This window comes from Ranitomeya imitator, chromosome 2, assembly GCF_032444005.1.
Source record: "Ranitomeya imitator isolate aRanImi1 chromosome 2, aRanImi1.pri, whole genome shotgun sequence".
In the NCBI taxonomy this organism is placed as follows: domain Eukaryota; kingdom Metazoa; phylum Chordata; class Amphibia; order Anura; family Dendrobatidae; genus Ranitomeya; species Ranitomeya imitator.
The window spans coordinates 113,500,671-113,644,849 of record NC_091283.1 but is presented as its reverse complement, the minus strand read 5'-3'; positions in this window follow the sequence as shown (position 1 = coordinate 113,644,849).

The following is a 144,179-nucleotide window of genomic DNA, read 5'->3' as shown; positions in this document are numbered from 1 at the left end:
TAAAGAAGACGCGACAGGACAACACTCGGTGGATGCCATATGTGTGTTTTCAATTTAAAAAAACTTTCAGTTAACTACTTGCAGGAGAAAGTAATTGTAGCTGGTGGCCATTTTTAGTACTGTACCAGATTAGAGTTGTGTGTTTGTTTTTAATGTTAAAATGTCTGCATTTGATATCTCACCAGTATTTTCTTTTTTATAAGCAAAATACTTATTTTTATATTTTCTGATGTTGGTTCCAGGGGTACACGGCCAGCAGTGCCCTGGTCAGTGTAGTAGTAGTTGAAAGAATGGACCGCAGACAGGCATCGAAGGCCTAAAATAATAACACATGGCTGTAGGCAATTTTAAATTGGTTCCAGGGGTACACGGACAGCAGTGGTGTGGTCAGTGGAGGCCTAGTGGAAGGAGTGACCGCAGACAGGCATCGAAGGCCTAAAATAATAACACATGGCTGTAGGCAATTTTAAATTGGTTCCAGGGGTACACGGACAGCAGTGGTGTGGTCAGTGGAGGCCTAGTGGAAGGAGTGACCGCAGACAGGCATCGAAGGCCTAAAATAATAACACATGGCTGTAGGCAATTTTAAATTGGTTCCAGGGGTACACGGGCAGCAGTGACCTGGTCAGTGTAGTAGTAGTTGAAAGAATGGACCGCAGACAGGCATCGAAGGCCTAAAATAAAAAAATTGGGCTGGCTGTAGGCAATTTTAAATTGGTTCCAGGGGTACACGGGCAGCAGTGGTGTGGTCAGTGGAGGCCTAGTGGAAGGAGTGACCGCAGACAGGCATCGAAGGCCTAACATAACAAACTTGGGCTGGCTGTAGGCACTTTTAAATTGGTTCCAGGGGTACACGGGCAGCAGTGGTCTGGTCAGTGGAAGTCTAGTGGAAGGAGTGACCGCAGACAGGCATCGAAGGCCTAAAATAATAACACATGGCTGTAGGCAATTTTAAATTGGTTCCAGGGGTACACGGACAGCAGTGGTGTGGTCAGTGGAGGCCTAGTGGAAGGAGTGACCGCAGACAGGCATCGAAGGCCTAAAATAATAACACATGGCTGTAGGCAATTTTAAATTGGTTCCAGGGGTACACGGACAGCAGTGGTGTGGTCAGTGGAGGCCTAGTGGAAGGAGTGACCGCAGACAGGCATCGAAGGCCTAAAATAATAACACATGGCTGTAGGCAATTTTAAATTGGTTCCAGGGGTACACGGGCAGCAGTGACCTGGTCAGTGTAGTAGTAGTTGAAAGAATGGACCGCAGACAGGCATCGAAGGCCTAAAATAAAAAAATTGGGCTGGCTGTAGGCAATTTTAAATTGGTTCCAGGGGTACACGGGCAGCAGTGACCTGGTCAGTGTAGTAGTAGTTGAAAGAATGGACCGCAGACAGGCATCGAAGGCCTAAAATAAAAAAATTGGGCTGGCTGTAGGCAATTTTAAATTGGTTCCAGGGGTACACGGGCAGCAGTGGTGTGGTCAGTGGAGGCCTAGTGGAAGGAGTGACCGCAGACAGGCATCGAAGGCCTAAAATAATAACACATGGCTGTAGGCAATTTTAAATTGGTTCCAGGGGTACACGGGCAGCAGTGACCTGGTCAGTGTAGTAGTAGTTGAAAGAATGGACCGCAGACAGGCATCGAAGGCCTAAAATAAAAAAATTGGGCTGGCTGTAGGCAATTTTAAATTGGTTCCAGGGGTACACGGGCAGCAGTGACCTGGTCAGTGTAGTAGTAGTTGAAAGAATGGACCGCAGACAGGCATCGAAGGCCTAAAATAAAAAAATTGGGCTGGCTGTAGGCACTTTTAAATTGGTTCCAGGGGTACACGGGCAGCAGTGGTCTGGTCAGTGGAAGTCTAGTGGAAGGAGTGACCGCAGACAGGCATCGAAGGCCTAAAATAATAACACATGGCTGTAGGCAATTTTAAATTGGTTCCAGGGGTACACGGACAGCAGTGGTGTGGTCAGTGGAGGCCTAGTGGAAGGAGTGACCGCAGACAGGCATCGAAGGCCTAAAATAATAACACATGGCTGTAGGCAATTTTAAATTGGTTCCAGGGGTACACGGGCAGCAGTGACCTGGTCAGTGTAGTAGTAGTTGAAAGAATGGACCGCAGACAGGCATCGAAGGCCTAAAATAAAAAAATTGGGCTGGCTGTAGGCAATTTTAAATTGGTTCCAGGGGTACACGGGCAGCAGTGACCTGGTCAGTGTAGTAGTAGTTGAAAGAATGGACCGCAGACAGGCATCGAAGGCCTAAAATAAAAAAATTGGGCTGGCTGTAGGCAATTTTAAATTGGTTCCAGGGGTACACGGGCAGCAGTGGTGTGGTCAGTGGAGGCCTAGTGGAAGGAGTGACCGCAGACAGGCATCGAAGGCCTAAAATAATAACACATGGCTGTAGGCAATTTTAAATTGGTTCCAGGGGTACACGGGCAGCAGTGACCTGGTCAGTGTAGTAGTAGTTGAAAGAATGGACCGCAGACAGGCATCGAAGGCCTAAAATAAAAAAATTGGGCTGGCTGTAGGCAATTTTAAATTGGTTCCAGGGGTACACGGGCAGCAGTGACCTGGTCAGTGTAGTAGTAGTTGAAAGAATGGACCGCAGACAGGCATCGAAGGCCTAAAATAAAAAAATTGGGCTGGCTGTAGGCACTTTTAAATTGGTTCCAGGGGTACACGGGCAGCAGTGGTCTGGTCAGTGGAAGTCTAGTGGAAGGAGTGACCGCAGACAGGCATCGAAGGCCTAAAATAATAACACATGGCTGTAGGCAATTTTAAATTGGTTCCAGGGGTACACGGACAGCAGTGGTGTGGTCAGTGGAGGCCTAGTGGAAGGAGTGACCGCAGACAGGCATCGAAGGCCTAAAATAATAACACATGGCTGTAGGCAATTTTAAATTGGTTCCAGGGGTACACGGGCAGCAGTGACCTGGTCAGTGTAGTAGTAGTTGAAAGAATGGACCGCAGACAGGCATCGAAGGCCTAAAATAAAAAAATTGGGCTGGCTGTAGGCAATTTTAAATTGGTTCCAGGGGTACACGGGCAGCAGTGACCTGGTCAGTGTAGTAGTAGTTGAAAGAATGGACCGCAGACAGGCATCGAAGGCCTAAAATAAAAAAATTGGGCTGGCTGTAGGCAATTTTAAATTGGTTCCAGGGGTACACGGGCAGCAGTGACCTGGTCAGTGTAGTAGTAGTTGAAAGAATGGACCGCAGACAGGCATCGAAGGCCTAAAATAAAAAAATTGGGCTGGCTGTAGGCAATTTTAAATTGGTTCCAGGGGTACACGGGCAGCAGTGGTGTGGTCAGTGGAGGCCTAGTGGAAGGAGTGACCGCAGACAGGCATCGAAGGCCTAAAATAATAACACATGGCTGTAGGCACTTTTAAATTGGTTCCAGGGGTACACGGGCAGCAGTGGTCTGGTCAGTGGAAGTCTAGTGGAAGGAGTGACCGCAGACAGGCTTCGAAGGCCTAACATAACAAAATTGGGCTGGCTGTAGGCACTTTAAATTGGTTCCAGGGGTACATGGGCAGCAGTGTATGGTCAGTGGAAGTCTAGTGGAAGGAGTGACGGCAGACAGTCTTCGAAGGCCTAACATAACAAAATTGGGCTGACTGTAGGCACTTTTAAATTGGTTCCAGGGTAACACGGCCAGCAGTGGCCTGGTCAGTGTAGTAGTTGTAGAAAGAAGGGACCGCAGACAGGCTTCGAAGGCCTAACATAACAAAAATGTCAAAACAATGGTATTGTCAGTGCCAGGCATTGAAGGATGTCAGCGGCTAGACTACACATTGGTGAAGCTGTGAGAGATAATTTTGCTAGTGGTACAGCACTGTTTGAGCTGGGGGGGGGAACTGTCTTGTGGCCGGCGGTACAGGCACAGGGCCCCTCATATTACAACGGTGTGTCTGACGTTGGGTGCGCACCACCACCGCCAGAGACACTTTATTGTACTATGAGGGACCCAGTGGCAGTGCCGTCGACCAAAAGCGGCCACACCCACCTCTTCAGACAAACAGCACTCTCAAGGGTCCAAGCGCAAAGTGGCGATAGCACGGCCCCGTGTGGGGAGTTTGGCCATTTCGTGAGGTGGAAACATGTCGTATGCTGGACAATCAGGTGAAGAAAATTACGAGATTGGAAAAGTCATTCAGAATAGTCCACAGGCAAGACCTTTTCATAGGAAAGCTAGGTGTCAGCCGGGCAGGGTGGGGCAAAAGATTTTGAAATCCAGTTGTGGTTCATTTTAATGAAGGTTAGATCATCTACATTTTGGGTAGCCAGACGAGTCCTTTTTTCTGTTAGTATTGAACCTGCAGCACTGAATACTCTTTCTGATAGGACACTAGCTGCCGGGCAAGCAAGCTCCTGCAATGCATATTCTGCCAATTCTGGCCAGGTGTCTAATTTGGATGCCCAGTAATCAAATGGGAATGACGGTTGAGGGAGAACGTCGATAAGGGATGAAAAATAGTTTGTAACCATACTGGACAAATGTTGTCTCCTGTCACTTTGAATTGATGCTGCAGTACCTGTCCTGTCTGCGGTCATAGAAAAATCACTCCACAACCTGGTCAGAAAACCCCTCTGTCCAACGCCACTTCTGATTTCTGCCCCTCTAACACCTCTGGTCTGCTGGCCCCTGGAGCTCGTGTGAGAACGATCACGGGCGCTGTGTGCAGGGAATGCCAGAAGCAAACGGTCAACAAGAGTTGATTGTTTTGTTGCTAATATTAGTTCCAAGTTCTCATGTGGCATAATATTTTGCAATTTGCCTTTATAGCGAGGATCAAGGAGGCAGGCCAACCAGTAATCGTCATCGTTCATCATTTTTGTAATGCGTGTGTCCCTTTTGAGGATACGCAAGGCATAATCCGCCATGTGGGCCAAAGTTCCCGTTGTCAAATCTGCGGTTGTGCTTGGTTGAGGGGCAGTTGCAGGCAAATCTACGTCACTTGTGTCCCTCAAAAAACCAGAACCCGGCCTTGCCACGCCACCAATTTCCCGTGCCCCCGGGAAAGCTTCCTCATTAAAAATATACTCATCCCCATCATCCTCCTCATCCTCCACCTCCTCTTCGCCCGGTACCTCGTCATGTACACTGCCCTGACCAGACAATCGCTGACTGTCATCAAGGCTTTCCTCTTCCTCTGGTGCAGACGCCTGATCCTTTATGTGCGTCAAACTTTGCATCAGCAGACGCATTAGGGGGATGCTCATGCTTATTATGGCGTTGTCTGCACTAACCAGCCGTGTGCATTCCTCAAAACACTGAAGGACTTGACACATGTCTTGAATCTTCGACCACTGCACACCTGACAACTCCATGTCTGCCATCCTACTGCCTGCCCGTGTATGTGTATCCTCCCACAAAAACATAACAGCCCGCCTCTGTTCGCACAGTCTCTGAAGCATGTGCAGTGTTGAGTTCCACCTTGTTGCAACGTCTATGATTAGGCGATGCTGGGGAAGGTTCAAAGAACGCTGATAGGTCTGCATACGGCTGGAGTGTACAGGCGAACGGCGGATATGTGCGCAAAGTCCACGCACTTTGAGGAGCAGGTCGGATAACCCCGGATAACTTTTCAGGAAGCACTGCACCACCAGGTTTAAGGTGTGAGCCAGGCAAGGAATGTGTTTCAGTTGGGAAAGGGAGATGGCAGCCATGAAATTCCTTCCGTTATCACTCACTACCTTGCCTGCCTCAAGATCTACAGTGCCCAGCCACGACTGCGTTTCTTGCTGCAAGAACTCGGACAGAACTTCCGCGGTGTGTCTATTGTCGCCCAAACACTTCATAGCCAATACAGCCTGCTGACGTATGCCAGTAGCTGCCCCATAATGGGAGACCTGGTGTGCAACAGTGGCAGGTGCGGATGGAGTGTTTGTGCGACTGCGGTCTGTGGACGAGCTCTTGCTTCTGCAGGAGGACGAGGAGGAGGAGGAGGAGGGGGTGCGAACGGCTACAGACAACTGTTTACTAGACCGTGGGCTAGGCAGAACTGTCCCAAACTTGCTGTCCCCTGTGGACCCTGAATCCACCACATTTACCCAGTGTGCCGTGATGGACACGTAACGTCCCTGGCCATGCCTACTGGTCCATGCATCTGTTGTCAGGTGCACCTTTGTGCTCACAGATTGCCTGAGTGCATGGACGATGCGCTCTTTAACATGCTGGTGGAGGGCTGGGATGGCTTTTCTGGAAAAAAAGTGTCGACTGGGTAGCTCGTAGCGTGGTACAGCGTAGTCCATCAGGTCTTTGAAAGCTTCGCTTTCAACTAACCGGTAGGGCATCATCTCTAACGAGATTAGTCTAGCTATGTGGGCGTTCAAACCCTGTGTACGCGGATGCGAGGCTAAGTATTTCCTTTTTCTAACCATAGTCTCATGTAGGGTGAGCTGGACTGGAGAGCTGGAGATCGTGGAACTAGCGGGGGTGCCGGTGGACATGGCAGACTGAGAGACGGTGGGAGATGGTATTGTTGCCGCCGGTGCCCTAGATGCAGTGTTTCCTACTACGAAACTGGTGATTCCCTGACCCTGACTGCTTTGGCCTGGCAAAGATACCTGCACAGATACAGCAGGTGGTGCGCTAAATGGTGGTCCTACACTGCCGGAAGGGATGTTGCGTTGATGACTAGCTTCATTGGCCGAGGGTGCAACAACCTTAAGGGACGTTTGGTAGTTAGTCCAAGCTTTCAAATGCATGGTGGTTAAATGTCTATGCATGCAACTAGTATTGAGACTTTTCAGATTCTGACCTCTGCTTAAGGAAGTAGAACATTTTTGACAGATGACTTTGCGCTGATCAATTGGATGTTGTTTAAAAAAATGCCAGACTGCACTCTTTCTAGCATCGGATACCTTTTCAGGCATTGCAGACTGAGCTTTAACCGGATGGCCACGCTGTCCTCCACCAGGTTTTGGCTTTGCCACGCGTTTTGGGCAAGATACGGGCCCGGCAGATGGAACCTGTGGCGATGTTGATGCCTGCTGCGGCCCCTCCTCCTCCTCTGCTTCAGAACTGCTGCCGCCTGCACCCTGTTCCCCCAATGGCTGCCAATCGGGGTCAAGAACTGGGTCATCTAATAACTCTTCTTGTACCTCCTGCGCAACTTCGTCTGTGTCACCGTGTCGTTCGGTGGTATAGCGTTCGTGATGGGGCAACATAGTCTCATCAGGGTCTGATTCTTGATCAGCACCCTGCGAGGGCAATGTTGTGGTCTGAGTCAAAGGACCAGCATAGTAGTCTGGCTGTGGCTGTGCGTCAGTGCACTCCATGTCAGATTCAATTTGTAATGGGCATGGACTGTTAACTGCTTCACTTTCTAAGCCAGGGACGGTATGTGTAAAGAGCTCCATGGAGTAACCCGTTGTGTCGCCTGCTGCATTCTTCTCTGTTGTTGTTTTTGCTGAAGAGGACAAGGAAGTGACTTGTCCCTGACCGTGAACATCCACTAACGACGCGCTGCTTTTACTTTTACCAGTTTCACGAGATGAGGCAAAAGAGCTAGAGGCTGAGTCAGCAAGATAAGCCAAAACTTGCTCTTGCTGCTCCGGCTTTAAAAGCGGTTTTCCTAATCCCAGAAAAGGGAGCGTTCGAGGCCTTGTGTAGCCGGACGACGAACCTGGCTCCACAGCTCCAGACTTAGGTGCAATATTTTTTCCCCCACGACCACCTGATGCTCCACCACTACCACTACCCTCATTACCAGCTGACAATGAACGCCCCCGGCCACGACCTCTTCCACTAGACTTCCTCATTGTTTTAAAAACGTAACCAAACTAACGTTATTTGTTGCAGTCACACAACTTACACGGTGAGCTATAACTTCTGTATGATTTAGCTACCCCTTTACAGGTTGGTGAGACCACAGCGAAAATCAGGCCCAATGTTACACACTCTTTTTTTGGTGGCTGCAAATTAGAGAGATGCCCCACACGCAGGACTGTCACTGAAGCACAAATGTTAATATTAATGTCACACTATTATTTTTTTTTTATTTTTATTTTTTTCAGGAACACTTTAGAAACCCCCCAAAAAAAAAAAAATAGATTTTTGCAGGGAGAATTTAGAAAACAAATGTAACAAACTATATGCTTTCTATGGGCCACTGAGTGAGAGATGACGCACACAGGAATCAGGAGTGGCACACAAGCCCAGAGGCCAATATTTTTCTACCAATGATTGATGGAGTTATTTTCTCTGGTAGATTTTGGAACCCAAATCAAGGAAAAAAAATGTAGGCTTTCTATGGACCACAATTGGAGAGAGAGAGAGAGAGAGATGGCACACCCAGGAGTCAAGACTGGCACACAAGCAGAAAGGCCAATATTAATCTCCCACTGTTTTTTTTGGTTGTTTTTTTTTTTTTTTTTTTCAGGGAGACTTTAGAAAAAAAAATAATAAAAAAAATATGATTTTATCAGGAAGAATTTAGAAACCAAATAAAATAAAATGATTTTTTCAGGGAGAATTTAGAAAACAAATAAAACCAAAAATAGGCGTTCTATGGCCCACTGACTGAGAGATGACGCACCCAGGAGTCAAGACTGGCACACAAGCAGAAAGGCCAATATTAATCTCCCACTGTTTTTTTTGGTTGTTTTTTTTTTTTTTTTTTTCAGGGAGACTTTAGAAAAAAAAATAATAAAAAAAATATGATTTTATCAGGAAGAATTTAGAAACCAAATAAAATAAAATGATTTTTTCAGGGAGAATTTAGAAAACAAATAAAACCAAAAATAGGCGTTCTATGGCCCACTGACTGAGAGATGACGCACCCAGGAGTCAAGACTGGCACACAAGCAGAAAGGCCAATATTAATCTCCCACTGTTTTTTTTGGTTGTTTTTTTTTTTTTTTTTTTCAGGGAGACTTTAGAAAAAAAAATAATAAAAAAAATATGATTTTATCAGGAAGAATTTAGAAACCAAATAAAATAAAATGATTTTTTCAGGGAGAATTTAGAAAACAAATAAAACCAAAAATAGGCGTTCTATGGCCCACTGACTGAGAGATGACGCACCCAGGAGTCAAGACTGGCACACAAGCAGAAAGGCCAATATTAATCTCCCACTGTTTTTTTTGGTTGTTTTTTTTTTTTTTTTTTCAGGGAGACTTTAGAAAAAAAAATAATAAAAAAAATATGATTTTATCAGGAAGAATTTAGAAACCAAATAAAATAAAATGATTTTTTCAGGGAGAATTTAGAAAACAAATAAAACCAAAAATAGGCGTTCTATGGCCCACTGACTGAGAGATGACGCACCCAGGAGTCAAGACTGGCACACAAGCAGAAAGGCCAATATTAATCTCCCACTGTTTTTTTTGGTTGTTTTTTTTTTTTTTTTTTTCAGGGAGACTTTAGAAAAAAAAATAATAAAAAAAATATGATTTTATCAGGAAGAATTTAGAAACCAAATAAAATAAAATGATTTTTTCAGGGAGAATTTAGAAAACAAATAAAACCAAAAATAGGCGTTCTATGGCCCACTGACTGAGAGATGACGCACCCAGGAGTCAAGACTGGCACACAAGCAGAAAGGCCAATATTAATCTCCCACTGTTTTTTTTGGTTGTTTTTTTTTTTTTTTTTTCAGGGAGACTTTAGAAAAAAAAATAATAAAAAAAATATGATTTTATCAGGAAGAATTTAGAAACCAAATAAAATAAAATGATTTTTTCAGGGAGAATTTAGAAAACAAATAAAACCAAAAATAGGCGTTCTATGGCCCACTGACTGAGAGATGACGCACCCAGGAGTCAAGACTGGCACACAAGCAGAAAGGCCAATATTAATCTCCCACTGTTTTTTTTTTTTTTTTTCAGGGAGACTTTAGAAAAAAAAATAATAAAAAAAATATGATTTTATCAGGAAGAATTTAGAAACCAAATAAAATAAAATAATTTTTTCAGGGAGAATTTAGAAAACAAATAAAACCAAAAATAGGCGTTCTATGGCCCACTGACTGAGAGATGACGCACACAGGAGTCAGGAGTGGCACACAAACCCAGAGGCCAATATTTTTCTACCAATGATTGATGTAGTTATTTTCTCTGGTAGATTTTAGAACCCAAATCAAGGAAAAAAAATATAGGCTTTCTATGGACCACAATTGGAGAGAGAGAGAGAGAGAGAGAGAGAGAGAGAGAGAGAGATGGCACACCCAGGAGTCAAGACTGGCACACAAGCAGAAAGGCCAATATTAATCTCCCACTGTTTTTTTGGTTGTTTTTTTTTTTTTTTTTTTTCAGGGAGACTTTAGAAATAAAAATAATAAAAAAAATATGATTTTATCAGGAAGAATTTAGAAACCAAATAAAATAAAATGATTTTTTCAGGGAGAATTTAGAAAACAAATAAAACCAAAAATATGCGTTCTATGGCCCACTGACTGAGAGAGAGAGAGAGATGGAACGCTTAGTACTGGCACACAAGCCCAAAGGGCAATATTAATCTCCCTTTTTTTTTCCAGGGAGAATTTCTGAAACCCAAAAAAAAAATAAAATAGGCTTTCTATGGCCCACTATTTGTGAGAGAGATGGGACGCTCAGGACTGGCACAGATGGCACGCTCAGGACTGGCACAGAAGCCCAGAGGCCAATATTAATCTCCCTTTTTTTCTGGGAGAATTTATAAAACCAAAAAAATATTTAAATAGGCTTTCTATGGCCCACTATTTGTGAGAGAGATGGCACGCTCAGGACTGGCACAGATGGCACGCTCACAACTGGCACAGAAGCCCAGAGGCCAATATTAATCTCCCTTTTTTTCTGGGAGAATTTATAAAACCAAAAAAATATTTAAATAGGCTTTCTATGGCCCACTATTTGTGAGAGAGATGGCACGCTCAGGACTGGCACAGATGGCACGCTCACAACTGGCACACAAGCCCAGAGGCCAATATTAATCTCCCTTTTTTCAGGGAAAATTTATAAAACCAAAAAAAAAATTAAATAGGCTTTCTATGGCCCACTATTTGTGAGAGAGATGGCACGCTCAGGACTGGCACAGATGGCACGCTCACAACTGGCACACAAGCCCAGAGGCCAATATTAATCTCCCTTTTTTCAGGGAAAATTTATAAAACCAAAAAAAAAATTAAATAGGCTTTCTATGGCCCACTATTTGTGAGAGAGATGGGACGCTCAGGACTGGCACAGATGGCACGCTCAGGACTGGCACAGAAGCCCAGAGGCCAATATTAATCTCCCTTTTTTTCAGGGAGAATTTATAAAACCCAAAAAAAAATAAAATAGGCTTTCTATGGCCCACTATTTGTGAGAGAGATGGCACACTCAGGACTGGCACACAAGCCCAAAGGCCAATATTAATCTCCCACTGTATTTTTATCAGGGAGAATTTATACACCCCACAAAAAAAAATACAGAAAAATGAAAAGGCTTTCTATGGCCCACTATGTGAGAGAGATGGCACACACAGGGATGGCACTCTAGCAGAAATGCCAAATTGCCAATCTTAATCTCCCACCAAAAAAAAAAAAAAAAAAAAAACAGGGAATGTCCTACAATTACTATCTCCCTGCCTGCAGTAATCTCAGCCAGGTATGGCAGGCAGCTACTATCTCCCTGCCTGCAGTAATCTCAGCCAGGTATGGCAGGCAGCAATAAGGAGTGGACTGATGCACAAATGAAATAAAAAGTGTGGACAAACAAAAAAGATAGCTGTGCAGAAAGGAAGGAACAAGAGGATTTGTGCTTTGAAAAAAGCAGTTGGTTTGCACAGCGGCGTACACACAGCAATGCAGCTATCAGGGAGCCTTCTAGGGCAGCCCAATGAGCTACAGCGCTGAGGGGAAAAAAAAAAAAAAAAAAAATTCCACTGTCCCTGCACACCGAGGGTGGTGTTGGACAGTGCAAATCGCTGCAGCACAAGCGGTTTTGTGGTTAATGGACCCTGCCTAACGCTATCCCTGCTTCTGACAAAGCGGCAGCAACCTCTCCCTAAGCTCAGATCAGCAGCAGTAAGATGGCGGTCGGCGGGAACGCCTCTTTATAGCCCCTGTGACGTCGCAGACAGCAAGCCAATCACTGCAATGCCCTTCTCTAAGATGGTGGGGACCAGGACCTATGTCATCACGCTGCCCACACTCTGCGTTTACCTTCATTGGCTGAGAAATGGCGCTTTTCGCGTCATTGAAACGCGACTTTGGCGCGAAAGTCGCGTACCGCATGGCCGACCCCGCACAGGGGTCGGATCGGGTTTCATGAAACCCCGACTTAGCCAAAAGTCGGCGACTTTTGAAAATGTTCGACCCGTTTCGCTCAACCCTAGTGAGCACAGACCACTTCCTAAACTTCTGACAATATATCTCTACCTCATCCTGACCCTGACACAGAGCCAGCAAATTTTCCTCTGCCTGATCCACTGAATTAGGTTCATCATACAGCAATCCAAGCGCCAGAAAAAACGCATCAATATCGCATAATGCAGGATCTCCTGGCGCAAGGGAAAATGCCCAGTCTTGAGGGTCGCCACATAATAAAGAAATAATGATCTTAACTTGTTGAACTGGGTCACCAGAGGAGCGGGGTTTCAAAGCCAGAAACAGTTTACAATTATTTTTGAAATTCAAAAACTTAGCTCTATCTCCAGAAAATAAGTCAGGAATAGGAATTCTAGGTTCTAACATAGTTTTCTGAACCACAATGTCTTGAATATTTTGTACTCTTGCAGTGAGATGATCCACACAAGAAAACAGACCTTTAATGTCCATCACTACACCTGTGTCCTGAACCACCCAAATGTCTAGGGGAAAAGAAAGACAAAACACAGTGCAGAGAAAAAAAAATAGTCTCAGAACTTCTCTTTTCTCTCTGTTGAGAAGCATTAGTACTTTGGGCCTCCAGTACTGTTATGAACTGGTGGTTCAGAAACCCAATGGACCTGGTGGTTAAGAGCACACAAAGTGACCTGATAGTTACTAATAACATAGGACGAGCTCTGAGACGTGGGAACTCTGCTGACCGCAATCCCTAATCCTATCACACCACACTAGAGGTAGCCGTGGAGCGCTCCTGACCAGACCTAGGCGCCTCGGGCACAGCCTGAGAAACTAGCTAGCCCTGAAGATAGAAAAATAAGCCTACCTTGCCTCAGAGAAATTCCCCAAAGGAAAAGGCAGCCCCCCACATATAATGACTGTGAGTAAAGATGAAAATACAAACACAGAGATGAAATAGATTTTAGCAAAGTGAGGCCCGACTTACTGAATAGACCAAGGATAGGAAAGATAGCTTTGTGGTCAGCACAAAAACCTACAAACAACCACGCAGACGGCGCAAAAAGACCCTCCGCACCGACTAATGGTATGGAGGTGCTTGCTCTGCGTCCCAGAGCTTCCAGCAAGCAAGACAAACCAAAATAGCAAGCTGGACAGAAAAAATAGCAAACCAAGAAACACAAGCAGAACTTAGCTTATGCAGGCCACAAGGACGATCCAGGAGAGAGCAAGACCAATACTGGAACATTGACTGGAGGCAAAGAACAAAGAACTAGGTGGAGTTAAATAGAGCAGCACCTAACGACTTAACCTCGTCACCTGAGGAAGGAAACTCAGAAGCCGCAGCCCCACTCACATCCACCAGAGGAAGCTCATAGACAGAACCAGCCAAAGTACCACTCATGACCACAGGAGGGAGCTCGACCACAGAATTCTCAACACCCAACATGCTGCACAGAGCCCCGGCACACACGCACAGAGCCCCGGCAGGCCCGCACAGAGCCCCGGCAGGCCCGCACAGAGCCCTGGCACACATGCACGGAGCCCTGGCGCTCCGCACAGACCCCCAGCAGGCATGCACAGACCCCCCATGGTCACGCACAGACCTCGCCCGCACACACACACACAGTCTCCACCCACGCACCGCCCACACTCCATTATAGTGCATCATTGCACTATAGGAACTTCCGATTCCGGTATTTGATATCGCAAATGTATCAGAACTCGGTATCGGAATTCCGATACAGCGAATATCTGCCCATACCCGATATTTGCAGTATCGGAATGCTCAACACTACTTATAGCACAACAGAGATTAGTACTCACACAAGTTTTATGCTGTCTCTCCTTTGTAGATGGACTGCGGATGTAAATGAGGACAAAGAGCTGGAGGAGGAAAAAGGAGATGAAGAGTAGTCACCATACTGGAGACAGGGAAGTGTTGGCTGTAAGGAGCTTGGCACATATGGCAGACTTTATGTGCAGCTGCCTTTCTTGTGAGCCTCAAGTTACATTCATCTTTGTCAAAAAGAGTTCACCCTGCTAGACCCATGCTACAAGGAGAACCTTGCATCTCTCCTTCCTGAGGCAGAAAGATCTGCTAATATCGTGCTATAGCTGAAGGCCATTGTGGAAAATATGTTGAAAAAATTTCCATCAGACAACGCTAGTGGCATGGGGCAAGATTCTTTGCCCATCTAAGGAGGAGAGGCAAAGGAGAAACACTAGGTACATCATAGTCATGAGTGCACTGTCAAAAGTCTGGGACAATTTCATAACATCATCCCAGTTTCCAGGCCCTCATGACCGGGTATTTTTGACAAGGAGGGAAAAGTTTTTAAAGATTGTCAAGCAATACCTTGCCAACCAAACCAATGTACTCGCTATTTCCTCTGCGACCTTCAACAATTGGGTCTCAAAGCTGGGCACCTGGCATGTGCTGTTTCTCTGTGCCTTGGAGGTGTTTTGCTGTCCTGCCGCTAGTGTCTTGTCTGAGCGGGTTGTTAGTGCTGCCATGGGGGTCAAATTAAACAGGGGCTTTTGCCTGTCAACAGAAAGTGCTGACAGGCTCACTCTGATAAAAACAAACAAAGCTTGGATTAGCCCCAACTTTTCCACACCACCAGATGTCAGCATCACATACATCACATATTCAATATTTGAATGAGGCCTTCCGAGTGTTGCCTTCAAGGATCTATAGATTACTAGATGATCAAATGACCATACTTATAATTTTCTCCTGGCTTTGCACTTTGTGCAAAGACTTTATAAGTGTAAGGGTACATCAACAACACTTTTCATATATTTTAATGAGGCCCACAAATTCTTTTTTTTAATCTTTTTTATTTTTATATAGCGCTAACATATTACGCAGCGCTTTACAGTTTGCACACATTATCATCGCTGTCCCCGATGGGGCTCACAATCTAAATTCCCTATCAGTATGTCTTTGGAATGTGGGAGGAAACCGGAGTGCCCGGAGGAAACCCACGCAAACACGGAGAGAACATACAGACTCTTTGCAGATGTGGGATTAGAACCCAGGACTCCAGCGCTGCAAGGCTGCTGTGCTAACCACTGCGCCACCGTGCTGCCCCAACAAATTGTTGCCTTCAAGCATGTATGGACAACTGTATTACCCTCCTTGTCATTTCCTAATGGCTTTGTACTGTGTGTAGAACCTTTATGACTGTAGATATGCCAAAACTACATTTTCTTAATTTTTTTGTTAATCACTCCAGTTGGTGCCTTCAAGGGTGTATGGATGACCCTGCTTGCAATTTTTGGAAAACGGCACTATCTGCAGAGCATTGATGACTGTAGAATTACCATAACCACACTTTATTTATAATATTTGAATGAGGTACTATGGTGCCTTCAAGAGTGTATGAATGACCCTGCTTGTAATTTTTGGCAGGCTTTTCACTTAGTGCACAGCTTTGAGCTTTGAGTCTAGAAGTACCACTTCATGACAAGTTGAACAGAATGTGTATAAGGCCCTCCTTTATCTCTAGGGGTGTATCTGAGTCCCTCTTGCATCATATTTTTGGCAGTTCTTGCTTCCTTCATAAATTACACTGACATTTCAAATGTTTTAATAAAATTTCAATTTTGGTTTACTTATTATTTTTTTTAATCCTTTAAAAAAAATGTATGCAAGGCATTATGCAAAAAAGAATGTTCCTTAACTTTTTTTTCCTGTAAACGCCAATTTCTCATAGTTTTTGAGTATTTATAGTCAGTCCTTTTAGTGGAGTAAAAGTGTGACACCATAGTTCTCAGCAAAGATCTGAGTGCTAGACATGTTTTCAAGGTTCCTCCCAGTGCTGTTCTCCTTCCTTCAGCACTTTTTCCATCCATTTTCACTTCACCCCCAGAGCAGCTTGTGGAATCTACTGGAAAATTCTCAGATTTCCCATTGACTCCCATTATACTCGTTACTCGAAACGAGCACCTGGTTCGAGTAACAAGCATCTGAGCATTTTATTGCTTGCTCATCCCTAATCTTTACTAAAAAAGGACATTTTCTTGCACAAAGCCATATCCTTAAATCCTCATTAAAATGGCCCTTTATAGGAGGCATTCTGTGTTCCATAGTATGGTGCTACATTGATTTCCAATTATTTTCTCCCCAAATAGCATCAAAAGCCAAGCCATAACAAAATATGTATAGTGTTTTATGAAATCTGAAATACTTTTGTATTTTGTGATCAAGTCTATAGGTTTGGAAGAATCATGACTAGAACATGGATTCCTACTTTGTGCAATCTGTGTGCTTTCCAATTTTTTTTTTGGGAATAGGTAGAAGATGCTTAGTATTTTTTAAGCATATGATGAAACACTGATGGTAAAAGCTCATAAATTGACCAAACGCTTCTGAAGATCTGATTCAAACTGGTAATAAAAATTAGTCAATTTGTTTTTGCATACAAGAAAAATTAGTTTGACACAATATTTAAGATTCAATAGATGTCTCCTTTTTTATGTATATTGACACAAGAAGGTACTAGAAAATAGCATGAAAAAGCCAAGCCAAAACAAAGTATGTATAGTTTTCTATGAAACCTGAGGTAGTTTTTTAATTTGTGAAAAATTCTATATATTCGGGAAAATCATCATGACCACAACATGTATTCCTACTGTGTGCATTCTGTGGGCTTTCCAATTTATTTTTTTATTTTTTTGAATATGTAGTAGATGCTTAGTATTTTTTAAGCATATTATGAAATACTCATGGTAAAAGTTAATAAATTGACCAAACAGTTCTGAAGATCGGATACAAACTGGTAACAAAAATCATTTCATTTTTTTTGCATAAAAAAGAGTTTGACATAATATTTCAGGTTCAATAGATGTCCTCCTTGGTTAAGTACAGTATATTAACACACAGACAAAAGAAGGTACTAACATTCCATAGAAGTCTATCGGAGGCACTTAACAGGTCCATAATGTTTGAAGTAAAAAAAGATTCAATATGGCTTTATGTATAAGACCAATAACTCTTGTGCTCGTAACTTGATAAAAGATGAACTGGAGTCTGAAAATGATGGGAAATATTGCAGACAGGTTCTAGACCAAAAAATTTATTCACAATAGTAGATGAAAAATAGAATTAACTTTAATGATTTTGAGCAGAATATTCATGTGCTCTCTAACCTGCTCAAAGAAAAACATTGACCTGTGAAGAATACTCAGACCTTGAAACACCTGTAGGGTAAATTTCTAGTTTCACTCAGACAGATAACAAATTGACATAATTTAACTACCGTATTTTTCGGACTAAAAGACGCACTTTTTCCCCCCCAAAAAAGGGGGGAAAATGGGGGGTGCGTCTAATAGTCGCAATGCAGGCTTACCTAGGTGGCAGAGGTGCGGTGGCAGAGGTCCGGTGGCAGAGGTGCAGTTGCGGGGGTGTGGCGGCAGAGGAGGCGCAGTAAGCGGGGTCCCTTTCCCCGGTATGGTGATGCAGCAGGCCCGGTATGCAGCAGAGCCGGGTGAATCCTCTTGTTATCGGTGGTGGCGGCCATTTTCCGGAGGCCGCGCGTGCGCAGATGGAGCGCTCTGCTTCCCGGGGCTTCAGGAAAATGGCCGCCGCGATCTCCATCTGCACACGCGCGGCCTCCCGCGGCCATTTTCCTGAAGCCCTGGGAGCAGAGCGCTTCATCTGCACACGCGCGGCCTCAGGAAGATGGCCGCGTCCACCGATAACAAGAGGATTCACCCGGCTCTGCTGCATACCGGGCCTGCTGCATCACCATACCGGGGAAAGGGACCCCGCTTCCTGCGCCTCCTCTGCTGCCACACCCCCGCCACCGCACCTCTGCCACCGGACCTCTGCCACCGCAACTCTGCCACCTAGGTAAGCCTGCATGGTACGCCAGGGACCCCTCTCACGCCATACCTCTCACTGCACCTCCTGATCCCAGCACCTCCTGATCCCAGCACCTCCTGATCCCAGCACCTTCTCATCCCAGCACCTCCTGATCCCAGCACCTCCTGATCCCAGCACCTCCTGATCCCAGCACCTCCTGATCCCAGCACCTTCTCATCCCAGCACCTTCTCATCCCAGCACCTTCTCATCCCAGCACCTTCTCATCCCAGCACCTCCTCATCCCAGCATCACCCCACCTTGCCTCCTGTGACCCTGCCCTGCCACCGCCATAAGATACTGTAAATTCGGACAATAAGACGGACCCCCATGTTATAAAAAATCTTTTTTTCTGCAATTTTCACCCCAAATTTGGGGTGCGTCTTATGGTCCAGTGCGTCTTATAGTCCGAAAAATACGGTAAATGAGAATGAAAGGATGGGAGTTGAGAGATGGATTGTAATAGCTAGCTATATATCTCTTTCCTGGCTAAATGTGGACATTAATAAAGTGTTTTAAAGTACTTTTTTAAACTTCATTTAATGATCGCCAAATTCATAGTTTTTTCTATCTCTCTTGCTATTTTGTGCATAATTATTATTTTAACAAAAAAATTTGAATTATTTTATTACTGACAAATGAGTTTAAATAGAATTTTAAACAAGATGCTGAATAGTCCTGCTTGAAAATGCAGCAAACCATAGAAAATGCATGTGAAAAGAGACATGTGGCTTTGATGCTGTTTTTAAATGAAACATGCTTTGTCTCTAAAAATACGAAATTATGTCAAACGCCCCGAGAAAACTTCCTGCAATTTATCACATTCGGTTATTGCACAGGTTTAACAGGCGTGATTAAAAATACCCTATGTTCAGGTTATTAGAATTATGATTGAGCTGGATTTCAAGCTGTATTGTAGGCATGGAAATGTATCTGTAGCGAAGTGAAATAAGTATTGAACACGTAACCAATTTTCTAAATAAATTCTCACCAGATGATGGTGCGCGTTTTCCTTGGGTCATTTCTAATTGTTACACAAAAGGTAATTTATGGACATCTATGGTTTTATTAACTTGCCTGTGTGCATTGGATGTGTTGTTACCAACATTTGGTGAGAATTTCATGTCAATAGCACTTTTAGAAATATATTTACTTAGAAAATTGGTGGCTTACCTATTTCACCTGTTGTATATATGATGCCAGTTATTCCCAATTGCAAACATAAACAATTCATGGTGTAGCAAAATCTTTTATGAAAAAAGTATAAGTATTCATATGTATTTAAGGCATAATATGCCAAAATCAATTTGTTGAATAGGAGCTGAAAGAGACCGCGATACAGTAAATAATATAATACACATGGTAGTGAAAAAATTGTGCAGAGAAACAATGTACATATACAGTTAGTTCCAAAAAAACTTGGATAGAGACGCATGTTTTGGCATTTTAGCGGTTAACTAAAATATATTCAAGATACAGTTATATTATAATCAACATGGGCTTAAAGTGCAGACTCTCAGCTTTAATATGAGGTTATTCACATCCTAAGTGGAATAAGGGTTTAGAGATTACAGCTTTTTAAATATGTGGCTGCCTCTTTATATAGGGATCAAAAGTAATTGGACAGATATCTCAAAAGATCTTTAATTGGTTGCATGGGTTTTCCTCTTGTTAATCCATCATCAATTAGGCAGGTAAAATGTCTGGAGCTAATTCTATGTGTAGCATTTGCATTTGGAAGCTATTGCTGTGAAACCACAAGATGAGAAAAAAGAGCTATCAATGGATGAGAAATAGGTCATCTTACGCTGAAAAAAAGAAGAAATCCATAAGAGATATAGCAGAAATGTTAGGAGTGGCCAAATCCACAGTTTATTACATTCTACAAAAAAAGTTTGGAAAGCACTGGAAAGCTGGGGAACTCAAAAAGATCTTGATGTTCAAGGAGGACAACAGTGGTGAATAATTGTAGAATCCTTCCCATGGTGAACACATCCTCTTCACAACATCCACTTATGTGATGAACACTTTCTAGAAAATAGATGTTTCAGCACCTAAGTCTACCATAAAGGGAAGACTTTATGAGAGCAAATACAGTGGGTTCACCACAATGTCAGAAACTAATATGAATGGATTCAAAAAGAGATAGTATGTGCCAACCAGAAACCAAAAATAAATAACCCCTAAGAAATATATTTTGTATTAATATCAAATTTACAAAAAATATATTACAGAATCATTTTAAAACACCCCTATAGGGATATAAAGAGAATCAAGGCAGCAGTTTTCTGGCAGGTGGTGAAATAAACCTAACACTCCCTCTGGTAGGCCCTAGAATCTGATGGCCTGCCTAACAGCGGAGGTTGGCAACCTAATTTTGTGATGTGGTGCCCCTGCTCCACGATTGTCCATTCAATCCCTAAAAATCTCTAAATCTATAAGAGAAGGCGCAGAAAGAAAACAGATGCAAAAAAATCCAATTGGATCCAATGCATCTGTATAAGTTCAAACACACTTGATCACTGATGTGTATATAAGCTAGATAGTGCTTCATATAGGCTAGGTAAAAAAGCAACAATAGCTGTTTGATTTTGACTGACTAACATAGCTATTTGATTATCATCCCGATAATATGCCGTATATATATGAAGGACTGGCGTATCCACTCAAAAAATAATATCTCAGAAAAATATGAGATTAGAAATACACTTGATCTACAGAGGTACATACACTGTCTACCTAACTAACAGTATATGGAAAACAGGGTAACTATAAATGTTAGAGGGAAACTCCAATGATATGTGAGTGTCAGGCTAACAACATAGCAAAAGACTACAGCATCAGTTGCATTACGTGACCTTAAAAGAGTAGCCTCTAGGACCCTAAATAAAGGACAAAAATAGAAAAATATTTCAACAATAAAGTACAAATGTGCTAGGAGGTTAATATCTCAAATTAAAAAAAGACTTAGCTGCATATATAAGGTGGATGTCCTGTATCAGCTATAAAGGTAGATTTATCCCTGGTCCCGATGCGCTTCTCCCCCATTAGTTTTTGTATGAGAGTTCATATGGGGACTTTCATGGTAATAAAAGAGCTACAGTCAGGTAAAAATCTGCCCCCCTCAGAAAGGTTTTGTGCTGTTGATACCAGGCTCCTGAACGCTTAAATAGTAGGGCACCTGTATAAATCACCCACCTGATTGTAGCCCGGTGTCTATGCACTGCAGGCTCCTAAGCATATGAGCCTGGGATATGAAGAGAGCGCTTTCGGCCACTTCATGATGTTATTTCTGCCGAGTCTTGGGTGTGGAACACAAATGTATTCCACAATTCAAAAGTATTACTTCTGGTTCCGGCATACTATCTAACATATCCGGGAAATGGAACGCAAGTGCGCACCATGATATTCAAACATCCCTGCCAGTGACATGATGCTTGATGCCATGTCATGGCAACTGCAGGCAGATGCTGGTAAACATATATATATATATATATATATATATACACATATATTGGGCAAAAACTACTCTAAAACCCATCAATTATGAGCGAGGATTTTTGACAGAGCAGGTAACTATCAGTAGTGTGAAACAACAATAATAGTAATCATTTATTTTACCTGCAACAGGCTAAAATAGAAAAGGCTAGGTAAGTTCCCTAACAGTGAAAAGTAACCGGAACGAAAAAGAGCTCCTAAAAAAAAACTAATAATGAACTCGGCTTAGGGCAGATGACTGAAATTAGTCTATATCATATACTGCATCAAAGTTTGTGTAATTGTCAAATAGCATATGGCTTGCAATCAAAACCGGGCATCAAATATTATGCTGAAAAAATACATCCCTCTAGTATACCCAGGGTGCCCTGGGTATACTAGAGGGAACAAATAATTTGGCAACAATAACCAAATAAGGTATTATTGTTTCCTGTTAAATGTTAATAAATTCACCATTGTGGCTAAACAAAGCTAGAAAAGGTCAACAGCTCATTTAACCCTCTTGGGCAGTGTCCTACAAAAAAACCCCACCTCGCTTGTCTTCTTAGGATTTTTCAAACACAGTCCTTCATAGGTAAATTTCAGCCCCAAATGGTTGTCACTGAGACTCTGGAAAAAAAGGTTTTGAAGGTGTCTTTACCTCGTGTCCACATGATGAGGATGTCATCTATGTAACAACCCAAAAATTGGATGTGGGATCTCCAGAAGACATCTCCATCCTTGATGACTTCAGTGTCTTCCCATCAGCCCAGAAACAAGTTGGCATAAGTTGGGGCAAAGGGGCTCCCCATCGCTGTGCCCCTGAGTTGGTAGTAGTACTTGCAGTTGAGAAAAAATTTTGCTGAAAGATGAATTGTAGAAGCTTAAGTTATTATGTAGGGATAAATGCATCCCTCTAGTGCCTAGATATTTTTTGACTGCTGCTAGGCCTTTGTGATGAGGGATACTTCAATACAACACCTCTACATCAATCAATGCCAAAATTGTGTCGGGTTCAACAGTCACTCCTTCTAATATAGTCAATAGATCTGTAGTGTTCCTAAGATGGGAAGGGAAGTAACGAATGGTCTAAGAAACTGATCCAGATAAACATTGCTGTTCTGGCACAAGGCATCAATTCCTGAGACTATAGGTTTTCATTTGTGAATTTTTCTAGTTGCATAAAAAGTAGCAATCGAGGGATATTTTGATTTTGCATGTATAAAGTTAAATTAATTCAAGGAAATAAGGCCCTCTACTTCAGACTCTGAATTGCAATGACTTCTTCATATGTAAAATTAGAAGGGACTTGATGTCATCTAACATGCACACAAATAATGAGCATTAAAATTAGAAAGGCCAGATTAGACTTTGCCAAAAAAAATCTAAAGAAGCCTGCCCAGATCTGGAGAAGAATTCTTTGAACAAATGAAACTAAGATAAGCCTGCACCAAAATGATGGGAAAAAGAAAATATGGAGAAGACTTGGAACAGCTCAGGATCCAAAGTACACCACATCTTCTGTAACACATGGTGGAGACAAAAAGATGGCATGGGCATACATGGCTGTTATGATGCGGTGGTCTAGGAGCAACATGGAACGAGCTCAGAAGGAAGTGGTAACTGTACTGACCGCAGTCCCTAAGCTCAACACAACACTAGAAGTAGCCGTGGAATGCTGCTAACTCTCCCTAGGCATCTTGTCACAGCCTAAGAGCTAACTACCCCTAAAGACAGAAGCAGGAAAACTATCTTGCCTCAGAGAAAATCCCCAAAGGATAGATTAGCCCCCCACAAATAATGACTGTGAGTGGAGAGGAAAAAGACATACACAGAATGAAACCAGGATGAGCACAGGAGGCCAGTCTATCTTGATAGATAGGACAGGATGGAATACTGTGCGGTCAGTATAAAACACTACAAAAATCCACGCAGAGTTTACAAAAAAAGTCTCCACACCTGACTAAAGGTGTGGAGGGTAAATCTGCTTCCCAGAGCTTCCAGCAAGACAGAATTAATTAATACTGATAACGCTGGACAAACATAGAAAGCACTGAACGGATAAGTCCACAATCTGTAAACAGAAAAGCGCAAGCAAAAACTTAGCTTTGATGAACTGGTCAGGATAACAGGGAAATCCAAAGAGATGTGAATCCAACCAGGAACCATTTACAAGTGGCACTGGCTGAAGGAACAGCCAGGCCTAAATAGCCGAGCAGAAGAGACGATAAGTGGAGGCAGCTGATGACAGCTAACTCCAAGGAGCAGCCATACCACTTGAAACCACAAGAGGGAGCCCAAGAGCAGAACTCACAAAAGTGCAACTTACAACCACCGGAGGGAGCCCAAGAGCGGATATCACAACAGTACCCCCCCTTGAGGAGGGGTCACCGAACCCTCACCAGAGCCCCTAGGCCGATCAGGACGAGCCAAATGAAAAGCACGAACCAAATCTGTGGCATGGACATCGGAGGCAACAACCCAAGAATTATCCTCCTGGCCATAACCCTTCCACTTGACAAGATACTGAAGCCTCCGCCTCGAAAAATGAGAATCCAAAATCTTCTCAACCTCATATTCCAACTCTCTCTCAACCAACACCGGGGCAGGAGGGTCAACCGAGGGAACAACGGGCACCACATATCTCTGCAAAAAAGATCTATGGAAAACATTATGAATGGCAAAAGAGGCTGGAAGAGCCAAACAAAAAGACACCGGATTAATAATTTCAGAAATTTTATAAGGACCAATAAACCGAGGCTTAAACTTAGGGGAAGAAACCTTCATAGGAACATGACGAGAAGACAACCAAACCAAATCCCCCACACGAAGCCGGGGCCAACACACCGACGGCGGTTAGCAAAACGTTGAGCCCTTTCCTGAGACAACGTCAAATTGTCCACCACATGAGTCCAAATCTGCTGCAGCCTGTCCACCACAGAATCAACACCAGGACAATCAGAAGGCTCAACCTGCCCAGAAGAAAAACGAGGATGAAAACCAAAATTACAAAAGAAAGGCAAAACCAAAGTAGCCGAACTAACCCGATTATTAAGGGCAAACTCGGCCAACGGCAAGAAAGACACCCAATCATCCTGATCAGCAGACACAAAACATCTCAAATAGGTCTCCAAGGTCTGATTAGTTCGCTCAGTTTGGCCATTAGTCTGTGGATGAAACGCCAAAGAAAAAGACAAATCAATGCCCATCCTAGCACAAAAGGCCCGCCAAAATCTAGAGACAAACTGAGAACCTCTGTCAGAGACAATATTCTCCGGAATGCCATGCAAACGAACCACATGCTGAAAAAATAATGGAACCAGATCTGAGGAGGAAGGCAAAGGTACCAGATGGACCATTTTAGAGAACCGGTCACAAACAACCCAGATAACAGACATCTTCTGGGAAACAGGAAGATCCGAAATAAAATCCATGGAAATATGCGTCCAGGGCCTCTCAGGGACCGGCAAATGCAAAAGCAACCCACTAGCGTGGGAACAGCAAGGCTTGGCCCGGGAGCAAGTCCCACAGGACTGCACAAAAGCACGCACATCGCGTGACAAGGAAGGCCACCAAAAGGACCTAGCAACCAAATCTCTGGTACCAAAAATCCCAGGATGACCAGCCAACACTGAACAATGAACCTCAGAAATCACCTTACTTGTCCATCCATCAGAAACAAACAGCTTCCCCACTGGACAGCGGTCAGGCCTATCAGCCTGAAATTCCCAAAGTACCCGCCGCAAATCAGGGGAGATAGCAGAAAGAATCACCCCCTCCTTAAGAATGCCAACTGGCTCAAGGACTCCTTAACATAACTCCACATGGCGGCATGCTCTGGCACAGACAGATTGAAAAGTCGGCCCTTAGGGAACTTGCAACGAGGAATCAAGTTAATAGCACAATCACAGTCCCTGTGCGGAGGAAGGGAACTGGACTTGGGCTCCTCACATACATCCAGGAAATCCGACAAAAACTCAGGGACCTCAGAAGAGGGGGAAGAGGAAATTGACATCAAAGGAACGTTACTATGTACCCCATGACAACCCCAACTAGTCACCGACATAGTTTTCCAATCCAGCACCGGATTATGTTCCTGTAACCATGGAAAACCAGTACAACAACATCATGCAGGTTATGCAACACCAGAAAACGGCAATCTTCCTGATGTGCTGGAGCCATGTACATAGTCATCTGTGTCCAGTACTGAGGTTTATCCTTGGCCAAGGGTGTAGCATCAATACCCCTCAAAGGAATAGGGCTCTGCAAAGGCTGTAAGGAAAAACCACAGCGCCTGGCAAATTCTAAGTCCATTAAGTTCAGGGCAGCGCCTGAATCCACAAATGCCATGACAGAAAAGGACAACAATGAGCAAATCAGGGTCACAGATAAGAGAAATTTAGGCTGTATAGTACTAATGGTAACAGACCTAGCGACTCTCTTAGTATGCTTAGGGCAATCAGAGATGATATGTGTTAGGGTTGGCGGAACGCACCAAATATATAATTTATTAAATGGAATTGGTGCGTTCGCAACCCGGGATCCACCGTGCAGGAAAGCACCTGCTGCTAAATAATGGCGGCTCTATATGGCGGTATATACCAACTCTGTTAGCTTCACAGAGTAACTGCGAGAGGAAAGCTCTGTGCCCTATTAGACTTTCACAGAGGCACAGGCCAACTACCCAGATGTGAGCAGTGAGTGGTCATGCATGCATACAAAACTCCTCGCCGGAGATGCCAGCATTCTAGGGGCTTATTTCAGCCGGGTCCCTGAACACACATAAGCACAATCTCCTCGCCGGAGGTGCCAGCATTCTAGGGGCTTATTTCAGCCGGGTCCCTGAACACATTCAAACACATGACCACATTGGCGCAAAGCATATAGCATAAGACGATACTAGCGCATGGCCGTGCGGTCATGCACAGTTTATATAGTTGCAGCACAGGAAGCTGCTACTGAAGTTTTTGCCCTTTCAGGACCTTCCAGAAGGGCCAATGGAAAGTGCTGCAGTACCTGAGCATGTTTTGCCCTTTCAGGACCTTCCAGAAGGACCAATGGAATGTACTGCAGCACCTGAGCATGTGACCGAACATGTGGCCCTCGACCTCCAATGGGAGACCCTGCCCTGGGCATGCTCAGTGTGAGTAAACAAGGACTTAGTCCCAGAGAGGCTCGCTCGCCGCAGATCAGTGCAGGGTACCATAGGAAAACCAGAAAAGGCAGTAGTGACCCTATGCACCGAATCAGCCCCAGCGAGACGCTGGGAGCGACGTCTCCGCTGAGCAGAGCCCACTGCGGCCGATACCGAATGGGAGACCGCAGCAGACACGGATCGAGATTCCCCCTGTGCAGCAGAGGAAACTCGACTCCTAACATTACCCCCCCTCTTAGGGCCCCCCCCTCCTTGAGCCTCACTACGCTCAAAAGCTGCGATAAGCAGCGGAGCCCGAATGTGCTCCACAGGCTCCCAGGTTCTATCCTCTGGGCCGTGACCCTTCCAGTCCACCAGATAAAATTTCTTGCCACGTAGCACCTTGCACCCCACAATAGCATTCACCTCAAACTCATCCGTGGATGAACCCGATGTCCCAGCAGATGACTCGGAAAACCGAGACAAATGAACGGGCTTTAAGAGGGAAACGTGGAAAGTATCGGTGATACCAAGGCGTGGAGGAATAGCCAAACGGTAGACCACAGGGTTGACCTGTTCCAGAACCTTAAACGGGCCAATGTAGTGAGGAGCAAACTTAGTGGACTCAACTCGCAGCCTGATGTTACGGGCGGAGAGCCACACTAAGTCGCCAGGAGCAAAGACCGGAGCGGGCGCCGGTGTGTATCAGCCGAAACCCTCATTCTCTCCTTGGAGGCCCGGATGGCATCCTGTGTGCGGTCCCAGATGTCACGTGCCTCCACCGCCCAGTCTGCCACCCTAGAATCGGTGGATGACACGGCATGGGCACAGGGACATGCGGATGCTGGCCGTAATTAAGGAGAAAAGGAGTTTGACCAGTGGAATCGGCAACGGCGTTGTTCAGGGCAAATTCTGCCCAAGGTAGCAAAGATGCCCAGTCATCCTGCCTAGCAGAGACGAAATGTCGCAAATATGTCACCAGAGTCTGGTTGGTTCTCTCCACCAACCCATTCGTCTCTGGATGGTATGCAGAGGAGAGGTTTAACTCTATGCTGAGTAAACGGCAGAGCTCTCTCCAAAACCGAGATGCGAACTGGGGACCCCGATCGCTGACAATCTTATCAGGCATACCATGCAAACGGAAAACGTGTTTAATGAACAACACCGCCAAGGCCCGTGCTGAGGGTAACCGAGGAAGCGGCACCAAATGCACCATCTTGGAGAAATGGTCGGTGACAACCCAAATAATGGAGCAGCCACGCGACTTGGGTAGACCCACCACAAAGTCCATCCCGACCATCTCCCAGGGCCTGTCTGCCACCGGTAGAGGGTAAAGCAACCCAGCAGGCCATTGCGGAGGAGACCGATACTGGGCGCAAGAAACGCACGCCTGAATATAGTCCTTGACATCTCGGGCCATATGCGGCCACCAGTATGTTCTCGCCAGAAGCTCAGATGTCCCCTTGGTCCCAAAATGCCCACCCACTCTGGAGGAGTGAGCCCAAGAGAGAACCTCTGGTCGCAAGTTAGCTGGTACAAAAGTCTTGCCCGGGGGCACAGACTCTAGCGAAACCGGAGCTACAGTTCTCAGGCTCTCAGAAGGGACAATAAGCCGAGGCTCCTCCTCCTCCGATGACACCACGGAGCGGGAGAGAGCGTCAGCACGAACGTTCTTCTCCCCGGAGAGGAAATGGAGAGTAAAATGGAACCGGGAGAAGAACAGGGACCATCTAGCCTGGCGAGAATTCAGCCGCTGGGCCGTTTGCAGATACAACAAGTTCTTGTGGTCAGTGAAGACTTGGAAGGGAAAGCGAGCTCCCTCCAAGAGATGTCTCCACTCCGAAAAAGCCAACTTCATGGCCAGCAACTCCCTGTCCCCGATGGAATAATTCCTCTCCGCTGGTGTGAAGGTCTTGGAGAAGAAGAAGCAAGGATGCTTCCGACCTTGAGCATCCTTTTGGAAAAGGACTGCTCCAGCACCAACGGATGAGGCATCCACCTCCAAGATAAATGGCTTATCAACATCGGGGCGATGTAGGATGGGAGCGCTAGCGAAGTGTGACTTGATCGAGTGAAAGGCTTTGGAGACCTCCTCTGACCACAACTTGGGATTTGCTCCCTTCTTGGTGAGGGCAACCAAGGGAGCTACCAGAGTTGAGAAGTGTGGAATGAACTGGCGATAGTAATTAATGAACCGCATAAAGTGCTGCACCGCTTTAAGAGAATGGGGTTCCTGCCAGTCCATTACAGCCTGTAGCTTGGCAGGATCCATAGCCAAACCCTGGGCAGAGATGATATAACCAAGGAAAGGCAAGGACTCCTGCTCAAACACACACTTCTCCAACTTGGCGTAGAGGGAGTTTGCCCGTAAGAGGTCGAAGACTTTGCGAACATCTCTCCGATGGGAGTCAATATCTGGAGAGAAGATGAGAATATCATCCAGATAGACTACGACCGAGGTGGTGAGCATATCCCGGAAGATGTCGTTCACAAAGTCTTGGAAAACGGCTGGGGCATTACAGAGCCCGAAGGGCATCACCAGATATTCATAGTGCCCATCCCTGGTGTTAAAAGCCGTCTTCCATTTATCCCCCTCACGGATGCGAATCAGGTTGTAAGCACCCCGCAGATCTAACTTTGTAAATACCCTCGCTCCCCGTAGCCTATCAAACAGCTCAGATATCAGGGGTAGTGGGTACTTGTTCTTAATGGTGATGGCGTTAAGACCCCTGTAGTCTATGCATGGACGTAAGTCTCCAGTCTTCTTCTGTACGAAGAAGAACCCTGCCCCTGCCGGTGACACTGACTTCCTAATAAATCCTCTTGCCAGATTCTCCTGGATGTACTGGGACATTGCCTCCGTCTCCGGGAGAGATAACGGATAGACTCGACCCCGGGGAGGCTCAGCACCAGGCAAGAGGTCAATAGGACAGTCATAGGGGCGGTGAGGCGGAAGGGTCCCCGCAGCTCTTTTGGAGAACACGTCTGCATAGGGCCAATAGTGCTTGGGGAGAGAGGAAAGATCTGCGGGTACCTGTGTAGTAGCAACCTGAACGCACTCCCTCAGACATCTACCCTCGCAAGATTTACTCCAACCCAAAATTCTCCCAGAGGACCACTCAATATGAGGAGAATGGTAGCGAAACCATGGTATCCCCAACAGGACCTCATCAATTCCCTCAGGAATGACTGATAGGGAGAATATCTCCTGATGTGATGGAGACACAGATAGCGTGAAAGGAATGGTTTGGTGGGTAATCTGTGAAGGTAGTGTTGACCCATTTACCACTCGAACGGTTACCGGCTTGGCGAGCATCACCAAGGGTATTGCGTGACGCTGGGCAAAAGCGGAAGACATAAAGTTACCCTCTGCCCCAGAATCCACGCATAGCTCGACCATAAGAGTGGATGGGCCTATGGTAATTGTCCCCTTGAAGGACAATTTTGAGGCAAACGTCGCCGTGTCTAGTGTACCTCCTCCAACTGCCACTAGACGCTGATGTTTCCCCGACCGCTGAGGACCCTCGGAGGCAAGGTGTCCTGACTGCTGGCAAACATGACGGACCTTATGTGCACGGGCAGACTGAGACTTGGATCCCGCTCGTGTAACCTCTAAGGCCTCATGTGACTCGGATGCCTGGACTGGAGATTCCAAAGGTTTGGCGAAGGTGGGAGCCAGCCGAAACCTATGCCTACACTGGGCTCGCTCCAACCTCCGCTCGTTAAAACGGAGGTCAATACGAGTAGATACGGCTATGAGCTCCTCCAGTGTGGCGGTAATCTCCCTAGTGGCCAAGGCGTCCTTCACATGGTCAGCCAGCCCCCTCCAAAATACGGGAATGAGGGTTTTATCTGGCCATTCCAACTCAGACGCTAATGACCGGAAGTGCACAGCAAAATGGCTGACAATGGTTGAACCCTGAGTCAAAGCCAGCAGTTGGAGCGCTGTATCATGGGTGACTTGAGGTCCTAAAAAGACCTGTTTCAGAGTGTCCAGAAACCTAGGAACACTCAGCACCACATGATCGTTGCGCTCCCACAGCGGCGTAGCCCACTCCAACGCTCTGTCCGACAGGAGAGAGATTATGAATCCCACCTTTGCCCGCTCAGTAGGGAAAAGTGCAGCCAGAAGCTCGAGGTGTATACCACATTGGCTCACGAAACCCCTACAGGACTTACTGTCCCCAGAGTATCTCTCAGGCAAAGGAAGGTGAGATAGGGTCGGAACAGAGGTGGCAGTGGGTAAAGCTGCTGCAGCCACGCTAGCAGCCTGAACAGCTATTGCGGTAACATCCACCGCCGAGGTTGCACGCTCAAGAGATGCCAACCGGCCCTCCAGCAGCTGGATGTACCCCTGCAATCGCTGTTCATCCGCCATTACTTAGCCAGATCCTGGCGCTAGTATACTGTTAGGGTTGGCGGAACGCACCAAATATATAATTTATTAAATGAAATTGGTGCGTTCGCAACCCGGGATCCACCGTGCAGGAAAGCACCTGCTGCTAAATAATGGCGGCTCTATATGCGGTATATACCAACTCTGTTAGCTTCATAGAGTAAACGCGAGAGGAAAGCTCTGTGCCCTGTTAGACTTTCACAGAGGCACAGGCCAACTACCCAGATGTGAGCAGTGAGTGGTCATGCATGCATACAAAACTCCTCGCCGGAGATGCCAGCATTCTAGGGGCTTATTTCAGCCGGGTCCCTGAACACACTTAAACACAATCTCCTCGCCGGAGGTGCCAGCATCCTAGGGGCTTATTTCAGCCGGGTCCCTGAACACATTCAAACACATGACCACATTGGCACAAAGCATATAGCATAAGACGATGGCCGTGCGGTCTTGCGCAGTTTATATAGTTGCAGCACAGGAAGCTGCTACTGAAGTTTTTGCCCTTTCAGGACCTTCCAGAAGGGCCAATGGAAAGTGCTGCAGTACCTGAGCATGTTTTGCCCTTTCAGGACCTTCCAGAAGGACCAATGGAATGTACTGCAGCACCTGAGCATGTGACCGAACATGTGGCCCTCGACCTCCAATGGGAGACCCTGCCCTGGGCATGCTCAGTGTGAGTAAACAAGGACTTAGTCCCAGAGAGGCTCGCTCGCCGCAGATCAGTGCAGGGTACCATAGGAAAACCAGAAAAGGCAGTAGTGACCCTATGCACCGAATCAGCCCCAGCGAGACGCTGGGAGCGACGTCTCCGCTGAGCAGAGCCCACTGCGGCCGATACCGAATGGGAGACCGCAGCAGACACGGATCGAGATTCCCCCTGTGCAGCAGAGGAAACTCGACTCCTAACAACATGAGCAGAATCACCACAGTAAAAACACAGCCTATTCTGACGTCTGAATTCCTGCCGTTCTGTTCTAGTCAAAGTCCTATCACATTGCATAGGTTCTGGACTCTGCTCAGAGGATACTGCCATATGGTGCACAGCTTTGCGCTCGCGCAGACGCCGATCGATCTGAATGGCTAGAGACATAGATTCGCTCAAACCGGCAGGCGTAGGAAAGCCCACCATAACATCTTTAAGGGCTTCAGAAAGACCTTTTCTGAAAATAGCAACCAGAGCCTCTTCATTCCATTTAGTGAGCACAGACCATTTTCTAAATTTCTGGCAGTATAACTCTGCCGCTTCCTGACCTTGACACAAGGCCAGCAGGGTTTTTTCTGCATGATCCACAGAATTAGGTTCGTCATACAATAATCCGAGCGCTTGAAAAAATGCATCAACATTCAATATTGCCGGATCCCGTTTCAAGAGAAAAAGCCCAGTCTTGAGGGTCACCACGCAGCAAGGATATGATGATTTTTACTTGCTGAATGGGATCACCAGAAGAACGAGGTTTCAAAGCAAAAAACAATTTGCAGTTATTTTTAAAGTTCAAAAACTTGGATCTGTCCCCAAAAATCAAATCAGGAGTAGGAATTCTAGGCTCTAAAGCCGGAGTCTGGACAACATAGTCCTGGATACTCTGTACACTTGCAGCAAGTTGATCGACACGAGAAAACAAACCCTGAACATCCATGCCAAAGCATATATCCTGAACCACCCAGATATCAAGAGGAAAAAAAAAAAAAAACCAGAGCACAGAAAAAAAAATGTTTCAGAACTTTCTTTTCCTTTTTTTTGAGATGCATTTAATTCATTTTTGGCCACTTGTACTGTTATGATGCGGTGGTCTAGGAGCAACATGGAACGAGCTCAGAAGGAAGTGGTAACTGTATTGACCGCAGTCCCTAAGCTCAACACAACACTAGAAGTAGCTGTGCAATGCTCCTAACTCTCCCTAGGCATCTCGTCACAACCTAAGAGCTAACTACCCCTAAAGACAGAAGCAGGAAAACTATCTTGCCTCAGAGAAAATCCCCAAAGGATAGATTAGCCCCCCACAAATAATGACTGTGAGTGGAGAGGAAAAAGACATACACAGAATGAAACCAGGATGAGCACAGGAGGTCAGTCTAGCTTGATAGATAGGACAGGATGGAATACTGTGCGGTCAGTATAAAACACTACAAAGATCCACGCAGAGTTTACAAAAAAAATCTCCACACCTGACTAAAGGTGTGGAGGGTAAATCTGCTTCCCAGAGCTTCCAGCAAGACAGAATTAATTCATACTGATAACGCTGGAGAAACATAGAAAGCACTGAACGGATAAGTCCACAATCTGTGAACATAAAAGCGCAAGCAAATACTTAGCTTTGATGAACTGGTCAGGATAACAGGGAAATCCAAAGAGATGTGAATCCAACCAGGAACCATTTACAAGTGGCACTGGCTGAAGGAACAGCCAGGCCTAAATAGCCGAGCAGAAGAGACGATAAGTGGAGGCAGCTGATGACAGCTAACTCCAAGGAGCAGCCATACCACTTGAAACCACAAGAGGGAGCCCAAGAGCAGAACTCACAAAAGTGCCACTTACAACCACTGGAGGGAGCCCAAGAGCAGAATTCACAACACATGGCTTCCATTGGTAATGGGTCACCAGTGTTTATTGATGACGTGACTGAAGACAGAAGCAGCCAGATAAATTCTGACATGTACAGGGCGATACTCTCTGTTCAGGTTCAAGCAAATGCGGCAAGGTTATTTGGATGGTGTTTAACAGTAAAGATGGACAATGACCTAAAACCTACTGGAAAAGCAACTCAGGAGTTTTTTAAGGCAAAGAAGTGGAATATTCTGCAATGGCAGATACAAACACCAGTTCTCAATGCAAGTGTGCAGTATTTTACATTTTTAAAAACAAAATTAAGGCAGAAAAACCAACAAGAATCAACAACTGAAATCAGCTGCAGCAAAGGCCTAGCAAAGCACACAAAGAAGGAAACCCAGCATTTGGTGACATCCATGGCTTCCTGACTTTAGGCAGTCATTGCCTGCAAAGAATTATCTACAAAGTATTAAAAATGAACATTTTATTTATGGTAAAGTTAGTTTGTCAAATCACTTTTGAGCCCCTGAAATGCAGAGGCTTTGTAGAAAAATGGTTGTAATTCCTAAATGTTTCACCGGATATTTTTCTTCAACCTCTTTTAATTAAACCTGAAAGTCTACACTTCAATTGCATCTCAGCTGTTTAATTTTATATAAAAAATAGTTGCATGCAAAGCCCAAATCATGAAGATTTGATCAAAGGTAAGATATTTCTGAACCTAACGGTATACTAATACTGCAGAGTGAATGAGAATTTGGCCAAAGAGAAAACAAATAAATAAAAATGATAATAAACCAATCAGACTTGGAATCTCCTAACAGCGAAGATCACTGTGTGACCTCCACCTCAACCTCCAACGTGCATTTTGCAAACACTTTTTCATTTGTGTGAAAGGAAACCCATATAAACACAGCAAGAACTTAGAAACTACATGCAGATGTTGTCATTGGATACATTTGAAGTAATAGCCACAGCAACACTAAGCAATACTTTCAAATTATTGAGCGATTGAGTGATTTATATGATATAATTGTTTATTCTAAAGTTAAAATAACTAAGGCAGTATTTGAGATAACCAAGCACAGATTAATGCAATGTACAGGGGAGAATTACACAGATTAAAGCGATTTCTGTAAAAGAACATTCCTGTGGCAGATCTTAATATAATAGTTATAGAAGAACAGTTAAAATGGAAATAATGGTGACCGTTGTACAGTTGGCTTGATTAAAATTAAATTAAACATAGTTGTTCAGTTTAAGCGCACTTGTCAAGGGTTATGTCATGATTTTGTATGTAGTAGTGAGAAACCTGCACACAGAGGAATTTATCAGTAGTTTTACATGCAAATGTCCTTTGGGCAATTTCTCAAAGAGATTGTTGTTGCAGTGACCCTTCAAGATCTCGCCCAATCGTTTAGTACATATCTGCAGGTCCTTTTTGACTTACTTTAGATAATCGCAATGCTGTATGATACAAGGAAAATCAATATGCTTCATAGCTCTTAATATAAAGAATGGATGGTGAACAAAATGAGTGGGTAAAAATGTATCTAATATTTAATGATAGTGTAGTATGCAAGATTAAAGTAACATGGCTGCTTTTCTCCAACAGTGCATCAAGTGCCCACAGCTTAGGACCACTGCTTAACCAAAATAAGACTGCCATATTACACATAACCCATGGACAAGTGTGACACTGTTTTTGGCTATAAAGCAGCCATATTTTAAAATCCTGTACAAGTCCTTTATAGTAATCATACGAAAAAAACAAGGAGCCAAGAAAATCCCAAGTATAATTACCTATACAAATATGTAACATATACCATGAGAAATCTTCATAAAAAATTACAAAATTTTATTGAAACATTAACACAGAAACATATACAAAAAATAAACATATAATAAATTAGGACATGTGAGTAACGCGACAATGCATACAGGCAGTGCCAAAACTGTCTATAATTGAAAGGGTTCCCAAATATATAGCCACAATAATACATGTGCCTAGACCACAGTATCATAATTATAAGTAACCCAATGAGACTCATATACATCAGTGGGTGAGCCGCAGATTCCGAAGGTCCAGCGCCTGCCCCTCAAAGCGCTCGGCCGTGGAGCACAACCGCCTGATGCGCAGGAACTGCCCTATCAGGATCGCCCGTACCGTGGAGGGAGTGTGGGCCGAGGATGCGTGGAGGAGGGCATTAACAGAAGTTTCCTTCCTAAATACATCAGTTTGAATAGAAAGATCATCCTCCACAACAATCTGGATGTCCAAAAAATCTATCATATGATCGTGATGTTTGAAAGTTAACTTAATATTATATTCATTTCTATTCAGAAAAGCAAAAAATGAAATAAGATCAACCTCGGACCCCTGCCAGATAATCAATAGGTCGTCGATATAACTATCGCACTATCACACACTGCCCCCTGAGGAAGCAGCGAAACGCGCGTTGGGGTATCGGAGCAGTGCGCCATTTCTGTCATAATGGGTGAGACCTTACTTTCTCCAGCCTCTCTCCTCCGGTGACTTTTTGCATATACCCTATCTTCATTATGGGTCTTGTATATATTCCACATATGGAGTTATGGAGTCTGGTGTTATATATCTGCGGCTCACCCACTGATGTATATGGGTCTCATTGGGTTACTTATAATTATGATACTGTGGTCTAGGCACATGTATTATTGTGGCTATATATTTGGGAACCCTTTCAATTATAGACAGTTTTGGCACTGCCTGTATGCATTGTCGCATTACTCACCTGTCCTAATTTATTATATGTTTATTTTTTGTATATGTTTCTCTGTTAATCTTTCAATAAAATTTTGTAATTTTTTATGAATATTTCTCATGGTATATGTTACATATTTGTATAGGTAATTATACTTGGGATTTTCTTGGCTCCTTGTTTTTTTCGTATGATTACTATATTGCTCTTTCAGGAGTATTTCCCATTAATATGGTCATGTTATGGTATCGGTTCTGGCATGTATTCACAAGTCCTTTAGAGTAGCTGTCTGGTTGGAACAAGTTATTATCACCTATCCACACGGAAGGTGATAACTTTTAGGTTGGTGGGAGTCTGACAGCTAGGATCCAGGCAAATCTGTAAAAAGGGGCACTTACAGTGGCTTGCAAAAGTATTCACCCCTTGGCTTTTTACCTATTTTGTTACATTACAACCTGTGCTTAATTATTTTTGTATACCGTATTGTGTGTGATGCATCAGCACTAAATAGTCTGAGTTGATGAAGTGAGCAGAATATAGGCATAAATTACATTTATGGGATCAAACAACTAAAAATTGGCATGCACATGTTTAAGCAATTAACTTTATAAGTCCAATGCTTAGTGAAAGGAAGTCCCCCTGTGTGTAGACGAAGTGTCACATGTTACATATAGTAACATAGTAACAAAGTTATTAACCCCTTTCTGCCAGCTGACGGAATAGTACGTCAGCTGACAGATCCCCTGCTTTGAGGTGGGCTCCGGCGGTGAGCCCACCTCAAAGCTGCGACATGTCAGCTGTTTTGTACAGCTGACATGTGCGCGCAATGAGCGCGAGCGGAATCGCGATCCGCCCGCGCCCATTAACTAGTTAAATGCCGCCGTCAAGCACTGACAGCGGCATTTAATTAGCGCTCCCGGCCGCGCGGCCGGAGGTGCTCGCACCGCTGACCCCGTCACATGATCGGGGGTCAGCGGTGCATTGCCATAACAACCAGAGGTCTCCTTCAGACCTCTATGGTTGTTGATGGCCGATTGCTTTGAGCGCCACCCTGTGGTCGGCGTTCAAAGTACACCTGCATTTCTGCTACATAGGGGTGATGTGTACTTCACCTCTATGTAGCAGAGGCGATCGTCTAGTGCATGCTTCTAGCCTCCTATGGAGGCTATTGAAGCATGCCAAAATAAAAAAAAAAAAGTGTTTAAAAAAATAAAAAATATATAAACGTTCAAATCACCCCCCTTTCACCCCAATCAAAATAAAACAATTAAAAAAAAATCAAACATACATATATTTGGTATCGCCGCGTTCAGAATCGCCCGATCTATCAATAAAAACAAAGGATTAACCTGACCGCTAAATGGCATAGCGAGAAAAAAATCAAAACGCCAAAATTACGTTTTGTTGTTCGCCGTGACATTGCATTAAAATGCAATAACAGGCGATCAAAAGAACGTATCTACACCAAAATAGTATCATCATTAAAAATGCCAGCTCAGCACACAAAAAATAAGCCCTCACCTGACCCCAGATCACGAAAATTGGAGACGCTACGGGTATCGGAAAATCGCGCAAATTTTTTTTTTTTGTGTGCAAATTTTGGAATTTTTTTTCACCACTTAGATAAAAAATAACCTACACATGTTAGAAGTCTATGAACTCGTAATGACCTGGAGAATCATAATGGCTGGTTAGTTTTAGTATTTGGTGAACCTAGCAAAAAAGCCAAACAAAAAACCAGTGTGAGATTGCACTTTTTTTGCAATTTCATCACACTTGGAATTTTTTTCCTGTTTTCTGTTAGATGTCATGGTAAAACCAATGGTATCGATCAAAAGTACATCTCGTCCCGCAAAAAATATGCCCTCACATGGCCATGTTGACGGAAAAATGAAAAAGTTATGGCTCTGGGAAGGAGGAGAGTGAAAAAGCGAAAATGAAAAACCGGAAAAAGCACCGGGGGTGAAGGGGTTAAGGTTGAAGGAAGACTTTAAGTCCATCTAGTTCCACCCATAGCCTAACCTAACATTCCCTAACAAATTGATCCAGAGGAAGGCAAAAAAAACCATGTGGCAAAGAGTAAGCTCCACATTGGGGAAAAAAATTCCTTCCCGACTCCACATACGGCAATCAGACTAGTTCCCTGGATCAACGCCCTATCAAGGAATCTAGTATATATAACCTGTAACATTATACTTTTCAGAAAGCCATCCAGTCCCCTCTTAAATTTAAGTAATGAATCACTCATTACAACATCATACAGCAGAGAGTTCCATAGTCTCACTGCTCTTACAGTAAAGAATCCGCGCCTGTTATTATGCTTAAACCTTCTTTCCTCCAGACGTAGAGGATGCCCCCTTGTCCCTGTCTCAGGTCTATGATTAAAAAGATCATCAGAAAAGTCTTTGTACTGTCCCCTCATATATTTATACATTAAAATAAGATCACCCCTTAGCTTTAGTTTTTCCAAACTAAATAGCCCCAAGTGTAATAACCTATCTTGGTATTGCAGACCCCCAGTCCTCTAATAACTCTTCTCTGCACCCGCTCTAGTTCAGCTATGTCTTTCTTATACACCGGAGGTCGAGCAGTGCCCCACTTCTTGTTGGGTCCTGAACCAGTTGTGAAAGGTAGTTGTCTCTCATAGTTGTCAAAAACCGATTACCTTTGCAGGAACTTCAGGTTTCTGTTCCCCAATCTATTTCAGAGTAGTTGAAGTCCCCCATAATAATGACTTCTCCTTTAATCACAGCTTCATCTATTTGCTTTACGATGATATTCTCCATTGCTTCCATTATTTGTGGAGACTTATTACAAATCCCTGTCAGTAATTTATTATTTTCCCTCCTCCTCTTATCTCCACCCACAGGGACTCTACATTTTCATTAGATTCACCTATATTATCACGCAGGATGGGTTTTAAGGATGATTTTACATATAGACACACACCTCCCCCTTGCTTATCCATTTGGTCATTTCTGAACAGACTATAACCTTGTAAGCTAACAGTCCAGTCATGGCTCTCATCCAGACATGTTTCAGATATCCCCACCACGTCATAATTATGCTCCAACAACATTAATTCAAATTTGTTCATTTTGTTGGCGAGGTTTCTGGCATTAGTATACATACACTTTATGTATCTCTCTGCACCTCTATTCTTCCTTAAATTATTAATTGTTCTAACCCCACCCCCCATGCCACCGCCAACACCAACTTCCTTATTTGTGCCCAGGTCTCTATCTGCACTATCTTCCCCTCCTATAAATTGAATACCCTCCCCCCATTCCCTAGATTAAACACTCCTCCAATCTTCTAGCCATTTTCTCCCCCAGCACAGCTGCACCTTCCCCATTGAGGTGCAGCCCGTCCCTAGCGTAGAGCCTGTAGCCAACTGAGAAGTAAGCCCAGTTCTGCAGGAACCAATTCTTGAGCCACTTATTAACCTTCCTAATCTCCCATTGCCTCTCTGGCATGGCATTTGTTACAGGCAGTATTTCGGAAAATACCACCTTGGAGGTCCTTGCTTTCAGCTTGAAGCCTAATTCCCTGAAATCATCTTTAAGGACCTTACACCTACCTCTAACTTTGTCATTTGTGCCAATGTGCACCATGACCGCTGGGTCCTCACCAGCCCCTCCCAGCAATCTGTCAATCCGATCAGCGATGTGTCGGACTCGAGCTCCATGTAGGCAGCAGACCATTTGATGATCCCTATCTTTGTGACAGATTGCCCTATCTGTTCCCCTAATAATTGAGTCGCCCACTACCAGCACCTGTCTGGCCTGCACTCCTCTCCTATTTCCCTCCTTACTGTAGCAGTCACTCCTCCGGCTTTCAGAGGACATGCCTTGCTGCAGCAGTGCTACCCCTGTACTGGCACCCCCTCATCTGCCAACTTAGCAAACTTATTGAGATGTGCCAGATCAGGACTAGCCTCCCTGGCACTCTTCTCTTTACCCCGCTTCCTATCTGTCACCCAGGATTACATACATGTGGCAAGATGTGCCCTGGATGGCATTAACAATAGTGGAACACATTTCCTAATGGGGATTGCACCAGACAGAAAAGTTAAATAAAAAATAAATGCAAAGTATAAATAAAACACAGACAGCAATTCAGTAATTCCTCCCTTGGAAACTCCCTGAATCCAAAGTCACTGAATCTCAAGTCACACACTTACCGCCGTTCGCACTTATGCTCAGGTCACACTCAGCTTGTTCACACTCGCTAAGCTGAAGATTTTTTTCTCTTTCCCCTCAGCAGCAATCCACCTTGCTGTTCAATGCACTTTCAATGCACTGTTTCATCAGTACGTACATACACTTTACCTTTTCTGAAAGGCCACAGAGGCTGCAACACTATTATGCAAGAGGCACCACTAACCAAACAACACCATGAGACCAAGGATATCCCCAAACAAGCCAGGGACAAAGTGGTTTTAAAGTCCAATTCAGAGTTGGGTTATAAAAAAATTCCAATCTCTGATGATCCCCCAGAGCACCATCAAAACCATTATCTTCAAATGGAAACAAAATGGTACCACCACAAACCTGCCAAGTGAGGGCCACCCATCAAAATTCTAAGCCTGGGCAAGTATGGCATTAATAAGAGAGACAGCACAGAGATCAAAGATAACCCTGAAGAAGCTGCAGAGTTCCCAAGCAGAGACTAGAATATCTGTCCATACGACCACAATATGTTGTACACTCCGTAGAGGTGGCCTTTATGGCAGAGTTGACCGAGAAATGCCTTTACTTACACAAAAAAATTGCAAGGCTCATTCTGATTTTGCCAAAAGACATGTGAGAGACTCACCCCAAATGTATGGAGGAAGGTGTTGCGATCAGATGAGACCAAAACTGAACATTTTTACCACCAAGGTAAATTTTATGCCAGATGCTAAACCAACACAGATTATCACCCCAAGTACACCAACACCACAGTGAAACATGGTGGTCGCAGCATCATGCTGTGAGGATGTTTTGGGGCCTCAAGGACACGGAAAATGGCCTGCATTGAGAGGAAGATAAATGGTGCGAAATACAGGGATATTCTTGAGGAAAACCCTGCTTCAGTCTGTCAGCTACTTGAGACTGAGACGAAAGTTTAATTACAACCAGACAATGACCCAAAGCATACTGCTAATGCAACACTGAGGTGGTTTAAGGGGAAACACGTAAACGTTTTGGAGTGGCCTAGTCAAAGCCCAGACCTTGATCCAATTAAGAATTTATGGTCAGATTTGAAGATTGCTGTTCACAAGAGGAAATTATCTAGCTTGAAGGAGTTGGAGCAGCTATGCCTTGAGGAATGGGAAAAAATCCTAGTGGCAAGATGTGAAAAGCTCATAAAGACTTATCTAAAGTAACTTGAAGCTGTATTTTCTGCAAAAGGACGTCTACAAAGTACTGACTTTAGAAGTGTGAATAGTTATGCTCACTGAAGATTTCAGCTATTTTGTCCTATTTGTTGTTTGCTTTGCAATAAAAAAACAAATGTTCACAGTTGTAGGCATGTTCTTTATATGAACTGATGCAGTCACTCAAAAAAACTGTGAAAACAAGAGGGAATTATAGGGAGAGAAACGGGAAGCACAGGCTTCTAAGTGCAGTAGTTAGTTTCCAAAGGTATATACTCCAATCCATGTATCACTCCACTCCTCTTTCCATTCAATTTGCTGCAGAAATCTGGAAACTGATGAGCACACTGAATAGTGCTTTCATAGGCAAAAACACTTAGTAAATATGAGCTCCTGAAGGGTGATGATGGAACTCGATATTCCGATTCAAGTCTCTAAGAAGTCGAAACCGGTTGTGTTCTAGTTTGAAATAAAAATCATCCTTGAATCAGAATATCAAGTTCCATCATCATCCTTCAGGAGCGCTTATTGCTGGGAAATATATTTAAAAAACCCTGTGAAATTCCAGGAGGTGAGGTAGCAAAACATGAAAAATGCCAAGGGGGTTATAATTTTGCAAGCTAATGTACATCTACATTAGAATGGAAAGGCATTGTGCAAGATCGACCACCACTTCATTCTTTCCCTATGGATCTACCAAAGAAAACTGATAGCAGTGCTCCCGATGGCCCATAGACAAAGTGTATAGATAACAACTTATTACAATCAGACAATTCCTTTAAGCCATTCCTGTCATCCACCACACATTTGCACCTCTAATGGTTGATAAGAAATAACACAGGTAATACATTTGTGGTATGGAAATTACATAGACTCATGTACTGAGCCCCCATCATCAGCAGTGGGCACCAGCTGCAGCAAATTGACAACGTCCTCTTGCAACTACGGGATAAGAGCTAAACCCTTCTCTGGGAACTCTATGTATAGTTCAGGTGATAAATTCATATAACACTTCGATTTCCTAGGACTGTTTCCACATTTTTCAAACTCTTTAACATAAACATAACCTTAGTAATGTCAGAATGACCCCATCATAGGAATGGATGATAACTAATGATAAATAGCAGCCGATTTAATTAGACTAGCATACTTTTTATACTTAAAATAAAATAAAAAATGATCCCTCTTAGTCATTTGTAATCAGACAGTCTGTTCTTTGCAAAATACTAACTCAAACGGACAATGTCATTGTTAGGCCATGTGCACACGTTGAGTATTTGATGAGTTTTTCACTTCAGTATTTGCAAGGCAAAATCAGGAGTGGAACAGTCAGAGGAAAAATTTAATAGAAACACGTCACCACTTTTGCATTTTATACCCACTCGTGATTTTGGCTTACAAATACTGATTAAAAACTCACCAAATACTCAATGTTTGCATGTGGCCTTAGAGGTAACATCATCCTGTTGTGGCTGAAATTAGTTAATCAAAATATGTTTCATAATGCCCTCCACGTCATCAAATCATATACGCTGGCGAAAGGAAAAGAAGGGCAATTGTTATCTTCCAATGGTGGTGGTGCTTAAAGTTACTGCTAGTTGTTCCTACATTCATAGTCATAGTACTGTATGTTCCATTTTTTTATTTGTTTTTTAAACATTATCACGTCCATTGACATTGCCACTTTTTCTTTTACCATATATTTTGTACAAAACTATAATTACTGTAACTTTCGACAATCTTTTCAGCACAAATTATTTAATCTTTGCCAAAAAGGATGCAATAAGAAATGTTAGGAAGATACATGTATAGAAATCAAAATGCAAAAGCAAGCAACAGCAATGGTGTGACGTGAATTTTTGTTAAATATGAGACAGATATGCAAAAAAATAAACATGCACAGTTAAATATCTGCATTTTGCTTTCTATTTTTTTTTTTAAACAAAATTCAGCCATTTTCCTAAAAATCACAAGATAATTTCTGGGCAGATACACATCCAAAAAGCCAACACCTATAACCTATATATTGGTGTGACATGCATAGATGTAAAATTGAAATTGTAAAACAAATGTGAAAAAAAATGTTTTTGATACACATACTTTGTGAAGTAGACAGTTAACGTTACATATCTGGACTTTAAGATATTTTCTTTTATTTAAAAAAAAAAACCCAAACATCAAAAATGGCTCCCTCTTCACAAAAACAAAATGTAAAAGTAATGCAAAATCTCAATATAGTCACTTGTGAAATGTAAACACACTGTATGACACTGATTTCAGAATATTTTTCAGCAAAAAATATTTAGATCACTTGCTTCTGCTATCTAGTGAACTAAGAATGAGGAAAAAAAGTGTAAATGTATTACAAATGAATCTGGTGTCTGACACTACTGCTGGTACCCACAGCTAATTTTTTTTACCCCCTATCAATTGAATTTCCATATTATTCCCAGATTAGTGCTCTTCTTCAATGCTACAGTTGTACAATCCATTAAAGTGAACATGTCACCACTTTTCTGTCCTACAAGCTAAAAATATAATTTTATTCAGTGTCAGCTATGCATTCCCTAAATACTTATGTAACCCCCCCTGACTCCCAATGTATCACCCATAAAAACCTTTTATATTTCTCCCGCAATATATGCTAATAGGGTCCGGTTCGATGGGCGTGGCTTCGGTTCACTCACCCCACCCCTCTCCTCGGCTGCTGCACGCAATCCTTGATGTGGATGACGCAGGTCAATGTGAGATATTGCGCCCACGCAGTCAAATGGTTTCTTGCGCGTGCGCAGTATGAAAAGCAGAGTACGAACGAAATCATTTTAACTGCTCGGGCGCGATATTTACACCAACCCCAAATTGGTGTATGTGGTGCTCTGATTAGATATTCATAATGCAGACTGCTGACAAGTCGCTGATCCCTCAGTGACCTGCCCCCAAATTTACATAATGAATACAGTACCATATCAAATACTGACCAAATGCTGAACTTGTGAACATGGCCTAAGTGTGTGAATTTTGTCTATTGTTAAAAGTATATTTTGGATTAATAATTAAATTGGTTATCTGTGATTAACTAAACAATCAATGTCCAATCAAAAAAGTAAAAGTCATCAGAAGAGATGAGTGAGGGTCCTATACCCAGCACTCCTACTAGCCAGCTAAAATCTGTTCCAGTATTTGCTTATTATAAGCCCTTGGTGAACCCTCGGAAAGACACGCATTCGTTAGTGGCCTCTGCTGGACTCTTTGCCTAATTATGTGCACAGTGATCTCATTTTGAGTACCCATCCTGTGAGTATTTCATTCGTTTTAGACAACCTCTTACTTTTTCTAAATCAATCTACTCTGGCCGTGTTTCTGCAATGATCAATATTTTTACCAGCCTAGCCACTTTCAAAATATTAATTATGTGAGGAACAGAAAACTCATTCTTTACTTTATGTTTTTTAATTTTGTTTAGAATTTTTAATTTTATCTTATGGAAAAATCTTAAAAGATAAAATTAAATATTCAAAATAATTTAAAATAACAATTGTTTAAAAAAAACTATTCTACCTAAGAATAATATATTCTTATTATCCCGTGAAAAAACAATAATTATATAACTGTTAGCTATTAACAAAAGGAGTACTTATTATATTACATGATGAAATACATTATATTACTAAGATGAAATACAAAGTAGGTCTAAGGCTGGTTTCACACTAGCGTTTTTGAACGCATGCGTTTTTCTAAAAAAAAACGCATGCGTTTTTTTCCCTATATTTAACATTAAAAACGCGTGCGTTTTTTGATGTCCGCGTTTGTCCGCGTTTTTGAACGCATGCGTTTTTTAACTGCATGCGTTCACTTTCTAAAATGCAACATGTAGTATTTTGCAAAGCGTTTTTTTTTTCCAAAAAAACGCATGCGTTCACATGCGTTTTTTTTTTGGAAAAAAATTGCATTGGAGTCAATGGAGACGCATGCGTTTTTTTGGACATGCGTTTGCATGCGTTTTTTGACGCATGCGTTTTTTTGACGCATGCGTTTTTTTTGGCACCATAGTTAAGATAAGGTTGTCTAGACACTGATAAGGCTCCCCCATAGCTGAAGGGTTATAAAAGGAAGGCTGGGGGATGTTTCTGGTCACTTCTCATCAGACTCCAAGGAAGACAGCACCCTGCCCGGACGCATTGTTGGACAAGACACAGAGCAATGTGAGTATATCCTTGCCAATGCATTATTCTTCAATTTTTTGGATCTACATGTCCTAATTTTTTCAATGTTTTTCTTTCAACACGCATCAGAATGTCTTCTCCGGTTTCTTCGTCTGATGATGAATTCCAGCCACGGCAATCAGAAGTGGATCACGTGAGCGAGGTAATTTTTTGTTCCGTCAGCTTGGTAAGTATTGACTGTCACATCGACACATGAGGCAATTATATTTTTTTTATTCTATAGATCACTTCAACTGAGGGACAGAGAGGTACGGAGCAGCGGAGTCAAGGTCCAGGTGGAAGACGGCAGCGGGTATGTATACCAGGCAGACTGTCCTTATTTAAGTTGTCTTTCATATTTCTGCCCTTTCTCATTTTTTTTTTTTTTTTTTAAATGTGGTTGAGCAAACTTAATTTTTTTTAATTAAATTTTAGGTTTCACAACGGGACGATGACCACATCGATAATGACCTGCTAATCACTCTGGTACAGGAGCGAGTCCCGTTGTGGGACAGCCGGGATCAACAGCACTCCGTCAATAGTGTTATCCGTCGTTTGTGGAGTGAGGTGGCCCAAGCGTTGTGGGATGGCTGGGAGAATTCAACGCCACGGGTCCGTAATGCATTTGGTAAGTATTGCACGATAGTGTGAAGAAACAGACCTTGGCCATGCTCTCTTGACTGTGTGTGATGACAGAAACTTTTCGTAGTTTCTGTCATCACACACAGTCACGAGAGCATGGCCAAAAGTCCTGATTCTGACCATTATATTTTATTGTTATTTCACAGTGGACAAAGTAAGAACACGTTGGCGTTCCATGAAGGACCGCTTCAACAAGGACCTGCGTGCAGAGAAGAGTGCAGCTAGTGGTTCCGGAGCAAGGCACCGGCTGTACAAGTACCACCGTGTGCTGGCCTTCCTGAGACCGGTCCTTCTCTTGAGAACGTAAGTATTTGTCACATGCCTCCGGTTGTATTGCATTGACATAATCTGTCATTTTTAATTCCATAGGATGTACCGTCTTGTTATCGTTTGGTATTAATTTTCTGTTTTAATTTTTCACAGCACACACTGCACGACTGTCGCCACAGGTTCTGGAGCGGTCCTTCAGCCGACAGCCACGGACCCGTCCCAGCCATCCAGCAGCGCAGCACCAGGTGGGTCTTCCACAGTCACTGGAGACCAGGGAGCTGGCCCATCAGGTCTTCCCCTTTCGCAGTCCTCTTTCGCTGCACCCATTTTTGCGGGCTCATCCCGGCAGCGACAGAGGGCTTCGGATAGGTCCCTCATGCCCGAGTTTTTGCACTTGAGCTCGGTTTTACACGAAGCTATCAAGGCTTTAAGTGACAAAATGGATGTGTCCCATAACCTGTTACAGTGCCGCATCCAGGATGTCGCTAAAAGCCTTGATCAAGTTAAAGCCGACCTCCAGAAGCCAGCTCATCATTTTTTTAATAAAATCCACCAGAGCATGTCGGAACACCTTAGCCCTGATCTCCAGCTGAGTGTGATGCAGGCCTGCAATGTTGCTTTGGGGCAGGCTATGCAGCAGAGTCAGAGTCGTAATGTGGCGGCATATCCAACTGTGCCGTCACTGTCCGAAGTAAACACCATTCCTACCTCTGCTGCATACCACTGCACGGCCACCTCTATTCCCTCAACAGGTGTTCTCCAGTACAGCGCCAACACGATGACGAGTGCTGTTGGACATCCCACCGCCACCACCGTGACGACCGCTGCTCCGGCTTGGACCTCCTCCGCTGACACCTCTATGACGCAGGACCCTGGCGTGGCTTATCGGCCCGGCAACCTCCCGATGCAGCAGGACCAATCCATGCAATATCGGACCGGCCCACCCCCGATGCAGCAGGACCCATCCATGCAATATCGGACCGGCCCACCCCCGATGCAGCAGGACAGAGGCCTGGCATATCTGACCGGACCCACCCCGATGCAGGAGGACCGAGGCATGGCATATTGGACCGGACCAACCCCGATGCAGCAGGACCGAGGCGTTGCTTTCCGGGCAGGAAACCCCCCGATGCAGCAGGACACATCCATGGCGTATCGCACCGGGCACCCCATGATGCATGACCAAGCCATACGTTTCCGGGCAGGACCCACCCCGATGCACCAAGAACCATCCATGGCTTTATGTTCCCCCCCACCAGCAATGCAGCAGGACGCTGGTATGGGATTTGTTTCCCCCACCCCAACGATGCCCCAGGACCCTGGGAGGGTGTTAATTTCCCCCCCCCCCAACGAGGCACCAGGATCCTGGGAGGGTTTTTGTTTCCCCCCCCCAACGAGGCACCAGGACCCAGGCGGGACTTTATCTTTCCCCCCATTGGACTCAGAGATTGCCGAGCGCTCCACAATGGAGACTGACTGTGAAATTGTGGAGCCGGGTCCTGACGTGTCTCCCACCCAAAGTTTACACCCTAGCCCCAAAAGACTTCCCCCAACCCGGAAAACACAGAAAACTGGCAAAACCCATAAGAAACAGAAAACTTTGTTTATTCCTCCCCCATCACCTTCCGATGTGTCTCAACCGTGCAGTTTGTCTCAAGCCCCTCATGTTTTAAGCCCCATCCCCGAACTTCCAGACCCTTCAAGTTTTGTTGCCCATTCTCCTGCAACCTCTGCCTCCTCCACGGTGAGCCAGGCTTCAGTTCTAAATACCCCCCAGTTACGGCACTCAACCCCAAGCCGGCGTGGTTCAACCCGGCGCGGAAAAAAAAAATTAATTTGTGTTTTTCCCCAATAAAAAAAAGTTTATTTTCAACAATTATGTTTGGTTTATTGTGTCTTTCACCGCTCTAAATACACACCAATAAACTGCGTTTACACACTTTTATTCTTTTGGCCTACACATATCTCCAGTAGTATAAAATACCAGACAACATCTATATGTGTTTCTTTAGTATACAGATATGAGTTGGCCAAAAAAAATAGTAGTTATTTCCATACTCTTATTATTAATTTTTAACTGGTGTAGTGTCACTGTACAAAGAGAAAATGGTGTAAATCAAGTTCAGAACTCAACTGAACCGGTCAGATGTCAAAATAGACACCTGACCTGTTTAGTTGATTACTGACTTGTATATTCACCATATTCCAAGAAGGGGATGAGCAGACTGTATTTCCTAAGGAAACTGAGGTCTTTTAATGTGTGTAGCAAAATGTTAGAAATGTTCTACCAATCTGTGGTGGCAAGTGCCATCTTTTTTGCAATCACGTGCTGGGGTAGTAGTGTGCGGGCCTCTGATGCTAATAAGCTGAATAAGATTATTAAGAAGGCAAGTTCTGCTGTGGGCTGCAATCTGGACTCTTTTGGGGAGGTAGTGGAGAAAAGAACTCTGAGAAAGTGTATGACAATTATGAACAATAATGCACATCCATTATATGAGCTATTCATGAGACAGAAGAGCACCTTCAGCAACCGGCTAATACTTCTGAGGTGTAAGAAGGAAAAATATAGGAAATCGTTTGTGCCAACTGCCATGGGAATGTACAACAATAACATTAGGGTTAAACCACCAAGGTGAATGTCTACTTATTTCTCTACATTTCAGTTCACTCGTTGTGTATGTCCTATTCTAATGTATAATGTTCTTCTGTCAACAAACTGTCATGTCAACTATGGAATTCCTTTATGATTTTTATGATTTAAGTTGTGCTGCTGTGATACCATAATTTCCCACGGGATCAATAAAGTGTATCGTATCGTATCGTATCGTATCGTATTTCTATATAGCACATTATGTGACAATGTTTGTCAAACTGATGGGACAATGGTTGGCACACGCTAACTATCTATCCTCACCTTGGCAGGTGTAAGAAATTTTGAATTCATGATCATGTTTATGTTCATCATGAATTCATTATTTCTTACACTTGACTTGACGGGAATAGAGAGCGTGCCAGTCGTGACGCAATGACGTCAAGAAGATTACCAATAAAGAAATTTAAATCTGGTTACATTATAAGTATGCGTGTTTATATCATTGTTTGTAAACCAAAATAGGGAGTGCAACAGAGGTCAATTATGATTAAAAAAATCAAATTATTACCTCATCAACTATCACCCACTCCTTGTTTTGGATTACAAATTATGATATACTACTACTGCCCATCTTTGTTCAACCTTTAGAGAGGAAAAAGACAGGAGACCTGGTGAACACAAAAAAGTTTATTAATTTGAAAAATTGGTATCAGTATTTAATATTTGGTAAACATTAACATACAACAGGACATTTAAACAACATTGTCCTGCCATGAAACCCGTCCAATATCGGACACAAAATAGGCCGCAAATTGGTCACGCATAAGACCAACGGCTGCAGTTGACCTCATCGGGTGATGATGAAAATCGGGCAATGGGTGTGAAATTGGTTCATCAAGTTCAATGTGGGGTCGCTCCTTAGCCATTATATAATTGTGTAGAACCACACAGGCTTTGACCACCTCGTCCACTGTTTCCACTTTTAGATTGATGGCTGTTGCGAGAATGCGCCATTTTGCAACCAGAATGCCAAAGCTGCACTCTACGGTTCTTCTTGCCCTTGTCAGTCTGTAGTTGAATATTCTGCGAGTATGGTCCAAGTCCCTACTAGAATATGGCTTCAGGAGATTTTCACACATCTGGAAGGCCTCATCCCCAACCATAACAAATGGCAGCGGTGACCCTTGAGTGTTGGGGAGAGGCTGTGGAGGTGGGAAATTAAAATTGTTGCCATACACACGGCGGCCCATATCAGAGCTCTTGAAGGTCTGGGAATCATTGCCACGGCCAAAAGCTCCAACGTCCACGGCGATGAAGCGACACTCCGCATCCGCTATTGCCATGAGCACTATCGAAAAATATTTTTTATAATTAAAAAACTCAGATCCGGTTCTTGCAGGTTTAACAATGCGGATGTGCTTCCCATCCACCGCCCCTAAACAGTTTGGAAAATCACACACGTTCAAAAATGTTTTGGATATTTCCCGCCACATGTCCACGGTGGGTACGGGTATAAACTCCTCACGGAGTACATTCCATAACGCACGAAAGGTGTCCACAACAATTCCGGACAGGGTTGAGATTCCAAGGCGGTATTGGAAGTGCAGGGAAGATAAACTCTCTCCTGTGGCCAGAAATCTAGAAGGAAAAGAAACCAAAAAAAACATTATAAAACGGCTCTTATTTTATGTTGTTTTTCAATAAGAAAAATTTAAAAAAAACAACCCAAAATACATGTCATAACCCCAAAATTTGACTATCATTGGTTTATTTTTGGAACGTACCGTAATGTCACCAACAGACGTTCCTCGGGTGGAATTGCTCTACGGAGCCGTGTGTCCTGTCGCCGTATGGAACCTTCGACACGAGACAGTAATTCACGGAAAGAATCTTGCGACATTCTGGTGTAATCCTGGAATTTCTCCGGGTTGGCATTCAGCTCCGCATACAGGGTGTGATATGCTCTGCGGGTCTCACGCACTTCAATGATGGGGTGCCTCCAAAAACGCCGACGCTGTCTCCTTCTCCATCTTTGGCGGTTTCGGTCTTGCTCCCAAGCAAAAACACAGGCAAGGAAAATCTTGAAGCTGAACTCCAGTTGGAAATTAAAGTTCGCTATTGAAAGATCCATCGTGACACCGGAAACAGTAGCAAGCTCTGAAACTTTATGTACCCCTAGGGTCTATATATTGAGTCCCAATCATGTACGCCCTCTCTAGCCCACTCTATTCTCATTGGTTGGTTATTGTAACCTTTTTTTTTTTTTTTTTTCCCAAAAATGCACAAAAAACGCAAACGCATGCAAAAACGCATGTAAACGCGTGTAAACGCTGCGTTTTTTTGACGCACGCGTTTAACGCGTGCGTCAAAAAACGCAGCGTTTACACGCGTTTACATGCGTTTTTGTACCATGCGTTTTTTAAAAAAAACGCATGCGTTCAAAAACGCTAGTGTGAAACCAGCCTAATACAGCTAGTTCTACAGATATAAATGGATCATAAAAAAGTTGATTAATTTAATACCTTTACTGTTACAAAATTTTTTACCTGGTCTTTTTTGGCTACTATCCATATAAGGCAGATAAAGGAAGAAAATGATGGTTAAAATACTAGGGTGATAAATTGCAGTCGTTCCTAAGAAAAACAGATTGTAGGCACCCCACTGGCAAAATATGTTTGAAATCCACTTGTGCAGGGGTTTTGTTCTAAATTCATCTTTAGATAAAAGAGAGTTAATGAAAGGATAATTTCCTCTCATATGCTGATTAAATATCCTACAAGGAGTAGACAAGCAGATCACTGTGGGGGACTGATCCTAGAGATATTCAATGAAGCACTGGGACTTTTGTTCATTATGCTAGTTTTAGTGCTTCCCTTTGCAAAGTTGATTTAGGAATACATCCTCTGTAATCCTGTTTTACACTTTGTGAATACATGCATGTTCCTCATTTAACAAATGGAATTGTGTATTGTGATATATTTGATTTTAGTTGGAAAGTGAAATGAAATTAATATACTGTACAGTACAAATTAATATACAATTTATTTGAACTTTTTTATTAACTGTGGTGCGTTACAATGTATAGCTAAGTTGTCATAGGTAGGGTTGAGCGAAACGGGTCGGTCATTTTCATAAGTCGCCGACTTTTGGCAAAGTCGGGTTTCATGAAACCCGACCCGATCCCTGTGTGGCGTCGGCCATGCGGTAAGCGACTTTCGCGCCAAAGTCACGTTTCAATGACGCAAAAAACGCCATTTCTCAGCCAATGAAGGTGGACGCAGAGTGTGGGCAGCGTGATGACATAGGTCTCAGTCCCCACCATCTTAGAGAAGGGCATTGCAGTGATTGGCTTGCTTTCTGCGGCGTCACAGGGGCTATAAAGGGGCGTTCCCACCGACCGCCATCTTACTGCTGCTGATCTGAGCATAGGGAGAGGTTGCTGCCACTTCGTCAGAAGCAGGGATAGCGTTAGGCAGGGTACATTAACCCCCAAACCGCTTGTGCTGTAGCGATTTCCACTGTCCAACACCACATTTTGTTTGCAGGGACAGTGGAGGCTACATTTTTTTTTCCTCAGCGCTGTAGCTCATTGGGCTGCCCTAGAAGGCTCCCTGATAGATGCATTGCTGTTTGTACACCGCTGTGCAAACCAACTGCTTTTTTCAAAGCACAAATCCTGTTGCTCCTTCTGTTCTGCACAGCTATCTTGTTTGTTTGTCCACACGTTTGACTTTTTTTGTGCAGCAGTCCACTCCTTGTTATTGCTGCCTGCCATACTTAGCTGAGATAACTGCAGGGAGATAGTAATTGCAGGACAGTCCCTTTTTTTTTCTGTTTCGTTATATCTCTTCAAGCCACTTTCTGCCACAGAAAATATACTCTAATACAGTGGCCCAGATTTATTCACTAGTCTCCCTGAAGAAAAAAAAAAAGGGGTGCAGATTAAAATTGGCAAATCTGTATCAGTGGCAGTCCTGTATGTGGCATCTGTGTCTCATTTTCTGGCACAGAAAACATACAGTCTAACAGTGGGCCTGATTTCTTGCCAATTCTCCCATAAATAAAAAAAAAGTGGGAGATTAAGATTGGCAATTTTGCCTCAGTGCCAGTGCTGTGTGTGGCACTTGTCTCTAATTTTGTGCCACATTAAACCTAGTGTGTAATACTGAGCCAGATTTCTTTTAAATTCTCCCTGAAAAAAAAAATAGTGGGAGATTAAGATTGGCATTTCTGCTTCAGTGCCACTCCTGTGTGTGCTACCTGTCTCAAATTTTGTGCCACATTAAACCTAGTGTGTAATACTGGGCCATATTTCTTTTAAGTTCTCCCTGAAAAAATAAAAATAGTGGGAGATTAAGATTGGCAATTCTCCCTCATTGCCAGTGCTGTGTGTGCCACCTGTCTCAAATTTTGTGCCACACTAAACCCAGTGTGTAATACTGGGCCAGATTTCTTTTAAATTCTCCCTGAAAAAAAAATAGTGGGAGATTCAGATTGGCAATTCTGCCTCAGTGCCACTCCTGTGTGTGCCACCTGTCTCAAATTGTGTGCCACATTAAACCTAGTGTGTAATACTGGGCCAGATTTCTTTTAAATTCTCCCTGAAAAAAAAATAGTGGGAGATTAAGATTGGCATTTCTGCTTCAGTGCCACTCCTGTGTGTGCCACCTGTCTCAAATTTTGTGCCACATTAAACCTAGTGTGTAATACTGGGCCAGTTTTTTTTTAAATTATCCCAGAAAAAAAATAGTGGGAGATTAAGATTGGCAATTCTGCCTCATTGCCAGTGCTGTGTGTGGCATCTGTCTCTAATATTGTGCCACAGAACATATACTGTATAAGAGTGGGCCACATTTCTTCAATATTCTCCCAGAAAAAATAAAAAGGGGGAGATTTTCATTGGTAGTGTCTGCATCAGCATCAGTCCTGTTAGTGGCATATCTGTCTGCCACTGAAGCTGTGTACTGTTATACATTGGGCCTGATTTTCCCTGCAGTCTCACCCACCTATAAAGGGATATATAAATCCAACAGAAGTTTGAGTTCACCTTATAACTGGTTTTACAGTAACAAATACCATTAGTTTGGTTACGTTTTTCAAACAATGAGGAAGTCTGGTGGAAGAGGTCGTGGCCGTGAGCGGTCATTGCCAGCTGGTAATGATGGTAGTGGTGGTGGAGCATCAGGTGGTCGTGGGAAAAGCAATATAGCACCTAAGTCTCGAGTTGTGGAGCCAGGTTCGTTGTCTGGCTACACAAGGCCTCGAACGCTCCCTTTTCTGGGAGTAGGAAAACCGCTTTTAAAGCCGGAGCAGCAAGAACAAGTTTTGGCTTACCTTGCTGACTCAGCCTCTAGCTCTTTCGCTTCCTCTTCTGAAACTGCTAAATGTAAAAGCAGCACTTCGTTAGTGGATGTTCACAGTCAGGGACAAGTCGCTTCCTTGTCTTCTTCACCAAGAACAACAGAAAAGGATGCGTCAGGCGACAGAACGGGTTACTCCATGGAGCTCTTTACACATACCGTTCCTGGGTTAGAAAGTGAAACAGTTAGGCTAGGGTCACATTGCGTTTTAGTGTGAGCGCTAACGGACAGCGTTGCACGGCGAAATTAACACCATTCAACGCGCCCGTTAGCGCTCCCATAGCCCGCATTGTAACCAGTGCATTGCTAGCACGTGTCCTTTTCGGCACGAGCTAGCGATGTGCCGGTCTTTTGTAGTGCGCCTCGGACGCTGCAAGCAGCGTCCGCGGCGCGCCCGAGGTCCGTTCCCCGCTCTCGCAGATCGGGGATCTGCGAGAGCGGGGACGTTAACATGACCCCGAAATGCGGCCCCTTAAAAACATTGCATTAGCGCAATCCGCTAGCGCTAGCGCTAAACGGATTGCCCTAACGCAATGTGACCCTAGCCTTAACAGGCCATGCCCATTACAAGTTGAATCGGACATGGAGTGCACAGATGCACAGCCACAGCCAGGTTACTATGCTGTTCCTTTGACTCAAACCAGAACATTGCCCTCGCAGTGTACTGATCCAGAATCAGACCCTGATGAGACTATGGTGCCCCGTCACGAACGCTATACCACCGGCTTACACGGTGACACAGACGAAGTTGCACACGAGATGGAAGAGGAGGTCATAGATGACCCAGTTGTTGACCCCGATTGGCAGCCATTGGGGGAACAGGGTGCAGTAGCTCTGAAGCGGAGGAGGAGGAGCCACAGAAGGCATCAACATCGCAACAGGTTCCATCTGCCAGGCCTGTATCTGGCCAAAAATGCGTGGCAAAACCAAAACCAGTTGTAGGACAGCGTGGATATCCGGTTAAAGAAGCTCAGTCTGCAATGCCTGAAATGGTATCCGATAGTAGAAAGAGTGCAGTCTGGCATTTTTTTAAACAACATGCAAAGTCATCTGTCAAAAATGTTCAACTACCTTAAGCAGAGGTCAGAATCTTAAAAGTCTAAATACAAGTTGCATGCATAGACATTTAACCACCATGCATTTGCAAGCCTGGACTAACTACCGAACGTCCCTAAAGGTTGTGGTACCCTCCACCAATGAAGCTAGTCAGCAACGCTACATCCCTTCCCTCACTGTAAGCCCACCATTTCCCCCAACACCTGCAGTAAATGTGCAGGTTTCGTCGCCAGGCCAAAGCAGTCAGGGAATCACCAGTTTCGTAGTAGGAAACACTGCATGTAGGGCACCAGCAAGAATACCATCTCCAACCCTCTCTCAGTCTGCCATGTCCACCGGCACCCCCGCTAGTTCCACGATCTGCAGCTCTCCATTCCAGCTCACCCTACATGAGACTCTCGTTAGGAAAAGAAAGTACTCATCCTCGCATCCGTGTACACAGGGTTTGAACGCCCACATTGCTAGACTAATCTCATTAGAGATGATGCCCTACCGGTTAGTTGAAAGCGAAGCTTTCAAAGCCCTGATGGACTACGCTGAACCACGCTACGAGCTACCCAGTCAACACTTCTTTTCGAGAAAAGCCATCCCAGCCCTCCACCAGCATGTAAAAGACCGCATCGTCCATGCACTCAGGCAATCTGTGAGTACAAAGGTGCACCGGACCACAGATGCATGGACCAGTAGGCATGGCCAGGGACGTTATGTGTCCATCACGGCACACTGGGTTAATGTGGTGGATGCAGGGTCCACAGGGGACAGCAATATTGGGACAGTTCTGCCTAGCCCACGGTCTAGGAAACAGTTGGCTGTAGCCGTTCGCCCCCCCTCCTCCTCATCCTCCTGCAGAAGCGAGAGCTTGTCCACAGACCGCAGTCACACGAGCACTCCATCTGCAGCTGCTACTGTTGCACATGAGGTGTCCCATTATGGGACAGCTAGTGTGCAAGCGTCAGCAGGCTGTATTGGCAATGAAGTGTTTGGGCGACAACAGACACACCGCGGAAGTTCTGTCCGAGTTCTAGCAGCAAGAAACTCAGTCATCGCTGGGCACTGTACATCTTGAGACAGGCAAGGTAGTGAGTGATAACGGAAGGAATTTTATGGCTGCCATAGCCCTTTCCCAACTGAAACACATTCCTTGCCTGGCTCACACCTTAAACCTGGTGGCGCAGTGCTTCTTGAAAAGTTATCCGGGGTTACCCGACCTGCTCCTCAAAGTGCACAGACTTTGCTCGCATATCTGCCATTCGCCCGTACACTCCAGCCGTATGCAGAACTATCAGCGGTCTTTGAACCTTCCCCAGCATCGCCTAATCATCGACGTTGCAACAAGGTGGAACTCAACACTGCACATGCTTCAGAGACTATGCGAACAGAGGCATGCTGTTATGTATTTGTGGGAGGATACACATACACGGGCAGGCAGTTGGATGGCAGACATGGAGTTGTCAGGTGTGCAGTGGTCGAAGGTACAAGACATGTATCAAGTCCTTCAGTGTTTTGAGGAATGCACACGGCTGGTTAGTGCAGACAACGCCATAATAAGCATGAGCATCCCCTAATGCGTCTGCTGATGCAAAGTTTGAGGCACATAAATGAGCAGGCTTCTGCAGCCGAGGAAGAGGATAGCCTTGATGACAGTCAGCCATTGTCTGGTCAGGGCAATCTACAGGACGAGGTAGCGGGCGAAGAGGAGGAGGACGAGGAGGATGATGGGGATGAGTATTTTTTGAATGAGGAAGCTTCTCCGGGGCCAATAGAAACTGGTGGCGTTGCAAGGCCGGGTTCAGGTTTTTTGAGGGAGACAAGTGACGTAGATTTGCCTGAAACTGCCCCTCAGCCCAGCACAACCGCAGATTTGACAACTAGAACTTTGGCCCACATGGCGGATTATGCCTTACGTATCCTCAAAAGGGACCCACGCATTATTAAAATGATGACCGATGACGATTACTGGTTTGCCTGCCTCCTTGATCCTCGCTATAAAGGCAAATTGCAAAATAACATGCCACATGAGAACCTCGAACAAATATTAGCAACCAAACAAGCAACTCTTGTAGACCGTTTGATTCAGGCATTCCCAGCACACAGCGCCGGTGATGGCTCTCACACGAGCTGCAGGGGGCAACAGGGCAGAGGTGTTAGAGTTGCACAAATCAGAAGTGGCGTTGGACAGAGGGGTTTTCTGACCAGGTTATGGAGTGATTTCGCAATGACCGCAGACAGGACAGGTACTGCAGCATCAATTCAAAGTGACATGAGACAACATTTGTCCAGTATGGTTACTAACTATTTTTCATCCTTTATCGATGTTCTCCCTCAACCATCATTCCCATTTGATTACTGGGCATCCAAAATAGACACCTGGCCTGAATTGGCAGAATATGCATTGCAGGAGCTTGCTTGCCCAGCAGCTAGTGTGCTATCAGAAAGAGTATTCAGTGCTGCTGGTTCAATATTGACCCAAAAAAGGACTCGTCTGGCTACCCAAAATGTTGATGATCTAACCTTCATTAAAATGAACCACTCATGGATTTCGAATTATTTTGCCCCACCTTTCCCGGCTGACACCTAGCTTTCCTATAAAAAGGTCTTGCTTGTGGACTGGTCTTACTGACTGTTCCAATCTCTTAACTTGCAGCAGCTGTTTGTCCAGCATACGACATGTTTACACCTCCCTAAATGGGCTAACTCACCCCACGGGGCAGTGGTCTCGCCACTTGGTGCAAGCACCCGTTTGTCTGAAGAGGTGGGTGTGCCTCTTTTTGGTCAATGGCACTGCCACTGGGTCCCTCATAGTACAATAAAGTGTCTCTGGCGGTGGTGGCACGCAACCAACGTCAGACACACCGTTGTAACATGAGGGGCCCTGGGCCTGTACCGCCAGCCAAAAGAGGTTCCCCCCCAGCTCAAACACTGTTCTACCACTTGCAAAATTATCTCTCACAGCTCCAGCAATGTTTAGTCTATGCGCTGACATCCTTCAATGCCTGGCACTGACAATACCAATTTGTTGACATGTATGATGCTAGTTAAAATAGTCAGGGCCAGTGTCCTATATTGACACCAATGAATACTTAGCGCCAAATTACTATGTCTGAAACTCAGCAGAGGAGCCCACCCCTGTACCTAAGTATGCCACCCTTTTGTTTTTTGGTTTTGTTGTTTTGCGAGACATTAACATCTATTTATTTTTTGGGAGTACTAACTGTGTCAGACACTCCTTCCAATCGTCCTCCGCTGACCACACCAATGCTGCCTGTGTACCCCTGCAAGATAATTCAAACTGCTTTGAGCCTATTTTTTAAAATTTTAGGCCTACTAAGTCTGTCTGCGGTCCCTCCTTCCATTTGTCCTCCGCTGAGCACACCAATGCCGACCGTGTACCCATGTAACTTTTTTCATCCTGCAGTGAGCCTACTTTGTAGTGTAAGGCCTACTAACAGTGTCTGTCTGCGCCACTTAATACAGCTGTCCTCCTCTAAAAAAAAATAGCTGATTTTCAGCTTGTCAGAATTATAAAACTGCATTGGGGCCACAAGTTTCGTTGTGGTCTACAAACTGATTCTTCCGCTCCAAGGTGTTCTCTCTGTTGCCTCTCCCTCGCTTCTATCTTGAAGCTCTTGTTAAGTAGTTGTTGAAACAACACTGCATTAGGCCTACAAGTTGGGTCTGGGTTGTAGAGATGGTGTCTGCCGCTCCAAGGTGTTCTCCTGGTTGCCTTTCCTGAGCTTCAATCTTCAGGCTCTTGTTAAATAGTTTTTTAATCAAACAACTGCAGTGGGGCTACTAGTTTGGTTGGGGCCTACTAACAGTGTCTGCCGCTCCAAGGTGTTCTCCTGGTTGCCTTTCCTGGGCTTCAATCTTCAGGCTCTTGTTAAATAGTTTTTTAATCAAACAACTGCAGTGGTGCTACTAGTTTGGTTGGGGCCTACTAACAGTGTCTGCCGCTCCAAGGTGTTCTCCTGGTTGCCTTTTTTGAGCTTCAATCTTCAGGCTCTTGTTAAATAGTTTTTTAATCAAACAACTGCAGTGGGGCTACTAGTTTGGTTGGGGCCTACTAACAGTGTCTGCCGCTTCAAGGTGTTCTCCTGGTTGCCTTTCTTGAGCTTCAATCTTCAGGCCCTTGTTAAATAGTTTTTTTAATCGAACAACTGCAGTGGGGCTACTAGTTTGGTTGGGGCCTACTAACAGTGTCTGCCGCTCCAAGGTGTTCTCCTGGTTGCCTTTCCTGAGCTTCAATCTTCAGGCTCTTGTTAAATAGTTTTTAAATCAAACAACTGCAGTGGGGCTACTAGTTTGGTTGGGGCGTACTAACGGTGTATGCCACTCCGTGCTGTTCTCCAGGTTTCCTGTCCTGAAATTCCATTTTCAGGCTCTCGTTAAGTAGTTGTTGAAACAACACTGCATTAGGCCTACAATTTGGGTCGGGGTTGTAGAGACGGTGTCTGCCGCTCCAAGGTGTTCTCCAGGTTGCCTCTCCCTAGCTTCTATCTTGAAGCTCTCGTTAAGTAGTTGTTGAAACAACACTGCATTAGGCCTACAAGCTGGGTCTGGGTTCTACAAATGGTGTCTTCCGCTCCAAGGTGTTCTCCAGGTTGCCTTTCCCTAGCTTCTATCTTCAGGCTCTCGTTAAATTGTTTTTAATATAACACTGCATTGGCCTACTTGTTTTGTTGGCCCTACTAACGGTGTCTGCCGCTCCTTGATGTTCTCCTCCACTGAACAAACCAGTGCCGCCTGTTTACTTCTGTTACCAATTTTGAACTGCATTTAGCCTACTTACTGATTTGAGCCTACTTACTGTGTCAGCCTCTCATTACAGTTGTACTCCACTGAACAAAGCAATGCCCCCTGGTTAGTCCTGTTACCAATTTTGAACTGCATTTAGCCCACTTTATTCTTTGGGCCTATATCTGTGTTTCCTCCTCATCCTGCCCATTGCCCAGCCAGTGATAGATGAGTCTGCTGGTACATTGACCCATAACGCAACATTCCCCGTGCATGCTACACAGTAAGATTGTGACCCTGCTGAAAGTCAGGTTCCCCTTCCCGCATACCATACCACCTTACACAGGGACAAAGAGGAAGGTGCAGATGAAAGTGCAGGTTCCTTCATCAGGTGGGGGGAGGAATACTTGTTGGCGACGTCACTAGCACAGGGCCCCTCATAGTACGCAAAAGTGTCGCTGCCGGTGGGAGGCGCCCCCGCCGTGCAAACACACTGCCGTACTTTGAGGGGCCCTGTGCCAGTGCCAATGGCAATGAGTGTGCCCCCCCCTGCTTGCTCAGGATCACAGCACTTGCAAAGTTTAAATACTTACCTTTCCCTGCTCCACTGCCGTGACGTGGTCCAGATTTCCTGGGCCCACTAAATACTTGAACCAGCCCTACCCCCCACATCTTTAGCCAAATGACCCCCAATTTCCAATGCCTTACTATTATTATAAGGTAAATTAAGATTGACAAGCTTCAGTAACAAGAATGGATGTTTTTGCCATTAAAATGGGCACTGTAGGTGTTTTCCTGGCCTCCACTCACTGTGCTCCCCCATTGAGTTGCATTGGGTTTCGTGTTTCGGTCGATCCCCGACTTTTCGCGATAATCGGCCGATTCCACTCAACTCGACTTTTGAGATAGTCGGGTTTCGCGAAACCCGACTCGACTAAAAAACTAAAAGTCGCTCAACCCTAGTCATAGGTGTTCTGCTGATAAGACTTAATAGACTGAATTTTCAAAAATTTCTTCATTTCTGTTTTTTTTCAGTCAAGATGGGGTGAAGAGTGTACATTAATGAGAAAAAAATTAACTTTTTTGAAGTTACCAAATGGCTGCAATGAAACAAAGAGTGAAAAATTTAAAGGGGTCTGAATACTGTAAATGAAAATATGAAAAAAGGCTTCTGGTGTCTGACCAATGATCAAGGTGTTTATATTTAATGCACTAGTACAAAGATGGATCTTTTTTCTTCAACAATGTGGTGAAAAGAATTAGTAAATATCTAAAACATTGCTGCATTGTTCAGATAAACAAAACAGCATGGGGAAGACCCTTGGAAGCATCTTTGCCTCCCAGATCACTGCACTTTTACTCCACTTTAAGGACTAACATTAAAACATTGAAAATCAAAAAGAAATTTAAGTTTACAGAAAAAAGAAGCATTAGAAAAAAGAAACTGCTGTTAATAAACATTATTTTTTATATAATGACTTCTATATTATGTGTCAAGTTCCCCCCACTGCACAGGGGGAATCTCGAACCATGTCCTTTGTGGTCTCCCATTCTTCCCCAGCCGCAATGAAGTCTGCTCAGCAGAGATGTCAGTCCCAGCATCTGGTTCAAGCTGATACTGTGCAGCTGGTTATGGCTGCTGCCCCAGGTTCAGCCTTTGTAACCAGCATTGATCAGCGGCGAGCAGACGTTCCAGGGACTAAGTCCTGCTTTTCATCTACTGAGCATGCCAGTGGGACGACCTCTCATTGGAGGTCGGAGGTTACAAGCTCAGGTCCTGTAACGGCTCTGATTGGACCACTAGGAAGGTCCCAGAAGGCTACAGTACATCTATGAAAGGCTCGCTAATATAAAACTGAAATCGTGTGTGTGTGGATGTATGACTGAAACTGGTGAAAGCTCCTTAATCATTCCCATCCCTAGTGTTGTTGAAAGTTAATTGGGTGATTGAGCTATCTAGCGCCAGATTGTGCCATCCAGCACTAGACATGAATTACTGAGTCAATTAGCAGCCACCGGCAGTGCGGCGCAGCGTGCAACCAGTGCGCTTTCCTAGCCCTAGTTAGGGTGGTTAGTGGCGTTCACCTGAGTGGTGCTCTACGCACACTGTGCGGTAAATCTTTAATAAGTCCTGACAATCAGTCAGTGTAGGGTGGGAACTCCCGCTTGGACTCAGCATCTGACTCAGGGCGTCCTCAGGCGCAGGCTCAAAAGCCACATAGGGTCAGAGCGAGTCCAATCAGCAGCATAAAGGGGATCCCACCAACTGCACCCTGTGACTACTAACAGGGCACAGCATTCATTTAAGCGACTCTGTGAAGCAACAGAGCTCACTTCCATTCACACTGGATGAGGTCTAACCCACGTGTGAGCAAGTGTTCATCCGCCATTACTCAGCAGCAGGTTCCATCTCTGCACGGTGGACCCCGGGCTGCGAACGCACCTCATATCTCCCTTTATATTATTTGGTGCATTCCGCTAGTCTTAACATATTAGGCAGCATTTAAAACGTATTTAAAAAATAATATAAGTAAACCAAAATGCATTTTTTGTATTAATTTTCATTACATTTTTGTTAGTTTTTTATTAAAAGAAATAGAAATGTCAGTGTAATTTATGAAGGAAGCAAGAACTGCAAAAAAATTAGGTTGAAGACATAAATGAGGGTCTCACAAACATTATGTTCAAATTGTCATGTAGTTGTACTCCTAAACTCATAAAGGTAGGGTCATCAATACACTCTTGAAGGCACCAACTGTAGTGCCTCATTGAAATATTGTGAACAAAGTATAGTTGTGGTACTCCTACACTCATAAAACCTCTGAACACAGTGCAAAGCCTGCCAAAAATTGCAAGCAGGCCTATCCGTACATGCTTGAAGGCACCAAATGGAATGTCTCATAAAAAATGAAGAAAGTGTAGTTGTGGCACACAGTGCAGAGCCAGAAAAAAACTATAAGGAGGGTAAATTATTCATCCAAATACCCTTGAAGGCAACAACTTGCGGGTCTCATTGAAATGTTTTGAAACTGTAGCCGATGTACTCCTACACTCATAAAGGCCTTGCATAAAGTGCAAAGCCAGAAGAAAATGATAAGGCAGGTGGTACAGTAATTCTCTTCAGGTGTCCGCTTCTTCTTCTCTTTCCTCAGGAGTCTGAGGTCACTGCCCCTACCTGCTTCCTGGATCCCCATTCCCAGGTGCCTTGGCTTTACGTGACCCAGCTTCTGGTAGTGCCAGAGACATATAGAGAAGAATGACAGCCCCCTGTGTCATCTGCACCATCACTTGGTCCCGCATACATTGTAGGTAACACCAATGACAGTCCGGTCTCCTGAGTGTGGTTTTGCTGTCGAAAGCCACCTCAAGGAGTGCCTCCCAGGCCCATTCATTTTGCAATAAGGGTTCATCCATCTCTCTTCCGTCTTGGATCACACCTACCGCATATCAGCGATGTCACCCCTCCATTTTGAGGAACTTGATCTTGGTTCCAGCTGTCAGTTCTTGCAGCCTTTGAGGCAAGTGTTCTGTCTCCACTGGCCACTGGTTGAACAAGATGTGATGACAGGTTCCAAACTCTTCTATGGACCGTCGTCTCCGGTGCCAGTCATACATAACAACCTCCCCTCAGGATGCCAACTCTCAATAACTCTGGGGCTAGCTAGCATGTCTCAAGCCCAAGTCATGGTGCATTCCCTTCGCTCTTCTGATGAGGCTAGTACTCGCAGTTTGCTCACTATTTGCTAGATCCTGGCTTTACTCTCTCTAGTCCACAAGAACCCCAGCGGTGAAGACTGTGGCCTGGGTTTGGGCCATGGTGGTCTTGCTCTCATATTCCTACTGTTGCTCCCTTTGAAGTCTTATGGGATTCTGAAATCTTTATGGCCTTGTTATCATTGAAACATGTTACACTGTATTGATTATATATACTACCAAAATGTCACACAAAGTGCATAATACTGTATGGTTCACTAATTGAATTCAGAAAAAAATTGAATGCTTTTTTGGAGTGTTATGTGCTACCAAGATGTGACACAAAGTGTGCAACACTCTATGGATGAATTCAATACAGAAAACAATGTGAATGCTTTTTTAGAAAGTTATATACCACCAAAATGTAACACAAACCATGTAATACTCTATGGATGATTAATTGAATCCATAAAAAATGTTGAACTCTTTTTTGGAGTCCACATGCTAATGAAATGTAACACAATCTACTTAACACTCTTTTGATGACTATCTGAATCCATAAAAATTTTTAACTCTTTTTTATAATGTTATATACCACCGTAAGATAGCACAAAGAACATAATATTCTATGGATGACAATATCATAAAATTTTTCACCTAACAAAAAAATAATGCGGTCACATGCAAAAGATATATATTTTTCAATGGACTGCAATGCCCTAAGCCCTGGTGGGAGACTGTATTCTGTCCTCCCCCTGCTCCTGTAACTGTCCCTAGGCTAAATGCAGAATGTATCTGATACAAACAGCAAAGCTGTTCAGCATCAGCACCAGAATCAACACTAGAGAACTCTGATTTGTTAAACTGTGCACAAACACGCCTGGATAACTGCTTTCTCCCTCCAATCACAACTGTCCTTGATCTGTGCAATGGTGTCAGTATGCCGAATGTGGCAGCGCCTGTCCTTTTATAACCACCGATGAGGTAATGCGGCCAGCCAATCCCAGTAATGTCACTACAAAGATGGCTATGGCATTACAGTGGCTGGAAGTCTATCCACGCATATTTATTGGTTGTGTAACAGGCTCCAAACATGCAGGGCTAGGACTAGAGTTTCAAATCCGAGCACTATCCAATGCTCGTCGAGTGCTGAGTATCTCATAACATCATCATTATCTGGGTAAAATGGTTGACACACAAAGGAACATTCATTCCAACACAGCAGATTAAGTTCAAAACGTTATGACACCTTCTTTATAGCAGCACATGTTCATTACAGTACAAAAATAAATCCTCAGCTCTCTGGCCTCCAATTAAATACAGTATCTCTTACAAATCTGTACAAGTATGAGACTTTTTGCGTGCCACATCACTTCTGACCTTTCCCAGGTTGAGAAGTAAAAGATCATTTACACCACAAGATAATTGTGAAAAAACATTGCTAAAAATGCTTATTTCATGATTATCTTGCAGTGTAAACAGGATGCAGATCACACGATGAATGGGAAAAATGCTTGACTATTGTGTAAAATTATCTTTTATGCAGGATAATATATCATTGTAATCAATGTGAATCATCCTGTTGTAAAAGTGGAGAAGCTATCCAACAACCTCTGAAAATATGTGAATTTTTACCCTACCAAGAATGATGGGAGCCTATGAGCCCTGAGCAATCAATACTAGTCGTTTACCTTTTTCTGCCAATTTTAACAGGCATTAAAATGACCGCCAATCTTAGGTTGTATCCTGCAACCAGTCGGTCTGTGTTAACATCTCTTAAAGGACAGTTATTCAATGTTCCATGTAGCTGCTCACTATCAAGGCTTATTACACAACACACACCTTGGACTGTTCCAGATAGAGTTGAGTCTTTTATTTTATTTCCTCTAGAAAAACACACCGAACTTTACATTTTTAGATGAAATATGACTCTCTGGTGGCATACATATAAAAATCCAGACGCTGCCTTGCCACAAAGGTAGTTACTGCGTATGTTTGGGACACACATTAGTTGAAACTTTTCAAACATGTATGTAAGAGGAGTGACCTTTAGAATTATCTAAGCATGACTATCACAACACTACAAGAAAAACATATCCTTGAACTGTTTAAGATCAGTGAAGTAAATGATCATTTGGTTGTAAGTAGAAATGAACAGATAAGTCTAAATTTGAATTTTCACATTGGTGTGGATTTTCCTTGGAAATTTGACTCTCAGAGAAATTAACCTCTGCTAATTTGAAGTCCCTTATTATGCTCTGGGATCTCTCCAGACCCCGGAGCGTAAAAAATGTAAATAACAAAAAATACTTATACTCTTCTTTCAACACACCTCTTTGGCCCCTCCTGAACCTATTCAGGATTTTGGTGAATACTGATCTCTGGAAAATTCAAGTATAATTTAATTCCGTTTGAACATACATACTTGCAATGTCATACTATAGCTAATGATTTCCCAGTTGAAGATTAATATGACTTCTGGCTCTTTTAGAAACATAACATAGTACCGAAACTGTAGGAGAAATAAAGTGCATAAAGTGCAAAATAGGGTCTTATTCAATTGGGATATCAAGACACACGATCAGATTGCAGTCACCTGATTTGCCTTGACAAAAGGTATGTAGGTCAACAGTTGCTGCAGGTCCACGGGTCAAACTAGTGACCTATAAACGTAAAAGTCAGGAAAGTTTTTTTTTGTGGATATCTTCCGCGCTACTGTGCAATTAAACATCCAGGCAGGTAGAAGTTAAAATTTGATGGTTTATTCAGATTCTTTCAATGCGTTTAGAAGTCCAAAGACTTCTTCCTCAGCAGATGACAGATCTAAATCTCCTGAATCTCTTCGGGATTTTGGTGAATACTAATCTTTGGAAAATTCAAATACAATTTAATTCCATTTGAACATACATATTTGCAATGTAATGTTATATCTTATGTTTTCCAAGTTGAAGATTAATATGGCTACTGGCTCTTTTAGAAACATAACATAGGTATGTGATATTTAAAGGGACTCTGTCACCTGAATTTGGCGGGACTGGTTTTGGGTCATATGGGCGGAGTTTTCGGGTGTTTGAATCACCCTTTCCTTACCCGCTGGCTGCATGCTGGCTGCAATATTGGATTAAAGTTCATTCTCTGTCCTCCATAGTACACGCCTGCGCAAAGCAATCTTGCCTTGTGCAGGCGTGTACTATGGAGGACAGAGAATGAACTCCAATCCAATATTGCAGCCAGCATGCAGCCAGCGGGTAAGGAAAGGGTGAATCAAAAACCCCAAAACTCCGCCCATATGACCCAAAACCAGTCCCGCCAAATTCAGGTGACAGGTTCCCTTTAAGAAATCAGGCACCTTGTCTAAAATGCTTTAACGCAGCACTAATAAAAAAATGAGAACCAAGCAAACCACCCCTGTATGATTTAACTGATATAAATATGTTTTTAAACAGGGAATATACTGTACATTATATATATATACATATAACCCGAGCTGCTGCCACGTCACCGACAACCCGAGCTGCCGCCACGACCACCTGAGCTGCTGCCACGACCACCCGAGCTGCCGCCTCACCACCACCAGTGCTGCAGCACACCAACCTCCTGTCTCTTCCCCACTATCCTGAAGAATGTAAGTCCACAAGGACAGGGTCCTCTCCGCTCTGTACCAGTCTGTCACTGTAAATTTGTTTACTGTTAACGATATCTATAACCCTGTATGTAACCCCTTTCTCATGTACAGCACCATGGAATTAATGGCACTATATATATATATAAATAATAATTATATATATATATATATATATATATATATATATATATATATGTTTAAAATGTAAATGTATGATATGCAAGAACTATGTTACAATAAACCCTGTTAGCGGTGGATACACAGTCTGGTTGAAGTCAAGGGTCACTTGTTCTAGTTGAGCCAGATTACTAGAGTTTAACTCATGTTATGGTGATTCATTCGCAGTTGATACTTACAGTCATATGGTTAGATCTCAAGTCATATGAGGCAACTTCTGGAAAAAATGGAGGAGTGTGAGCGACATAGTCCATAGAAGGGGGCCAGATGGTCATCTACTAAGTTAATGCAGCTAAACTAATGCCAGAAAAGGGTCATATCACAATTCCTAAAGTGTTAAAAAAATGGCAAACAACAAATTGAAATGATCAGAATCCAATAATCCGATGCTTTACTAATTATGGTATTATCTCTTTTTTTTTCTTATATAGCAACCTTAAGTCCTATAGAGCTTTGCAGACATCTTCATCACTTCGACCTTTAAGGTACCATCACATTTAGCGACGCTGCAGCGATCTAGACAACAATGCCGATCGCTGCAGCGTCACTGTGTGGTCACTGGAGAGCTGTCACACAGAAAGCTCTCCAGTGACCAACGATGCCGAAGTCCCCGGGTAACCAGGGTAAACATCGGGTTACTAAGCACAGGGCCGCACTTAGTAACCCGATGTTTACCCTGGTTACCAGTGTAAATGTAAAAAAAACCAAACACTACATACTTACATTCCGGTGTCTGTCGCGTCCCCCGGCGTTCTGCTTCCCTGCACTGTGTAAGCGCCTGCCGTAAAGCAGAGCGGCGACGTTACCGCTGTGCTTTACGGCCAGCCGGCGCTCAGTCAGTGCAGGGAAGCAGAACGCCGGGGGACGCGACAGACACCGGAATGTAAGTATGTAGTGTTTGTTTTTTTTTACATTTACACTGGTAACCAGGGTAAACATCGGGTTACTAAGTGCGGCCTTGCGCTTAGTAACCCGATGTTTACCCTGGTTACCATTGAAGACATCGCTGAATCGGCGTCACACACGCCGATTCAGCGATGTCTGCGGGAGATCCAGCGACGAAATAAAGTTCTGGCCTTTCTGCTCCGACCAGCGATCTCACAGCAGGATCCAGATCACTGCTGCGTGTCAAACACAACGATATCGCTATCCAGGATGCTGCAACGTCACGGATCGCTAGCGATATCGTTGTTAAGTTGTTCAGTGTGAAGGTACCTTTGGGGTTCACAATCTAATCTCACTATTAGTGTTGAGCGATACCTTCCGATATCGGAAAGTATCGGTATCGGTTTGGATCGGCCGATATTCAAAAAATATCGGATATCGCCGATACCGATACCCGATCCCAATGCAAGTCAATGGGACCAAAATATCGGAATTAAAATAAACCCTTTCTTTCCTTGTAGGTTCATTCTACCTGAAGGAAAACAACTAAGAATAATGTAGGATGTATGGGGGAGGTGGCGGAGACATTAAAGGCAATGAGGATTAGTCCAATCAAATAGAATAGCATGTTTTTTTTTTTTTTTAAAGAAGTTCGGATTGAAAAAGATATTGAGTATGTAAATTTTTTTTATTTTGTCAGATATTGATGTTTCACTATTCCACGCCCTTCCCCTTCTTTTTTTTCTTTTTTTTTTTTTTCTTTTCCCACACTTTCATCTTCATCATCATCAGCATCCTTGACATCAACTTCTTCACCTTATTCATCTTCTTCTTCATCTTCTACCTATTTTTTTTTTTATTACATTCTTCATATTCATTTTCTTCAACTATTATTATTCTTCCTATTCTACATATTCTTTTTATTCCACTGTTATTATTCTTCCTATTCTACTTCTTCATCATATTCTCATTTGTGACAGGCATTCCCGTAGTTGTTATCTATAAAAGTTGGAAGATTACACCTTCCGTTCTGCCAGTCACAAAAGTTACATTTGTCCGCGTTCAGTTTGGCCTGCAGCATCAGGCTTTATCCAGGGGCACCACGAGGAGGAACGGACTCACCCCCATACACTGCTTAGTCTTCTTCTGCATATAATTTAGATAATATCTTTTGCTCTGATATTAAGTCTTATGCTTAATGTTCTTCTGCTCTTTGTTCTGCAGCCTCTTGTTCTTCTGCTTCTCGGTCTTCCATGTTGTCGTCTCCAGGGTCTTCGTCTCCAGTGTCGTCATCTCCGCCGTCGTCGTCTCAGCCGTCGTCGTCTCCGCCGTCGTCGTCGTCGTCATCGGGGTGGTCTTCCGGGTCGTCGTCATCGGGGTGGTCTTCCGGGTTGTCGACGTTAGGGTCTTCAACTTGGAAATGTAGCAGAAGGTACAAGAAGGCTGAGAAAATGCCAAGAACCAGCTGATGGAACTGGAACTCGGATGGCTACCCGAAGGTTCAAGAGCCTATGGAACTACCGAGGACCAGCTGACGTTACTGGAACCCGGTTACTAAGCAGGAGGTACCCGTGCTAAAAAGCACTACCAAGGACCGCCTGACGTTGGCGGAACTCGGATACCCAGAAGGAGGCACCTAAGCCAAAGGCTCTGCCCGGAACCAGATGACGTTACTGGAACCAGGATGGGGAGCAGAAGGTACAAGAGCAAAAGACACTGCCGAGAACCAGCTGACGGTACTGGAACCCGGATGGGTAGCCGAATGTCCAAGAGCCAATGGAACTACCAAGGACCAGCTGACGTTACTGGAACCCGGTTACTAAGCAGGAGGTACCCGTGCCTGAAAGCACTACCAAGGACCACCTGACATTGGTGGAACTTGGATACCCAGAAGGAGGCACCTAAGCCAAAGGCTCTGCCCGGAACCAGCTGACGGTACTGGAACCAGGATGGGGAGCAGAAGGTACAAGAGCAAAAGACACTGCCGAGAACCAGCTGACGGTGCTGGAACCAGGTGGTGGACCCCAAGGCCCACAGGAGAGGAGAGAACAGCTAGGCCGCGAGGCAGCCGCAGTTACCGAACCCCAACAGTCCTACAGGGGGAGCTGGGCCTACTGGCACTACAGAACCAGCCTTGACTACCAGTTCACGCAGCCCACATAGGAAGCTCCTAAACTGGAGGCACCCTGGAGTTGGCTAACTCGACCGCCCCACGACGGGGCAAGCATAGGCGTCTCAGTGAAGTTGACACAACCCGGAAACAGCTGACGGTGCTGAAACCAGGCTTGGCACGAGGGAGTACCTGTGACAAGAACACTGCCGAGAACCAGCTGGCGGTGCTGGAACCCGGATGCGTTGCCCCAGTGTGCAAGAGCCAATGGCACGACCGAGGACCAGCTGACGGTGCTGGAACCCGGTTACTAAGCTGTAGGTGCCCGCGCTTAAAAGCACTACCAAGGACCGCCTGGCGTTGGCGGAACTCGGATACCCAGGAGGAGGCACCTTAGCCAAAGGCTCGGCCCGGAACCAGCTGACGGTGCTGGAACCAGGTGGTGGACCCCAAGGCCCACAGGAGAGGAGAGAACAGCTAGGCCGCGAGGCAGCCGCAGTTACCGAACCCCAACAGTCCTACAGGGGGAGCTGGGCCTACTGGCACTACAGAACCAGCCTTGACTACCAGTTCACGCAGCCCACATAGAAAGCTCCTAAACTGGAGGCACCCTGGAGTTGGCTAACTCGACCGCCCCACGACGGGGCAAGCATAGGCGTCTCAGTGAAGTTGACACAACCCGGAAACAGCTGACGGTGCTGAAACCAGGCTTGGCACGAGGGAGTACCTGTGACAAGAACACTGCCGAGAACCAGCTGGCGGTGCTGGAACCCGGATGCGTTGCCCCAGTGTGCAAGAGCCAATGGCACGACCGAGGACCAGCTGACGGTGCTGGAACCCGGTTACTAAGCTGTAGGTGCCCGCGCTTAAAAGCACTACCAAGGACCGCCTGGCGTTGGCGGAACTCGGATACCCAGGAGGAGGCACCTAAGCCAAAGGCTCGGCCCGGAACCAGCTGACGGTGCTGGAACCAGGTGGTGGACCCCAAGGCCCACAGGAGAGGAGAGAACAGCTAGGCCGCGAGGCAGCCGCAGTTACCGAACCCCAACAGTCCTACAGGGGGAGCTGGGCCTACTGGCACTACAGAACCAGCCTTGACTACCAGTTCACGCAGCCCACATAGGAAGCTCCTAAACTGGAGGCACCCTGGAGTTGGCTAACTCGACCGCCCCACGACGGGGCAAGCATAGGCGTCTCAGTGAAGTTGACACAACCCGGAAACAGCTGACGGTGCTGAAACCAGGCTTGGCACGAGGGAGTACCTGTGACAAGAACACTGCCGAGAACCAGCTGGCGGTGCTGGAACCCGGATGCGTTGCCCCAGTGTGCAAGAGCCAATGGCACGACCGAGGACCAGCTGACGGTGCTGGAACCCGGTTACTAAGCTGTAGGTGCCCGCGCTTAAAAGCACTACCAAGGACCGCCTGGCGATGGCGGAACTCGGATACCCAGGAGGAGGCACCTAAGCCAAAGGCTCGGCCCGGAACCAGCTGACGGTGCTGGAACCAGGTGGTGGACCCCAAGGCCCACAGGAGAGGAGAGAACAGCTAGGCCGCGAGGCAGCCGCAGTTACCGAACCCCAACAGTCCTACAGGGGGAGCTGGGCCTACTGGCACTACAGAACCAGCCTTGACTACCAGTTCACGCAGCCCACATAGGAAGCTCCTAAACTGGAGGCACCCTGGAGTTGGCTAACTCGACCGCCCCACGACGGGGCAAGCATAGGCGTCTCAGTGAAGTTGACACAACCCGGAAACAGCTGACGGTGCTGAAACCAGGCTTGGCACGAGGGAGTACCTGTGACAAGAACACTGCCGAGAACCAGCTGGCGGTGCTGGAACCCGGATGCGTTGCCCCAGTGTGCAAGAGCCAATGGCACGACCGAGGACCAGCTGACGGTGCTGGAACCCGGTTACTAAGCTGTAGGTGCCCGCGCTTAAAAGCACTACCAAGGACCGCCTGGCGTTGGCGGAACTCGGATACCCAGGAGGAGGCACCTAAGCCAAAGGCTCGGCCCGGAACCAGCTGACGGTGCTGGAACCAGGTGGTGGACCCCAAGGCCCACAGGAGAGGAGAGAACAGCTAGGCCGCGAGGCAGCCGCAGTTACCGAACCCCAACAGTCCTACAGGGGGAGCTGGGCCTACTGGCACTACAGAACCAGCCTTGACTACCAGTTCACGCAGCCCACATAGAAAGCTCCTAAACTGGAGGCACCCTGGAGTTGGCTAACTCGACCGCCCCACGACGGGGCAAGCATAGGCGTCTCAGTGAAGTTGACACAACCCGGAAACAGCTGACGGTGCTGAAACCAGGCTTGGCACGAGGGAGTACCTGTGACAAGAACACTGCCGAGAACCAGCTGGCGGTGCTGGAACCCGGATGCGTTGCCCCAGTGTGCAAGAGCCAATGGCACGACCGAGGACCAGCTGATGGTGCTGGAACCCGGTTACTAAGCTGTAGGTGCCCGCGCTTAAAAGCACTACCAAGGACCGCCTGGCGTTGGCGGAACTCGGATACCCAGGAGGAGGCACCTAAGCCAAAGGCTCGGCCCGGAACCAGCTGACGGTGCTGGAACCAGGTGGTGGACCCCAAGGCCCACAGGAGAGGAGAGAACAGCTAGGCCGCGAGGCAGCCGCAGTTACCGAACCCCAACAGTCCTACAGGGGGAGCTGGGCCTACTGGCACTACAGAACCAGCCTTGACTACCAGTTCACGCAGCCCACATAGAAAGCTCCTAAACTGGAGGCACCCTGGAGTTGGCTAACTCGACCGCCCCACGACGGGGCAAGCATAGGCGTCTCAGTGAAGTTGACACAACCCGGAAACAGCTGACGGTGCTGAAACCAGGCTTGGCACGAGGGAGTACCTGTGACAAGAACACTGCCGAGAACCAGCTGGCGGTGCTGGAACCCGGATGCGTTGCCCCAGTGTGCAAGAGCCAATGGCACGACCGAGGACCAGCTGACGGTGCTGGAACCCGGTTACTAAGCTGTAGGTGCCCGCGCTTAAAAGCACTACCAAGGACCGCCTGGCGTTGGCGGAACTCGGATACCCAGGAGGAGGCACCTAAGCCAAAGGCTCGGCCCGGAACCAGCTGACGGTGCTGGAACCAGGTGGTGGACCCCAAGGCCCACAGGAGAGGAGAGAACAGCTAGGCCGCGAGGCAGCCGCAGTTACCGAACCCCAACAGTCCTACAGGGGGAGCTGGGCCTACTGGCACTACAGAACCAGCCTTGACTACCAGTTCACGCAGCCCACATAGGAAGCTCCTAAACTGGAGGCACCCTGGAGTTGGCTAACTCGACCGCCCCACGACGGGGCAAGCATAGGCGTCTCAGTGAAGTTGACACAACCCGGAAACAGCTGACGGTGCTGAAACCAGGCTTGGCACGAGGGAGTACCTGTGACAAGAACACTGCCGAGAACCAGCTGGCGGTGCTGGAACCCGGATGCGTTGCCCCAGTGTGCAAGAGCCAATGGCACGACCGAGGACCAGCTGACGGTGCTGGAACCCGGTTACTAAGCTGTAGGTGCCCGCGCTTAAAAGCACTACCAAGGACCGCCTGGCGTTGGCGGAACTCGGATACCCAGGAGGAGGCACCTAAGCCAAAGGCTCGGCCCGGAACCAGCTGACGGTGCTGGAACCAGGTGGTGGACCCCAAGGCCCACAGGAGAGGAGAGAACAGCTAGGCCGCGAGGCAGCCGCAGTTACCGAACCCCAACAGTCCTACAGGGGGAGCTGGGCCTACTGGCACTACAGAACCAGCCTTGACTACCAGTTCACGCAGCCCACATAGGAAACTCCTAAACTGGAGGCACCCTGGAGTTGGCTAACTCGACCGCCCCACGACGGGGCAAGCATAGGCGTCTCAGTGAAGTTGACACAACCCGGAAACAGCTGACGGTGCTGAAACCAGGCTTGGCATGAGGGAGTACCTGTGACAAGAACACTGCCAAGAACCAGCTGGCGGTGCTGGAACCCGGATGCGTTGCCCCAGTGTGCAAGAGCCAATGGCACGACCGAGGACCAGCTGACGGTGCTGGAACCCGGTTACTAAGCTGTAGGTGCCCGCGCTTAAAAGCACTACCAAGGACCGCCTGGCGTTGGCGGAACTCGGATACCCAGGAGGAGGCACCTAAGCCAAAGGCTCGGCCCGGAACCAGCTGACGGTGCTGGAACCAGGTGGTGGACCCCAAGGCCCACAGGAGAGGAGAGAACAGCTAGGCCGCGAGGCAGCCGCAGTTACCGAACCCCAACAGTCCTACAGGGGGAGCTGGGCCTACTGGCACTACAGAACCAGCCTTGACTACCAGTTCACGCAGCCCACATAGGAAGCTCCTAAACTGGAGGCACCCTGGAGTTGGCTAACTCGACCGCCCCACGACGGGGCAAGCATAGGCGTCTCAGTGAAGTTGACACAACCCGGAAACAGCTGACGGTGCTGAAACCAGGCTTGGCACGAGGGAGTACCTGTGACAAGAACACTGCCGAGAACCAGCTGGCGGTGCTGGAACCCGGATGCGTTGCCCCAGTGTGCAAGAGCCAATGGCACGACCGAGGACCAGCTGACGGTGCTGGAACCCGGTTACTAAGCTGTAGGTGCCCGCGCTTAAAAGCACTACCAAGGACCGCCTGGCGTTGGCGGAACTCGGATACCCAGGAGGAGGCACCTAAGCCAAAGGCTCGGCCCGGAACCAGCTGACGGTGCTGGAACCAGGTGGTGGACCCCAAGGCCCACAGGAGAGGAGAGAACAGCTAGGCCGCGAGGCAGCCGCAGTTACCGAACCCCAACAGTCCTACAGGGGGAGCTGGGCCTACTGGCACTACAGAACCAGCCTTGACTACCAGTTCACGCAGCCCACATAGGAAGCTCCTAAACTGGAGGCACCCTGGAGTTGGCTAACTCGACCGCCCCACGACGGGGCAAGCATAGGCGTCTCAGTGAAGTTGACACAACCCGGAAACAGCTGACGGTGCTGAAACCAGGCTTGGCACGAGGGAGTACCTGTGACAAGAACACTGCCGAGAACCAGCTGGCGGTGCTGGAACCCGGATGCGTTGCCCCAGTGTGCAAGAGCCAATGGCACGACCGAGGACCAGCTGACGGTGCTGGAACCCGGTTACTAAGCTGTAGGTGCCCGCGCTTAAAAGCACTACCAAGGACCGCCTGGCGTTGGCGGAACTCGGATAACCAGGAGGAGGCACCTAAGCCAAAGGCTCGGCCCGGAACCAGCTGACGGTGCTGGAACCAGGTGGTGGACCCCAAGGCTTGGCACGAGGGAGTACCTGTGACAAGAACACTGCCGAGAACCAGCTGGCGGTGCTGGAACCCGGATGCGTTGCCTTGCCTATTAAAGATTGTCTTCCTAGAGCCCCAACTAGCGGTGTTGGAGCACAGGGTAAGCAGGGGGAGATGAGTGTAGGCCGAAGCCTGCACTGGAGGCAGCTTTGTGTCTGCGTTGCGTTTGCAGGACACTTTGCCGGCTACACACTGGGGGAACAGCTGGCGTTGCTGAACCCCACTAACACAATGGCGTGTGTTTTTATCTGTGCAGCTAGCACTTGCGGGCAAAAACTTGCGATGTTAGAGCCCGTGTTGAAGCAGGAGGAGGAGGAGAGGAGCAGAGTGTAGGCCGAAGCCTAGTTGAACCAATTTCAAAGGAAACCTTTAACCCCCCCCTCAGGTGTTACAAAGTACAAGAGACACACCTTGTGCAGTATTAATGCTGCACAAGTGAAAGGTTGCTCTATTAATTTGTCTACTTGCACACGCTGAATGAAAGACATACACAATTTACCCCATTCTACAGTCAAACTGTAGTGGATGCGTGACTTGGTTTTTTGATGAGACGCAGCACAGGTGTCCAAAATAACGCCTTGGTGCTTGGCGCAGCTTCCTGAGCGTTGTTATTTGCTGTACAGGAGTCTGCGCTCTTGTGTTATCCCTTGGCAATGCCCTGTTAGCGCTGCCCATCTTATGACCTCATTTCATGTTGGCCGGTGCGGTTAACGATGGCCATAAATCCCAGACCCACAGTGTCTTTTCATAAAGCCACACTGCGGTGCTGGGATTCGTGGCCTTGAGCAGTAAATATTTTGGCCGCTCACACACGTCCTTACACCTGCTTCAGACTGGGCGGCCTCTGCTGATCCCTTCTCGCATGCCGCGGCCATGAGGCTGCACAGTCTGAAGAAGGCGGAAGGAGATGAGTTAAGACAGGCGAAGATATGCACTGCTCGTGCCCATCAATCACACCCTCGCAGTCAAAATAATTAAGACAACGAGGAGCATTTTATTCAGGCAGGGCGGACGAACAGGCGCAAGTAGCCAACCAATGATGTCAGAAGACGGGAAGCGCTACCAAGGGGGGTGCTGCGTATCATTAGAAAGGAAAGTCACACCTCAGGGACAGTGGAATGGTCTCAAAGAGACACATTTTGTACGTGTTGAGTTCCACGTGGGCAAGGAGAAAACGTCAGCCACCTTGTACAAATGCAGCAGTACTGCTGTACAAGGTGGCTGTTATACATAGAAACACCTGGGGGTGGGGGGCAGGCTCCCTTCAATTTCAGTTCATGTGCCTGCGTGGCGTTTGCAGGTCACGTTGCAAGCTGCACAGCAGGGGAACAGCTGGCGGTGCTGAACCCCACTAACACATTGGCTGGTGTTTTTCTCTGTGCAGCTAGCATGTCCGGGCAGAAACTGGCGTTGTTTGAGCCCAGGGTCAGCAGGAGGAGGAGAGGAGCAAAGTGTAGGCCGAAGCCTGCACTGGTGGCAGCTTTTGTTCTGTTGTGCCAGCGTGGCTTGTGCTGGACACGTTGCCGACTACACAGCAGGGGAACAGCTGGCGGTGCTGAACCCCACTAACACATTGGCTGGTGTTTTTCTCTGTGCAGCTAGCATTTCCGGGCAAAAACTAGCGGTGTTTGAGCCCAGGGTCAGCAGGAGGAGTAGAGGAGCAGAGTGTTGGCCAAAGCCTAGTTGAACCAATTTCAAAGGTTACCTTTAACCCCCCCCTCAGGTGTTGCAAGGTACAAGAGCCACACCTTGAACAGCATTATTGATGCACAAGTCAAAGGTTGCTCTATTTAATTTTGCTCCTTGCACACGCTGAATTAAACACGTACACTATTTAGCCCATTATACTGTCAAACAGTAGTGGAGGCGTGACTACTAGTCTTTTTAAGGAGACGCAGCACAGGTGTACAAATTTACACCTAGGTGCTGTGCGCAGATTCCTTACCGTTGTTATTTGCAGTACAGGAAACTGCGCTCTAGTGTTATCCCTTGGCAATACCCTGTTAGTGCAGGCCGTCTCATGACCTCATTTCATGTTGGCCGGTGCGGTTAACGATGGCCATAAATCCCAGACCCACAGTGGCTTTTCCTAAAGTCACACTGCGGTGCTGGGATTCGTGGCCTTGTGCAGTAAATATGTTCGCCGCTCACACATGTCCTTACACCTGCTTCAGACTGGGCGGCCTCAGCTGATCCCTTATCGCATGCCGCGGCCATGAGGCCGCACAGTCAGAAGAAGGCGGAAGGAGGGGAGTGAATACAGGGGAACATATGCACTGCTCGTGCCCATCAATCACACCCTCGCAGTCAAAATATATGAGACAACGGGGGGCGTTGTGTCGGGCAGGGGGGACGCACAGGCACAGCCAGCCAACCAATGATGTCAGGAGACGGGCAGCGCTAACAATGGGGGTGCTGCGTGTCATTAAAAAGGAAAGTCACACCTCAGGGACATTGTAATGGTCTGTAATGAGACACATTTTGTACTTGTTGAGTTCCACGTGTGCAAGGAGAAAAAGTCAGCCACCTTGTACAAATGCAGCAGTACTGCTGTACAAGGTGGCTGTTATACATAGAAACACCTGGGGGGGGGGGCAGGCTCCCTTCAATTTCAGTTCATGTGCCTGCGTGGCGTTTGCAGGTCACGTTGCAAGCTGCACAGCAGGGGAACAGCTGGCGGTGCTGAACCCCACTAACACATTGGCTGGTGTTTTTCTCTGTGCAGCTAGCATGTCCGGGCAGAAACTGGCGTTGTTTGAGCCCAGGGTCAGCAGGAGGAGGAGAGGAGCAAAGTGTAGGCCGAAGCCTGCACTGGTGGCAGCTTTTGTTCTGTTGTGCCAGCGTGGCTTGTGCTGGACACGTTGCCGACTACACAGCAGGGGAACAGCTGGCGGTGCTGAACCCCACTAACACATTGGCTGGTGTTTTTCTCTGTGCAGCTAGCATTTCCGGGCAAAAACTAGCGGTGTTTGAGCCCAGGGTCAGCAGGAGGAGTAGAGGAGCAGAGTGTTGGCCAAAGCCTAGTTGAACCAATTTCAAAGGTTACCTTTAACCCCCCCCTCAGGTGTTGCAAGGTACAAGAGCCACACCTTGAACAGCATTATTGATGCACAAGTCAAAGGTTGCTCTATTTAATTTTGCTCCTTGCACACGCTGAATTAAACACGTACACTATTTAGCCCATTATACTGTCAAACAGTAGTGGAGGCGTGACTACTAGTCTTTTTAAGGAGACGCAGCACAGGTGTACAAATTTACACCTAGGTGCTGTGCGCAGATTCCTTACCGTTGTTATTTGCAGTACAGGAAACTGCGCTCTTGTGTTATCCCTTGGCAATACCCTGTTAGTGCAGGCCGTCTCATGACCTCATTTCATGTTGGCCGGTGCGGTTAACGATGGCCATAAATCCCAGACCCACAGTGGCTTTTCCTAAAGTCACACTGCGGTGCTGGGATTCGTGGCCTTGTGCAGTAAATATGTTCGCCGCTCACACATGTCCTTACACCTGCTTCAGACTGGGCGGCCTCAGCTGATCCCTTATCGCATGCCGCGGCCATGAGGCCGCACAGTCAGAAGAAGGCGGAAGGAGGGGAGTGAATACAGGGGAACATATGCACTGCTCGTGCCCATCAATCACACCCTCGCAGTCAAAATATATGAGACAACGGGGGGCGTTGTGTCGGGCAGGGGGGACGCACAGGCACAGCCAGCCAACCAATGATGTCAGGAGACGGGCAGCGCTAACAATGGGGGTGCTGCGTGTCATTAAAAAGGAAAGTCACACCTCAGGGACATTGTAATGGTCTGTAATGAGACACATTTTGTACTTGTTGAGTTCCACGTGTGCAAGGAGAAAAAGTCAGCCACCTTGTACAAATGCAGCAGTACTGCTGTACAAGGTGGCTGTTATACATAGAAACACCTGGGGGGGGGGGCAGGCTCCCTTCAATTTCAGTTCATGTGCCTGCGTGGCGTTTGCAGGTCACGTTGCAAGCTACACAGCAGGGGAACAGCTGGCGTTGCTGAACCCCACTGACACATTGACTGGTGTTTTTCTCTGTGCAGATTGCATGTCCGGGCAAAAACTAGCGGTGTTAGAGCCCAGGGTCAGCAGGAGGAGGAGGAGAGGAGCAAAGTGTAGGCCGAAGCCTGCACTGGTGGCAGCTTTTGGTCGGTTGTGCCAGCGTGGCTTGTGCTGGACACGATGCCGGCTACACAGCGGGGGAACAGCTGGCGGTGCTGAACCCCACTAACACATTGGCTGGTGTTTTTCTCTGTGCAGCTAGCATGTCCGGGCAGAAACTGGCGTTGTTTGAGCCCAGGGTCAGCAGGAGGAGGAGAGGAGCAAAGTGTAGGCCGAAGCCTGCACTGGTGGCAGCTTTTGTTCTGTTGTGCCAGCGTGGCTTGTGCTGGACACGTTGCCGACTACACAGCAGGGGAACAGCTGGCGGTGCTGAACCCCACTAACACATTGGCTGGTGTTTTTCTCTGTGCAGCTAGCATTTCCGGGCAAAAAATAGCGGTGTTTGAGCCCAGGGTCAGCAGGAGGAGTAGAGGAGCAGAGTGTAGGCCGAAGCCTAGTTGAACCAATTTCAAAGGTTACCTTTAACCCCCCCCTCAGGTGTTGCAAGGTACAAGAGCCACACCTTGAACAGCATTAATGATGCACAAGTCAAAGGTTGCTCTATTTAATTTTGCTCCTTGCACACGCTGAATTAAACACGTACACTATTTAGCCCATTATACTGTCAAACAGTTGTGGAGGCGTGACTTGTCTTTTTAACGAGACGCAGCACAGGTGTCAAAATTTGCACCTAGGTACTGGGCGCAGATTCCTGAGCGTTGTTATTTGCTGTACAGGAGTCTGCGCTATTGTGATCCCTTGGCCATGCGCTGTGAGCGCTTCCTGTCTTCTGACCTCATTTCATGTCGGCCGTTGCGGTTAGCGATGGACATGAATCCCAGACCCACAGTGTGTTTTTAAAAAATCACACTGCGGTGCTGGGATTTGTGCCCTGGTGCACTAAATATGTTTGCCGCTCACACATGTCCTTACACCTGCTTCAGACTGGGTGGCCTCATCTGATCCCTTATCGCCTGCCGCGGCCATGAGGACACCCAGTCTGAAGAAGGCGGAAGGAGATGAGTGAACACAGGCAAACATATGCACTGCACATGCCCATCAATCACACCCTCGCTGTCCAAAAAAATAAGACACCGAGGGCCGTTGTTTCGAGCAGGGAAGATGCACAGGCGCAGCCAGCTAACCAATGATGTCAAAAGACGGGCAGCGCTAACAAGGGTGGTGCTGCGTGTCATTACAAAGGAAAGTCACACCTCAGGGACATTGTAATGGTCTCTAATGAGACACATTTTGTACGTGTTGAGTTCCACGTGGGCAAGGAGAAAAAGTCAGCCACCTCGTACAAATGCAGCAGTACTGCTGTACAAGGTGGCTGATATACATAGAAACACCTGTGGGTGGGGGGCAGGCTCCCTTCAATTTCAGTTCATGTGCCTGCGTGGCGTTTGCAGGTCACGTTGCAAGCTACACAGCAGGGGAACAGCTGGCGTTGCTGAACCCCACTGACACATTGACTGGTGTTTTTCTCTGTGCAGATTGCATGTCCGGGCAAAAACTAGCGGTGTTAGAGCCCAGGGTCAGCAGGAGGAGGAGGAGAGGAGCAAAGTGTAGGCCGAAGCCTGCACTGGTGGCAGCTTTTGGTCGGTTGTGCCAGCGTGGCTTGTGCTGGACACGATGCCGGCTACACAGCGGGGGAACAGCAGGCGGTGCTGAACCCCACTAACACATTGGCTGGTGTTTTTCTCTGTGCAGCTAGCATGTCCGGGCAGAAACTGGCGTTGTTTGAGCCCAGGGTCAGCAGGAGGAGGAGAGGAGCAAAGTGTAGGCCGAAGCCTGCACTGGTGGCAGCTTTTGTTCTGTTGTGCCAGCGTGGCTTGTGCTGGACACGTTGCCGACTACACAGCAGGGGAACAGCTGGCGGTGCTGAACCCCACTAACACATTGGCTGGTGTTTTTCTCTGTGCAGCTAGCATTTCCGGGCAAAAACTAGCGGTGTTTGAGCCCAGGGTCAGCAGGAGGAGTAGAGGAGCAGAGTGTAGGCCGAAGCCTAGTTGAACCAATTTCAAAGGTTACCTTTAACCCCCCCCCTCAGGTGTTGCAAGGTACAAGAGCCACACCTTGTGCAGCATTAATGCTGCACAAGTAAAAGGTTGCTCTATTTGTTTTGCTCCTTGCACACGCTGACTAAAACACGTACACTATTTAGCCCATTATACTGTCAAACAGTTGTGGAGGCGTGACTTGTCTTTTTAACGAGACGCAGCACAGGTGTCAAAATTTGCACCTAGGTACTGGGCGCAGATTCCTGAGCGTTGTTATTTGCTGTACAGGAGTCTGCGCTATTGTGATCCCTTGGCCATGCGCTGTGAGCGCTTCCTGTCTTCTGACCTCATTTCATGTCGGCCGTTGCGGTTAGCGATGGACATGAATCCCAGACCCACAGTGTGTTTTCAAAAAATCACACTGCGTGGCTGGGATTCGTGGCCTTGTGCAGTAAATAGGTTTGCCGCTTACACATGTCCTTACACCTGCTCCAGACTGGGCGGCCTCAGCTGATCCCTTATCGCCTACCACGGCCAGGAGGCCGCACAGTCTGAAGAAGGCGGAAGGAGATGAGTTAAGACAGGCGAACATATGCACTGCTCGTGCCCATAAACCACACCCTCGCTGACAAAATAAATATGACAACGAGGGGCGTTGTTTCTAGCAGGGCGGATGCACAGGAGCAGCCAGCTAACCATGATGACAAAAGACGGGAAACGCTACCAAGGGGGGTGCTGCGTATCATTACAAAGGAAAGTCACACCTCAGGGACAGTGGAATGGTCTCAATGAGACACATTTTGTACGTGTTGAGTTCCACGTGGGCAAGGAGAAAAAGTCAGCCACCTTGTACAAATGCAGCAGTACTGCTGTACTAGGTGGCTGTTATACATAGAAACACCTGGGGGGGTGGGGCCAGGTTCCCTTTTAATTTCAGTTCCTGTGCCTGCATGGCGTTTGCAGGTCACGTTGACGGCTACACAGCAGGGGAACAGCTGGCGTTGCTGAACCCCACTAACACATTGGCTGGTGTTTTTCTCTGTGCAGCTAGCACTTCCGGGCAAAAACTAGCGGTGTTTGAGCCCAGGGTCAGCAGGAGGAGGAGAGGAGCAGAGTGTAGGCCGAAGCCTGCACTGGTGGCAGCTTTTGTTCTGTTGTGCCAGCGTGGCTTGTGCTGGACACGTTGCCGACTACACAGCAGGGGAACAGCTGGCGGTGCTGAACCCCACTGACACATCACCTAGTGTTTTTTTCTGTGTAGACAACACTTCCAGGTGGCAACTGACAGTGTTGAAACCCAGGGAATCAAAGAGGAGCAGAGTGTAGGCCGAAGCCTGCAGTGGAGCAAGTTGAAAGGGAACCTTTAACCCCCCCCCCCCAGGCATTTGTTGCTGAAAGAGCCATCTTGTACAGCAGTAATACTGCACATGGAAAATGGTGGCTCCGAAAATTATGCTCCTTGCAAACGCTGAAGTACACACTCATATAATGTGTCCCCTCACACCGTCAAACCATCCCGGAAGTGGGACTTTCCTTTGTAATGTGACACAGCACAGCCGTCATTCCAACCCCCTTGGTGCCGGGCACCACCTCCTCAACGTTGTTTGGTTCTGTCACGGAGCCCCCACTGTAATGTTATCCCTTGGCCATGCACAGTTAGCGGTGCCCGTCTTCTGACATCATGTAGGTGTCAGGCTGGCAGTGCCTGTGCGTCCAAGCTGCCCGAGATCCAACCTTGCAGTGTCATCTAATGTAGTCCCACTGCGGGCCAGGGATCCATGGGCATGCGCAGTGCATATCATCGCCTCTCACTCACCTCCTTCCTGCTTCTTCAGACTGTGCGGCGTCACGGCCGTGGCATGCTATTAGGGATCAGCTGACGCCGCCTAGTCTGAAGAAGCGTGAAGAAGGGGAGTGAGAGGCTAGTATATGCACTGCGCATGGCCATGGATACCAGGCCCACTGTGGGATCACATTAGACGACACTGCGAGGTGTGATTTCGGGCAGCGTGGACGCACAGGCGCAGCCAGGACGACAACAAATGATGTCAGAGGACGGGCAGCGCAAACTGTGCATGGCCAAGGGATAACATAACAGCGCAGGGTCCATGACGGAATCAAACAACGCTAAGGAGGCAGCGCACGGTGCCAAGGGGGTAGCAATGACGGCTGTGCTGCGTCACATTACAAAGGAAAGTCCCACCTCCGGGACGGTTGGACGGTGTGAGGGGACACATTACATGAGTGTGTAGTTCAGCGTTTGCAAGGAGCATAATTTCAAGAGCGACCTTTCCCTTGTGCAGTATTAGTGCTGCACATGGTGGCTCTTTCAGTAACAAACGCCTAGGGGGGGGGGGGGACAGGTCCCCTTACATTTTAGTTGTGCCAGCGTGGCGGTCGCATGACACGTTGCCGGATACACAGCTGGGGATCAGCTGACGTTACTGAACCCCAATAACAGAGGAGCGACTGTTGACTGTGCACACAGCACTTCCAGGCACCAACTGGCGGTGTTAGAGCCCAGGGACAGCAGGAGGAGCAGATTGGAGGTATTGCCGCACACACAGCTGGGGATCAGCTGACGTTACTGAACCCCAATAACAGAGGAGCGACTGTTGACTGTGCACACAGCACTTCCAGGCACCAACTGGCGGTGTTAGAGCCCAGGGACAGCAGGAGGAGCAGATTGGAGGTATTGCCGCACACACAGCTGGGGATCAGCTGACGTTACTGAACCCCAATAACAGAGGAGCGACTGTTGACTGTGCACACAGCACTTCCAGGCACCAACTGGCGGTGTTAGAGCCCAGGGACAGCAGGAGGAGCAGAGGAACAGAGTGTAGGCCGAAGCCTGATTGGAGCAAGTTGAAAGGAAACCTTTAACCCCCCCCCCCAAGACGTTTGTAGCTGAAAGAGCCATGTTGTGCAGCACTAAGGATGCAAAAGGAAAAGGTTGCTCTTTTAATTATGCTCCTTGCAAACACCGAAGTAAACACTAAAAATGTGTCCCTTTATACCGTTAAACCGTTCCGGAGGTGCGAATTTCCTTCGTAATGGGACACAGCACAGCTGTCATTCCTATCCCCTTGATGCCGTGCGCTGCCTCCTCAGCGTTGTTTTAAGCTGCCACGGAGCCTGCGCTGTTCTGTTAGCCCTTGGCCATGCCCAATTAGCGCTGCCTGTCTTCTGACATAATTTGGTGTCAGGCTGTCAGTGCCTGTGCGTCCACGCTGCTCCAGATCCCACCTCGCAGTCTCATCTAACGTAATCCCACTGCGGGCCTTGGAACCATGGGCATGCACAGTGCATAACCTCGACTCTCACTCCCCTCCTTCCCTCTTCTTCAGACTGTGCGGTGTCACGGCCGTGGCATGCTAGGGATCAGCTGACGGCGCACAGTCTAAAGAAGGCGGAGGGAAATGAGCGAGAGCCCGAGGGGAAGATATGCACTGCGCATGCCCATGGATCCCAGGCCCGCAGTGTGACTCAATCAGAAGACACTGCGAGGCGGGATCTCGGGCACCGCGGCCGCACAGGCGCAGCCAGCCTGACACCAAATTATGTCAGAAGACAGGCAGCGCAAATAGGGCATGCCCAAGGGATAACAGAACAGCGCAGGCTCCGTGACAGCTTAAAACAACGCTGAGGAGGCAGCGCATGGCACCAAGGGGGTAGGAATGACGGCTGTGCTGCGTCACATTACGAAGGAAAGTCCCAGCTCCGGGACGGTATAACGGTATCAGTGAACACATTTTATAAGTGTTAAGTTCTGCGTGTGCAAAGAGCTAAAAAAAAAGAGCTACCTTTTCCTTGTGCAGCATTACTGCTGCACAAGATGGCTCTTTCAGTAACAAACGACGGGGGGGGGGGGGGGACAGGTTCCCTTACATTTAGGTTGTTGTGCCAGCGTCGCGGTCACAGGACACATTGCCGGCTACACAGCTGGGGATCAGCTGACGTTACTGAAACCCAATAACACTGGGTCGTATGTTTTTACTGTGCAGCCTGCACTTCTGAGCCGCAACTGGCGGTGTTGGAGCCCAGGAATAGCAGTTCAGGTGGTAGAAAGATGAACACAGCAGGAGACCTGGATGACACCCAATTACTTAATCAGGCAGAGGAGTGGCAAATTCCTGCGAGATCCAGGCCTGGTTCATTTTCAGGAAAGTAAGCCGGTCAACGTTATCGGAGGATAGTCGCATGCGACGGTCTGTTAGTACACCACCTGCGGCACTAAAGACACGTTCCGATAAGACACTAGCCGCAGGGCAAGCCAGCACCTCCAATGCATACTGGCTTAGCTCTGGCCATGTATCCAGCTTAGAGACCCAAAACTTGAACGGGGAAGAGCCGTCTGGGAGTACAGTAAGAGGGCAAGCCATGTAGTCTGTCACCATCTGACGGAACCGTTGCCTCCTGCTGACTGGAGCCGCCGGTGATGGTGTAGACATTTGGGGCGGGCACACAAAAGTGTGCCAGAGTTGTGCCATACTGGGCTTGCCTTGGGCAGAGGCACTGCTTCTGCTCCCTCTTTGGGCAGAGCCTCCCCCACTGCCTCGACGCACTGAGCTGCTTTGTAAAGCACTAGCAGCACTCCTCTCAGTTGGACAGGAGAAGATGATGGAATTCACCAGTGTGTCGTGGTACTCCCGCAATTTACGCTCCCGGGTCAACGCAGGGATGAGGTTTTGGACGTTGTCCCGGTAGCGAGGATCGAGGAGGGTGAACACCCAATAATCAGGCATGTTGAGAATGTGGTCGATGCGGCGGTCGTTTCTCAGGCACTGCAGCATGAAATCCACCATGTGCTGCAGAGTGCCAACCGGCCCAGAAACGCTGTCCCCTGCTTGAGACATGATCTCTGCCCGCTCGTCATCACCCCACCCTCGCTGTACACACTGACCACTGGACAATTGTGTCGCTCCCTCCTCTGGACGGAGCTCTTCCTCCTCCATTGACTCCTCCTCATCCTCCTCACAAATTGGCCCCTGCGTACCCCTTTGTGAGGAACCACGTGGCGCTGACTCTCCAGAAGCTGATGGAAAAGGTGACTCCTCATCCTCCACCTCTTCCACCACATCATCCCTTAACCCTTGCAAAGTTTGCTGAAGCAGGCAGATAAGGGGGACAGTCATGCTGACTAGTGCATCATCTGCACTTGCCATCCGCGTGGAATAATCAAAAGGACGCAAAACCTGGCAGACGTCCTTCATAGTGGCCCACTCTGTGGTTGTGAAGTCTGATCGGCGCTGACTGCGACTTCTTTGCGCCTGATGCAGCTGGTACTCCATAACTGCTTGCTGCTGCTCACACAACCGCTCCAACATATGTAACGTGGAATTCCACCGGGTAGGTAGGTCACATATGATGCGGTGTTCCGGAAGGCGGAATCGGCGCTGCAGAGCAGCAATGCGGGATCTGGCCAAGCTGGAACGCCGCAAGTGAGCACACTCTAGGCGGACCTTGTGCAGCAGGGCATCAAGATCCGGATAGTCCCTCAGAAAACTCTGCACAACCAAATTGAGCACATGTGCCAGACATGGGATGTGAGTGAGGTTGCCAAGGGCCAAAGCTGCCACCAGATTTCGGCCATTGTCACACACTACCATGCCTGGCTGGAGATTCGCTGGCAGTAACCACACATCGCTCTCCTGCTTTATGGCATTCCAGAGCTCCTGCGCTGTGTGGCTTCGATGCCCCAATGAAACTAGTTTCAAGACGGCCTGCTGACGTTTGGCCACGGCTGTGCTCATGTCGGTCATAGGTAAACGTTCACGGGTCCATGTGGGGGTGGACTGTGACGGATCCTGCAGAGAGGAATCAGAGGAACTGGTGTAAGAGGAGGAGTCGATGCGTACAGACTGGATTCCTGCAATCCTTGGAGTGGGCAGGACACGTCCTGCGCCACTCGCACGATCTGTACCTGGCTCAACAACATTAACCCAATGGGCAGTGAGGGAAACATATCGCCCCTGTCCATGCTGACTGGTCCACGCATCGGTGGTGAGGTGGACCTTGCTACTGACGGCGTTCAGTAGCGCATGTTTTATGTTTGCCTCAACATGCCTGTGCAGGGCAGGGACAGCCTGCCTGCTGAAGTAAAAGCGGCTGGGCACCTTGTACTGTGGGACTGCCAATGCCATCAAGTCACGGAAGCTGTCAGTCTCCACCAGCCTGAACGAGAGCATTTCCAGGGACAACAGTTTGGCAATGCCTGCATTCAGAGCCTGTGCTCGGGGGTGGTTGGCCGAGAATGCCCGCCTTTTCTCCCATGCCTGTACTACCGATGGCTGTAGAGTAGACTGGGAGTGTGAGGATGACTGGGAAGGTGGTGCTGTGGGTGGAATTACACAAGGTCTCTGGGAGGAAGCCAAACCAGCTGTGCGTGAGCTGGAGGAAGAGGCAACACGAGCTGAAGAGGTGGTAGCTGCCGCTGTTGGTTGGCCTACATCTTCAGTGTGTTTCTGTAACTCCACCGCGTGCCTGGTCCGCACATGTTTCCACATATTTGTGGTATTGAGGTTGCTGACATTTTTCCCTCTTTTTACTTTATGATGACACAGCTTGCATTTGACAAAACAAATGTCATCTGCAACTGTGTCAAAAAAGGACCAGGCACTGCAAGTCTTGGGAGCGCCCTTTTTGGCTTTGGAAAGAGACAGGCTCCTAACGGGTGCCAAAGTGGAGGCTACAGGCTCCGCAGTCTTCCCCCTCCCTCTCCCTCTTTGGCCCGTAAGAGGAAGCTCTTCCTCTGAGCTGCTCCCACCACCTTCCTGTTCCTCACGCCACGATGGGTCAAGGACCTCATCATCTCCACTACCCTCTGCCACCAACTGCTCCTCCTGGGTAGTCTCAGCAGCACAGTACGCACGAGAAAGCGGCACCTGAGTTTCATCATCAGATGCGTACTGCGCTGTGGTCACCGGAGGCACTGGCCCACCTGCCTCTTCAGAGTCAGAGAGAAAAAGGTGTTGGGCATCACTGCACACTGCCTCTTCTTCCATTTCTCCAATGCTGCTTGGCTGGCCCCCTGTTTCCAAGCCAAGAGATTCAGAGAACAGAAGTAGAGACGGCTCCTGTCCTGGGCTCTCTGACTGCCTGGCCAATTTGGCAGGTGGTGAAGAGACAGATGGCTGCTCTCCAGTGCTCTGTGCCTGAGAGGATGTGGCACTAACTGAAGTCGATGCCGAGGCGTTAGCTGCCATCCACCCGACAACGGCTTCAATTTGGTCTTCACGCAGCAGCGGTGCACGGCGCTCTCCGACAAAGCTGCGCATGAAGGACTGTTCCCTGCTGAAACTGAGTGACGACGAGTCACCGGCGCCCGCAGCAGGCACAGAATCACCACGTCCTCTCCCTGCTCCTCTCCCTGCTCCGCGCCCACGCCCACGTGCCTTACTCCCTGCCCTCTTCATCTTGGTTGACAGATAAAGATAAGCAGAAAAGTACTAAGGCCTTAGTGTGCTTATTCCTGTAATGCTCCTCCTAACAGGTGTAAGAAACACTAATGTTGTAAATTGTGGACTAAACTTTATTATTTTTCAAATGTGGCCTACACAAGTGTAAGTTGTGTTTGGTGAACTTAACCTTTTTTTTGGTGCAGATCGGGCTACAGAGCTAGTTTAAATCACACGGAGACCGTGCAGACAGCCGTAAACGGCGCTGCAAGGCCAAGAAACCCTCCTCTAGGTTATCCTATATAGTGTTTTTCCACTATTTAGCTGGATACAAGTGGAAAGACACTAATAGGAATTTTTTTTTTCAAATTTTAAACTGGCTGCACTATTTGAAAAAAAGGAAATTGTTTTTCAAGGTATGAGGCAGTAACGCACCCTGAGCTGAATCCAACCGGCTATGGCTGCACACAGACTACAGGGCGAGCTGCGCTCACACAGAGACCGTGCAGACAGCCGTAAACGGCGCTGCAAGGCCCCCAAAAAAACCTCTAGGTTATCCTATGTAGTGTTTTTCCACAATTGAGCTGGAGACTGGTGGAAAGACATTAATAGGAATTTTTTTTTTTTTCAAATTTTAAACAGGCTGCACTATTTGAAAAAAAGGAAAATTTTTCTCAAGGTATGAGCCAGTAACGAACCCTGAGCTGAATCCAACCGGCTATGGCTGCACACAGACTACAGGGCGAGCTGGGCTCACACGGAGACCGTGCAGACAGCCGTAAACGGCGCTGCAAGGCCAAAAAACCCTCCTCTAGGTTATCCTATATAGTGTTTTTCCACTATTTAGCTGGATACGAGTGGAAAGACACTAATAGGAATTTTTTTTTTCAAATTTTAAACAGGCTGCACTATTTGAAAAAAAGGAAAATTTTTCTCAAGGTATGAGCCAGTAACGAACCCTGAGCTGAATCCAACCGGCTATGGCTGCACACAGACTACAGGGCGAGCTGGGCTCACACGGAGACCGTGCAGACAGCCGTAAACGGCGCTGCAAGGCCCAAAAACCCCCCTCTAGGTTATCCTATGTAGTGTTTTTCCACAATAGAGCTGGAGACTGGTGGAAAAACACTAATAGGAAATTTGAGAAAAAATGTGCAGCAGGCTGCACTAAGAGCAAAAAAGAACAACTGTGTGAGGCAGTGTGAACCCCCCCTGAGCTGAATACAACCGGGTATATGGCTGCACACAGACTACAGAGTGAGCTGCACACACACACACACACACAGAGACCTTGCAGAACGCTGTTAAAACAGCGCTGCAAGGCAAGAGCAAGGTGAACAGTGAAGAACACACAGCGTTTTGCTAAATTAGCCTTTGGAAAGGAAAATAAAGCAATTAGCTAGCTCGACTGGCCCTCAGTTAGAACACAGCGTCCTGTCCCTAACTGAAATCACAGCAGAGTGAGCGCAAAATGGCGGCAGCGCTTTTTTATAGTGCAGAGTGACATCATTTCAGCAGCCAATCCCAGCCTTGCCAGTACTTACATGCCCACCATGCTAAACAGGATGTGCCCACACTTTCATTCATTCCTCATTGGCTGCTGCGTTCAATTTGAATTCTGGGAACTTCCGATTCCGGTATCCGATACGCGGGAAGTATCGGAATTCAGTATCGGAATTCCGATACCGCAAATATCGGCCGATACCCGATACTTGCGGTATCGGAATGCTCAACACTACTCACTATCAGTATGTCATTGCAGTGTTGGAGGAAACGCACACAAACACAGGAAGAACATTCAAACTCCTTGCATATGTTGTGCTTTGTGGAATTTGAACTTAAGACCTCAGAAGTGGAAAATTCCTGCAATTCTGTGTGAATGACAACTAAATATTTTTGTTTAGCATCATTACTGCTTCCATTAATCTATTTGCTTTGTAATTTAATGTACTACATTTATTGAATTTCTATAGACACCTAATTGAAAGAATCGTGTTTTGGAGATCATATTTTCTCATTTCTTGCTAATTGATTCTATGAATTGTAATTGTGTAATCTGTTTAGGCACATACTTCAAATTACTCCTTGTTAGTGCTAACAGAATAAAAAGGCCTGCTTATTTAAGTTATTTGTATTAATAAAAGTTTTTTTCCACACCTCTAAAATTGTATACAAAGGCTTTTTATGCTATAAAATTGGCCTGTATTTTTTTTGTCTGTAACTATGATGACTTTACAAACCAGTCACATTAAGTCACAGGACCATGCTCCTTGTGTGTATCTCCACCTACAATATTCTGCACACAATTTGTTTAATATACATTGTATGGGGTGTCAAATGTTCTATATTTTTTATCTGATTTGCTCCATGGCTCTATCTTCCTAGCTTAGGAAGGGATAGTGTTTCACATGCCTGGACACTAATTATGGAGCTTTTATTGAGCTGTAGAACAGTTTCTCAGTGGTAAGCACAGTTATATGTGAAGACAGGGAGTAAATAGAGCAGTACCTTGCACTTGAGGGTCATGCAGATAATCTTAAATACACTGCACAGCGTCACTCTATCTTGCATAGGACAGTTAATTTCATATACAATAAAAGAGTCGAGAAAAGTGCACATAGTATGTGTTCACTACTAAAGTAGTGTAGAAAACCACACCAATTTAACTCCTTTATGACCTTGGATGTATCCATACATCCAGGTCAGTTGATACTTACCAAACTAGGACGTACAGACATGTCCAGGCAATTTTGCGATTGCAATGCCTGCCAGGGATGTGGGGTACTCTGAACCGGGTGGGATGATTCTTAAAGAGGTGGTCACGGCAGCAGTGACCAGGTCCATGGCCCTGGGCGTGCAATAAAAGTAATGAGAGAATGTTTGTAGGGGATTTCACTTGACGCCAATTGTGGTGTTCAGCAATAGATAGCTGACGCTGCTTAAGGGACCACTGGAGCCAATGTGTCGCAGCTGAGATGGTTCTGCTCCCACAGGTTGGGGTGCAGGACTGAGGGTGTAGGAAAGGACTAGAGGACACAAGGGCTGCAGTTTTCTTTAACTTTAATTTCTGGTTGAAGTTGCTGTCTGGAGCACAGGTAACAGGTGGATTTGGAGATCTGGGCCGCCTGGAAGCAATTCAGAATCCACCTAGCCAGGTGGAGCTGGAGGCCTCCCTAACTGCACTGCTCTCTGGGTCCTTGATACTTAATGCTCCACTCAGTGCCAGGAACAGTGCAGCTACCACTTCTGGCACTTTAACCCACTAAATTTTGCAACTGATATCGATCTTAGCATTTAGAAGATGGGTAGAGGTAGGGAGCCTCCTCTGCCATCCAATCAGCACCCCGTCATCACGGGGGCCAATTCGTTGCCATAGAGACCCAATGTTATCATGACAACATCTAGGTCACTGGCACTAGCAAGATAATTAGCTCATGTGCAGTGCATGATCTAAGTAACTTTTGTCTGCAGGGTTGACAGGCTATAAAGCATTGAAATGCTTGTGCAATGCAATCCTTTATAACGGCGATAAAAATGCAAAAATGAAGTAGCACTGTGGGACTAAGTAAATCAGTTAAAAAGGTTGTAAAATACTTTTTTTTAAATAACAAAATAATGAAAATAAATAAAAATGTATTGTACACATAAATAAATATTTTTTTGAAAAAAAAAGTAGAAAAGAGTACGTATCGCAGCATATGGAATGACCCAGCCTCTAAACCTGTTACAATAGTTAACCCCTTAAGTGAGCACTGTAAAAATTAAAAATAAAAAACAAGGCAACACATGATGCTTTATTATTATACTGCTTAACAAAAAGTGGAATAAAACCCGATCCAAAAAAAATGTAAATAAAAATGATAGAGCTGAAAGCGTCATCTTGTCCCATAAAAAAAGCTCAATCAGCTGAAAAATAAAAAAAGCTATAGCTCTCAGAATAAAGTGATGTAAAAGTTATTATTTTTTCTATATAATAGTTTTCATGGTGTAAATGCGCAAAAACACAAAAGAAAAAAGGGGTATCGCTGTAATCGTACTACTGACCAAAATATTAAAGCTGCCTTAACAATTTTACCACACGCGGAACAGCACAAAAAAAAACTCCTGAATTTCTGGCTTTTGTTCATTCTGCCTCACAAAAATCGGAATAAAAAGCAATCAAAAAATGCCATGTGTCCAAAAATGTCAATTAACCCCTTCTTGACCTTGGGATTTCCGTTTTTCCATGTTCTTTTTTTGCTCCCTTCCTTCCCAGAGCCATAACTTTTTTATTTTTCCGTCAATATGGCCATGTGAGGGCTTATTTTTTGCGAAAAAGTTGTACTTTTGAATTACATCATTGGTTTTAGCATGTCGTGTACTAGAAAACGGGAAACAAATTTCAAATGCGGTGAAATTACAAAAAAGGTGAAGTCCCACACTTGTTTTTTGTTTGGCTTTTTTGCTAGGTTCACTAAATGCTAAAACTGACTGCCATTATGATTCTGCAGGTCATTACGAGTTCATAGACACCTAACATGACTAGGTTATTTTTTATCTAAGTGGTGAAAAAAAATTCCAAACCTTGCAAAAAAAAATAATTGCGCCATTTTCCGATACCCGTAACGTCTCCATTTTTCATGTTCTGGGGTCGGTTGAGGGCTTATTTTTTGTGTGCCGAGCTGGCATTTTTAATGATACCATTTTGGTGCCGATACGTTCTTTTGATCGCCTGTTATTGCATATTAATGCAATGTCGTGGCGACCAAAAAAACGTAATTCTGGCATTTTGAATTTTTTTCTCGCTATGCTGTTTAGCGATCAGGTTAATGCTTTCCTTATTGATAGATCGGGCGATTCTGATCGCGGGGATACCAAATATGTGTAGGTTTGATTTTTTTTATTGATTTATTTTGAATGGGGCGAAAGGGGGATGATTTAAATTTTTATATTTGTTTTTATTTATTTATTTTTTTTTTCCTTTTTTTTTCCTTTTGCCATGCTCAATAGCCTCCATGGGAGGCTAGAAGCTGGCACAACTCGATCGCCGCTGCTACATAGCAGCGATGCAGCAGAAATGCAGGTGTGCTATGAGCGCCGACCACAGGGTGGTGCTCACAGCTCCCGGGGATCAGTAACCATAGAGATCTCAAGGACCTCTATCGTTACTATACAGAAGCATTGCTGACCCCTATCATGTTACAGGGTCAGTGATGCGCTCATTTCCGTCAGTCCGGCCAGTAACGCCGGTTAAATGCCGCTGTCAGCGTTTGACAGCGGCATGTAACTAGTTAATAGAGGTGGGTGAATTGCGATTTCACCCGCCGCCATTGCGGGCACATGTCAGCTGTTCAAAACAGCTGACATGTCCTGGCTTTGATGCAGGCTCACCGCTGGAGCCCACATCAAAGCGAGGGTTTTGACCTCGGACGTACTATCCCATCCGAGGTCACAAAGGGGTTAAAACATCAACTCACCATGAAAAATGTGCCCTCACATGACTCTGTCAGCAGAAATATGGAAAAATTAAAGCTTTCAAAATATGACAATGCAGGTTTTTGCACTGAAAAGAGGTTGTGTGCGTGAGACCAGACAAACAGAAAAAAAGATTATAAATCTGGTATTGCTGTAATTGCGCCGACCATAAGAAGAAATCGCCTAATCACTTATACCGCATGACAAATGACGTAAAAAATAAATAAAACTAATTCTTCACCTGCTGTTAATTTTATCATTCTGCCTTCCAAAGCTTGCAGTAAGGCTCGGGTCACAACATTCTCCACTGATCTCTTACACCAGGTATTCTGTGTAAATCTCTGAAATACATGATTCAGATGGAACCCCAAGCAGGAGATTCCCTATAATGAGGCAGATAGAGGCACTGTGGTTTGAATCACGTCACTCGGAGATTTAGATGGAAACATCAAAGTAAGTGCTCAGCAAAGAGCGCAGGGTAAATGTGATATAAATGTTATGCAAATTGTTCCCCAAAAAGCTTCAAACCAATCAACAACAAAAAAGTCCACTTTCAGGCCCATCATAAATTATCAGAAATATATGGGTCTTCCACGTTACTTGAAGTACAAAGGTTCTGGAAAAGTGAAATGTCTCCTCTCCCCCCCAAAAAAAAAATTCATCAAATTTTGTGCATCGACATGTTTGTATTTCTGTAATGGTGACATCCCATCTAATTTATGGGTGCATGTTGTTAGGTGTCAAGTTCACGCCACTGCACAGGGGGAATCTTGAGCCATTCTTCTTCAGCCTCAGTGGAGCCTGCTCAGCAGAGACGTCAGTCCCAGCATCTGGCTCTGATACTGTGCGCTTGATACTGCTGATCTTCCAGGCTCAGCCATTGTAACCAGCACTGTTCAACGGCGAGCAGATGTTCCTTCGACTAAGTTCTGCTTTTCTGCTAGTGAGCATGCCCAAGGGACGTCCTCTCATTGGAGGTCAGGGGTAACATGCTCAGGTCCTGAAGCAGTTCCAATTGGACCACTAGGAAGGTCCTGGAGTGCTTCCTCTATAAAAGGTTCTCATGGCTAGTATCAACCTATGTTCATGTGTGTATGAGCTTAGCTACCTCATGGTCCTTGTCAGCATGTGCTCAGGGTCGGCTGTAAGCCGTTAGAATTCCGGCTCCTCTGGAGAGGAGTTTGTGTGTATGAATTCAGGGCTGGCGTATAGCCACTAGAATTCCTGCACCTCCGGAGAGGAGTTGTTTGAGTGCTGTTGCTGACTGTACGACCACTGTACGCTACTTGCTCCGTTTATGAGCTTTGATCTCCTGTGAGGTTAACAGGGCACAGCGTCTTCTTTAATCTCGGCAACTCTGTGAAGTAACAGAGTTCGCTCCTGTACAGGCCGGGTGATGGAACCCATGTCTATTCACGCGTAGTGTCACCATATAGTGCTGCCATTTACTAGCAGCAGGCTCCACTCCTGCACGGTGGACCCCAGGCTGCAAATGCACCTATTCTACCTTCTACCTCAATATTTACTTTGTGCATTCCTCCAGTCCTAGCACATGTCTCCCCAAGCATGAGTTGCTCAATACAATGTACTGGGCACTACAACATCCTAGTAACCACAACTTACTGGGCACTACAATGGCAGTTTGCAATTTTTACTCAGCAACAATCACTGCTGCTTGTTTCTCGAAAACACCCATAAAGTCAAAATCGTCACTACACCTGTACATAAATTCCTAAAGGGATACAATTTCCATAATGGGGTCACTTGGGTGGGGATTCCTGCTTTTCAATCACTTAGGGGCTCTGTATATGGAATCTGCAAACTAATCTAGGAAAATCTGAGCTCCAGGAGGCAAATAGCGCTCTGTCCTTCCCTAGTCTCACCATGTGGCTAAGCAGCACTGCACAGCTACATTTCAGGTATATCTTCATTCAGCAGAAATTGTAGGACAAATTTGAGTGCTATTTTTACCAATTTCCCCTTATGAAAATGTAAAATCTGGGGCTAAAACTAAATTTTGGTGGTAATAATGTAATTATTTTTTCGTCACTGTCTAATGGTATAAAATTATGTGACACACCTGTGATGTCAATATGATCACTGCACCCCTACATGAATTCATTGAGAAAGGTAGTTTGTAAAACGGGGTCACTTATGATGGTTCTGCTGTTCTGGCACCTCAGGAGCTCTGTCAATGTGACATGGCACCCTCAAACTAGTCCAGCAAAATATGAACTCCAAAATGGCGTGTCTTCACTTCTGAGCTTCTGCGGTGTTGCTATCAGTGTGTCCGGAGTGGGAGAAGAGGGTTGCATTGACAATCCAACACAATGTGCAGCACTGTGAACACATTTTATAGGTGGTCATAAACTTATAAATAACTCATGGAAGAATAAAGATACATTAAAACCAAGCACACCATTGATTTTCTTGTGAAATTCTCAATAAGTTTGATGTGTCATATGACCCTCTTCCCATTGGAAAAAATAAAGTTGGATCCAAAATGGCTGACTCCAAAATGGCTGCCATGGTCACCACCCATTTTGAAAAGTTCTCCTCTCCCATATACTAATGTGCCACAAACAGGAAGTTGATATCACCAACCATTCCTATTTTATTTAGGTGAATCCATATAAATGGCCTGCCCTGTACATTAATAGACCCACAATTAGGCCTTGTACCTGCACAACAAGGTATTAAACAAAGCAGAGCAAAGTAATGGAAATTAAAAATAAGTCATTAAGAGTTATGATGGCATTAACTGGTGAGCATTTAGCCACATGTGAGACGTTTTCTATATTTACTAGATACAATTATTAAAATGCTTTAGCTTTTTTCTTCAAGAAGTGTTTACTATACATGTATTATTCCCACCTACAAAGAATGGAGAGGTTTGCAATTTTTATTGTAGGTACACTTAAACTGTAAAAGACAGAATCTAAAAATAAAAAATAGAATATCAAATTTCATGAATTTTAAATAATTACATTGCATTTTAGTGCATGAAATAAGTATTTGATCGCATACCAACCAGCAAGAATTCTGGCTTTCACAGACCTGTCAGTTTTTCTTTAAGAAGCCCTCCTACTCCGCATTAATTACCTATATTAATTGCACCTATTTGGACTCATTATCTGTTTAAAAGACACCTGTCCACACACTCAATCAATCTTCTCCACCATGGCGATGATCAAAAAGCTGTCTAAGGACACCAGGAACAAAATTGTAGGCTTACGTAAGGCTGGCATGGGCTACAGGACATTAGGCAAGCAGGTTGGTGAGAAGAGAACAAATGTTGGCACAATTTTTAGAAAATAGTAGAAACACAAGATGACTGTCAATCTTTCTCTGTCTGGGATTCCATGCATATTCTTGCCTCTTGGGGTAAGGATGATTCTGAGAAAGGTCAGGAATCCACCCAGTACTACATGGAAAGACCTGGTCAATGACCTGAAGAGAGCAGGAACCACAGTCTCAAATATTAACATTACTAACACACTATGCTGTCATGGATTAAAATCAGCAGGGCGCTCAAGGTTCAAGTGTTCACTCCAGCTCATGTCCAGGCCTTTTTGAAGTCCACCAATGACCATCTGGATGATCCAAAGGAAATCATTCGATAAGGTGATATTGTCATATGAGACCAAAATAGATCTTTTTGCTATTGTAGCACCCCTAGGGGTATTTGCCACAAATATAGTTACTGACACTAAATACAAGTACTAAGATAGCAAAACTGCACTACCACCTCCGGCCAGAAGGGGGAGCTCCAGAGACTCCCCTTGATCCATTCTGGTCTGAGAGAAAAACTGGCAGTTGGGCTAAGGAGTTGAAAGTGAGAGGTCATACAGCTGAATTTCTAACAGCCCTATGACGGTTTCCAGGCCCAAATCACCGGCCTGAGGAGAAGAGGGACAGAGAAAAAGGACATTGTGAGAACCGGGTAGCATTAATCACTACCCAGAACAGGCGCAAAGACGGATACCGGATCCGCGGCTGTATTCATTATATATAATACAGCAACCGGAAAAACGTGAGGTGATATCAGCTTCACTAGGGCCGGACGCAGCAACAGACACAGTTCAGCGGTACTCCCGGAGGGGGTAAGCCGATAAAAGGACTCGGGTTGCCCGTTGAACCAGGGCCCGGAGGGGACAGATTGGGCCGGCAGCCAGTTCACATACAGCAGCAGGGCCACACAGAAACTGCGTACAATAAGAGGCGAAGACCCCGGCAGGGTCAAAGTAACTCAGAGTTCCCATACAGACTCCGGTGTCAGGACTGGTTATAAATCCCTTTATGTTGAAGCAAACTGGTTAAATGTTTCAGTGCCTCAGTCTTTCATTTGGACAATAGCCATCTATCCAGGATCGGGATCATCACCGCTGGGAGAACATGCTGCTGATCGAGTAAGTGCCTGTTCCCTCACGATACCCTTACACTGTGCATTGCCTGAGGCCACAGCACCGGGTCAAGCCACCCGTGACATCCCCCTCAAGAGACAGACCCCATTGGTCCGGTGCTGGGTACCCCGGTCTCCTGGGCGTCACAATTGGCGTCACGAACAGGATCGAGCCAGCCCGTATACCGGGTATTGTGTGCCGTGATTGGAGCCCAAAACTGTGAAAACTTGGATGAAAAATCTTGAAAATTGACTTTATTAAAGAAAATTCCGTTCCCCATTGAAAACTATTGAAAGTGACTTTTCCCCATTGGTTATAATGGAGTAAAGATGGCCGCCATCCCCTGAGGTAATCACCTCGTAACCGTTAGGCACGAGACTGTTGATTGGGCTACGCCATTACTTGAGCCCCAGTCTGACTGAAAAACTTCAGAATCCGCCATTACGGAGCGCGCGGCGGGCGGGAGAAGCAGGGGGCGTGTCATTGTGGGCGGCATTAAGCTGAGCGCTCTGACGTCAGAGCAAGGGGAAAACCAATCCTGCTGCACAGCGGAACGAATCTACACTATCCCAACGGAAGCGGAGGACCAGAAGGGTCCGGATTAACTAAGGGGGCACAGTATGTCGCAGCACGGAGACGTCACAGCACCCGGCGACGCTAATGCAGCTGAAAGACAGAGTGTCGATAGAGAGTCCAGCAGCGCAGCGGTGCAAGGAGTGGCGCCCATCATGCCGGTGCTGATGCCATATACCCCGGGTGGCCCGTGGCTTCCAATGTATGAAGGTGAGCCTAATACCCTTAACAATTTCAGAGAAAAGATGCTGGCCCATTTTGACATGTTCCCCGTGGGTGAAGTTCAGCGTGTTAGTCTCCTGATGATGCAGTTAAGTGGCCATGCTAAGCGAGAAGTCACAGCATGGGCAGCTGATCTAAAAGGCACTGTTGAACGCATATTTGCTGGATTAAAAGCTACATTTGAAACCACTGCCATCAGCAAAGCTAAAATACGATTCTTTAATTGCAAACAAAAAGCTAATGAGGGCCTGAGAGACTTTGCCTTAAACCTGCAGGAAGCCCTTAAATCACTTACACTGGCTGAACCCATTTTTAACACCGGAGCGGAAAAACTGCTAAGAGATCATTTTATTGAGGGACTCTACACCCCTTCTCACCGGGGGCATGTGAGCATGCTTGTTTTTAAGAACCCTGAATTGACATTTGCCCAATTAAAGGAGAGCGCTATACGTCTCCAGCTGGCAGAGGCACCTCGGGATCAGGATCCTGCGCAACCCATGGCAGAGGCACCTCAACAACAGGGAGTGCCAGTGACATCAGCTATGTCTGGGGCCATTGCTAAGCCCCTGGGGCCCAGTACTAATGAGGCTCTTCAACAAAAGCTTGAATCTTTAGCTGATGTTGTTGCTTCAATGGCTAAAACCATGCAGGAGATGAGAGGACACAAGATGGAGTTGGCAGACTGTAGAGAGGATGTTCCATGGATGAGACCCTGGAGATACCTGACATGGAGAGGACGACCCCGCGACCGCTACCAACCGGATGGACAGCCCATTTGCCGCCGTTGCCAGCAGCCAGGCCACTTTGCACGAGATTGTGATTTAAACGGGAATCCCCTGGGAATGTGGGCCACTTCGCAGGAATGAACTTTCAAGGCCCAACACCCTGGCACGACAGGTACATCGGAGGGCGACCCATTATCCCTATCGTGCTGGACGGAATTCCCCTCAACGCTTTGCTGGACACAGGTTCCCAGATTTCATCTATACCATATATCCTTTATAAGAGGTACTGGGCCGATGCAGATATTGATAAAGGGCCCTCTGATGTTGAACTAGATATATGGGCCAGTAATGGTAAGTTGGTACCGAAACTAGGATTCAGGGAGATGACCATAAAGATTGGTAAAGTAGAATTGAAGAAACAGGGTATAATTGTTGTTGATATTGACCGGCGGAACTGTGAACCCACTGTATTGATAGGAATGAATGTGTTAGAGAACTGCTTTGCCGAAGTTATTTCTGTCTTACAGCAAATTGCTGAAACTGCCCAATCCTACCAGCAGAGAGTTCTCCGGAGGGAAATAAAAGTATTGATGTTAAGGCAACAGGTAGAAGTTGCAGGTGGAGAAATCGGCAGTGTGAGGGTAAGTGATCCAACGTCTATTGTAATCCCACCAAAAACAGAAATGCTGGTATGGTGTAGAGCAGCCATTGGTACTAAGGGACGAGATTATCAAGCCTTAATAGAACCAGTGTACACCGACAGCAGGCCCACTATACTCACAGCACGAGGGGTGGTCGAGGTACACCGGGGACGAGTGCCGGTACGACTTTTGAACTGTGGAGAGGAAGAGGTCACTTTGCCAAGGTATGCTACAGTGGCAAAGCTATATACTGTTGACAACAATGCCATCACAACCATTGAGCCTTTAGAACCAACCTGTCAGGTGGAAGTCAACGGCTCAGATGGAGAATTGGAGGATTGGTGCCAACAGCTACACGTGGGCATAAATTCAACACCTACCCATCAAAAACAAGGGGTGTATAGGCTAGTGACGGAATATGAACAAGTCTTCAGTAAACACCCATTGGACTTCGGACGGATAGAAGGGGTAGAACACACAATCCCCACCGGTGACCATCCCCCAATAAAAGAAAGATATAGACCCATACCGCCCGCTCACTATCAATGTGCAAAAGATATGCTGAGGGAGATGAAACAGGCCGGGGTAATAAGAGACAGCTGTAGCCCCTGGGCGACCCCTCTAGTGATTGTCAAAAAAAAGGACGGAACCATGAGAATGTGCGTAGACTACCGGCGGATTAATAACATCACCCATAAAGACGCCTACCCCTTGCCTAGGATAGAAGAGTCCTTAACTGCTTTGAAATCTGCTAATTATTTTTCCACCTTAGACTTAACAAGCGGGCATTGGCAAGTCCCTGTGGCTGAGAGAGATAAGGAAAAGATGGCATTCACCACACCAATGGGTCTATGTGAATTTAATCGCATGCCGTTCGGACTCTGCAACGCATCCGATACCTTCCAGCGGCTGATGGAATGCTGCCTCGGACACAAGAACTTCGAGACCATCCTCCTGTACCTAGATGATGTGATCGTCTACTCAAAGACTTACGAACAACACTTAATAGACCTGGCAGAAGTGTTCGAAGCCTTATCCAGGTATGGCATGAAAGTCAAGCCATCCAAATGTCACCTTCTCAAGCCAAAGGTACAGTACCTGGGACACATCGTGAGTTCGGAGGGAGTAGCACCAGATCCCGAGAAAATAAGCGCCATAAGGGATTGGCCAAGACCTACCAGCGCAAAAGAAGTGAGACAATTCCTGGGATTGGTGGGTTACTATCGCAGATTTATAAAAGGATTTACCAAGTTGGCAGCACCCTTGCAAGACACCTTGGTAGGGCAGACGAAGAAACCTTCAAACCGAAACCCTCCTTTTCAGTGGAACGACGAAAGGGAAGACTCCTTTGAACAACTAAAGAAGGCACTAACCGGAGAAGAGGTTCTGGCATACCCAGATTACCATCAACCTTTCATCCTCTACACCGATGCCAGTAATGTGGGACTAGGAGCGGTGCTGTCACAAAAGCAAGAAGGTCGGGAGAAAGTCATCGCCTTTGCAAGTAGAAAGCTCCGGCCTACTGAAAGAAATTCAGAAAATTACAGCTCCTTCAAATTGGAACTACTGGCAGTAGTTTGGGCTGTGACTGAACGTTTCAAACACTATCTGGCCACTGCAGAATTTATTGTCTATACTGACAACAATCCGTTGACCCACCTGGACACAGCCAAATTAGGTGCGTTAGAACAGCGATGGATAGCCCGGTTATCTAATTACAACTTCATAATCAAGTATCGAGCAGGTCGCAAGAATGGAAATGCCGATGCCCTATCCCGGATGCCACACTTGAGAGATGTAGAAGAGGAAACGGGGGAGCTTGAAGAAATTGAACTACCAGCCTTCCATCGTCCCAAGCCAAAACATAATCAGTCAAGTACCTATCAGAAACAACAAGAGGTGAATTTTAATCCGTTAGCACACCATAGATGGGCTGACACCCAAGACAGCAATCCGGCTGTGAAGTTGGTGAAGAAACTGTTGACTGAGCAAAGTGCATATCCCGATGAGTATGCCCCAGAAGAGACGCATCAACTCTGGAAAGAGAGAGGCAAAATGTTCCTGTATCAAGGGAAGCTCTGTAGAAGATACACCAATCCGAAAACACATGAATTGGTTTGGCAGATTATTGTGCCTAAACAAGATGTGAAGATGGTCCTCGAAGCTTACCATAATGGTGCTGGTCACTTCGGTTGGAAAAAGTTAGAAGTACTTCTAAGAGAAAGATTTTATTGGGTCGGGATGAGAAAATCAATCGAACAGTGGTGCAGAAACTGTGGCCCGTGCAACCTCAGAAGAAACGATCAAAAGAACCAAAGAGCACCACTGCAGCCCATAATCACCAAACAACCACTTGAACTTGTAGCCATAGACCACGTGAAGTTGACACCAAGCCGGTCCGGCTATGTCTATGCCTTGACCATCGTGGACCATTATTCACGCTTCTTGGTAGTAGTACCCGTAAAAGATCTGACAGCAAAAACAGCGGCCAAAGCGTTCCAAACGTACTTTTGTAGACCCCATGGATATCCGGAACAGGTTCTCACCGACCAAGGTACAGCCTTTGAATCAGAGATCTTCAGAGAATTCTGTAATATGTATGGTTGCAAAAAGATCCGGACGACGGCCTATCATCCACAAACAAACGGCTTATGCGAGAAGATGAACCATATTGTAATAGACCTACTAAAGACTTTACCTGAGACAGAAAGGAATCAATGGCCAGAGAAATTGCCTGACTTGGTGGATCTGTATAATCATGTCCCGGTGAGCTCCACCAACTGCACCCCAGCTTACCTTATGCGTGCAAGACCCGGCCAATTACCAATCGATCTAGAAATGGGAATTCTGAAACCAGATGCAGAAGTTCAAGACTCCAATTGGGATATCATACGGCAAAAGCAGTATCGCCAAGTGCAAGAGAGTGTGGAAAAAAGCCTTCAGCAAACTAGAGAAAGACAAGAGCGAACTTTCAACCAGAATGCTCTAGCGACCCCATTAAGACCGGGTGACCAAGTGCTCAAGAGAAATCGTCGAACCAATAAACTAGACAATCAGTGGGAAGCCGTACCCTACACAGTTTTACCAACAAGAATGGATAATCCTAAAATGTGTCTCATTAGCAAAAACGGAGGCTTAACATCTGTACTAGTGTCAAGAGACAATCTTAAATTATGTCCGGAAGCACTGAAAGAGCCAGAAGTTGTCCAGCCAGAACCAGAAGTTATTTAACCCATACTGGTTCAACCAGTAAAGGAAAAAGAAGAGGAAATGTATCACACCTGTATAGGAGACTTTCCCAAAACCCTACTAACATACCATGGTGCAGTAGTGGTTCCCATGGTGGCCTTTTACCCAACACCGAACCCAATACCAGAAGTCCCAAGACAGGAAGAGGCTGACCCCGTACTACAGGAGGTTCCAGGCCAGGAAGAACAGATTCCTGATCAGAGTAATCCCATTCACGGTGGACTTGCCAACTCCATAGTCGTGGAATTACCTTTAGCAGAGCGGGCAGATACTACATCCACAGTAGACAGTAGTACACCACATGAAGAGACACCGCTATTACGTAGATCACAGCGTAGTACCCAGGGTCAATTACCGGCCAGGTATGCAGATTACCAACTATAAAACTATAGTCATTGTTATCATTCTGCAACGTTTAAGCCCAGTGCCTACAGAGACTTGTCTGTATGAACTTCTTGCATATTCTTGAACTTGTTATCAACCCGGAGGCACTAAATCAAAGCTCCGGAAAGACTGCTTTTTGAACTTTGCTTTTTGCTCTTTTTGAACTTTCTTTAGACTTTATATTGACAACTCTGTTGGAAAAATGGAACTAAATTCCTGGACACAAAGTGCAGTGCCTTTCCTAGTACCTTCAAGGATAGAACTGTATTAACCCCTTCCCGACCCATGACGCCACGTAGGCGTCATGAAAGTCGGTGCCAATCCGACCCATGACGCCTATGTGGCGTCATGGCGGGAATGCTTCCCTGCGGGTCCAGTGACCGGGGTCATTCAAATGTCACTGTACCCGCAGGTGCAGGGGGACCTGTACTTCACCCCAGGGGGGGTGGCTTTGCCCCCCCGGGTCTACGATCGCTCCTGGTGACCTTTTCTTAACCCCCTCCAGCTCTGATTGGAGCTAGCGTCCATGTGACGCTAGCACTCCAATCAGAGCTGGAGGGGCGGAGAAAAACAGTGTCTGCCTCGCTCCTCAGCTTCATCCCATCCGTGGAAGCTGAGGAGCGAGGTGCCCGACTGCTCACCTGCCCCCCCAGACACCGCGATCGCCGCTGCAGCCGCCGCACACCTCTTCAGAGCGCCGCCGCTGTATACCCCACTGCTACCGCCGCCTCCCCCACTGCTACCGCCAGTACCACCGCTGCTGCTGAGGACAGGTACCTCCCCTCTCCTGTCCTCCACTCCCCCCAACCTCCGCTCCCTCTCCCCTGCCCCCCCCGATCATCCCCCAGCCCCCCTTTATCACCAGCTCCTGCTCTATTTTCTTTTCTCCTATCGCCCCCTGCATCTGTTAGCCCCTCCTCCCCTGGTGATCACCCTCTTTAGTGATCACTGCTAATCACCCCCTGCCCCCCCCTGATCACCCCCTACCCCCCCGATCACCCCCTGCCCCCCCCTGTCCACCTGATCACCCCCTGCCCCCCTTTATCACCTGCTGCTGCTGTGTTTTCTCTCCTACTGCCCCCTGCGTCTGTCAGCCCCTCCTCCCCTGGTGATCACCCTCTTCAGTGATCACCGCTAATCACCCCCTGCCCCCCCCCTGCTCACCCCCTACCCCCCTGATCACCCCCTGCCCCCCCTGTCCACCTGATCACTCCTCTGCCCCCCTTCATCACCCGCTGCTGCTGCTGTGTTTTCTTCTCTCCTACCGCGTTTGCGTCTGTCAGCCCCTCCTCCCCTGGTGATCACCCTCTTCAGTGATCACCGCTAATCACCCCCTGCCCCCTCCTGCTCACCCCCTACCCCCCCGATCACCCCCTGCCCCCCCTGTCCACCTGATCACCCCTCTGCCCCCCTTCATCACCCGCTGCTGCTGCTGTGTTTTCTTCTCTCCTACCGCGTTTGCGTCTGTCAGCCTCTCCTCCCCTGGTGATCACCCTCTTCAGTGATCACCGCTAATCACCCCCTGCCCCCCCTGATCACTCCCTGCCCCCCCTGATCACCCCCTGCCAATACCCCCCCCTGTCCACCTGATCACCCCTCTGCCACCCTTTATCACCTGCTGCTGTGTTTTCTTCTCTCCTACCACCCCCCGCGTCTGTAATCCCCTCCTCCCCTGGTGATCACCCTCTTTAGTGATCACTGCTAATCACCCCCTGCCCCCCCTGATCACTCCCTACACCCCCTGATCACCCCCTGCCCCCCTGATCACCCCCTGCCCCCCGGATCACCTGCTGCTGCCAGCTTCATCTCCATCTGACGCTGCATCTCCTCAGCCCCCTCCTGTCCGCCCGCGCCTGACAGCCCCTCCGCGCCTGACAGCCCCTCCGCGCCTGACAGCCCCCCGCGCCTGACAGCCCCCACGCGCCTGACAGCCCCCACACGCGTCTGACAGCTCCCCGCACCTGATAGCCTCCTCCTGCAGAAGAGTTGCACCAAACACTCGCACATACACACGCACACGCAACACTATAATAAAGTTTAGATTTTTTTTTTTACACACGCACACGCACCACACACACATTGTCCCGCTCATCCCAGTCATCCCCGTCACAAAGGCTGTACACAGCTGAGGAGGCATATTCCTTTCTTGCCTCCGAAGCTGATAGTGAGGGAGAGGACCCCACTTTTCTGTATTCCTCCCACTCTTCCTCCCCTAGTGACACCGACTCGCCACCCCGAAGATGTCGCAGGTCGAGAAATCGTCCGGAGCCCAGGGGAGGGGAGCCGGAGCCCAGGGGAGGAGAGTCGGAGCCAAGTGTAAGTGACCCCTAACCTAGTGCTAGTGACACCCAACCTAGCACTAGTGCCCCCGTCTGGACCCCCGTCCCTGAAAACTTTGCTCCACGGATTCCTGATTTCATTCCCCAATCAGGAATCCAATTTGAGACTGCCAACCTCCGGGAGATAGACTTTTTCAAAGTCTTTTTCTCGGAGTCAATCGTCAGTCTCATGGTGGAGCAAACAAATTTGTACGCCCTGCAATTTTTTGCCCAAAACCCAAGTTCATCATTTTCTACTTGGAATCCCGTTGACTCCGTAGAAATGATGAAATATTGGGGACTGGTCCTTCACATGGGAATTGTGAAGAAACCAGAAATTTGCCAATACTGGAGTACTGATATTTTATATCAAACTCCAATATTTGGCATGGTTATGAATCGCAAACGTTTTGAGGCGATTCATAAATTTCTCCACTTTAGGGACAATACGGACATCCTTCCTCGCGATGACCCGAATTTTGATAGACTGTTCAAAATTCGGCCGGTCATCGAACACTTCAGCAACAAGTTTGCTGAAGTGTACATTCCCCAAAGGGAAATTTGTGTGGATGAATCCCTCATCCACTTCAAAGGGAGGCTTCAGTTCCGTCAGTACCTGCCAAGCAAAAGGGCGAGGTACGGGATAAAACTCTACAAGATCTGTGAGAGTACCTCAGGGTACACTCTCAGCTTTAGAGTTTATCAAGGAAAGGACAGCAGTATCCAGCCCCCAGATTGTCCACCTGCTCTGGGGGTGAGTGGGAAAATAGTGTGGGATTTGGTCCACCCACTGCTTGATAAAGGTTACCATCTGTACGTTGATAACTTTTATACAAGCATCCCACTCTTTCAATCCCTCTCTGCCAGAGCTACCATCGCTTGCGGTACTGTGCGCAGAAACAAGAGGGGTCTCCCTTTGTCACTAATTGAGCAGGTTCTCCCAAAGGGTGAGAGCCGCGCCCAATGTAGTGGCAACATGCTTGCGGTCAAGTTCAAAGACAAAAGGGACGTCTTTTTCTTGACAACAATCCATGTTCCCGGCACCACGGCCAGCACTGTTCGAGGTACCCCAGCACAGGTCCACAAACCGGACTGTGCGCTGGGGTACAACAAACACATGGGGGGAGTTGATCTTTCTGATCAAGTCCTCCAGCCCTATAGTGCCATGCGGAAAACGAAGGTGTGGTATAAAAAACTGGCTGTGCACATCGTACAAATGGCACTGTATAACGCATACGTGCTATCACGATGTGCAGGCCAGACCAACAACACCTTCCTTCAGTTCCAGGAGGCGGTGATAAAGGCCCTGATTGGAGGCGTGGAAGGAGCGGGCCCCAGCACCCCTGGAACTCAAGGTTCCCGTATGGTACCGGTGCAACGTTTTCCCTGTGAGGGGAGAGCAAAAAAAAGGTGCCGGGTGTGCTATAAAAGGGGGATAAGAAGGGAAACTCGTTTCCAATGTGAAACGTGTCCCGACAAACCTGCACTGTGTTTGAATGAATGCTTCAGAATTCATCACACGTCCGTGGACTAGCCACATCCTGATATTCCACTACAGAACTCACCCACACCAGGCTGATATACACTACACCACACACACACACCAACCTGATGTACACTACACCACACCCCAACCTGACATACACTACACCACACACACCAACCTGACATAGTGTGTCAGATTGGTGTGTGTGGCGTAGTGTACATCAGGTTGGTGTGTGGTGTGGTATAGTGTACGTCAGGTTGGTGTGTGTGTGTGGTGTACACTACACCACACACACCTACCTGAAGTACATTACACCACACCCCAACCTGACATACACTTCACCACACACACCAACCTGACATAGTGTGTCAGATTGGTGTGTGTGGCGTAGTGTACATCAGGTTGGTGTGTGGTGTGGTATAGTGTACGTCAGGTTGGAGTGTGTGTGTGTGTGTGGTGTACACTACACCACACACACCTACCTGACGTACACTACACCACACCCCAACCTGACATACACTACACCACACACACCAACCTGACATAGTGTGTCAGATTGGTGTGTGTTGCGTAGTGTACATCAGGTTGGTGTGTGGTGTGGTATAGTGTACGTCAGGTTGGAGTGTGTGTGTGTGTGTGGTGTACACTACACCACACACACCTACCTGACGTACACTACACCACACCTCAACCTGACATACACTACACCACACACACCAACCTGACGTAGTGTGTCAGATTGGTGTGTGTTGCGTAGTGTACATCAGGTTGGTGTGTGGTGTGGTATAGTGTACATCAGGTTGGTGTGTGTGTGTGGTGTACACTACACCACACGCACCTACCTGACGTACACTACACCACACACCAACCTAACATACACTACACAACCCAACCTGACGTAGTGTAAGGGTGTGTATGGCGTAGTGTACGTCAGTTTGGTGTGGTGTGGTATAGTGTACGTCAGGTGTGTGTGTGTGTGTGGTGAATACTACACCACACACACACCAACCTGACATACACTACATACCTTCCATACACAACATAGTGTCCGCTAACGATTGGAGCTAATTTTTCATTCAAAAAGTGAAATGGCGCACCTTCCTTTCCGAGCTTTGCCGTGCGCCCAAACAGTGGTTTACCCCCACATGTGAGGTATCGGTGTACTCAGGAGATATTGCCCAACAAATTTTAGCATCCATTTTACCCTGATGCCCATGTGAAAATGAAAAAAATTGAGGCTAAAATAAAAAATTTTTGAAAAAAAAGTACTTTTTCATTTTTATGGATCAATTTGTGAAGCACCTGGGGGTTCAAAGTGCTCAATATGCATCTAGATAAGTTCCTTGGGTGGTCTAGTTTCCAAAATGGGGTCATATGTGGGGGAGCTCCAATGTTTAGGCACACGGCGGCTCTTCAAACCTGACATGGTGTCCGCTAAAGATTGGAGCTATTATTTCATTCAAAAAGTCAAATGGCGCTCCTTCCCTTCCGAGCCTTGCTGTGCGCCTAAACAGTGGTTTACGCCTACATATGAGGTATCGGTGTACTCAGGAGATATTGCCCAACAAATTTTAGCATCCATTTTACCCTGATGCCCATGTGAAAATGAAAAAAATTGAGGCTAAAATAAAATTTTTGTGAAAAAAAAAGTACTTTTTCATTTTTATGGATCAATTTGTGAAGCACCTGGGGGTTCAAAGTGCTCAATATGCATCTAGATAAGTTCCTTGGGTGGTCTAGTTTCCAAAATGGGGTCATATGTGGGGGAGCTCCAATGTTTAGGCACACGGCGGCTCTCCAAACGTGACATGGTGTCCGCTAAAGATTGGAGTTATTTTTTCATTCAAAAAGTCAAATGGCGCTCCTTCCCTTCCGAGCCTTGCCGTGCGCCCAAACAGTGGTTTACGCCTACATGTGAGGTATCGGTGTACTCAGGAGATATTGCCCAACAAATTTTAGCATCCATTTTACCCTGATGCCCATGTGAAAATGAAAAAAATTGAGGCTAAAATAAAATTTTTGTGAAAAAAAGTACTTTTTCATTTTTATGGATCAATTTGTGAAGCACCTGGGGGTTCAAAGTGCTCAATATGCATCTAGATAAGTTCCTTGGGTGGTCTAGTTTCCAAAATGGGGTCATATATGGGGGAGCTCCAATGTTTAGGCACACGGCGGCTCTCCAAACGTGACATGGTGTCCGCTAAAGATTGGAGCTATTTTTTCATTCAAAAAGTCAAATGGCGCTCCTTCCCTTCCGAGCCTTGCCGTGCGCCTAAACAGTGGTTTACGCCTACATGTGAGGTATCGGTGTACTCAGGAGATATTGCCCAACAAATTTTAGCATCCATTTTACCCTGATGCCCATGTGAAAATGAAAAAAATTGAGGCTAAAATAAAATTTTTGTGAAAAAAAAGTACTTTTTCATTTTTATGGATCAATTTGTGAAGCACCTGGGGGTTCAAAGTGCTCAATATGCATCTAGATAAGTTCCTTGGGTGGTCTAGTTTCCAAAATGGGGTCATATGTGGGGGAGCTCCAATGTTTAGGCACACGGCGGCTCTCCAAACGTGACATGGTGTCCGCTAACGATGGAGATAATTTTTCATTCAAAAAGTCAAATGGCGCTCCTTCCCTTCCGAGCCTTAGCATGTGCCCAAACAGTGGTTTACCCCCACATATGAGGTATCGGTGTACTCAGGAGAAATTGCCCAACAAATTTTAGGATCCATTTTATCCTGTTGCCCATGTGAAAATGAAAAAATTGAGGCTAAAAGAATTTTTTTGTGAAAAAAAAGTACTTTTTCATTTTTACGGATCAATTTGTGAAGCACCTGGGGGTTCAAAGTGCTCACTATGCATCTAGATAAGTTCCTTGGGGCGTCTAGTTTCCAAAATGGGGTTACTTGTGGGGGAGCTCCAATTTTTAGGCACATGGGGGCTCTCCAAATGTGACATGGTGTCCGCTAAAGAGTGCAGCCAATTTTTCATTCAAAAAGTCAAATGGTGCTCCTTCCCTTCCAAGCCCTGCCGTGCGCCCAAACAGGGGTTTACCCCCACATATGAGGTATCAGCGTACTCAGGACAAATTGGACAACAACTTTCGTGGTTCAGTTTCTCCTTTTACCATTGGGAAAATAAAAAAATTGTTGCTGAAAGATCATTTTTGTGACTAAAAAGTTAAATGTTCATTTTTTCCTTCCATGTTGCTTCTGCTGCTGTGAAGCACCTGAAGGGTTAATAAACTTCTTGAATGTGGTTTTGAGCACCTTGAGGGGTGCAGTTTTTAGAATGGTGTCACTTTTGGGTATTTTCAGCCATATAGACCCCTCAAACTGACTTCAAATGTGAGGTGGTCCCTAAAAAAAATGGTTTTGTAAATTTCGTTGTAAAAATTAGAAATCGCTGGTCAAATTTTAACCCTTATAACTTCCTAGCAAAAAAAAATTTTGTTTCCAAAATGGTGCTGATGTAAAGTAGACATATGGGAAATGTTATTTATTAACTATTTTGTGTCACATATCTCTCTGGTTTAACAGAATAAAAATTCAAAATTTGAAAATTGCGAAATTTTCAAAATTTTCACCAAATTTCCAATTTTTTCACACATAAACGCAAAAATTATCGACCTAAATTTACCACTAACATGAAGCTCAATATGTCACGAAAAAACAATCTCAGAACCGCTAGGATCCGTTGAAGCGTTCCTGAGTTATTACCTCATAAAGGGACACTGGTCAGAATTGCAAAAAATGGCAAGGTCTTTAAGGTCAAAATAGGCTGGGTCATGAAGGGGTTAATGGACGCTATTTGAAGTGACTTTTTACAGAACTCTATTTTTGTTTCCTTGAGTGGTTTTTGTAACTTTTCATTTTTAAGACTCTGTACATATAAATTGTTTTTTCAAAATGTTATCGTCCCACAGTCCCGGAGTACTGTTCTTAACTAAGGGGGAATGTGGCACCCCTAGGGGTATTTGCCACAAAAATAGTTACTGACACTAAATACAAGTACTAAGATAGCAAAACTGCACTACCACCTCCGGCCAGAAGGGGGAGCTCCAGAGACTCCCCTTGATCCATTCTGGTCTGAGAGAAAAACTGGCAGTTGGGCTAAGGAGTTGAAAGTGAGAGGTCATACAGCTGAATTTCTAACAGCCCTATGACGGTTTCCAGGCCCAAATCACCGGCCTGAGGAGAAGAGGGACAGAGAAAAAGGACATTGTGAGAACCGGGTAGCATTAATCACTACCCAGAACAGGCGCAAAGACGGATACCGGATCCGCGGCTGTATTCATTATATATAATACAGCAACCGGAAAAACGTGAGGTGATATCAGCTTCACTAGGGCCAGACGCAGCAACAGACACAGTTCAGCGGTACTCCCGGAGGGGGTAAGCCGATAAAAGGACTCGGGTTGCCCGTCGAACCAGGGCCCGGAGGGGACAGATTGGGCCGGCAGCCAGTTCACATACAGCAGCAGGGCCACACAGAAACTGCATACAATAAGAGGCGAAGACCCCGGCAGGGTCAAAGTAACTCAGAGTTCCCATACAGACTCCGGTGTCAGGACTGGTTGTAAATCCCTTTATGTTGAAGCAAACTGGTTAAATGTTTCAGTGCCTCAGTCTTTCATTTGGACAATAGCCATCTATCCAGGATCGGGATCATCACCGCTGGGAGAACATGCTGCTGATCGAGTAAGTGCCTGTTCCGTCACGATACCCTTACACTGTGCATTGCCTGAGGCCACAGCACCGGGTCAAGCCACCCGTGACATCCCCCTCAAGAGACAGACCACATTGGTCCAGTGCTGGGTGCCCCGGTCTCCTGGGCGTCACACTATCAACACCACTCGCCATGTTTGGAGGAAAAAGAATTATGCATACAACCACAAGAATACCATCTCAACTGAGAAGCATGGTGGGGGAAGAACAATACTTTAGGTGTGCTGTTCTGCAAAGGGGACAAGATGACTGCACCGTAATGAAGGATGGATGGATTCAGGTATTGTGATATTTTGGCCAACAACCTCCTTCCCTTAGTATGAGCATTGAAGATGGGTCATGTGTCATGATTCCAATGGCAGGGAATCACAAAAGGACAAGCACCAACGAGCTCTAGGGTGATGGAACCTGAGCTGACCGCGACCCTAAACCTGAACACACAAATAATAATAGCCGGGGAACGTGCCTACGTTGATCCTAGACGTCTCGCACCAGCCGAAGATCTAACTTTCCCTATTAGAAGAAACACAGACCTCTCTTGCCTCCAGAGAAATACCCCACAGAAATAGCAGCCCCCCACATATAATGACGGTGAAATGAGAGGAAGGCACATACACAGTATGAAAACAGATTCAGCAAAATGAGGCCCGCTAAAACTAGATAGCAGAGGATACAAAAGTAAACTGCGCGGTCAGCAAAAAACCCTTCAAAAAACCATCCTGCAATTACTTGAACTCATGTTCCAACTCATGGAACATGAGGAGCAATTACAGCCCACTAGAGCAACCAGCAGCAAAGAAACAATTATATGCAAGCTGGACAAGACAAAAATAAAGCAAGACGTGGAACAAGAAAATCAAAAACTTAGCTTGTCCTGAAGATTACTGAAGCCAGAAGCTGAGGAAACAAAACACTCTGATAACCTTGATAGCCGGCGGGGAAATGACAAGAAAGCCCGGTTAAATAGGAAACTCCCAAATCCTAATAGAACAGGTGGACACCAGAGACAGCAGAACACAAATCACCCAGTACCATCAGTAACCACCAGAGGGAGCCCAAAAACAGAACTCACAACAGTACCCCACCCTTGAGGAGGGGTCACCGAACCCTCACGAGAACCACCAGGGCGACCAGGATGAGCCCTATGAAAAGCGCGGACCAAATCATCAGCATGAACATCAGAGGCAACCACCCAAGAATTATCCTCCTGACCATAACCCTTCCACTTGACCAAATATTGGAGTTTCCGTCTGGAAACACGAGAATCCAAGATCTTCTCTACAACATACTCCAATTCTCCCTCCACCAGCACCGGAGCAGGAGGCTCAAGCGAAGGAACAACAGGTACCTCATACCTCCGCAACAACGACCGATGGAACACATTATGAATAGCAAACGATGCCGGGAGATCCAAACGAAACGACACAGGGTTAAGAATTTCCAAGATCCTATAAGGACCGATGAACCGAGGCTTGAACTTAGGAGAAGAGACCTTCATAGGAACAAAACGAGAAGACAACCACACCAAGTCCCCAACACGAAGTCGAGGACCCACGCGGCGACGGCGATTAGCAAACTGCTGAGCCTTCTCCTGGGACAACTTCAAATTGTCCACCACATGACTCCAAATCCGATGCAACCCATCCACCACTATGTCCACTCCAGGACAATCAGAAGGCTCCACCTGACCAGAGGAAAAACGAGGATGAAACCCCGAATTACAAAAGAAAGGAGAAACCAAGGTAGCAGAACTAGCCCGATTATTAAGGGCAAACTCGGCCAGCGGCAAAAAGGTAACCCAGTCATCCTGATCAGCAGAAACAAAACACCTCAAGTAAGTTTCCAAGGTCTGATTAGTTCGCTCCGTCTGGCCATTCGTCTGAGGATGGAATGCAGACGAAAAGGACAAATCAATGCCCATCTTAGCACAGAACGTCCGCCAAAATCTAGACACAAACTGGGATCCCCTGTCAGAAACGATGTTCTCCGGAATCCCATGCAAACGAACCACGTTCTGGAAAAACAGAGGGACCAACTCAGAGGAGGAAGGCAACTTAGGCAAGGGTACAAGATGAACCATTTTAGAAAAACGGTCACACACAACCCAGATGACAGACATTTTTTGAGAGACAGGGAGATCCGAAATAAAGTCCATGGATATGTGCGTCCAAGGCCTCTTCGGGATAGGCAAAGGTGACAACAATCCACTGGCTCGAGAACAGCAAGGCTTAGCCCGAGCACAAACCTCACAAGACTGCACAAAAGAACGCACATCCCTCGACAAGGAAGGCCACCAAAAAGACCTGGCCACCAAGTCTCTACTACCAAATATTCCAGGATGACCTGCCAACGCAGAAGAATGGACCTTGGAGATGACTCTACTGGTCCAACTATCCGGAACAAACAGTCTCTCAGGCGGACAACGATCAGGTTTACCCGCCTGAAACTCCTGCAAAGCACGTCGCAAGTCTGGGAAGACGGCCGACAAAATCACCCCATCCCTAAGGATACCAGTGGGCTCAGAATTTCCAGGGGAGTCAGGCACAAAACTCCTAGAAAGAGCATCCGCCTTCACATTCTTTGAACCTGGCAGGTATGAAACCACAAAATTGAAACGAGAGAAAAACAGTGACCAACGAGCCTGTCTAGGATTCAGACGCCTGGCAGACTCAAGGTAAATCAGATTTTTGTGATCAGTCAAGACCACCACATGATGTCTAGCACCCTCCAGCCAATGACGCCACTCCTCAAATGCCCACTTCATGGCCAAAAGTTCCCGATTACCCACATCATAATTCCGCTCAGCGGGCGAAAATTTTCTAGAAAAGAACGCACATGGCTTCATCACCGAGCAATCGGAGCTTCTCTGTGACAAAACCGCCCCCGCTCCAATCTCGGAAGCATCAACCTCAACTTGGAAAGGAAGCGAAACATCAGGCTGACGCAACACAGGAGCAGAAGAAAACCGGCGTTTAAGTTCCTGAAAGGCCTCCACAGCTGCAGGAGACCAATCAGCAACATCAGCACCCTTCTTAGTCAAATCCGTCAAAGGCTTAACAACACTAGAAAAATTAGTTATAAAACGATGATAGAAATTAGCAAAGCCCAAGAACTTCTGCAGACTCTTAAGAGATGCAGGCTGCGTCCAGTCACAAATAGCCCGAACCTTGACGGGATCCATCTCAATAGTAGAAGGGGAAAAAATATACCCCAAGAAAGAAATCTTCTGGACTCCAAAGAGACACTTTGAGCCCTTTACAAACAAGGAATTAGCCCGCAGGACCTGAAACACCTTCCTGACCTGCTGAACATGAGACTCCCAGTCATCAGAAAAAACCAAAATATCATCCAAATACACAATCATAAATTTATCCAGATATTCACGGAAAATATCGTGCATAAAGGACTGGAAGACTGAAGGAGCATTAGAAAGTCCGAAAGGCATTACCAAATACTCAAAATGGCCCTCAGGCGTATTAAATGCGGTTTTCCACTCATCACCTTGCTTTATTCGTATAAGATTATACGCACCCCGAAGATCAATCTTAGTGAACCATTTAGCCTCCTTAATGCGAGCAAACAAATCAGTCAACAAAGGCAAAGGATACTGATATTTTACGGTAATCTTATTCAAAAGACGATAATCTATACAAGGCCTCAAGGACCCATCTTTTTTGGCCACGAAAAAAAAACCTGCTCCCAAAGAGGACGAAGATGGACGGATATGTCCCTTTTCCAAGGACTCCTTAACATAATCCCACATAGCAGTATGCTCTGGCACTGACAGATTGAACAAATGACCTTTAGGAAATTTACTACCAGGAATTAAATCTATAGCACAATCACAATCCCTGTGAGGAGGATGCGAACTGAGCTTAGGCTCCTCAAAAACATCCCGATAATCAGACAAAAATACAGGAACCTCAGAAAGAGTAGATGAAGCGATAGAAATCGGAGGTGCATCATCATGAACCCCCTGACATCCCCAGCTTAACACAGACATTGTTTTCCAGTCAAGGACTGGATTATGAGTTTGTAACCATGGCAGACCAAGTACTAGAACATCATGTAAATTATACAATACCAGGAAGCGAATCACCTCCTGATGAACGGGAGTCATACGCATGGTCACTTGTGTCCAGTACTGAGGTTTATTCATAGCTAAAGGTGTAGAGTCAATTCCCTTCAAAGGAATAGGGACTTCCAGAGGCTCAAGACTAAACCCACATCGCTTGGCAAATGACCAATCCATAAGACTCAGGGCAGCGCCTGAATCTACATAGGCATCGACGGAAATGGATGATAATGAGCAAATCAGAGTCACAGACAGAATGAACTTAGACTGTAATGTACTAATGGCAACAGACTTATCAACCTTTTTTGTGCGTTTAGAGCATGCTGATATAACATGAGCTGAATCACCACAATAAAAGCACAACCCATTTTTCCGCCTATAGTTTTGCCGTTCACTTCTAGACTGAACTCTATCACATTGCATTGTCTCAAGTGCCTGTTCAGAAGACACCGCCAAATGGTGCACAGGTTTGCGCTCCCGTAAATGCCGATCAATCTGAATAGCCATAGTGATAGACTCATTCAGACCCGTAGGCGCAGGGAACCCCACCATAACATCTTTAATGGCCCCAGAAAGGCCATCTCTGAACTTTGCAGCCAGGGCGCACTCATGCCACTGAGTAAGCACTGACCATTTCCGAAATTTTTGACAATATATTTCTGCTTCATCTTGCCCCTGAGAGAGAGCTAATAAAGCTTTTTCAGCCTGAATCTCCTGGTTAGGTTCCTCATAGAGCAAACCCAATGCCAGAAAAAACGCATCCACATTAAGCAACGCAGGATCCCCTGGTGCCAATGGAAATGCCCAATTTTGAGGGTCACCCCGCAGGAAAGATATAATAATCTTAACCTGCTGAGCAGGGTCTCCAGAAGAGCGAGATTTCAAAGAAAGGAACAGCTTGCAATTGTTCCTAAAATTCAGAAAACTAGATCTATCTCCAGCAAAGAACTCTGGAATAGGAATTCTAGGTTCAGACATAGGAGCATGTACAACAAAATCTTGTATATTTTGAACCTTAGCAGCAAGATTATTCAAGCTGGAAGCTAAACTCTGGACGTCCATGATAAACAGCTAAGGTCAGAGCCATTCAAGGATTAAGAGGAGGAAAAAAAAAAAATCAGCCAGGCTGCAATTAAGGCTAGGCAGCAACCTCAGAGGAGAGAAAAAAAAAAAAAAAAACTTCCTCAGACTACTTTTCCTCCTACTTCAGCCCAAACATTTTGGCCGGCTAAACTGTCACGATTCCAATGGCAGGGAATCACAAAAGGACAAGCACCAACGAGCTCTAGGGTGATGGAACCTGAGCTGACCGCGACCCTAAACCTGAACACACAAATAACAATAGCCGGGGAACGTGCCTACGTTGATCCTAGACGTCTCGCACCAGCCGAAGATCTAACTTCCCCTATTAAAAGAAACACAGACCTCTCTTGCCTCCAGAGAAATACCCCACAGAAATAGCAGCCCTCACATATAATGACGGTGAAATGAGAGGAAGGCACATACACAGTATGAAAACAGATTCAGCAAAATGAGGCCCGCTAAAACTAGATAGCAGAGGATACAAAAGTAAACTGCGCGGTCAGCAAAAAACCCTTCAAAAAACCATCCTGCAATTACTTGAACTCATGTTCCAACTCATGGAACATGAGGAGCAATTACAGCCCACTAGAGCAACCAGCAGCAAAGAAACAATTATATGCAAGCTGGACAAGACAAAAATAAAGCAAAACGTGGAACAAGAAAATCAAAAACTTAGCTTGTCCTGAAGATTACTGAAGCCAGAAGCTGAGGAAACAAAACACTCTGATAACCTTGATAGCCGGCGGGGAAATGACAAGAAAGCCCGGTTAAATAGGAAACTCCCAAATCCTAATAGAACAGGTGGACACCAGAGACAGCAGAACACAAATCACCCAGTACCATCAGTAACCACCAGAGGGAGCCCAAAAACAGAACTCACAACAGTACCCCCCCCTTGAGGAGGGGTCACCGAACCCTCACGAGAACCACCAGGGCGACCAGGATGAGCCCTATGAAAAGCGCGGACCAAATCATCAGCATGAACATCAGAGGCAACCACCCAAGAATTATCCTCCTGACCATAACCCTTCCACTTGACCAAATATTGGAGTTTCCGTCTGGAAACACGAGAATCCAAGATCTTCTCTACAACATACTCCAATTCTCCCTCCACCAGCACCGGAGCAGGAGGCTCAAGCGAAGGAACAACAGGTACCTCATACCTCCGCAACAACGACCGATGGAACACATTATGAATAGCAAACGATGCCGGGAGATCCAAACGAAACGACACAGGGTTAAGAATTTCCAAGATCCTATAAGGACCGATGAACTGAGGCTTGAACTTAGGAGAAGAGACCTTCATAGGAACAAAACGAGAAGACAACCACACCAAGTCCCCAACACGAAGTTGAGGACCCACGCGGCGACGGCGATTAGCAAACTGCTGAGCCTTCTCCTGGGACAACTTCAAATTGTCCACCACATAACTCCAAATTCGATGCAACCCATCCACCACCATGTCCACTCCAGGACAATCAGAAGGCTCCACCTGACCAGAGGAAAAACGAGGATGAAACCCCGAATTACAAAAGAAAGGAGAAACCAAGGTAGCAGAACTAGCCCGAATATTAAGGGCAAACTCGGCCAGCGGCAAAAAGGTAACCCAGTCATCCTGATCAGCAGAAACAAAACACCTCAAGTAAGTTTCCAAGGTCTGATTAGTTCGCTCCGTCTGGCCATTCGTCTGAGGATGGAATGCAGACGAAAAGGACAAATCAATGCCCATCTTAGCACAGAACGTCCGCCAAAATCTAGACACAAACTGGGATCCCCTGTCAGAAACGATGTTCTCCGGAATCCCATGCAAACGAACCACGTTCTGGAAAAACAGAGGGACCAACTCAGAGGAGGAAGGCAACTTAGGCAAGGGTACAAGATGAACCATTTTAGAAAAGCGGTCACACACAACCCAGATGACAGACATTTTTTGAGAGACAGGGAGATCCGAAATAAAGTCCATGGAAATGTGCGTCCAAGGCCTCTTCGGGATAGGCAAAGGTGACAACAATCCACTGGCTCGAGAACAGCAAGGCTTAGCCCGAGCACAAACCTCACAAGACTGCACAAAAGAACGCACATCCCTCGACAAGGAAGGCCACCAAAAAGACCTGGCCACCAAGTCTCTACTACCAAATATTCCAGGATGACCTGCCAACGCAGAAGAATGGACCTCGGAGATGACTCTACTGGTCCAACTATCCGGAACAAACAGTCTCTCAGGCGGACAACGATCAGGTTTACCCACCTGAAACTCCTGCAAAGCACGTCGCAAGTCTGGGAAGACGGCCGACAAAATCACCCCATCCCTAAGGATACCAGTGGGCTCAGAATTTCCAGGGGAGTCAGGCACAAAACTCCTAGAAAGAGCATCCGCCTTCACATTCTTTGAACCTGGCAGGTATGAAACCACAAAATTGAAACGAGAGAAAAACAGTGACCAACGAGCCTGTCTAGGATTCAGACGCCTGGCAGACTCAAGGTAAATCAGATTTTTGTGATCAGTCAAGACCACCACACGATGTCTAGCACCCTCCAGCCAATGACGCCACTCCTCAAATGCCCACTTCATGGCCAAAAGTTCCCGATTACCCACATCATAATTCCGCTCAGCGGGCGAAAATTTTCTAGAAAAGAACGCACATGGCTTCATCACCGAGCAATCGGAGCTTCTCTGTGACAAAACCGCCCCCGCTCCAATCTCGGAAGCATCAACCTCAACTTGGAAAGGAAGCGAAACATCAGGCTGATGCAACACAGGAGCAGAAGAAAACCGGCGTTTAAGTTCCTGAAAGGCCTCCACAGCCACAGGAGACCAATCAGCAACATCAGCACCCTTCTTAGTCAAATCCGTCAAAGGCTTAACAACACTAGAAAAATTAGTTATAAAACGACGATAGAAATTAGCAAAGCCCAAGAACTTCTGCAGACTCTTAAGAGATGCAGGCTGCGTCCAGTCACAAATAGCCCGAACCTTGACGGGATCCATCTCAATAGTAGAAGGGGAAAAAATATACCCCAAGAAAGAAATCTTCTGGACTCCAAAGAGACACTTTGAGCCCTTTACAAACAAGGAATTAGCCCGCAGGACCTGAAACACCTTCCTGACCTGCTGAACATGAGACTCCCAGTCATCAGAAAAAACCAAAATATCATCCAAATACACGAATCATAAATTTATCCAGATATTCACGGAAAATATCGTGCATAAAGGACTGGAAGACTGAAGGAGCATTAGAAAGTCCGAAAGGCATTACCAAATACTCAAAATGGCCCTCAGGCGTATTAAATGCGGTTTTCCACTCATCACCTTGCTTTATTCGTATAAGATTATACGCACCCCGAAGATCAATCTTAGTGAACCATTTAGCCCCCTTAATGCGAGCAAACAAATCAGTCAACAAAGGCAAAGGATACTGATATTTTACGGTAATCTTATTCAAAAGACGATAATCTATACAAGGCCTCAAGGACCCATCTTTTTTGGCCACGAAAAAAAAACCTGCTCCCAAAGGGGACGAAGATGGACGGATATGTCCCTTTTCCAAGGACTCCTTAACATAATCCCGCATAGCAGTATGCTCTGGCACTGACAGATTGAACAAACGACCTTTAGGAAATTTACTACCAGGAATTAAATCTATAGCACAATCGCAATCCCTGTGAGGAGGAAGCGAACTGAGCTTAGGCTCCTCAAAAACATCCCGATAATCAGACAAAAATACAGGAACCTCAGAAGGAGTAGATGAAGCGATAGAAATCGGAGGTGCATCATCATGAACCCCCTGACATCCCCAGCTTAACACAGACATTGTTTTCCAGTCAAGGACTGAATTATGAGTTTGTAACCATGGCAGACCAAGTACTAGAACATCATGTAAATTATACAATACCAGGAAGCGAATCACCTCCTGATGAACGGGAGTCATACGCATGGTCACTTGTGTCCAGTACTGAGGTTTATTCATAGCTAAAGGTGTAGAGTCAATTCCCTTCAAAGGAATAGGGACTTCCAGAGGCTCAAGACTAAACCCACATCGCTTGGCAAATGACCAATCCATAAGACTCAGGGCAGCGCCTGAATCTACATAGGCATCGACGGAAATGGATGATAATGAGCAAATCAGAGTCACAGACAGAATGAACTTAGACTGTAACGTACTAATGGCAACAGACTTATCAACCTTTTTTGTGCGTTTAGAGCATGCTGATATAACATGAGCTGAATCACCACAATAAAAGCACAACCCATTTTTCCGCCTATAGTTTTGCCGTTCACTTCTAGACTGAACTCTATCACATTGCATTGTCTCAAGTGCCTGTTCAGAAGACACCGCCAAATGGTGCACAGGTTTGCGCTCCCGTAAACGCCGATCAATCTGAATAGCCATAGTCATAGACTCATTCAGACCCGTAGGCGCAGGGAACCCCACCATAACATCTTTAATGGCCCCAGAAAGGCCATCTCTGAACTTTGCAGCCAGGGCGCACTCATTCCACTGAGTAAGCACTGACCATTTCCGAAATTTTTGACAATATATTTCTGCTTCATCTTGCCCCTGAGAGAGAGCTAATAAAGCTTTTTCAGCCTGAATCTCCTGGTTAGGTTCCTCATAGAGCAAACCCAATGCCAGAAAAAACGCATCCACATTAAGCAACGCAGGATCCCCTGGTGCCAATGCAAATGCCCAATTTTGAGGGTCACCCCGCAGGAAAGATATAATAATCTTAACCTGCTGAGCAGGGTCTCCAGAAGAGCGAGATTTCAAAGAAAGGAACAGCTTGCAATTGTTCCTAAAATTCAGAAAACTAGATCTATCTCCAGCAAAGAACTCTGGAATAGGAATTCTAGGTTCAGACATAGGAGCATGTACAACAAAATCTTGTATATTTTGAACCTTAGCAGCAAGATTATTCAAGCTGGAAGCTAAACTCTGGACGTCCATGATAAACAGCTAAGGTCAGAGCCATTCAAGGATTAAGAGGAGGAAAAAAAAAAAAATCAGCCAGGCTGCAATTAAGGCTAGGCAGCAACCTCAGAGGAGAGAGAAAAAAAAAAAACTTCCTCAGACTACTTTTCCCTCCTACTTCAGCCCAAACATTTTGGCCGGCTATCCTGTCATGATTCCAATGGCAGGGAATCACAAAAGGACAAGCACCAACGAGCTCTAGGGTGATGGAACCTGAGCTGACCGCGACCCTAAACCTGAACACACAAATAACAATAGCCGGGGAACGTGCCTACGTTGATCCTAGACGTCTCGCACCAGCCGAAGATCTAACTTCCCCTATTAGAAGAAACACAGACCTCTCTTGCCTCCAGAGAAATACCCCACAGAAATAGCAGCCCCCCACATATAATGACGGTGAAATGAGAGGAAGGCACATACACAGTATGAAAACAGATTCAGCAAAATGAGGCCCGCTAAAACTAGATAGCAGAGGATACAAAAGTAAACTGCGCGGTCAGCAAAAAACCCTTCAAAAAACCATCCTGCAATTACTTGAACTCATGTTCCAACTCATGGAACATGAGGAGCAATTACAGCCCACTAGAGCAACCAGCAGCAAAGAAACAATTATATGCAAGCTGGACAAGACAAAAATAAAGCAAAACGTGGAACAAGAAAATCAAAAACTTAGCTTGTCCTGAAGATTACTGAAGCCAGAAGCTGAGGAAACAAAACACTCTGATAACCTTGATAGCCGGCGGGGAAATGACAAGAAAGCCCGGTTAAATAGGAAACTCCCAAATCCTAATAGAACAGGTGGACACCAGAGACAGCAGAACACAAATCACCCAGTACCATCAGTAACCACCAGAGGGAGCCCAAAAACAGAACTCACAACAGTCATGGCTAGGTCTTCCAGCATGATAATGACTGGAAGCACACAGCCAGGGCAACTAAGGAGTGGATCCGTAAGAAGTATTTCAAGGTCGTGGAGTGGCCTAGCCAGTCTCCAGACCTGAACCCGATAGAAAATCTTTGGAGGGATCTGAAACTTAATGTTGTTTAGTGACAGCCACAAAACCTGAAGGATCTGGAGAAGATCCCAGCTGCAGTGTGTGCAACCTTGGTCAGGAACTACAGGAGACGTCTGACCTCTGTAATTGCAAGCAAAGGTTTCTGTAGCAAGTATTAAGTTCTGTTTTTCTATATTATCAAATAAATATTTCAGTAATAAAATGCAAATTAATTATGTAAAAATCATACAAAGTGATTTTCTAGGTTTTTTTTTAAAGATTCTGTCTCTGACAGTTGAAGTTTGCCTTTGATAAAAATTACAGCCCTCTCTATTCTTTGTAGGTGGGAAAACTTGCAAAATCTGCAGTGTATCAAACACTTATTTCCCCACTGTATATAAAAGGTAAATTGCAGAAACAAAATCATGTAAATAGTTAACTTAATTAATAAATTTGTTATATATATATATATATATATATATATATATATATATATATATATATATATATATATTATTATTTTTAACAAAATATTGATTTCCAGACTGTGTAGTCCATCTTGCAAAAATATTGGCATAAATGTAGAAGTTTATAAAACTGTGGCCCTTTAGATGCTTACCATTAGTAGTGTTAAATATCACATTCACAATGCTAATCTCTGCCAGAAGGTATTTAGTCCTTTGCAGACAAGGTTTGAAGCTTCTCAGCAAGTGCTTTATAGTATGTAGAAAGTTCAATTCAAAGTTTAGCTTAAAAAATTGAGAGTCTAGTACAACAATAGGCAAGCTTTTAATTCATTTTGTAATCAGCAGCAATGTTTCCCGTAGGTGGTTTTGACTTTTCAAAATTCTATTCAAACAACACATAATGTAGATGAAATATGTGCTTTCAGCAACCTTGAATGCCTGTTTACGTATTACAATTATTTTTACATTTTTTCAATGTATCAAGATCTACAGTCTTTATCTGTACAATAAAAAATATATGGATAACAACATCCATTATAATCTACATGTAATGATAAAATAATGTGGTCTATGTATGTCATATGTTCTGTATGATCAACAATGAATTCAAGAAGTAAAATCCTGTGAAATTAATTAGAGTTGTGTTTTTCTGAAAAATCTATTTGGGGTAAGGTATTTACTTACAAATGCAGTTTTCCTTTTCAAAATAAAAATAAAATTCAAGTTAAATCACAAGTTAATTGATATCCACTACACAGTGTATCATGTGCTTCAAATGCAGGGTGTACATCAATTTCTTCACTTTTATAGTTTTCACCACAGTAGCTTTTCTTTTTTTGCTAAAATAGTTTTTATTTTGGATTTTTAGGTTAAATAATTAAAATAAAACACTTGAATATATAATATTATATATAGCATAAAGTAAAATAAATAAGGGGTTAGATATGCAGTGAAAAGGATTAATAAGGATTAAAAGGGGGAATCTCAGAACGTTTAAAGGAAGAGGGAAATAGAAAGGATTACAAGGTTTCTTAAACAATATAAATAAGTATTAACATTTGCAATATGGTTCTATTAATTAAAAAATGTACATAGTTTTTTTTTTACTGCAGTAGTTCCTGTTTTAGCTGTCATATTAGTTTTCAGAACTAGGAAATATGATTTGCAGACAAGTTATTTTTTATTATTTGAATAGTCCTCGTTTTTTGGGGTCTCTACAGACTTCTGAGCACTTAATAAATGTAAGAAAATATACTTAGTATAAAAAATGATCACCTGCGCTAGAGAACGAGGCTCCGTTTTAGGAACCAGGTATATAAACACTGCTTGTGCCTATAGTTCCACCTGATTCAATATTAATGTTTGTGGTGTTGTGTGTTATGATCAGGTGACCTTGGAGCAGCATGAAAACTTTCACTGGAGTAGGTGGTAACTATACTGACCGCAAACCCTGATCTTATCACCGCAACTAGAAGTAGCCGTGGGGTGTGCCTAACAAAACCTAGACACCTCGACACAGCCGGAGGACTAAATACCCCTATAGATGGAAATAGGAATTTCTACCTTGCCTCAGAGCAGAACCCCAAAGGATAGGCAGCCCCCCACAAATATTGACTGTGAGTAGTAGAGGAAAAGACACACGTAGGCAGAAAACAGGATTTAGCAAATGAGGCACACACTAGCTAAATAGGAAAGGATAGGACAGGATACTAAGTGGTCAGTATTAAAAATCCTTCCAAAAATATCCACAGCAGAAAATACAAAAAACTCCACCATCTAACTAAAGATGTGGAGCGTATATCTGCATCTCCAGAGAATCCAACAAGACTGAGAAAACACTGACACACTCTAAGCTGGACAAGAGAAAAACAAATGAATAGCACAGAATATAAGCACACTGCATGTGTGCCACAGAAACAAAAACCAGACACTTATCTTTGCTGAATTGACAGCTGAGCAGGAGAAGCCAGAAGATGATCCAACACTTCAGAAGAAACATTGACAACTGGTAAGGACTAATGAATCCTGCACACCTAAATATCCCAGTCAGAACTGCAATCAGCAGATACATCTGTGACTCAGAGACAACTGCATTCCCACCTACAACCACTGGAGGGAACCCAAGAGCAGAATTCACAACAGTCGTGTGCCACAAGCTGATTCTTGCAGTTAAGCAGAAGTTGTACTGCAAAGTACCTAACTATTCCAATGATAGAGCAGAAAGAACAGAGCAACTGGCGGTGTGGCTTAGGCACCAACAAGAAAGGAAGCTTCTTCCAGGAGCTCCTGATCTCCAGCCTGGAAATCAACATCCCTTGGCCACACTGCTGCTGTAAATCATCTTGTCTTCCCATCTAAGCCTCCATGAGAGTGTGCTGCATCTGGTAGACCACAAGAAAATAGCTTTTACAGAGTGTGAAGTGATCTCTGGAGCCTGAGCCTCGAGGCCTGGTGAGTGTAACAGGCCAGTGCTTCCCCTGGGGAGGAGGGCCTGTAATTTGCTCTCTGCACCTCTCACTTCCCAAACATCTAACAGCAGAAACACCAGCACTTTTATCATCTTCCAGAGGTTTCCTTAATCCTTCTCTGCCCACAGTCAGATCTATTAGGAGATTCCCCCTGAGCAGAGCAGTGATTACAGCCTGCACACACTTGCAATAGCCCTGTTCTCATAGTGGGGGGGGCCAGGACAGATCCTCCTCTGCTGAGCAAACACGACTCCAGTGTGAGAGATAAGGGAGGCCAACAATATCCCTTCTACTCAACAGAAGCTGATCGTCTACCACTGTCACTTTCCTCCATAAGAGAAGATAAACTACTTCTTTGGAATCCCATCCCTTTTCCAGCAGCAGCACCCAGGAGAACAATAAGACATATATCAGAGACAGTGTGCTTCCTGTATGTTTTTCATCTGCTTCTACAACATCATCACTGAGTTGTACCCTCAAGTACACTGTCCTGGGCTTGTCCCACACCTAACCTTGTCATGCTGGACCTAAAATGAGGTGACGAGCTTTGGCACCACCAGACATAACGCGGCTCATACCGGCTTTCACTGACTCTCCTGACCGCTGAGGTGCATACCGCTAGCACCGCAGCACGACTGAGCACATGATGACCCAAGGCAGATCTCATAAGGAGGCCTCTCCTCCTCGCCTGCCAGACTTCTTTCCGCGGTCTCAAACCGCACATGTCGCAGGGAAAATGGCGGCGGCTTCTCCCTCCAGATCATCACACTCCTCCCGCGGTTCCCAGGATTCAGAAAGAGGTGAGACCTCAGCGGGAGCACAATATAGCAGCTCTGCACCTATGACCAGGGGGGATATGAAAGAATTCCTCACACCACATGGAAAGCCTACAGCCTGCACTGACACCGCTGCTGCCTCATCACCAACGAAGCTACCGCCTCACCAACACCGGAGCTACCGCCTCACCAACACCGGAGCTACCGCCTCACCAACACCGGAGCTCCTGCAACCCTCAACCTACTGTCTCCTTCCCCATAATTGTGTAGAATGTAAGCCCGCAAGGGCAGGGTCCTCGCCCCTCTGTATCAGTCCGTCATTGTTAGTTTGTTTACTGTATGTGATATTTGTAACTTGTATGTAACCCCTTCTCATGTACAGCACCATGGAATCAATGGTGCTATATAAATAAATAATAATAATAATAATAAAATAATCTATATGCGCCTAATTAAAAGAGGATATGCAGGACATGTTTAAGGAGATAAGAGGAGACATTAACTCCTTAGGGGCCCGCACGGATCATTTGGAAAACAAAATGTCTGAATATGTCTCTGTAATTAACGCTCTGGTGGATGAAAACCAAGCTATAAAAGGCAAGTTAGCAGGGGCATTTGATAAATTGCACGATTTAGAGGACAGATCCAGGAGGAACAATATTCATGTGAGAGGAATCCCTGAGAATGTTGCAGATAAAGATTTAGCTGCTTTCCTCCAGAATTTTATGCAGGCTGTCCTGCCCTCACTTTCCTCGAGAGATCTACTGGCAGACAGGGTACATAGAACACCTAAGCCCAAGCATCTAGACCCATCTCTTCCTAGAGACATCCTTGCACGGATTCATTTGTACACTACTAAAGAGACATTCCTGTGGCAGATAAGTTGCCCTCCTGACCTACCCCCTGAATTCCGGGATCTCCAGGTCTTCCCGGATTTGTCAGCTGCTACCCTGGCCAAAAGGAGAGAATATGCCCATGTCTGTAAAGCATTGAGGGTCATCAACATACGTTACCGATGGGGGTTTAATCCTGTGCGTTTGATTATCACTTATGAAGGACGCACGGTCGCCTGCCCCTCGCCTAAACAGGCAGAGGAGAGGCTTACGGCCTGGAAAATACCCTTTGCTCCCAGACCTGCAGATACAGGAAAGAAAATAGCCTCAGACTGGTCTACGGTTTGACAGTGCCACACAGACGGTGTCTGGAATGCTGAGCTCTCCTACTGCACCCCTCAGTGGGTCTTTGGATTGTGAACCTCTCACTTCCACCCCTCCACGCAGATTCTGTTCTGCGGACTGTCTGGACTGTTCCGGACATTCCTATGAGGATTCCTCGTATATTGACCTATGTTTTGTATTTTTTTTTGCCTTTTTTTACTTCTTTTTATTTTTTGGTTCTTTTTACTACATACTTGCCCTTCCCCTTTCTTCCCTCCAGGTTTTTTGTCTCCAAATCCCCGGGCATTCTCTGTCTATATTGATTTTTGATTGTTATTATGAAACTGGCAGTTATTTGTATATAAGTTTTGGTACACCGCCAGTGGGGTCACTGGGTAATACCAGCAGTATAGACTTTAGTATAATGGTATCATGACTTTACAAATTCTTTCTTTGAATGTCAGGGGTTTAAACTCCCCTGAGAAGAGATCTATGATGTGGAGGGAGGTGAAGTGGTCGAGGGCAGATATTATCTGCTTGCAGGAGACCCATTTGTTGGTCGAGGATAATTTTAGGCTTCGTCATCCCCTCTTCCCACACATTCTATTTGCTAATGGCCCAACCAAAAAGGCTGTTGTGTGCATCATGGTGAAAAATACAATCGCTTTTAAATTGATAACGCAAAATAATGACCCCACGGGTAGGTGCTTAACTATCACGTGCTTATTGAATGGTGAGTTACACACGTTGACAAATCTTTATGCTCCCAATGAGGGACAACATAAATTCCTGAGAACAACCCTTCATGAGGTCTCTGAGAATGTGAAGCACAGCAATATAATATGTGGTGACTTTAATCTCCCCATGCATGTGGACCTTGATTGCTCTTCTGGTAGCAGACGACCTAGAGGGGACTTGACTCTCCTCACAGGCGAATTTCACCTGCATGATTATTGGAGATATTCGCATGCATCTGAGAGGGATTATACCTTTTACTCTTCCAGGCATTCCACATACTCCTGTATTGATTATTTTATTATTTATTTTATGTAGATCCGCAACTATAATGTTAGGAGTCGAGTTTCCTCTGCTGCACAGGAGGAATCTCAATCCGTGTCTGCTGCGGTCTCCCATTCTGTATCGGCCGCAGTGGGGTCTGCTCAGCGGAGGCGTCGCTCCCAGCGTCTTGCTGGGACTGATTCTGTGCAGAGGGTTACTACTGCCTTTTCTGGCTCTCCTGTTGTACCCTGCACTGATCTGCGGCGAGCAGGCTTCTCTGGGACTAAGTCCTTATTTTCACACACTGAGCATGCCCAGGGCAAGATCTCCCGTTGGAGATCGAGGGTCACATGCTCAGGTACTGCAGCACATTCCATTGGTCCTCCAGGAAGGTCCTGAAAGGGCAAAACTTCGGTAGCAGCTTCCTGTGCTGCAACTATATAAACTGCGCATGACCGCACGGCCATGCGCTAGTATTGTCTTGTAAATATGTGTGTGTGTTGTGAGTAGTGTTGAGCATTCCGATACCATAAGTATCGGGTATCGGCCAATACTTGCGGTATCGGAATTCCGATACCGAGATCCGATACTTTTGTGGTATCGGGTATCGGTATCGGATCCATAGGGATGTGTAAAATAAAGAATTAAAATAAAAAATATTGATATGTTCACCTCTCCGGCGGCCCCTGGACATCACGCTGGTAACCGGCAGGCTTCTTTGTTTAAAATGAGCGCGTTTAGGACCTGCAAATGCGACGTCATTCTCATTCACTAAACTCCTAATTCTAGGAATTTAGGACCTGCGAATGACGTCGCGGCTTCTGATTGGTCGCGTGGCGGTCACATGAGCGGCACGCGACCAATCAGAAGCCGCGACGTCATTCGCAGGTCCTAAACGCGCTCATTTTAAACAAAGAAGCCTGCCGGTTACCAGCGTGATGTCCAGGGGCCGCCGGAGAGGTGAATATATCAATATTTTTTATTTTAATTCTTTATTTTACACATTAATATGGATCCCAGGGCCTGAAAGAGAGTTTCCTCTCCTTCAGACCCTGGGAACCATCAGGATACCTTCCGATACTTGGTGTCCCATTGACTTGTATTGGTATCGGATATCGGTATTGGCGATATCCGATATTTTTCGGGTATCGGCCGATACTATCCGATACCGATACTTTCAAGTATCGGATGGTATCGATCAACACTAGCTGTGAGTGAAAGTCGCTCTTTAAATAACCCTCCCTATTGGATGACTGTTCGCGGAAGGTGTATGTTTGCTATCTAGCGCCCGACTTATCCAACAGCACGTAACACACATTACAGCTACCAGTTGCTGTGTCCGCCAGTACGGCGCCGTGCGCTTGCTCTGCGCTTTCCTAACCCAAGCCTGGGTGGTTAGTGGCGTCCGTCAGTGCGGCACCGCACACACTCCTGTGCCTTTATATTATTATTTATGTTCCTCTGACACCCCAGTTGCGGTGTCAAGCGCATGGGGTCTTCTGAACTCAAATCCTCAGTCTCGGGTTTGAGATTAGTGACTCCTTGCTTGCGCTCTATGTGCGGTACCGCGGTCCTGTGATGCAACAGGGTCGCTTCCTTCACACAGGGTGAAGTTAACCCATGTGTGTATTCTTATAGTACCGCCATATAGTCCGTCTTTACTAGCAGCAGGGTTTTTATCTGCACGGTGGACCTCGGACTGCGAATGCACCTAGTTCCATTTCATCTTGTACTTGGTGCGTTCCGCCAGTCCTTAACATAATACTAGCGCCAAGGTCTGGCTAGTAAATGGCGGACATTCAGCAATCTTTGCGGTGTATCCAGCAGCTGGAGGGTAGGTTGGCAGCACTTGAGAGTTCAACCTCAGCTGTGGATGCTACCGCAGTTGCTGTACAGGCTGCTAGCGTGGCTGCAGCAACCTTGTCCACTGCCACCCCTGTTCCGACATTATCTTGCCTCCCGTTGCCAGAAAAATTTTCTGGAGATTGCAAAACTTGTAGGGGATTCGTGAGTCAGTGCTCTATCCATCTCGAGCTCCTGGCTGCACGTTTTCCTACAGAGCGGGCTAAGGTGGGATTTATTGTGTCTCTCTTGTCGGACAGGGCGTTGGAGCGGGCTACGCCGCTGTGGGAGCGAGGTGATCATGTGGTGCAGAGTGCTCCGTTGTTCCTGAGCACTCTGAAAAAGGTCTTTTTAGGACCTCAAGTCACCCATGACACAGCGCTCCAACTACTGGCATTAACTCAGGGTGAGTCCTTGGTCAGCCATTTTTCCGTCCGCTTCCGTACATTAGCTTCCGAGCTGGAGTGGTCGGATAAAGCCCTTATCCCGATATTTTGGAGGGGCCTGGCTGATCACATTAAGGATGCTCTGGCCACTAGGGAGATTCCTGCCACACTGGAGGAATTAATAACTGTCTCTACTCGTATTGATCTCCGTTTTAACGAGCGGAGGTTAGAGCGAGCCCAGTGTAGGCAGAGGTTTCGGCTGGCTCCCACCTTCGCCAAACCTTTGGAATCTCCAGTCCAGGCATCCGAGTCACATGAGGCCTTAGAGGTGACACGAGCGGGATCCAAATCTCAGTCCACCCGTGCACATAAGGTCCATCATGTTTGCCAGCAGTCAGGACATCTTGCCTCCAAGGGTCCTCAGTGGTCGGAGAAACGTCAGCGTCTATTGGCAGTTGGAGGAGGTACACTAGACATGGCGACGTTTGCCTCAAAATTGTCCTTCAAGGGGACAATTACCATAGGCCCATCCACTCTAGTGGTCGAGCTATGCGTGGATTCTGGGGCAGAGGGTAACTTTATGTCTTCCGCTTTTGCCCAGCGTCACGCAATACCCTTGGTGATGCTCGCCAAGCCAGTAACCGTTCGAGTGGTAAATGGGTCAACACTACCCTCACAGATTACCCACCAAACCATTCCTTTCACGCTTTCTGTGTCTCCATCACATCAGGAAATAATCTCCCTATTAGTCATTCCTGAAGGAATTGATGAGGTCCTGTTGGGGATACCATGGCTTCGCTACCATTCTCCTCATATTGAGTGGTCCTCAGGGAGAATTTTGGGATGGAGTAAATCCTGCGAGGGTAGATGTCAGAGGGAGTGCGTTCAGGTTGCTAATACACAGGTACCCGCAGATCTTTCCTCTCTCCCCAAGCACTATTGGCCCTATGCTGACGTGTTCTCCAAAAGAGCTGTGGAGACCCTTCCGCCTCACCGCCCCTATGACTGTCCTATTGACCTCTTGCCTGGTGCTGAGCCTCCCCGGGGTCGAGTCTATCCGTTATCTCTCCCGGAGACGGAGGTAATGTCTCAGTACATCCAAGAAAATCTGGCAAGAGGATTCATTAGGAAGTCAGTGTCACCGGCAGGGGCTGGGTTCTTCTTCGTACAGAAGAAGACTGGAGACTTACGTCCATGCATAGACTACAGGGGTCTTAATGCCATCACCGTTAAGAACAAGTACCCTTTACCCCTGATATCTGAGCTGTTTGATAGGCTACGGGGAGCGAGGGTATTTACAAAGTTAGATCTGCGGGGTGCTTACAACCTGATTCGCATCCGTGAGGGGGATGAATGGAAGACGGCTTTTAACTCCAGGGATGGGCACTATGAATATCTGGTGATGCCCTTCGGGCTCTGTAATGCCCCAGCCGTTTTCCAAGACTTTGTGAACGACATCTTCCGGGATATGCTCACCACCTCGGTCGTAGTCTATCTGGATGATATTCTCATCTTTTCTCCAGATATTGACTCCCATCGGAGAGATATTCACAAAGTCTTCGACCTCTTACGGGCAAACTCCCTCTACGCCAAGTTGGAGAAGTGTGTGTTTGAGCAGGAGTCCTTGCCCTTCCTTGGTTATATCATCTCTGCCCAGGGATTGGCTATGGATCCTGCCAAGCTACAGGCTGTAATGGACTGGCAGGAACCCCATTCTCTTAAAGCGGTGCAGCGCTTTATGGGGTTCATTAATTACTATCGCCAGTTCATTCCACACTTCTCAACTTTGGTAGCTCCCTTGGTTGCCCTCACCAAAAAGGGAGCAAATCCCAAGTTGTGGTCAGAGGAGGTCTCCAAAGCCTTTCTCTCGATCAAGTCTCATTTCGCTAGCGCTCCCATCCTACATCGCCCCGATGTTGATAAACCATTTATCTTGGAGGTGGATGCCTCATCTGTTGGAGCTGGAGCAGTCCTTTTCCAAAAGGATGCTCAAGGTCGGAAGCATCCTTGCTTCTTCTCCAAGACCTTCACACCAGCAGAGAGGAATTATTCCATCGGGGACAGGGAGTTGCTAGCCATGAAGTTGGCTTTTTCAGAGTGGAGACATCTCTTGGAGGGAGCTCGCTTTCCCTTCTAAGTCTTCACTGACCACGAGAACTTGGTATATCTACAAACGGCCCAGCGGTTGAATTCTCGCCAGGCTAGATGGTCCCTGTTCTTCTCCCGGTTCCATTTTACTCTCCATTTTCTCTCCAGGGAGAAGAACGTTCGTGCCGACGCTCTCTCCCGCTCCGTAGTGTCATCTGAGGAGGAGGAGGAGGAGCCTCGGCTTATTGTCCCTTCTGAGAGCCTGAGAACTGTAGCTCCGGTTTTGCTAGAGTCTGTGCCCCCGGGCAAGACTTTCGTGCCAGCTAACTTGCGACCGAAGGTTCTCTCTTGGGCTCACTCCTCCAGAGTGGGTGGGCATTTTGGGACCAAGAGGACATCTGAGCTTTTGGCGAGAACATACTGGTGGCCGCATATGGCCCGAGATGTCAGGGACTATATTCAGGCGTGTGTTTCTTGCGCCCAGAATCGGTCTCCTCGGCAACGGCTTGCTGGGTTGCTTTACCCCCTACCGGTGGCAGACAGGCCCTGGGAGATGGTCGGGATGGACTTTGTGGTGGGCTTACCCAAGTCGCGTGGCTGCTCCATTATTTGGGTTGTCACCGACCATTTCTCTAAGATGGTGCATTTGGTACCGCTTCCTCGGTTACCTTCAGCACGGGCCTTGGCGGTGTTGTTCATTAAGCACGTTTTCCGATTGCATGGTATGCCTGATAAGATTGTCAGCGATCGGGGTCCCCAGTTCGCGTCTCGGTTTTGGAGAGAGCTCTGCTGTTTACTCAGCATAGAGTTAAACCTCTCCTCTGCATACCATCGCGAGACGAATGGGTTGGTGGAGAGAACCAACCAGACTCTGGTGACATATTTGCGACATTTCGTCTCTGCTAGGCAGGATGACTGGGCATCTTTGCTACCTTGGGCGGAATTTGCCTTGAACAACGCCGTAGCCGGTTCCACTGGTCATACTCCTTTTCTCCTTAATTACGGCCAGCATCCGCGTGTCCCTGTGCCCATGCCCGTGTCATCCACCGATTCTAGGGTAGCAGACTGTGCGGTGGAGGCACGTGACATCTGGGACCGCACACAGGATGCCATCCGGGCCTCCAAGGAGAGAATGAGGGTTTCGGCTGATACACACCGGCGCCCCACTCCGATCTTTGATCCTGGCGACTTAGTGTGGCTCTCCGCCCGTAACATTAGGCTGCGAGTTGAGTCCACTAAGTTTGCTCCTCGCTACATTGGCCCGTTTAAGGTTCTGGAACAGGTCAACCCTGTGGTCTACCGTTTGGCTATTCCTCCACGCCTTGGTATCACCGATACCTTTCACGTTTCTCTCTTGAAGCCCGTTCATTTGTCCCGGTTTTCTGAGTCATCTGCTGGGACATCGGGTTCATCCACGGATAAGTTTGAGGTGAATGCTATTGTGGGGTGCAAGGTGGTACGTGGCAAGAAATTTTATCTGGTGGACTGGAAGGGTCACGGCCCAGAGGATAGAACCTGGGAGCCTGTGGAGCACATTCGGGCTCCGCTGCTTATTGCAGCTTTTGAGCGTAGTGAGGCTCAAGAAGGGGGGGCCCTAGGAGGGGGGGTAATGTTAGGAGTCGAGTTTCCTCTGCTGCACAGGAGGAATCTCGATCCGTGTCTGCTGCGGTCTCCCATTCTGTATCGGCCGCAGTAGGGTCTGCTCAGCGGAGGCGTCGCTCCCAGCGTCTTGCTGGGACTGATTCTGTGCAGAGGGTTACTACTGCCTTTTCTGGCTCTCCTGTTGTACCCTGCACTGATCTGCGGCGAGCAGGCTTCTCTGGGACTAAGTCCTTATTTTCACACACTGAGCATGCCCAGGGCAAGATCTCCCGTTGGAGATCGAGGGTCACATGCTCAGGTACTGCAGCACATTCCATTGGTCCTCCAGGAAGGTCCTGAAAGGGCAAAACTTCGGTAGCAGCTTCCTGTGCTGCAACTATATAAACTGCGCATGACCGCACGGCCATGCACTAGTATTGTCTTGTAAATATGTGTGTGTGTTGTGAGTGAAAGTCGCTCTTTAAATAACCCTCCCTATTGGATGACTGTTCGCGGAAGGTGTATGTTTGCAATCTAGCGCCCGACTTATCCAACAGCACGTAACACACATTACAGCTACCAGTTGCTGTGTCCGCCAGTACGGCGCCGTGCGCTTGCTCTGCGCTTTCCTGACCCAAGCCTGGGTGGTTAGTGGCGTCTGTCAGTGCGGCACCGCACGCACTCCTGTGCCTTTATATTATTATTTATCTTCCTCTGACACCCCAGTTGCGGTGTCGAGCGCAGGGGGTCTTCTGAACTCAAATCCTCAGTCTCGGGTTTGAGATTAGTGACTCCTTGCTTGCGCTCTATGTGCGGTACCGCGGTCCTGTGACACAACAGGGTCGCTTCCTTCACACAGGGTGAAGTTAACCCATGTGTGTATTCTTATAGTACCGCCATATAGTCCGTCTTTACTAGCAGCAGGGTTTTTACCTGCACGGTGGACCTCGGACTGCGAACGCACCTAGTTCCATTTCATCTTGTACTTGGTGCGTTCTGCCAGTCCTTAACATATAGGCTTAATAACATGGTCTGATCACGCTCCCATCACTCTAACTCTTACTTTAGCACACCAAGCTAACCCAGCTTTTAGGTGGCGATTAAACAACGCATTGCTGTTGAATGGGGAGGTGTTAGATAGAATCTCTTTGGAGTTGTAACACTACTTTCAGATAAATGATAATGGAGAGGTTTCTGATGAGTCCTTATGGTTGGCGCATAAAGTAGTGATTAGAGGTATGCTTCTCCAACAAGTTTCCTACCTGAAAAGGAAGAGGGAGAGTGGCAGAGAGTTATTACTTTCCCACCTGCAATATTTAGACAATATCAACAAGTCTGCTCCCATGCCTTCTATCTCCGAGGAGATATATCAGATTAGGTTTAAATTGAGAGAAAATCTCCTGGCCAGATATGCACATAACATGAAGAAATTCAAGACTAATCTATATGCCACAGGTGATAGGGCAGGTGCACTCCTGGCACGCAGAGTACGTAAGAGGGAAGCCAAATCAAGAGTGGACCATATCTTAGATAAAAATGGGAAGGCCCTCAGGAACCCTCAGGACATAGTCCAAGCTTTTGCAGAATATTATACCGGCTTGTATAATTTAAAAGATGACCCTTCTATTCCCCAACCGGATCACCAATCTATTTATAAATATCTAGACTCTATAAAATTACCCCGTATTACATCTGAGCAGCTAAACTACCTTAATTCTCCCTTTACAGATGTAGAAATTAACTCTACGATTAAACAAACTAAATCTCATAAGGCCCCAGGCCCAGACGGGCTGACAAATGACTATTATAAATCCTTTTATCTGTTGCTGACTCTATATTTGCAGAGATTATTCTCGGTGTGCAGAGACTTGGGTACTGTGACGGCTCCTGGTTGGGAAGCTACCATATCTACCATACCCAAGCCTGGGAAACCCCTCACACACCCTGGTGACTTTAGACTTATTGCTCTGCTCAATTCGGATGTCAAAATATTCACTAAAATTATAGCGTCCAGACTAAAGCTTATTATCCCAACTATAATTTCACCGGACCAAGTGGGTTTTGTGGCCGGACGTGAGACGAAAGATGGGATGCGGCGCATGCTGAATCTGATTAAAATAGCCGAGCTGTCTGGCCCACCCAGTGCATTCCTGTCGCTTGATGCTGAGAAGGTTTTTGACAGGGTGCACTGGGGGTATCTTCGGGCAGTATTGGAAAGGTTCGGACTGTCGGGCCCAATATTCTCAGCAATCTGTGCTATGTACTCGACTCCTTGTGCCAGGGTCTTGACATCCGTTTTTTTATCTGGTCCGTTTCAGATCACGAATGGCACTCGTCAAGGTTGCCCACTCTCTCCTATTATTTTCGCACTGTGCATGGAGCCGCTCGCTGAATGCATAAGAACCTCTATTAATATCACCGGCATCAGGGTTGGACAGATGGAGCACAGAATTGGCTTGTATGCTGATGATGTTATTCTATCCTGTGTCAACTTGGAGACATCCTTGACAGCTATTACCTTGGAACTCGGGGAATTCAGTAATGTGTCATACTACAGGTTGAATCCCACGAAGTCCTTGTTGTTTCCGGTGGCGGTTCCATGCGCGGCCAAGTCGAAAATGGAGGCTGAGTTTCCATTTAAATGGATGACAGAGGGTATCCCGTACTTGGGAGTTATATTGATGGGCTCTGAACAGATTGTCGAGAAGAATTTCTCTAAATTGATCACACAGGTTAGGGCACAACTACACCATTTTCACAAAGTTATGACATCCTGGATTGCCAGGATTAATGTTTTCAAAATGATGATCCTGCCTAAAATACTGTATCTCCTTAGGTGTATCCCATTAAAAATCCCCAAATGTTTGATTTTGAAATTACAAACTATGACATACGATTATATTTGGTCACACAAAAAATCTAGAATCTCTAGGACCTTGATGTACTATCTGTACAAACGGGGAGGGCTGGGAATGCCGAACCTCATGCTGTACCATAGAGCGGCCATACTAACTGGATTTAGAGACTGGTGGCAGGCGGACAAAGACCTTAGATGGCTCCAAATAGAAAACTACTATGCCAAAACTAGATCTACCCGCACGATTCTTGAGGCTGAATCTATTGCAAGCACTGATTATTCCCCTCCCTTACCAACCATGAAAATGGTGCTCCACTATTGGAGGACACTGGTCCCTCCTTGATTAAATTATCTCATGACTCCCTATCCTTAAAAGCCCTTGAGACACACATCCCATTTATTAATCTCCAGCCTTGGGTTGATGCTGGAATCATAACATTACGGCAGATATTGGGTGCCGCTGGCCTTGTCTTCTTTGACCGCTTGGCCTCCAGCTTCCCGAATGTCCGGAGATATTTCTATCAATATTTGCAGATGCGTCATCTACTTCATAATTCCCCAAACTCGTCTTTCTTCAACTCCCATTTAAATAACAGGGTTAATGGCTATTTCTTGTTGCCTGACTCTGGCCATAAGGGAATTTCAATATTATATAAAGCCTTAAACGACTCAGCAAAAGATGTTAAACTGCCATATATGATCAAGTGGGAACAGGATCTGGACTTCCTATCTGACCCGATAGATTGGGAGGAGGGACTGGGTGAAGTATTACGGGTATCTGCCTGCGTCAATCATCTCGAACAATTGAAAAAAGTACACCTTAGATGGTATCAATATCCGGTTCAGGTGGCTTACTATGACCCTGACGGGTCGGACAAATGCTGGAGGGGGTGCGGTCACAGGGGAACTCTGGAACACACCTGGTGGTCGTGTCCAATTCTTCAGCCCTGGTGGAGATATATGGACCTTTTTATTGCACAGATCTTGGGGATCCAGCTGACTCTGTCACCTAGGCAGGCCATTCTTCACATCGACCTGGAGGACATTCCACACATACTTCGAAGTACACTATCACATATTCTAATAGCTGCCAGGTTATTAGTCGCCTCAAGATGGAAAGACACTAATTCTCCCAATATTAGTGAATTAATTAAGAAACTTAATGTCCACTGCCAATATGAACTCGCCTTGGCTCACTCCATGACTGCCAAAACCAAAAGACAAAATATTTGGCACCCTTGTGTTCAGGACAATAATGGACCTGGTGGTTAAGAGCACACGGAATGACCTGATAGTTACTGATAATAAAGGACGAGCTCTGGGACGTGGGAACTTTGCTGACCGCAATCCCTAATCCTATCAAACACACTAGAAATAGCCGTGGATTGCGCCTAACGCTCCCTATGCAACTCGGCACAGCCTAAGGAAATATCTAGCCCTGAAGATAGAAAAATAAAGCCTACCTTGCCTCAGAGAAATTCCCCAAAGGAAAAGGCAGCCCCCCACATATAATGACTGTGAGTAAAGATGAAAATACAAACACAGAGATGAAATAGATTTAGCAAAGTGAGGCCCGACTTACTGAACAGACCGAGGATAGGAAAGGTTACTTTGCGGTCAGCACAAAAACCTAAAAAAAGACCACGCAGAGGGCGCAAAAAAAACCCTCCGCACCGACTCACAGTGCGGAGGCGCTCCCTCTGCGTCACAGAGCTTCCAGCAGCAAGACAACAATAAAAATAGCAAGCTAGACAGAAAAATAGCAAACCAAAGAAATACAAGCTGGAACTTAGCTTCTGCTGGGAAGACAGGTCACAAGAACGATGCAGGAGTGAACTAGACCAATACTGGAACATTGACAGGTGGCATGGAGCAAAGATCTAAGTGGAGTTAAATAGAGCAGCAGCTAACGAATTAACCTCGTCACCTGTGGAAGGAAAATCAGAAACACCCACCAGAGGAAGTCCATGGACAGAACCAGCCGAAGTACCATTCATGACCACAGGAGGGAGCCCGACAACAGAATTCACAACACCCTTGGTTACATAGTGGTCATTCCTCTATTGACCCGCACCACCTTGTTTGATCATTTACTTGAGTGGGAATAAGTAAGCATATTTGACATGTCTGTTTTTGTGTTTGTAATATTCTTATTCTGCCATAGTTTGCCAGGACCCCTTGTCTATAACTGAATTGCTAGATAATGTCTTGTGAATGCCTATACTCCTTTCCTCCCCCCCTGTTCCCCCTACCGTACCTATCCCTCAACCCTCCCTTCCCCCCCGCTTCTCTCCCCTACTTCTTCCTTTCTGACTGGTTTGGTTTTTCTACTTACTTATTTCTGGTCATTTTTAGTTGACCTCTGTTACTGTTATTACTGTTTGACTGCACTGTATTGTTTTGGAAATCTTCAATAAACACTAATTGATTAAAAAAAAAAAAAAGAACAGAGCAACTGGCTTCTGGCGTGGTTATATTATTGTACTAATATAGCTAGCTTGAATATATTTATAGTCGTGTATACTACACTTTAAACAGGGGAGCCATAGCCCTGACGAAGAAGGAACGTATCCTTCGAAATGAGTTGGACTGTTTTGGCCCTTGCACGCGCCCGTCCATTAGCTGTGTGACGTCACAATTTTTGCCATGCCCCCTCCGCACTCCGCCACAGCCTCAACATTGCTTCCGACCGGGGCATGCCAGAAGCCAGCCGTTCCCTGTGGCTAGCCAGGGGGATCTTTTGGAGGGGAGGACACTCCCGCACCACCACCTAGTTTCTATCGCACTCTACACCATCCTGAACCGGAAGGTCCACTATCCATTATAACTCTGAAGTGTGCTAACACCTCATCTTGAGACGGACATTGCGCCTGTCATCATGAGACACCACACCACCATCAGCAAGTTAAGTAAGTCTATTAATATCAATAAGTCTATTAATATCAATATCGTACTGTACTTTCTGCTCTATCATTGGAATAGTTAGGTACTTTGCATTACAACTTCTGCTTAACTTCAAGAATCTGCTTGTGGCACATGACACCACAAACATTTATATTGAATCAGGTGAAACTATAGACACAAGCAGTATTTATATACCTGGTTCCTAAAATGAAGCCTCATTCTCTAGCGCAGGTAATCATTTTTTATTCTATCTAATACTACACTTCTAGACAGGGTGATACACTGACCCTGTCATATCACCAGCAGCTTTTGTTTTTTCACTCCTTTTTCACTCTTAGGTGGAGCGCCAGTGTGTATCTATTTGTATTTTAAGAAGAAATACTTGTTTTCCACTTACCAGCCATCTCTTGGGCCTTTCTACTCCTTGCCACATCTTCTAATCACCGCCACAAATGCTGAAATCACTGGGTCTCTCACACTAGGCCAGGACTTCTAGCTCTGATGAGGCTTGGAACAGCTCTCAGCAAGTATAATTAAGGTCATAAAGTCACAGGGTATTTCATCATTAGCGGCGGTGATAAGATGATGTGACTAGGACCGGACAGGTAACAGTGAGAAGTGGAGAGTATAAGGTTTTTTTTTATTTTGTAATTATTTAATGGCCTCTAACAGTTTATAAAAATGTGGCCAGAAGTGCCATTTTTCTAAATCCACCCAGAAGTGTATTACATTAATTTGCATTTTAGTGAATGTGAGTTTTGTAGTTTATGTGTAGAATTAAATTTCTCTTGAATATTTTCAATCATCTCTAGTAGTGACTACTAGGACATTTCCTACAATCTTGTATAATTATATGCATTTGCCTTTCTAAAGACCATCAAGGTTATCTCTAAATATCCATATATTTAAATATCTATATCTTTGGAACCATGTGCAGATTTATTTAAAAAAAATAAGAATACAAAAATAATTTAATTAAAAAAATGGTGCAAAATGAGATCAAAGTTTGGTCACTTTTGATCTGGTAACTGGTCTTCTTTAAACTCCTACCTAAATTCACACAAACACCTCCTTTGACAAATATGTATTCCCATTTATAGCCCTCTGCAGAGTCTTTAGAGTGATAATTGAGTGCTGTGGTTCATGCTGCATGATACTACAGTTAGTAGTAGTGGGCTGCTATTCTGTGTTTCACAAGTCTTTCTTTCTTCATATTTACTTAAGATATTTGATTGTTATCTTATTTTTTGATCTCTTCTAATTTTTAGCTCCCCTTGAAAAACTTAATTGTTGATGCTGCTACCAGGCAGGCCCACAATGAGTTGAAATTGATGACCTACCCTATGTATCGGCCAGCAACTTTGTAATCTTGGGTAGTCCATTCTCTACTGAAATGGTAATGAAATGG